This window comes from Culex pipiens, chromosome 1 (assembly GCF_016801865.2).
Source record: "Culex pipiens pallens isolate TS chromosome 1, TS_CPP_V2, whole genome shotgun sequence".
Taxonomy (NCBI): domain Eukaryota; kingdom Metazoa; phylum Arthropoda; class Insecta; order Diptera; family Culicidae; genus Culex; species Culex pipiens.
In genome coordinates this window covers 15,590,809-15,712,704 of record NC_068937.1, presented here as the reverse complement: position 1 = coordinate 15,712,704, position 121,896 = coordinate 15,590,809, and the positions used below count along the sequence as shown (strand labels likewise).

Sequence of the window (121,896 nt, the reverse complement as noted above, 5' to 3'; positions counted from 1 at the left end):
TTTTAGTTCCTTAAATCCTCTGGAATCTTACCTATAAAATTTCAATTAAATCTGAAATCTTATGTTTTTTTCGATTTTTTTTTTTTAATTTGACTAAGCTTAAATTTATGGTTTTCTTTTTTTAATTATTCAAATTACTAAAATTCGTTAATTTCAGCAAAAAAAGAGGTCCTAAATTTATCCTAAACATTCTAAAAATCTTGAATTCTTAGAAAAATCTTAATCATTAAAACAATTATAATTATGTTTAAAGAGAAAAATTTAAAATAAATAAGGTTTTAAATAACCTTTATCAAATCTGCACTTGAATTATCAGATTTCAGATCTATTGAAAAGGAACATTATTTATGGAAAACGCTATTTATAGACAGTCAGAATAAAATAAACCTGTTTGGGTAAAAATATTTTATTTGTCATTTTTTTTCCAGTTATACCATCATATTCTTTTGTCACACCCAGATGTGTTATTTCTTTAAATGTCTTCATCCTCCTCTTATTTGCCCTATTTTTTACGCTCTGCTTATTGATGTAGATATTGTTCACGGTTTGTTTTAGTAGTGTTTCAAGGGTTTTTGTTTTGTTGTTGCTGGATTTTGTTTGAATGTTTTATTTTGGTAATTTTCTCTAGAACTATTTATTTGGTTTTTTTTCTCTGAACCCAAGCGTCGCTGTTGTTGGACTTTTTGTTGTTGTTTTGTTATTTTCTTCGCAAACTTCTAACTAGTTTTAATTAAACATGGCCTTTAGTGTTTGTGTTTTATTGTTTTTAGTTTTGTTTGTTTGGAATACACACCTAACAATGCTGAATTACTAATACATGTGTGTGTTGTGTTTGTATAAATAGATTTTGACTTAACATTTTTAGTAAGGGTAAAAAGGAAAAGACTTGTAAGAAATAGTGTACTTTGGTTTGAAAAGGGGTTGGAATGTTTGAAATGAAGTTTAAACTAGCTCTAATTGACTAAATGTAACGATGGGGAAACGTAATGACCAACTACACACATCATGGCGACGATGATGATGAAAACAGCACTTTTTTTTTACAAAATAATTAACATCTAAACACACATCTTCGATAAAATACACACTCTTTTTTGTTTAGCACTACGTCAAGACGAAGGGAAATGAAGATATGCCTTGGTTTGTAACTCCCCTTCGCTGCTCTTCTTCTACAACCACCCTTTTCCAAGTCTGCCGGAAGCACCCGTTTGAATCTCTCTCTCCGTTGTAATCGCTCGTCCCCTTAATCGCTATCGTAGTCGTTCCCTTTGCCGCAGGACGAGTTGAGCGGGCGGCGACTTTCCTCGTCCGACCCGTACACGACCTCCTCGTCCGAGTCGTTGATCATCGAAAAGGCCGGATTGTCCTTGGTGATGGTGGCTTCTGCAAAGGTTTTGAAAAAAAAAACCATCTTGACTCAATTCTACACGAGAGGACATTCCAGAGGACTTACCGTGCAGTGGGCGCCCGTTTGGCGAGTACACGTACGCCATCGTGTACAGGTAAAAGTTGAGCAGCCCGTAGAAGCACATAAACTGGGCCGAGCTCTTGTAGGTCGTGTTGAGCCGCGCCACAAAGTTGTCCTCGAGGATGCCGAAGCCGAAGCGGCACATTGTAACCGTCAGGGAGATGGCCAGCACGAACAGCATCAGCAGGGTGAGGAACTTGAGGCGCATGTCTAGAAATGGGAGGGAATGTTAGTATAAATGGTTGATAGCTAGTTAAAAGAGTTTTTACCAAAGTAAGGCATCGAGCGCAGCTCGCTATAGGCTCGCAGGATCAGCAGGAGCAGGTAGAGAAGATACATGGCACCCGAGATGTAGAAGAACAGCTTGAAACCCTAGAAAAAAAAGAATAGTATTGAATTTAACTTTATTTCAATTTGAGTCAACTTTGTTCTCTTTTTTGTATTTTCCCCTTGCCAGGACATGACAGAGAGCAAGAGAGAAGCTCTCTTTCCTCTGCTTTGCACCACTACCCGTTTGTTGAGAATTACTGTTTTGCTCAATGTCTTTGCCCGGGATAAATCATATTCCTCCAATCAAGGTTTCAATTCTACTGCGAGAGATATTTTTTTAAACATCGTTGTACAATGATATACGAAATCAGCCGATTTCGCGACACGTTAATTTTTGTATTTTTTTTTAATTAGCTGAAACAAAAAATGTCAAAAAAAAAAATATTTTGCATCATTGGTTTGCCCACATAAATTTCCTGACGATTTTTACAGTTTTCCATACAAAAATAGTATGTAAAAAAATTGTATCTTGTAATCGGAATTTTCAGATCGATTTGGTGTCTTCTGCAAAGTTGTAGATATATTTCAGACTCGATTAGCCGAAGTATCGTTAATCCAAAGATTTGTTTGGGACATCGAATAATCGAATCGTGAACATTTTTTTTATTTTCTTGCTTTTAACATCAAATTCCAGTTCTGCGACCCTATTTTAGTTAAATTTGAATCGTTGATTGACTTAAAAATTCCAAATGCGTTTTCTCAACATTTCATTGCCGCCATTTTGGACTTAAAAATTAATCAGCTTAAGAGTGCACAGCAACCAAGGAAGTTGTTGTTTTCTTATTCAAAAATTGACAATCTTACGGACCCAATCCTGCAATCTTGTTAGAGAAATGAGAAACGCAGTGGATTAGAAATACGTCCAATCGGTAGAAGTTTATTTTAACTAATAACTGTAACCAAGCTGCCGGCACACAGTGCCTACTTGATTGCGCGCAGTCTTCAACTCAACACTCCTCCTAGACTGCTGCGGTCAAGCCGATCATCCCAGCCAGCTTCTCCGTCCTGATCCTGGCTAGTGGCTTCGTGAGAAGGTCCGCCACCATGTCCTCCGTTGGACAGTAAACGCAGCTTACCTCCCCCTTCTCGATCTGGTCCTTCGTGAAGTGGAATCGCGTGGCAATGTGCTTCGTCCTGTTGCTTAACTTCTCGGCAGACAACATCTTCAGGCAGCTTTGGTTGTCTTCCTGGATAACGACTTGCTGCTCGTCGTTCAACTCTCGTAGAAGCACCTTCAGCCACAGCGCCTCCTGCACCGCTTCGGAAAGCGATACAAACTCGGCCTCGGCGGTTGAAAGCGAGACACTGCTCTGCTTCCTGCATGCCCAGCTTGCAGTTCCGCCGTTGACCTTGAACACGAACCCGCTGTTAGATTTCCTGTCCTCTTGGTTCTCCGCCCAGTCGGCGTCGCAAAATCCAACGATCCCGTTGTCGGTTCCGTTCTGGCTCAGTCGCAATCGGTAATCCTTTGTTCCTTTCAGATACCTCACGACCCGCTTCAGCTCGTTCCAGTCGTCCTGCGTTGGCCTGCTGGTCTTGCGGCTCAAGATGGACACCGCCGCCGAGATGTCCGGCCTCGTGTTGACGGCAATATACAGCAGCTTCCCAACCAACTTCTGGTACTCCTTGTTGTCCGGAAGAGGCTCATCCTTTGACTCGCGCTTGACGTACCCCGGATCCAGGGGAACAGTGGACACCTTCGCGTCCGCAAGTCCACTCGACTCGACGACCTCTCCGATGTACTTCCGTTGGCTCAGGAAGTAATCACCTTGTGCGTTCTTCTCGATCTCCATACCGAGGTAGAACCGGATGTCTCCCAGAACGCTCATCTCGAAGTTTTGCTGCAGCGCTCCGGCCAAGGCCTCGATCATCTTCGGATTTTCGCTCGCAACAATCAAGTCGTCCACGTACACAAGAACATAGCACCAACGTCCAGCTCGTCGCTTGCGGTACAGGCACGTGTCCGCCACACATCGCTCGAATCCTTGCCGCTTCAAGGCATCGTGAAGCTTCTGATTCCAGGACCGCGCCGCCTGCTTCAGTCCGTACAGGCTCTTCTTCAGCTTGCACACCTTGCCTTTGGCGCCTTCGAATCCGCGTGGCTGACGCATGTAAATCTCCTCCTCAAGATCGCCGTACAGGAAGGCGGTCTTGATGTCATACTGCTTCACGGTCATGCGTTTCTTCGCAGCAACAGCCATCAGCGCGCGAAAGGTCGTTTGTCGCACCACCGGTGCGAACACCTCGTCGTAGTCGGTCCCGTATTGTTGGCTGAATCCTTGTGCAACCAACCGTGCCTTGAACCGCAACACGCGACCATCCGCGTCCCGCTTGATTTTGTAGACCCATTTCGAGCCAACAGCCTTCCGACCCGGGGGCAGGTCGACGAGAGTCCACGTCTCGTTGGCCTTGATCGACTCAAGCTCGTCGACCATCGCTTGCTTCCAGCGCTCCGCGTCCGGCGACGCCATCGCCTTCGCGTAGGTCCGCGGCTCCGCAAGTGGATCGTCTCGGTGGCCAGTTGCTAGCCCTCCAAACTCAACATCATCGGCATCATCGTATTCGCTGGAGTCGCTCGAATCGTCGTCGAGTGTCTGAGAAATGGTGGACACAGGTAGACCTTTGCCAGAAACGATAAAGTCTTTGTACTTGCCTGGAAGGATGTGCTCCCGACCGCTGCGCCTCAACACCCCTGACCCGGGTGGTTTGGAAATGTTTTGCGGAGGGAGCACGTTGGTCATGGTCGAACTACTGCTAGCTACTTGGTCATCGAACACAGCATCGGTCCTAGGCCCAGGGACCGCAGCATCCACCACAGGCTCTTCGTGGCCGTCGTCTTCGAGGACATCATCAACATCGAGAGGCTGCTCCTCCTCAACGGCATCCGGTTCCGGCGGAACCAGTCCTGGCTGCTGCGCGGCATCAACCTTCGGAGTTGTACCGAAGTCAAGGGAAATTACCTCCGGTTTCTTCTTCGTGACAGCCGCTTTCTCGCCCAAGCCTTCGTTGATGAAAGTCACTTCGCGACTCTTCAGGAAAGTCTTGCTCGCGAGGTCGTACAGGCGGTACCCCTTAGTGTCCTCTTCAAAACCAATCAGCACACACTCACGAGACTTCGAATCCCACTTCTTGCGCTTGACTTTCGGCACTTGCACCATCGCCTTCGTTCCGAACACGCGAACGTGTGAGAGATCCGGTTTCTTCCCGCTCCACATCTCCTCCGGTGTGAGACTGTGACCGCTGGTTCATTCACCGCCTCAGCCCAGAATGGTTTCGGGAGCTTGGCCTCGAACAACATGCAGCGCCCTCTCTCGACCGCTGTCCGGTTGAAGCGTTCGGCCATCCCGTTCTGCTCTGGAGTATAGTCGTTGGTGGTCTGGTGTCGGATGCCCATCCGCTTCAAGTACTCCCGGAATCCCTTGTTGACGTACTCTTTGCCGTTGTCCGTACGCAACGTCTTCAACTTCCGGCCTGTCTGGCGCTCCGCCAGAACATGGAATTCTTTGAAGCAAGCCAGTACTTCGTCCTCCGACTTGGTCTTGAGAAAGTACACAAACGCTCGTCGGGACTTGTCGTCGATAAACGAAACGTAGTACCGACAACCGCCGACGGACGGCAGCTCCATCGGGCCAGCAATATCGGAATAAATTACCTCAAGCAACTCCTCGGCGCGGGAACCACTCTTGCTGAACGGCAGTCGAGCTTGTTTCCCCATCGGGCAAATCTGGCAATCGTCCATGCCGTTTCCGCTGATCTGCACACCGTTGGCTACACCGTTGGCCAGTTTCTTGATGCTGCTCACGTTCAGGTGACCCAGGCGCTTGTGCCAAGTCTCGAGAGTCTCCACGCGCGAGCACGCCAGCGCCTTGTTCTTACGCTGGTCCACCTTGAACAGGTCATCCTCGATCACACCGGTCGCAACGACGCCGCCATCAGCGTTCCGGATAATGCAGCCGTCCGCGTTGAACAGCACCGTGTTGCCCTTGCGTACGATTTGTGCGATCGACAGCAAATTTGTCGAAAGATCGGGGACAAAGTGCACATCGCTTACCGGAACAGGTTCCTCACCATTGAAACACGACGGGAAGAGCGTGGCCGTTCCGCATGCCTGGATCTCCATCGACTCCTTGTTGGCAGCTACAACCGTTCCGCTCCTGTCCCGCACGTCCTCCAGCAGCTCCAGGTTCCGCGTCATGTGCTGTGTCGCACCTGAGTCCAGGTACCAGTCGTCCGTCCCGGCCGACTTGAATGTTGACAGCACCGTGCACAACGCTTGCTTCCCGCGCACGGCATCCTTCTCGGGGCAGTGCTTCGCAATGTGGCCAATTTTGTTGCACTTCCTGCACCGTGGGCCGCGTTCCTCCGGCTGACTTTTACGCGATCCGTGGTTGCTTCGAGAGCCGCTCGCTGTTTGGTCGTCGCCATGGAAACCGCCCGCTGTTTGGGTGTTGCGTCGGTAACCACCTGGCTTGTTGACTCGCCGCTTAGCAACGAATGTTTTTTCACCTGGCAACAGCTCGTCCTCCTCCTGCAGCAGAATCGTCTTCACGGAGTCCCCCGTGATCGCCATTCCGGAGTTCTTGAGCGCCATCACCATGGGCTTGAACAGGTCCGGAAGCCCCGCCAACAGCAACGCTCCTACGAACCTGTCTGGAATCGGGAATCCAATGCTTTTCAGCTGGTGGCACGCCGAGATGATCTGGTTCGCGTAGATTTCCATCGTTCCGCAGCTGTCCAGATCAGTCCTGATGAGCTTGTGCAGCAATCCGACCTCCCGCGTGAGTCCGGTCTCCTCGAACGCGTTGACCAGATTCTTCCAAGCTTCTTGCGCCGTCTTCGCTTCGCGAACGTGGTAGTAGTTTACCGGTTCCAGGAACTGGATGATCTTCCCTCGCGCAAGCTTGCTCTTGGCCGGGTCGACCGCTTCCACCGTTCCATCCGCCTTCACCTTCGGTTCGACGGCATCCCACAGTTCTTCAACTTCGAGGTGGGTTTGGACCGCAAACTTCCAGTCAGCCCAGTTCTCCCGACCGACCAGCCGTTCGATCCCGTAATTCCGATCGGACATCTTCCGCTAGTCTTCGCGCACGTCCGGGCTCATAACCTCTTGTTAGAGAAATGAGAAACGCAGTGGATTAGAAATACGTCCAATCGGTAGAAGTTTATTTTAACTAATAACTGTAACCAAGCTGCCGGCACACAGTGCCTACTTGATTGCGCGCAGTCTTCAACTCAACATGCAACAATCTGATTGTAAAAATAATAAATATTGATGTAAATCGCTAAGTAGACAGTACTTTAGGGGATGAATAAAAAATTATATCGATAGTTCCCGTAATTTCGAAAATACTAAAATATCTGTGACAAAAATCTTGGTGCGAAAGCACTGGTTGATGTGCACCGTTAAGCCCGACACCCAAAAATAAGACAACGAAAAACATTTTTTTCCTGATTCGATTATCCGACGTGAAACTATTCCAAGACCTTGGGATAATCGAGTCTAGACTATATATTAGTTAGGACTACCCAGAAAAAAAAAACTTGAAATTAATCAATTTTTCAACTAATCTGTAAGCACTAAAAGTTGAATTACCGAGATTTTCTAAATGTTCCGGTGGGCAAAAATATGCCACCGAGTTATGAATTAATACAAGGTGGCCATTCAAGTCGGTAAGTCGCAAAAATCCGCCAAAAATCGGGAAAAGTCGAGAATTTGTGATTTTTTTTTTTTTTGTAAAAAGATTGGGAATCCCAAGCAAACTTGTTTGAAAATTATTTTCTTACCATTGAATAATTTTGTAATATTTTGTGCAGTTTTCAAAATAAACTCACTCAGTTCGTCTTTAGTTACTAACAATAAATTTAAGGTTCCTTTCGCAAATGAATCTATTTGAAAATAAAAAGGCTATTTAAGACTTTAAAATCCTAATAAATATTGGATGCATTTGACACAGATTTTCAAAATATTTTTGTATTTAACCCCTTCCCGCCCAGAGCAAAATCGAGATTTTTTACGTTTTTCCACATTACTCGTAATTGGATCAACCAAATTGGACGAAATTTTAATGGTTATTGGTTAACATTCTATATTAACTAATGCAGGTTGAAGCAGCTTGAAAAAATGAATGGTTGCAGAGAAATTTAATTTTGAATCCAAAAATTAGTGGTGCTCTGGAGTAACCATGGGCGTTAGAGGGTTAACATATAACATTTTTATTAATTTTTGTTTATCAAACAAGAGGTAACATCTAACTCAAAACAATAACATAGTTTATGAAAATAACAGTTAATGCTTGATTTTCAATTATCGGAAAACTTAAATATCGAATAAAACCCAATAGATGTTCGTTCTGATTGAAAAAAAAAATCTATTTTACTTTTTGAAACATGAAAAAAATATTGAAACTGCAAAACTAAGAAACCAAGAAATATTGAGTTGAGTTATTGCAAATAAGTTTAAAGAGTTTATCTCTTCAAACATTTCGCAAAAAATAAGTGCTAAAACACGGAATCTCATCAAACTGAATTTTTAATTAAAATTAAAGAAGGAGCCTGGCATTTTTTTTTTTTTCAAACGAATTCCCAGTTATCTTTTTATTTTATTTTTGAAAAATTTATAACAGTAAACATTTTTAAGTGTTCTTTGATTTATAAGAAAATAAATTGAATTCAGTTATCTTAAACTTTTGCCATTTCCAGTTGAAACGAAGTATCAAAAACCAGAAGTTTGCTAATTTTAAAAATAAACATTGATATTATAAGACTAATTGTTAAAGCTTCTACTCAGAATCAACATAATGAGTGCTTCTATTTTGTAGTATTGTTTAAGGAATTTGTTGTTAAGTTTTCTTTTTTTTTTTTTGAAAATTTTCAATGGTTTGGTTTTCGATGGTTGATATCTGTTGATATTGACTTTTTCAAAGAGTTTTTTATTTGAAATCATTCATTAGATAAAAAAATGCCTATTATTTAAGTTTCTGGAAAAGTCGGAAAATCGGGACTTTGCAAATGGGATTTGAGTGGTCACCCTGTGAATTCCAATAAATTGCTCATTTTGAGATTTCGGTCATTCGATTGTTTTTGTAATTTTTAATCCGGATGAAACTTTTTTGGTGCCTTCGGTATGCCCAAAGAAGCCATTTTGCATCATTAGTTTGTCCATATAATATTCCATGCAAATTTTGCAGCTGTCCATACAAAAATGATATATGAAAATTCAAAAATCTATATCTTTTGAAGACTTTTTTTGATCGATTTGGTGTCTTCGACAAAGTTGTAGATATGAATAAGGACTACACTGAAAAAAATATACACGGTAAATTTCTTTTTGGTGATTTTTGATGCCACTTTTTGTTACTAAAACTTGATTTGCAAAAAACACTATTTTTATTTTTTTTCTGATATGTTTTAGGGGACATCAAATGCCAACTTTTCAGAAACTTCCAGGTTGTGCAAAAAATCTTTGATCGAGTTATAAATTTTTTAATCAATACTGATTTTTTTAAAAATTTCATTTTCGATGTAAAATCGAATAGGAAATCATAAAGAACTCTATTGAAATTTTGATAAAGTGCACCGTTTTCAAGTTATGTATAACCATTTTTAGGTAACTTTTTTGAAAATATTCAAGGTTTTTAATTTTTTTTAATTAGTGCCCATGTTTGCACACTTTTGAAAAAAATATTTTTGAAAAGCTGAGAAAATTCTCTATATTTTGCTTATTTGAATTGCTGAGATATTGCCATGCAAAGGTGTAAAAATAGGAAAATTGATGTTTTCTAAGTCTCACCCAAACAACCCACCATTTTCTAATGTCGATATCTCAGCAACTAATGGTCCGATTTTCAATATTAGAATATTAAACATTCGTGATTTTTTTTGTTCTTTTTGAAAAAAATACTTTCAATTTTTTTAAATCAAGACTAACAGTTCAAGAGGGTCAAACATTCAATATTACACCTTTTTTAAATGTTAGTCTTGATTTAAAATAAAATAATGTTTTGGAAAAGATCGGAAAATTGTATGAAAATTGTTATAAAAGTTCATTGGCCAAAAAAATTAGACCCGTTTTCTTTTTTTTGGTTTGGTGATTAGGGTGTTCCTGTCCGAAACAAAATTGGTTTTTTTTTTACGATTTTCGCAAAACAATTTTTTTTTAAATCTTTCTCCGGAATCGCTGAACAAATTTTAGCTTGCCGTTTTGCAAAAGTACGGTGATTAGTTGGGCATTTTACGAAAAAATACTAAGCAATTTAAAAAAAATCCAAGCTGAATGATTTACGTAACATATCCAAAAATGGTAATGGTAATTCCTTTTATGATCTTAAAACGATTAAACAGTCGATACTCACATTGTAGTTCCCAGTGTCGACAAAGTGGCTGTACGTGGGATCCTTCATCTCGTTGCACTTTTCCCACGTGGCCAGGACGACGGCGCACAGCCAGATCGGCATGATGACGATCAGCTTGGGCACGTAAAAGGTCAGCAGTTTACGCTCGTTTTGCCGCAGTCCGTGGTAGATGCACAGCCAGAAGAGGAGCAGCGCGCACAGGAAACTGGCCTGGAGAATCGCGTCCAGCATTCCCGGGATCCAGCTGTTGATGAGGAAGATGAGGGGGAAGGCGGGGTTGTTGTACAGGAGGAGGAGCGGGAGCAGGACGGAGAGCCACTTTTGCTCGATGGACCAGTCGTAGATGGGGTATTTGCGGAGGGTGTGCGCGAACCAGCAGGTCACGATGAAGGTGAACAGGAGGAAGATGAAGCGGAACCAGATTTCGATCTGGGTGAAGGCCGGGTTGTACGTCTTGAAGTAGAACTGGACGCTGTTGATGGTGTACCGATGGTGGAACCCTTCCAGGCCGTAGAACCGCACCGTGATGATGTAGTGGGCGTAATCGAGGAAACCCAGATGTAGCACTATGAACTCCTCGCAGGAATTGCTCACGCAGGACAGATGACGCGTTCGGTTCTTGCTGCTGGCGTGGTCCGCACTCAGCACGGTGACCGGTTTGTGTTCCGTGGTTAACCCGTCAATCCCGACACTCACGTGGAAGCTTTTGTCGAAGATCTCGTCGTCGGTGTTGTCCGTGTCGATTCGCGCAATCAGCCACAGCTGCTGCGAGTAGGTCGTCATCAGCGGCGTCCGCATCACAAACGGACCGTTCGCCAGGTAGTCCGGATTTGTCCCGCCACTCCCCGAACTGTTCGGCATCAGCGACGTGCCCGTGACCATGGTCGTCACCGTAATCGGTGGCCCCGCCAACCCGATGAAGATCCCCAGCCCGAAGCAGGCAAAGAACGCCAAAAACACCACGACGAACTCGCGCTTGTTCATCGAGTACAGTCGCATATGGACGGAACGCTCGCAGCGGTCATGATGGTAGGCCGGGGCGATGTACTTGTTAAACTCGCTGAACAGGTCGCTGAACTGGGACAGCGAGTTCCGCAGCCGGAGGAACATCCCGCCGGGCGTCACGTACGAGTAGCCCAGGCCGGACGTGTCCTGCGGAGGCTTGGCAGCCATTTTCACACAAACACAGCTTCTGAGGGAAATCGTAATTTGCGTTCACTTCGTTGTCCTCCCCCCGAAACTCAACAGGAAAGACACTTTCGGGAGGACATCTTGTTACGCCTCGAGTTTAGTTCGACAAAAAGCTTCTCTTTAGAACCAGCAAATTTCCTTAAATCTTGTTAAAATCAACACTTTTCGCGAAATCCAGCGATATGGGAGGAAAATTACTAAGCTTTTCTTCTGTGTCTGTTTCACCTCTTGAAAGCTGAACAAACTGAAAGATAGAAGGAAAAACATGCCTGGATTGGGAAAGGGCGCAGGCGCGCACGTGCCATGTTTTGAAGGGTTGTTTCGTGCATCTACATGTGAATTTCGGTGAATGTTCACTGTTCACGGAAAGTTACGGTAGCCGTCAAGTCACATGGTAATCTGGATAAAGGATAGGGTGAGCAAAGGGTTCCTGTATCCATCGAAAAAGTTCCACATAAAGTACTTCAATTTTATGTATCAGTACAGTCCAGACTCGATTATGCGAAGTTCGATTATCCGAAGGTTTGTATGGGACTTCGGATAGTCGAATCACGAACAAAAAAACATTTTTTTCTTCGTATTTTTGAACTGTCTTACTTTTAACATCAAATTCGAGTTCTGCAACCCTATTTTAGGCAAATTTGAATGTTTGATTGCATTTTAAATTAAAAATGATTTTTTTCAATATGTTATCACCGCCATTTTGGCCCCCATCTTGGATTTAAAAATTCTAAATCACTTTAGAGTCAAACTTTAGAGGGGTCAAACTAGAGCTCGACGATGAAAAATAAGACATCGACATTTTCGTGATTTGATTACCCGAAGCGAAATTTTGCCAATTTGTATTACAGACCAGACTCGATTATCCAAAGGCTTCGAAAAAAATCACTTCGGATAATCAAATTTTCGGACAATCGAATCACGAGATTTTTTTTTCGTTGTCTTATTTTTGATTCAAGCCATAAATTGCCGTTCTACGCATAATTGTCCCATGTCATTTTTAGACGATTTTGACTTTTTTAACATTTTTAAGTTTAGTTTGTCGTATACTTTAAGAAAAACACATAAAATCTGATACTTTGTTTGGAAACTCATAGAAAACAACATCAAGTCTGTTTGTCCCATCGTTAAACTTCTACGCATAATTGGGTCCTAAAATCAAGCTTAGATTGCTGATATTATTGTTTGCAGCGATAAAGCTTATTTTTCTGAGTACAATGACCCTTTGTACAACCACAAAGAGTTTAAAATGGATTTTTAAATCAATTTTGAAAAATTAACCTCGCGGTCCTTCTTGACAGCTCGTTCCAAGGGAACCATAGTTGATCCATCGAAAAAATGTTGTCTTGTCATAGAAATTTTTTTGCATTAAAATGAAAAAAAAAGTGATCAGAAATGGTTTTTAATCGTGTTTTTTACCGTTGTACATAAAAATTGACAAAGGGCTTTAGTACCCAATTGTCCCACCAAGTATTTTCTTATACGGAATCATTAATTTTATGTGGCATTTTGTCGTTTTTACCTGTTGTTTAGCAAGAGGATCACAAATAAGGGTGATACACTGCTAACTGGGACAATTAGGGACACATAGGGCGAATAGGAACCCACGGGACAATTATGCGTAGAAACACAGAAATCGATCGAAAAATTTCAATCTCGTTTTTCTCAGTTGCACTTTTTCGAACATGGGACAATTATGCGTAGAACGGCAGTAAACTACTCTAAAATGATTAAGAATTTTCAAATCCAAGATGGCGGCCAAAATGGCGGCCAAAATGGCGGTGATAACGTATTGAAAAATGCATTTTTAATTTAAAATGCAATCAAACATTCAAATTTGCCTAAAATAGGGTTGCAAAACTCGAATTTGATGTTTAAAGTAATAAAATAAAAAAAAACGAAAAAAAAGTTTTTTTGTTCGTGATTCGACTATCCGAATTCCCATACAAACCTTCGGATAATCGAGTCTGGATTGTATAACAGGCAATCAACCACCCAAATTCGACTAAAATAAAGTCGCAGAACTCTAATTTCACGTCAAAAGTGAGAAAAAAATGAATTGCAAGAATTTGAGAAATAAAAAAAGAGAAGTGTCAAATTTTGAAGAATTGAAATAAATTAAGAATATAACAAACTTCAGGGTTTCAGAGCGCATCAAAAAAACCTGTTTTCTAATGATTTTGAAATGTTTTTTTTTAATTTAAAACAAAACTGGTCTACTGATACTGATCGCAAAACCGATTAGTTTGCAAATCTGCAGCAACATTTGAAAGGGGCAAAACTAAGTTCAGAAATTTATAATTTATAAATTTGAAGTTTTAATTATTTCTAGAAATTGTAATATGAAAAATTCAAAAAGATAGTTAGAAAAAAAATAATTTAAATAATTAAAAAAAAATGTTAAGCATTTAAGAGCGAGTCCACGAGCAAAGCATACCCATCTCGCATCGACCTCACCAATCTGCCTGAAATTTTCAGGGATTGTTTGTACATATAAAATTAGCATCTGGTCAAAATATGAGCACTCTAGGTCAACGGGAAGTGGGGCAAATCGGGACACAAAGTTTGAAGGTTCAAAAACGTCAAAAATCGTAAAAAGGCTAAGGTAACTTGGGCAAAATTCAATTTAATTTCAAAATTCAAAATGCATCTGTAAGGGCTTGAAAAATGCAGCAAAATGCAGGGTAGAGCATCTCAATTGATTGAATCTAAAGGGAGTTATTGGCATTTTAGTGAAAAAATAGCACAATTTTCAAACTCAAATAAAAAAGTGTTCGGTCCAGATATCGGTTCGACCTGCAGCTTGTAGGGGACATCTGGGACTACCATCTGAGACTGAGAACGCTTTGGGTAAGGCAGTTTAACATATTAAATTGACACTTTTATTTTAAGTGAATTTTTTGGTTGTAAATTTTTGCTCGGGGGACCCCTTAGAACCCATTTTCTGATGATAATTTTATAATATTCGTGTTCCTGAGACAATTTCACAATAGTTAAAAAAAATCTTCGATTCACATTTATAGAAATTCAAGTTCGTTTCCAAGGATACTAGATGACACCAGAAAAAAGCAGCATCTCATTTTTTTAACTTTCATTTTTTAAAGGGTTAAAATGGATGAAAATAAACATTTTTATGCATGTTTCTATTGTGAAATTGTCGCAGGAACACGAATATGATAAACTTATCATCAGAAATAGCTAGCTGAAAATTACGACGCCCTATGTCGGACGGTGAACACGTGGAGAATCATCGATTGCATTATTATTACAAAATCATCATGTTACGTTATTTGGAATAGTTCAAATTGTTACAGGAACATCAAAAATTATAATTTTATTACTTTAAAGTATGTTTCTGAGCCAAAACTTGAGTGAATGCTTTGCCACGTGTTCACCGTCCGACATAGGGTGTCGTAATTTTCAGCTGGCCGTCATAGCATACTAGGGACAATGCGTACATTTGAAGGGTGAATCGTTGATTCTGGAGACACCGGACGTCGATCCAATGCGCATCTTGGGGACAGAATAGACAACCCTAAATCCTTCTGGAACTTGTTCATTGGACCATCCCCTACACACCTGTCTTTATTCCGAGTGAATCCATGTTGTCCCCAGACCTGTAGGAACGATTGAACGAAAAGCATAAAAATCTCATAGTAATTTACATGTAAACTTTGAACCGCTGGGGACAGGCCAATTCTCAACCAAATAGGCTGATATTTGGCATGAGAGTCCCTATGGGTATCCTCTACAAGGGGAACCCCGGTTTGCCGTATTCTGAGAACTTTTTTGTTTGGATGAAACACCCTAGTATGTATTTAAAAAATAATAAAGTTCATTTTTAATTTTAAAAAATAACAGAAATCAATAAAAAATAAATATTTGAAATTTCAAAAAGTTCAAATTTAAAATTTCAAACAATTTTAAAAAAAATTAAGCTATACAAATTTGAAAAATTTCTAAAATTTTCAAAATATTACAAATGTTACAATTTAAAAAAATTAAGAAAATCTTAAAAAATTATTTCATTTTATCATCTTATTTTTTTTTTTGTTTCTTTTTTTAAATTTTTGGATCTTGAATGTTTTTTAATATTTTTAAACCTTTCAAAATCTTTAAAATTTTTAAAATTTTGAAGACTTTTATAAGTTTTTTGATTTTTTTTTTAATTATTTAAATTCTTTTTTTTTCATCATTAGTGTATCCATATAATTTTCCATACAAAATTGGCAGGTGTCAATACAAAAATGATATTTGAAAATACAAAAGTCTGTATCTTTTGAAGGAATGTTTTGATCGATTTGATGTCTTCGGCAAAGTCGTAGGTATGGATAAGGACTGCACTGAAAAAAATGATACAAACAGAGGCGACGCGTGGCCATTTTGAATACCTGTTCAAAATAAATTCCTTTATGAAAACAAAACAAAAATAAAGAAATTGAAAAAAATGTGTTAAAGATTTTAATAAAAAGAGTGTTTAAAAATGCATAAATCAACAGAGCAGTTGACTTACAATCATTTGTTTTTAAAAATTCGACGAAATTTTTTTCGGGAGCTAAAACCAACATTTTCCATTCCGTAAAAATTTGAAAAATATAAAACAAAACTTGGATTGTTGGCTACAAATGTGCTGAAGAAAACTGAATTCAATTTCAAAAAATTTCCGTATTCTTCAAATTGAATGTTATTTTTTCAAAACATGGAAAAAAATATATTCTCAAAGAATGAGTTAATAAGCAAGGATGCAATGGGTAAAAGGGTTTTTTTCAGGTTAAATTTTCACGGATAAAATTGTGATTAAAAAAGGAAAAATGTAAGCAAAATCAGTTTGAAAATAGAGATCGTTGCAAATATTTTTGAAAAATTAAAATTAATGTATCAAAAAACCAAATATCATGTATGTTTTTTCATACACTTCAATATTTAAAAAAAAAAAACGAAGAAAAATTTATTGAAATCTGTTTATCATATTATGTATTTTAAAAAATATTGCACAGCTCCGCAAAATTGTTTTTGTATTTGTAAAAATATTAGCAAAGAACAAAGAAGTTTTAATGATTTTTTTTATTTTTATAATGATATTATGGTATTTCATTGAAATCGGCAAAAATAATTACAATATACAATAAACAAATAAAACATTGTTTCTTTGTCTTTTTGCCTTTCTTACTAAAGAAAGGTACAGGTTTTACTTTATGGCTGGACGTCATTTTCATCTTCGTAAATAAGACGATACAGCATGAATATTAATCGGAAAAATCGCCAAAAAATCACACTGCATTGATTTTCGACGCTCTATCGATTCACCTTGACAGAACTCGTCTATCTCCAACGCTCGAATTTTGAGAAAATAAATTCCGTGGAGATCGAGTGATGTTCGTATGTGGTAAAATTTGGCCAAATTTTGTGTCGCGTCGTTCTCAGCTCCCCTGAATCCGATTTTGATTCTTCTGAATGCAGATGAAAGCTTGTGTGCTGAACCTGGGCGAGTTGCCGCTCAAATTTCGAAATATCCATCTGGTTTCGGATGTGGACAGACTTTTCAACAAAATACACAGTTTTTAAATGAAAATATGGTCATTTTGTTTCATTTACATATCTTTTATTTATCTCAAAAATTTCTTTTTTCGAGCTCTTCAACCTCCCCAATTTACATCCAGATTCATAATTTGGTTCTGGAGTTAGAGCCGTTTGATAAACCTAACATAAGAAAAAAAAATCTCTAAAAAAAGGTAAAAGCCTACCTGGTGACCTTCGCCAACATTTTTCGTTTCTAATTTTATACGAAATTTCTTCCTACATTCATAGTACAGACCATGAGTGAGCATCTGAAACAAATTTGACATCGATCGGCAATCCCGAACAACTTTTTGAACGATTTACTTTTTGCCTTTCTTACGAAAGAAAGGTATTCTCGATTTCATTGAACTCACTTTCATGAGCGATGAACTCCAATGCATGTAAAAAGTCACAAACAGGAATCAGAGAGGAGGAAATAGGACGCGAATGTCAAGAAAATGAAGGAATTCTACGCTAACGGGGAGAGAATTGAGCGAAAAGAGACCGGAAATGGTCATTTTTCTCTCAATTCTCTTTCGTTTTGCACAAACGATGAACGTTTTGACCGAACGATGATCATTTTGCTTCGTGCGTGTTTGAAAAGATCTCAGTGAAAAAGATAATACAAGGTAAATTTTCTTTTGGGGATTTTTTTAATTACACTTTTTGGCACTCAAACTTAATTTACAAAAAACACTATTTTTATTGTTTTTTTTTTTATTTTCTGATATGGACATTAAATACCAACATTTCAGAAATTTCCAGAACGGGCAAAATATCTTTGACCGAGTTATCATTTTTTAAATCAATACTGATTTTTTCAAAAAATCGAAAAATTGGTCGCAAAATTTTTTTAACTTCATTTTTTGATGTAAAATTGAATTTGCAATCAAAAAGTACTTCAGTAAAATTTTGATAAAGTGCACCGTTTTAGGTAACGTTTGATTTTCAATGTTAAAACGTGAAACATTCGTGAAATTTCCCGATCTTTTCGAAAACAATATTTTTAGGTTTTTTAAATCAAGACTAACATTTTAAAATCTTTGATCTCATTATTTCAATATTTTTGATTGATTTCAGAACAAGTCAGTAAGGATCGAATGTCATCTCTTAAAATACAATTTTCAAAACAATTTGGCTCAAACTCCCTTTATTCATCACTCACATTCAAACATACCCAACAAATCATTTAAAAGCGCCCCGCTCTCTAATCCCAATACTTGATCGTGCCGTCCCACCCGGCCGTCACCAGCTTGCTCGCCTCGTGCGGATGCCACAGCGTCGAGATGCACACGTTGTCGTGCGCCTGCCACTTTTTGTACAGCTTGGTCGTCTTCCAGTCCCAGATGTACACCTTGCCGTCCCCATCGCCCGACACGAGGTAGCTCATGTCGGGGGAAAAGTCCAAGTTGCACGCGTACCCGGACACCATGTGGCCGGTGAAGGTCTTCTTGCGGTTCATCTTGAACCGGTTGATGGCGCTGAAGATGACCACCTTGTTGTCGAGGCTCTGGCATGCGAGCCACTTGCCGTTCGGGGAGAGCGTGACGGCGGGCATCGAGTGCATCGTCGGGTCGGCGATGTACTTCATGTCCACGGGGATGTCCCACTCCCAGACGCGGAGGCTTTTGTCGTCGGAGGTCGTCACGAAGCGGCGGTTTTCGTCGACGAAGGTGATGGTGTTGACCGCGCCCAGATGGCGGTCGTACTCCTGGACGATGTCGCCGCTGCGGGTGTCCCACTGAAAAGAGGGAAGAAGAAATATTTAGGGTTTTGATCTAAGGTTGTTCAAATGAATCTACTCACGCAAATGATCTTCTTGTCGGACGTGCCGGCCACAAACAGGTGCTGCTTGTTGTAATCCGGGTGGAACTTGACGCAGAACGGAATCTTCCGCGAGCTGAACCGCGACACGACGTCGCCCGTTTCGGTGTCCCACAGCTTCAGGTAGCGATCGTACCCGGCCGACACGAACTTGTCGCCGCGATTGTTGAAGCTTACGTCCCGTACGGCCTGCCGATGGCCCGAGTACGTCCGCACGCAACGCCGCTCGTTGTAGACCTCCCAGATCTTGATCCGCGCGTCCATGCTGCAGGACAGCAGAAGATGGGCCGACTTGGGGAACCACCGGATGGCGGAAATGCCCTTGGTGTGACCGGTCCAGGTGTGGATGTGGGCCTTCGGCAGGAAGCACCGATCGGGAGCACCACTTTTCCGCAAATTGACCCCGACGTCGTGCGGCGGATGCAGGAACGATCGACCCTGGTAATCAACCGAGTCCTTGATGTGCAGCACCGACTTCTCCTCAATCGGCTTATCCTCAGTAACCCGGTTCCTCCGCTGCTTCTTGGCCATCATCTCCTCAATCTCAGCCCGCTCGGTCTCGTTCGGCCTCGACACCAGCTCCTCGTCCTCGTACTTCCCCCAAGGTCCCAAAAATCCCTCAACATCTTCCGGCTTGTCGTTCTTCAACTTCTTCCGCTTATCCCCAGCCCGATTCGCCTTCGAAGACTCAAACACCGTCTTCCCGTCCGTGTCGTACGCCGCCTGCAAGTGCCCCACATAACTCGGACCACCTTCCTCCCCCACACCACCCCCACCACCAACCGCCCCACCCTCCACCGACGGATCCAACGCGTACCCGTAGCTGTGGAACGTCTTCCGCTGGTTCTCAAACTGAAAGTCACTAATGTGCGCCGCCTCCACGAACCCCGTCAGCATGTTCTTCGGCGCGCGCATCTGCTGCGTCAAAAACGGATTCGCCGGACCCGCCACCGGCGCAAACATCTCCTCGTACCGCGGATTGTAGCTCAGCTCGTTGACCGTCGGGGCCACCACCCGGGACGTTTCCACCTGCCCCGTGGGGACCACCAGCGGAGCGGCACAAACCTGCAGCGATTTCGCTACCGAGTGGGCACTGTCCGCGAGTGGCTTCAGGTGGGCCAGTTCCTCCTCCGTGGGTTCCTTTGTTGTTTTGGTGGTATCTTCCTGGTCGGAATCGTCACCGCTGCTGCTGCTGCTGCCGCTGCCACTGGCGTACGCCTGGAGGCCGAGCATTTTGAGTGTCGGATGTTTTCGGGATTTATCGGAGTAAATTACGACGGAAAAAGCGGATTTTTGATACGCGCGCGTTGGAGGAAATCGTTTGTTTACGTTTGCGAAAGTGAGTGCTGTCTAATGTGCACGTTTGTTGAAATCGGTGTGAAGAAAACTGTGAAACGTTGAACTGAAAACCCCTTTTTTTTTGGTGAGCTTTTTGGCAGTGTTGCCAATTCACTTTTTCTAGATTAAATTGAAATTGAAAAAAACTCATGTGCACAATAAAATTAATCAACAAAATCTTTGTATTTATCCGGGTGATTTAGTTGGGATTAAGTTGGTAGCTGGATTTTCTGGCATCTTCTCACGGTCATTGGAGACGGTCGTGAATAGACCTAGGGGATCTCAATTGGAGTGTAAAAGTTCAAGTTATAGAAAAAATATGGGTTAAAATGTTGATTTTTAATCACTTCTTGGACATTAAGAATAATTGTTTGAACATGCTTGCAAATTTTTTATTCAGTCCGAAAAATATTATTTTTCTTGAAAAAAGTTTCATTTTTAACCACATGATCACCCACTTTACCTGTAGAGTTGAGTTGGTAGAGAATTACCCGAATAAATAAATAGTCATTGAATCTACCTTAAAAATCTAATTTCTAGCGCTTTTTAACTTGAAACACTATTTCATGAAATCACAACTCAAAGTTTTCAAATATTTGGAGCGAGTTTTTGAAATATAGTTGCATTCTTTGGGTAAATTTCATATGAAACGAAGTTGTTTTTTAATGTTTTTTCATGGTTTTATGTTATGATTTTTGTTGTATGGTATTCAGCCTAATAAATTAATAATATTAAAATAATTTTGAGTATTTAAAAGTGGTTGAAAATCAACGTTATTTTTTCATATATAACCCTCTTACGCCCTTGGTAGCTTACGTGCTTCATAAATTTATAACTTCAATCTGTAATTTCTCGAATGCTTAGAAACAAATTCTTCTCATACAAAACTTTTTGTTAATTTAATTATATCAATTCAATTTCCATCCAACATGTTCAAGGTAAAAAAAATCAAACAAATCTCAATGTTGATCTTGGCCGGAATCTTTTTTTTTATCTTTTTTTCAAATGATATTTCGACGGTAACATTTCAAAAGGCATCATGTACATTTTGACACTTTCTGGGTTATTGTATATTCTGAAAGAACTTCTAATAAGCTACCTCTCCACCAAAAATGAGCAAAAGTTACTTCAGTAAAGTCTGTTTAATCATGATTTTAAATAAAGTAACATAAACAAAATCTCTGCCATCAGCAGTCCCTGCTTATATAGCCCTGTCAATCTGTCAAACAAAAGGCTACATAAACCTCGTGACGAAAAAAAAGCAACATGAAAAAAGCGCCATGTACATTCGGCGAAGAAAAACGAATCATAACAAAGCGCCCCCCTCAGTGACAGCAGGGTGATATCGACGTTGGTGATTTCAAAAGAATTTATGTTTGTTTTTCTCAAATAAAATTACGGAAATAATGTTTTATTGAATATGGATGATCAAGTATCAACAAAAGCAACGTTTTTCATCGTTTGTTATCATTAGAACATCTTATTTTGCTTTTATATTAAAATGGGAATTGAAAATGGATGCTCAACATTCAAATGCGTTTTTCTCAAAATGCATGGTTTGTACATGATGCTTTTTGAAATGTTGGCGTCGATTTCAAAAAAAAATATTAAAAAAGATTGTCAAAAATAAAATAGTTTATATTCATTCCATAACAGCGTATGTTTTGTTGTCCAACATACAAGCAAACAATACTGGAGTTTTTTTTGAAAAGGTCCAATAAACCAAATTTTCAGTTTTTGCATTTTGGGTGTTTCTTAAACCGCCTTGAGTCAGGGGTGTTAAAAAACACCCAAAAAGCAAAAACTGAAAATTTGGTTTATTGGACCTTTTCAAAAAAAACTCCTGAATATTCCTAGTGGTGAATTCTTCAGAAATAAATATTATCTGAATTAAACCTTGACATGAAATTTACAGACAAGTAGATTAGTTCAATATGAACAGTAGATGGAAATTAATAAAATCAAATCAGGTTCTCCAATTATTATTTTTTGTATAATTTCAAAACATTAGTAACAAAAAGGTAGGAAAATATATGCTTCTGCTTGTAGTTCGGGAATTCCCGGAAAATTTACAAATTTCCCGGGAAACGGGAAAAAAAAATTTCCGGAAAATCTCGGGAATTCCCGGAATTTTTTTTCCCGGGACGAGAAGTTGGACGCTCTAGTTTTACTTTATGCCAATTTTGAACAGCTTTTTGATAAAAATGAGCAAATTTCATTAAAATTGATACCATTTAAAATGAGTTTTTCTTACAGAAAAAACAAAAGTTGAATTTTTGAAGGTTGAAAATTTGGTTGGTTGAATATTACTTCTTTTCAAAAATGTGTAATAATGTAAACCCGAGTGTAAACCTGATGAATATTTATCAAAAACTTATCAAAATTCATCATTTACAGAGGTAAAACTATTTTTTTTTTGACACAATAGGTATCATCATTTCCTGATGAATATTACGATAATTTTTTCTTTGTGTAAAAAAAGACCATTAAATCAGTGACACCACCAATTTTTCAAACTTTTTAATCAGCAAATATCCTCCCTCTTCTTCACCAAGCAGAATTGTATGATTTTCGTCTGCTAAATTTTTCCAGATTTTTAATCGATACTTTACCAGATTTTATTTATTTTGACCTGGTTGCCCTGTCTGTATCCTTCCGGCAAAAGTGGTCAAAACTAGTTTTTAGAGGTATTTTTGGACTTTTTCACTGATAGGTAACTCTTTCAAGTTCAAACAATTAACTTTGAAACAAAAAAACAATCGTAAACATGCACCATAATCTGCTTGTGCCCAAAAATGAAACATTTGAAAAATGTATTGCCATAACAGAGAAAAAAGTCTCAAACCAACCCTTGATTTCTTAGCAGATTGCGGACAATCATCTCTGAATCGACTATACATCCTTATATATAGCCATATACTAGTGTTTTACGTTCTATTATTAACCTATTTTTTCCTATTAAATTTTTGGTTTTATACAGAACCATAAATTGAACAATAAATTCCAAGTCCCGGCTTGTTCTCGCTCGAAAGATCGACAAATCATCAAGTCGAAGCATAACGCCAGCACATTTACGCTTTGGCGTTTTACGCTGCGCTTGAAAGTGTGCTTTCTGGCTTAGGCCGATGCAAATATTTTACAAAGTTTTTGTCCCTCGGCTCGGGCCGGGTTCGAGGGGGGGGGGGGCAAAAACTAAAAAAATAAAAATGTTGAAATAACAAGCCATAGTTTCAACATTTGCACGGAAAAGGTGTTTTAAAATGTATTTTACACTAGTTCAGTTGTTTTGCAATCATTAGTTTTCGAAAAATGTTAAATTTGACGAAAACCAAAATTTTAGCGAAAAAAATCTTTTTGCGATAATAAACATCGAAAAATTTTAAAAATTCAAATGATTTTTAAATCAACCGAAACATGCTAAAAATGTTCTAAGCGCAGGGGAATGCATTCAAAATTAATTTCAATTGATTGCACTTAAGATTTCATTGAAATATTAGAGTTTTTTGAAAAAATATTTTTTTTGCCCCCTGATTTTTCGAGCCAACTTTGAAGGGGGGGGGGGGGGGGACAAAAACTTAAAATAAAATTTGTACCAGCCTTATTATAATATTTTTGTCAGGACCATGGTGTAGGGGTTAGCGTGGTTGCCTCTCAGCCTGGGATCGATCCCAGAAGGTCCCGGTGGTTAATTTTAAGACCGGATTTGTTTGATCACGCCTTCCGTCAGATGGGGAAATAAATGTTGGCACCGGTCTAACCTAGAGGTTAGGTCGATAGCTCAGTACAGGTGTAGGAGTCATCTCCCTGGGTCCTGTCCCGGTGGAGTCGCTGGTAGGCAGTTGGACTAACAATCCAAAGGTCGTCAGTTCGAATCCCGGGGTGGATGGAAGCTAAGGTGTAAAAAGAGGTTTGCAATTGCCTCAACAATCAAAATCAAGTTTCGAGTAGGAATCTCTTTATCGGGAACGCCAAGGCAATGCTGTAAAATTTTGAATATTTTTGTCGGATTTCCATCATTTTGTTTGGAAGACTCTATTTCATATCTTGGTAATATTAAATAGGGTTTTTTTTTCTGAAAATCGCAAATTTCACCGATTGAATATTTCGAATCGTACATCGTAATCTCCAATTGAAATATTTTCCTTCCGTCATACCGTGCCGCGTACTCAAGGGGAATTACTAATTCGCTTTAATCGTCAAATGGGAAAAAATATTTTTACCGGAAATATTGCGGATTTTGTTGCAACATGAGAGTATTCCATTTCCACAAATCGGAGAAAAATATGAAATTTGCGGTGGCCTTATTTGCTGAATGGTATAAAAATCTTTTTTAAACAAGCTTTTACCTTAGAAATCTCCTTTGTAATGGATCAATAAAGATTAACACGAGTGTGACTCACGTAGATGACCAAAAAAGTATTTGGTGGTGAAATTTTTAAAACTGATTAATTATTTCAATACAAACTTGTTATATTCTTGTGAGATTATTTAATTTGCTAACATTTTTTTCAGATCGAGAAAACTTCATCAAATACCACCTGGATAAAGCTTTAGAGGAACGGTACACGGACTACGTCAGCCGCACCCAAGCTGACTTTTCATTCGTCAATTATGGGGTAAGATTGTGTACCATTTAATAAACCATCTCACTAAACGCTGAAGGTGTCGTCATATTTTTTTCACAATTGCTTCGGAAAACCTCACCCACATTTCATTCATCTCACGCTTACACGAGAATATCATAAAGTTTGGCCCAATCAGATTAGTGGGGTCATCAGGTCTGCAGGTAAAAATAGTGCATATTTTATTTTGTTTTTAATTAAATAAACAAAAAAAGTTGGTTCGTCGACCGACATAAATTTTCGTCAATCAAAACAATATGGAGGCATCACAACAAAGTTGGCTTACACACTGATCGAGTAATACCAAATTAAGCTTGACAGAAAAAGGCAGAGAGAAAAAGTGCGGCGAGAGTAGAAATCGCTCGATTCGGTTTAGTGCCAGAGCGACAATAATATGTTAAACCATAGACTAAATATATATAGATACGCCACTCCCCTGTTGGGGCTGGCGACACTACCGCCACGCCAAAATTGCACCTGGTGGCAATTCACAGGTACTAATTTTGGGTGTTGCCCTTTAGGAATATCGTCCTAATCAGTTTCAGTTCAATTGGTTCAGTTGCATCGCAGCAACAGTGGTTTTTCAAACATTTTTTAACTGTCAAACTTCGAGGAAATACGAGACGATTTGCAAATCGTTATTTTTCGTATCTTCCAAGAACCGGACGTATCCGCTCACCGAGGATCTCATGTCAGGAATTTGCTTATAGCCAGGTCCTGAATCTGCTGCCGCAATCAAAACAAGAAGCTCGGCAGCTGTACCGCAACCATTTCAGGGACGACGGTGTTAGTGAGATCGTCGATCAATTTGTTTGGAGAAAACGGTGAATGTCGTGTTGGGATATAAATGGGACCGATTCCAACTGTGTTGGTCAACGTTTGGTGTGTAGACGTGTCAGGAATTCTACAAAAAAAGGCATATGAAAAAGTTTATTTTTACAGCCCCACGGGTTGCTTTCTAAATCAAAAGGCATATCTAAGCTTCCCGACAAAACACGAACAGCACGGATTCCAAACAGCGCAAATCGCTGGGCCAACAACAAAGAATTTTGACTATTTGGGTAGCTCTGCGGAACAAGTCGGCGATGGAACCTGCACAATCTGTCCTCCAGCTTGGACCGCCTTCAAACATCGTAAACATTCACCTGAAGCCTTTGCCAGCGATTCTTTCGTCTACGTCACGCCTCCGGTGGCGCGCGGGCGGTTTGACGGAGCCCATTTCCTCAAGAACCACGTCGTGAAATAAAACAAAATTAAATGTTTTTATTGCATCATTTTCTATGTAATTAGTTGATAATAAACTATCGGATTTAAAAATCTAGTGTCCTGTACTCCGTCCGAGGACCAAGGCTGTTCACGCGGCTCCAAGTCACTTCTGGGGTTGGATGGTCAGAAACACCCCTCTGAGACGATGTGAAAGCTTCATACCACTTCATTTGATATCCACTTGCAGCCAGCGGGATCAGTGCTTTATTATTGAATTAGCCCAACTTTTTGACAAATATTTTATGGCCTCTTCTCATCTGGAAGAAAGTAAAATTTAGCTTCTAAAACGATGAGCGTCCTGATGCAGTTTTTTTAAACCACCTTGCATCAGCAAACATTTCCTCTTAGCGCGGATTGTTGTTAAATTTACTCACCGGAACCACATTAGAAGAGGCACAATTTTGCTGCGCTTTCGCCATTGTCCACGATCGGCATGATGAGGGTCACCTCCTGCTCTTGTTGGATCCTTAAGTTTGGATTGCTGTTCGGAATCGTCACTGCTGCTGGTCTGGCCTGGCCTGGCGACGGAGGCCGCGCTCCACTTAATCCGAGCAAATTACGACCGAAAAGCACGCGTTGAACCATGATGGATGACATATTGTCAAAAACAAACAATATTTGCAATGGGCACTTGCAGAGGTTGCTTAGATTTTTCCAAACATTTTAGTACCTGTAACTTGACTGTGGTGGCGCTCGGAGCGCTAAAGGGGTGTCGCCAACTGGATGTATGGAAAAATCCCGAAGTGAGACATCTAGGTAATTAATAATCTATGGTTAAACTGCCTTACCCAAAGCGTTCTCATTCTCAGATGGTAGTCCCAGATGTCCCCTACAAGCTGCAGGTTGAACCGAGTTGATATCTGGATGGATTTTTTTTTATTTGAGTTTGAAAATTATGCTATTTTTTCACTAAAATGCCAATAACTCCCTTTAGATTTAACCAATTTTGCATTTTGCATTTTGAATTTTGAAATTAAATTGAATGTTGCCTAAGTTATAGCCTTTTGAAGATTTTTGACGTTTTTGAACCTGCAAACTTTGTGTCCCGATTTGCCCCACTTCTCGTAGACCTAGAGTGTTCATATTTTGGCCAGATTTCATATGTACAAACAACCCCTGAAAATTAAAGGTGGATTGGTGAGGTCCAAACGACGGCCCATATAAAGGGGTATGCCCTGTTCGTGGACTCGCTCTTAATAACCTCTGAAATTTTGTTTATTCTGGCATCACTGCACCCAACTACTGCACGCACCGTGTTCCGTTCCGAAACATCAACGAAAAGCTTGCGCGCCAGCCTGTGACAGTTCCCCTTCCACACAAACTTCAAAGTCATCGCCGTCTTTTTGCTTCTTCGTTCAACTTTAACAACTCTTTCAGTCAGCTTTCATCGTTCGAACCGGTCGGTCGTGTTTTGTTGGTGCAGCTCCAAATTTTCCCCCGGGGGTTTGTTGTTTTTCCCTGTGTGGTGAAGTGTGTTGGTGTTTTTTTTCCTGTACCGTTCTTTTTTTCATACGTTTCGCCTTTCCTCTACTCCAGAGAGTTGCTCCCGTGGCAAGTTTTTCTTTTTATTCCCGGAGTTGTAGCCGCCTTTTTTCTGGTTCACAATCCGGGAGCGATTTCTAGTAGGCCGTGAGCTATGTAACTAGTGACGGGAAGCCCTTTCCGTGTCACTTCCGGTCTGTCAAAATTCGATTCATTGTAAAATTTTCGTGTTTTTTCTTGTTGCATCTTCTCATTACTGTCCCGTTGTTCCCCCGGGGGCGTGTACTCACAATTAGTTAAATTAATTAGTGAGAGCGAGTGCAAAATCAAAACACTAATTGAGACGGTGATTTCGCTTAATTCGTAGGTGCTACGCGAAAGGTGTTGTAAATTTGCAGTAAAATGGATTAGGTGTTACACGAAATTGTGTGCAAAAAAGAAAAACTACTCAACTTTGGAATAATTCAGTGAAATAAGTGAAACAGCGTCGTTTTCGCTTGCGGGCCTCACTAATCATACGGTGGTGGCCGCCGCCGCAGCTAGTGGCATCGATACCGGTTCGTGGGGTTCTCCGCTCTACACGGGAGAATAACTGGGAGATAAAAGAAAACAACAGTTCCAGAGCCACGGTGTGTGCAGTTGGATATTGGCCGCGGGTCGCGATCGTAATTTTGACCAACTTTTCTCGTGGAATTGTATTAAAAGGTGAGTGAGTTTTGCAGTGAGCATTAGAAGAAGTTGTTCCGGTCATATCAGAGTTGCCATATGGGTCCTGCATTTTTAATTATAATTTAAAATTATTTTTCTACATATTCTTGTTTGACCTGATGTCAATCAATTTTGTCAATTTTGACGATTTTGACAATTTTGACAATTGAACAATTTTGATTTTTTTTGACAATTTTGACAATTTTGTCAATTTTGACAATTTTGACAATTTTGAAAATTTCGACAATTTTAACAATTTTGGCAATTTTGACAATTTTGATAATTTTAACAATTTGACAATTTCAACAATTTTAACAATTTGACATTATGAAAATTTTGACAATTTTGAAAATTTGACAATATTGACAATTTTGACAATTTTAACAATTTTAACAATTTTAACAATTTTAACAATTTTAACAATTTTAACAATTTTAACAATTTTAACAATTTTAACAATTTGACATTTTGACAATTTTGACGATTTTGAAAATTTTGACAATTTTGACAATTCTGTAAATTTTGACAATTTTGGCAATTTTGACAATTTTGGCAATTTTGACAATTTTGGCAATTTTGACAATTTTGGCAATTTTGATAATTTTAACAATTTGACAATTTCAACAATTTTAACAATTTGACAATTTTGGCAATTTTGACAATTTCGACAATTTTGTCAATTTTGACTATTTTGACAATTTTTGACAATAATGACAATGTTGACAATTTTAACTATTTGACAATTTTAACAATTTTAACAATTTTAACACTTTGACAATTTTGACAATATTGTCAATTTTGTCAATCTTGACAATGTTTTCAATTTTGTCAATTTTGACAATTTTGACAATTTTGACAATTTTGACAATTTTGACAATTTTGACAATTTTGACAATTTTGACAATTTTGTCTATTTTGTCAATTTTGACAATTTTGACAATGTTGTCAATTTTGTCAATTTTGTCAATTTGGACAATTTTGACAATTTTGACAATTTTGACAATTTTGACAATTTTAACAATTTTAACAATTTTAACAATTTGACAATTTTGACAATTTTGACAATTTTGTCAATTTTGTCAATTTTGACAATTTTGAAAATTTTGAAAATTTTGTCAATTTTGACAATTTTTTCAATTTTGTCAATTTTGACAATGTTGTCAATTTTGACAATTTTTGACAATTTTGACATTTTTTTCAATTTTGTCAATTTTGACAATGTTGTCAATTTTGTCAATTTTGACAATTTTTGACAATTTTAAATTTTAAAAATTTGACAATTTTAACAATTTTAGCAATTTGTCAATTTTGACAATTTTGACAATTTGACAATTTTGACAATCTTTGACAATTTTGACAATTTTGACAATTTGATAATTTTGAAATTTTTCTCAATATTGGCAAATATTGACAATTTTGACAATTTTGAATTTTTTTACAATATTGGCAATATTGACAATATTGACAATTTTGAAAATTTTGAATTTTTTTACAATATTGAAAATTTTGACAATTTTAACAATTTGACAATTTTAACAACTTTAACAATTTGACAATTTTGACAATTTTGACAATTTTCACAATTTTCACAATTTTGACAATTTTGACAATTTTTGACAATTTTTGACAATTTCGACAATTTTGACAATTTTGACTATTTTGACAATTTTGTCAATTTTGACAATTTTGACAATTTTGACAATATTGACAATTTTGACAATTTTAACAATTTGACAATTTTAACAATTTGACAATTTTTACAATGTTGTCAATTTTCCCAATTTTGTCAATTTTTGACAATTTTTGACAATTTCGACAATTTTGACAATTTTGACCATTTTGACAATTTCGACAACTTTAACAATTTTGACAATTTTGACAATTTTGACAATTTTGACAATATTGACAATTTTGACAATTTTGACCATTTTGACAATTTTGACATTTTTTACAATTTTAACAATTTGACAATTTTTACAATGTTGTCAATTTTGACAATTTTGTCAATTTTGACAATTTTGTCAATTTTGACAATTTTGACAATTTTAACAATTTTAACAATTTAACAATTTTGACAATTTTGTCAGTTTTGTCAATTTTGACAATTTTGACAGTTTGACAATATTGACAATTTTGATCATTTCGACAATTTTGACAATTTTGACAATTTTGACAATTTTGACAATTTTGACAATTTTGACAATTTTGACAATTTTGACAATTTTGTCAATTTTGACAATTTTTGACAATTTTGACAACAAACTTTTTTTTTTGGTTTTCGTATATAAAAAAATAAAGATAACCATAACAAAAACTAAAAAATAACTCATTGTCCTAATGTTTGCTAGGATCCGATTATCCGAAAGTTTCCTAAGATCTTTCGAATAATCATATCTAGAGCAACATTTGAAAAAGGCGCATAAGCATTTTGACAGCCAGAACTATTTAGCAAATTTCGAGCCAACAAGTAACTATTTGACAAAACCCGCAGTGTTAAAAGGTAGCTAAGAAGGTCAACAATTGTTTGACATTTCGAGTTTTATGAAAAACTTACCTGTTGGCTCGGAATTTGCAACATAGTTCCAGCTGTCAAAATGTTTATCCGCCCTTTTCTCGTGTTGCTCCAGAAATCATGTGCAAAGTTCTTTTTTCGTTTTTTTTCTTGTTTTCTCACTTTTAACATCAATCAATACGACTCCAGTTTAGCCAAATAAGAGCTATCCAAAGTGATAATTTTTGGGTTCAAAGATTAAAATTTATAATTTTTAAAATTCGAAAACAAAACTAAAATATTAAAAAATCCTGAAGATCAAGTATGTTTATGGCGACATTAATTCCTAAGGACTACTTTAAGTTTAAGTCACTAAAGCAGGTATTAGATTATGACAAATAAACAAACAAAAACTCGCACTTTTTCGTGTTTGACAGTTCGCCAAACGCGTAAACTTGTTTGCGGCTGACGTTTCTGCAAGCAAATGCAGGCAAACTGCCAAACTGTCAAAAAGTGCGAGTTTGTTTGTTTGTTTAACACAAACACAACTGCACAGTGAAAAATGTGATAATACAGTACTTGTTCGGTAACTGGGCAAACGTCAAAAAACAAAAGCAACCCGAAAATGTTTCAAAGTAGAATTGCCCTTGAATAATATTTAAAAAAAAATTAGGCATTGTGAACACATGACGTTTGGTTTAAAAAACTCGTCCAAAAAGGAAATGTCAATGACTTCTTGAAACCAATTCCAATTAAAATTTTGCAAACCTCAAGCGATGAAAAAAAATTGGCAGACCAAATTCACACATCACTTCCATCCATCCATCGTCAGCACTCGTCGTGATTCATCCAGCCATAAAGCTGATAATACAAATTGCTAACAATCAACGTTACACACGCGTTCGTTTCGCGCAGATACTTGTACAACTGTGTGGTACACATACTCCCACTCGCACAACCGTTTTCCGTGTGTACGAAAAATGTTCACACACTGACTACCTACCTCTACGAAAAAAAATGTAGAGTGTGTTGTTGGCCCGAAGATGATATACCTAAATACCTACTGGACTACATCTCTCTCTCTCTCTCGAGACTGCGCAACCGATCTGCGCGATTCAAAACCACGGATATTTTCCCACAATTGCAGGCAGTAAAGTGCACCCAAAAGGTGTGTGTTGTGAAACGGAGTTTTACATTGTTTTCATGGCCTGCTGTGGCGCGGCGAGTTTTCAGTGTTCTACAGTGGGGCAAGGCCGGCGCCGGTATTGATCGGTATCGCGGCGCAAGACATCTTTCCGGGACATGTTGGGGATCACTTCGGTTTTCGAAACAAAGGAATGTCATGTCTGGTTGGAGTGGCCCCAACTCCGGTGCCGCCCATCGATAAGATGGTTTCTTTTACGTGCGTAATCACTTCCAGTTAGCGACGACGACGGAGATAGTTCCGATAAAGGGGCCCCACTCGACTGATAAGATATCGTCCTTGGTCGACAAGAGTGCGAGTCTTTGTCGATGTTGGACAACCTGTAACAACGCGGTCGGTACAAATTAATTACAGAGTTTGAGTTGAAACTCGAAAAGTGTTGAAACTCGTCTTCCCTCCTTTGGGACTTGAAGCCTGAGTGTAACAACCATATGCTTCCACTTGGGCTTAACGTTCAACCTCTTCTCTCGCCAGACACTCTTTTCCACTAGCAGAGCAGATTCCGTTAGGCCCCCACACACCCGAAAAGAAAAAGAGGAGGGGAATCAACCGGCTCATTACCAGAGCTTGGAGTGGATTTTGGTGTTGCCGAAGTGATTGCGGGGAACTCGGACTTGAAGCGGGAAATAGAACTTGTGGGAATTCCAAAATAATATTTTTTTGTGGAAAAACGAAATCTTAAAAAAAAAATTGGTACACCCAAAATACAAAATGAAAACATAAAATGTGGTGTAGCATTCGTGACACTTATTGACAACATTTCCGTCAAAAGACGCTCTGGAATAGCAATCAAAGGGCTGTGGTTCGATTCCCGATACAATCATGTTTTGTTTTTTTTTGGAAGCTTAGTTCTACGATCTTTTCCGAGTCTTGACCACCGACAACCGGGGCCAAGAGGTGAAGAAGTTACCTAACCTCTCTTCTCGCAAGTGTGTGGCATGTTCCGTTCGCGTTAAGAGGAAGTAATCGTATAACCCGTGGGCACTTCCAAAGTGTATAGACACAATTGCATTGCACTTCAGCGACTGCTGCTCGTTGATCTCGTTTGTGTTTGTGCTTGGCTAGTTTGGTGTGTGTGTGCACACGAGCCTCATAATGACGGTAACAATAATGTTTTCTGCTACCGCATGTTGAAAAAATGGCGTTTGTGTATGAAACAACAAAAGAGCAAAAGAAAAAGGAGCCAACGTAATCGCATAATTTCTCTGTGGGTGTCTGCTGGTGTGTTTACGTGCGTAACCATCACCCATCACGATCACGACGAACTGTTGCGTATATGGCTTTTTGAATAATAAACAGAGGAACAGAGAAAAAAAAAACTGACTGGAAACAGTCGGCGTTTTTCCCCTCGTTTTTATTATTTTTTTTTTGCTTCTCTTCCGTTCCAAAAATAGAAACAACAACAAAAAGATGACGACGACGACGACTCATAAAGTACGCTGCACTTCCATAATCGTTCCAATCCCATAACTTGGTTATTATTCCGCACCTGTCCTGTCAACCGGCATCGAGTTCTTCTTAGGGTTTTATGACTCACAAATTTTTCGAAGAGTGCAAATCGATACGAGGTTCGTTTGACAAAACATTCTAATTGAAATTTAAAAAAAAAGACTTTGGGACCACCCTAACCGCTTTGAAGCACAGGTGTGCGGATCATTGTTTGTCCCCCTCCTACATCAACTTTAAATATTTCAGAGGGGGGGACTTTGTACACTTGCACACCTTGTGTAAGTATGTGCGATCGTTCTCGATATACTTATACCAAATTTGGTCGGTTTCCAAAAAAAAAAAAAAAAACAAAATGAGGGGACCATGTAGGTTTTGTGTGTATATATTAAATTGTACGAATAAGACAATCTATGGGATCAAACGATCGTGATGTCACTGTAATTGTTTTGCACTAATACAAATACCTACGCTTGTCATTATAGTGCAAACATACGTGAAACAGGTGCACGCTTTAAACGAATCCAGACTAGAAAAAAAATATTTGCTGCGATCTCAATGCTGAGCAATTCTCTGAGATTTCGGTAATTCGATTTTTTTCTGTATTTTTTAATCCGACTGAAGCTTTTTTGGTGCCTTCGGTATGCCCAAAGAAGCCATTTTGCATCATTAGTTTGTTCATATAATTTTCCATTCAAATTTGGCAGCTGGCCATACAAAAATGATGTATGAAAATTCAAAAATCTGTATCTTTGAAAGGAATTTTTTGATCGATTTGGTGTCTTCGGCAAAGTTGTAGGTATGGATATGGACTACACTGGAAAAAAATGATACACGGTAAAAAAAATTTGGTGATTTTTTATTTAACTTTTTGTCAGTAAAACTTGATTTGCAAAAAAAAACACTATTTTTATTTTTTTCGATTTTTTTATATGTTTTAGAGGACATCAAATGCCAACTTTTCATAAATTTCCGGGTTGTGCAAAAAATCTTTGAGCGAGTTATGAACTTTTGAATCAATACTGATTTTTTCAAAAAATCGAAAAATTGGTCGCAAAAATTTTTTAACTTCATTTTTCGATGTAAAATCAAATTTGCAATCAAAAAGTACTTTTTTGCAATTCCGTCGTGAAACTACTTACTTTTCTGTACCAAAAATAACAGAATCGAATAGCAACACTTTTCAAAATAAATACTGAAAAGTTCTACTTTTCAGCACTCAAATGGGTGCTGAAAAGTTGAACTTTTCAGCACTTGTTTCGAAAAGTAACACTTTTCAACATTTTTTTTTGATTTAAACGATTTAGGCCGATGCAAATATTTAAAAAAGTTTTTGTCCCTCGGCCCTGGACGAGGTCAAGGGGGGGGGGGCAAAAAAATAAAAAAATATAAAAATTGAAATAACAAGCCATAGTCTTCACATTTAAATGAAAAAAGTGTTTTAAAATGCATTTTACACTAGTTCAGTTGTTTTGCAATCATTAGTTTTCAAAAAATGTAAGATCTGATAAAAACAAAAATTGTAACGAAAAAAAAGGTTTAGCATCGAAAATTTTCAAAAAATCTTAAGATTTTTTAATAAACCCAAACATGCTAAAAATGATTTTAAACGCAGAAGAATGTATTGTAGTTTGATTTCAGCTGGTTGCACTTGATTTTTTATTGAAATTTTGAAGTTTATTGTAAAAAAAAAAATTTTCCCCCTGATTTTTCGGGCCAATCTTGAAGGGGGGGGGGGGGGGGGGGGTTGACAATAGTAGTTTATGCAACAAGTTGCAAAAAGAGGATTTTTTCAGCACGAGTCGTACATTTATCCAACGAGGTTCACCGAGTTGGATAAATACGACGAGTGCTGAAAAAATCAAGTTTTGCAACGAGTTCCATACAACATTTTTTGCAATTTCGAAAAACACCCATTGAGTGAAATTTTAAGTCGATTTTTCATGTATTTTGTCAATAAATCGTTTAAATAAAAAAAAATGTTGAAAAGTGTTACTTTTCGAAACAAGTGCTGAAAAGTTCAACTTTTCAGCACCCATTTCAGTGCTGAAAAGTAAAACTTTTCAGCATTTATTTTGAAAAGTGTTGTTATTCGATTCTGTTATTTTTGGTACAGAAAAGTAGGCTATTTCGTCGTTCAAGAATGACAGGAAATGTAAGTAGTTTCACGACGGAATTGCAAAAAAACTTTTAAAAATATTTGTACCAGCCTTATTGACAAAAAAAATGAAAATTTGACATAAAATTTCACTTAGTGTGTGTTTTTTGGAATTGCAAAAAATGTTGTGTGGAACTCGTTGCAAAACTTGCTTTTTCAGCACACTTCGTATTTATCCAACGAGGTTCACCGAGTACGACTCGTGCTGAAAAAATCCTTTTTTTGCAATTTGTTGCATAAACTACTATAGTGAAATTTTGATAAAGTGCACCGTTTTCAAGTTAAATCCATTTTTAGGGGACTTTTTTGAAAATAGTCGTGTCGAAGTTTTTATTTTTTTTTAATTAGTGCACATGTTTGCCCACTTTTGAAAAAATATTTTTGAAAAGCTGAGAAAATTCTCTATATTTTGCACTTTTGAACTTTGTTGATACGACCCTGATTTGCTGAGATATTGCCATGCAAAGGTTTAAAAACAGGAAAATTGAAGTTTTCTAAGTCTCACCCAAACAACACACCATTTTCTAAAGTCGATATCCGATGGTCCGATTTTCAATGTTAAAATATGAAACATTCGTGAAATTTTCCGATCTTTTCGAAAAAAATATTTTCATTACCAAAGCTGGGACAACATTCAGTATTACGCCCTTTTAAAATGTTAGTCTTGGTTTAAAAATTTTGAAAATATTTTTTTCGAAAAGATCGGAAAATTTCACGAATGTTTCATAGTTTAACATTGAAAATCGGACCATTAGTTGCTGAGATATCGACATTAGAAAATGGTGTGTTGTTTGGGTGGGACTTAGAAAACATCAATTTTCCTGTTTTTAAACCTTTGCATGGCAATATCTCAGCAACGAAGGGTCGTATCAACAAAGTTCAAAAGTGCAAAATATAGAGAATTTTCTCAGCTTTTCAAAAATATTTTTTTTAAAAGTGGGGAAAAAACTAATTTTAAAAATTAAAAACTTCGACTATTTTCAAAAAAGTTACCTAAAAATGGTTATAACTTGAAAATGGTGCACATTATCAAAATTTCACTAAGGTACTTTTTGATTGCAAATATGATTTTACATCAAAAAAAGTGAAGTTGAAAAATTGTTGCGACCAATTATTCGATTTTTTTTAAAAATCAGTATTGATTCAAAAATTCATAACTCGCTCAAAGATTTTTTGCCCAACCCGGAAATTTCTTAAAAGTTGGCATTTGATGTCCTCTAAAACATATAAAAAAAATAAAAATAGTGTTTTTTTTGCAAATTAAGTTTTAGTGACAAAAAGTTAAATAAAAAATCACCAATTTTTTACCGTGTATCATTTTTTTCCAATGTAGTCCATATCCATACCTCCAACTTTGCCGAAGACACCAAATCGATCAAAAAATTCCTTCAAGAGATACAGATTTTTGAATTTTCATACATCATTTTTGTATGGCCAGCTGCCAAATTTGTATGGAAAATTATATGGACAAACTAATGATGCAAAATGGCTTCTTTGGGCATACCAAAGGCACCAAAAATTAAAATTTAAGAAAAAAGACCGATATCGTAGAGAACTGCTCTTGTATCATGTGACTTTGCCAATGTTTGAAAAATGTTTGTTTCTGGCAGGGACGGAATAATCACAAAAAAAATAATTTTCGTTTGATAACTTTCTTCACCCGCGAAAGTGAGAGGAGGCGAACCACGCAAAAGAAATTTTGTTTGTTAGCACCCCTTAAACCTAAGTATTTCGTTTTGTTTACACTCATTGCCCATCTACAAAAAGTGACAGGTCATTTTTCGACGTGTGACGTTACACCTGCACGTGTAGTAGTGAAATAGATGATGCACCGGATAATCAAAATGATGATTTTTTGAGATCTTTTGTGCGCGAGAGAGGAGAGCCAATTTCCCTTCCGATTTTTTTTCTCTCTTGATGAGCGTCAAATGATTTTCTTTTGATGATGATTCTTCCAGCGCTGGTTTCTGGGATCAACTTTGGTCCTAATTTTTTGGAATTTTTGTTTTGTCCTAAATTATTCTTTGGGACATTGCAGAATTTCGATTTAAAAGCTAATGAAAACACTAGAGAAATCGAAAAAGTTACTGTAAAATTATTTAAAAAAAGATTATTATTTGAGTTTGTAGAACAGGTCTGAAATTACTTAGCTAAGGGATTTTGTACGCTCAAAAATAGCAAATTTTACGGGGACCATATTTCCAAAACAACAAATTTTGCGGAAATTTCACGGACTGTGGAAAATGTTTAAATGATCTGAAAATCTCATTTAAAAGTACAGTTTGTATTTTCTTAAATTTATTTTGTATAAAATTAAGACAGAATTTAATTTATCCTTACCAATGCGAAATCGTGAAAATCAATCGTACTGATGCAAATATTTTATGAAGTTTGTTGTTTTGCATTTGCATTGCATCATTAGCTTAAAAATTTCGAAGCATTGACGAAAAAATCATGCTAAATAATGTTTTCTATCACCCCCTTCAAAATCGTCCCGAAAAATCAGCGGGCGAAAAAAAATTTTTTTTTTTCAAGAAACATCAAAATTTCATTGGAAATGCAAGTGCAATCAGCTGAAATATTTGGGTTTATTAAAAAATCTTTCGAATTTTTGTAAATTTTCGATGTACAGAACCGCATTTTTTTTTGTTTTCGTCAAATATTACGTTTTGCGTTCCTCACTGAGGTAAGGCTATAATCCTGCTCTGAAAATGAACTTTTTATTAAAAGCTCCTAGACCCACCTTCATGTATACATATCGACTCAGAAGGGACCATCCACAAACCACGTGGACACTTTTTCGGGAATCTCAACCCCCCCCCCCCCCCTCGTGGACAATTGTCCATACAAAAAAAAACTTTTTTATATGGAGCGTGGACAATCGCCGTCCCCCCCCCCCTAAAGTGTCCACGTGGTTTATGGATGGTCCCGAATCGAAAACTGAACAAATGTCTGTGTGTGTGTATGTGTGTGTGTATGTATGTATGTGACCCAAATTCTCACTGAGTTTTCTCAGCACTGGCTGAACCGATTTTGATCGAACTAGTTGAATTCGACTTGGTTTAAGGTCCCTTACATCGCTATTGAATTGTTTGAAGTTTCGATAAGTAGTTCAAAAGTTATGTATAAAAATGTGTTTTCACAAATATCCGGATCTCAATTATATGCATGTAAACTATGTCCGGATCCATCATCCGACCAATCGTTGATTAGGCAAATGAAAGGCCTTTCCAAAGAGTCCAAAACATTGAAGATCTGGCAACCCTGTCTCGAGTTATGACCACTTAAGTGATATTTATGTACTTTTTTGAAGCCGGATCTCACTTAAATCGAAGATCTGGCAACCCTGTCTTGAGTTATTACCACATAAGTTATATCTGTGCAGCGCCGTACCTAGGGGTTGGCGCAGTTGGCGACCGCCAAGGGCGCCAGCCCTTGGGGGGCGCCGAAAACGATGATTGTACAAATTTGTCATGTTATTATAAAATCCTAGAAAGGTATTCAGAACAAAAGGGGCTCCAAATTTTAAAGTAGGACTACAAAATAACTCGATAATCTTGGTCGGAATATTACAAATATTACTTATAACACTTGGGGCGCCAAAATCAACTATTTCAATAATTGTACCAGAATTAAATTTAAAATTAAATTCTCTCAATTCATTTATCAAAGGGGGCGCTCCAAGGGGTTGGAAACTCTTAGATCTATAATTATTTTGTTAACCAGTATATCAAAATATATGTTAGTATACTTATTATTTCCTTCCAATCGCCAGTATACTTACCAATATACTGAGAGTATCTTAATATACTAATTATAACAGTTTATTGCTGTTCGGTAAGTATACTAACAAGTATACTGGAATATCGTTAGTATACTCAGTATTCTTAAGTAATATTAGAGTTTCCAGCCCCTTGGGGCGCTCAAGTGGCAAAAATTTCAGGGTTTTATAACAATTCTTTGAAATAGCTAGAGATTTTATATTCCAACCTAGTGTAGGTCATAACATTTTTCGTCAATAAATTAATCAATAGATCAACGACAACGTTAATATATTGACGAAAAATAATTATTTTGACTCTGTACACCCCCTAGATTCCAACTACAGTATATAAAATTCAATTTAAATTTCACCATTTTTTCCAGCATCAGGAACCATCCAGCTTTTTTATGTTTTGAAGTATTTTTTTTACATAATCAGCTATTTAATTGAAATTTACACATTTCTATTGAAAATCTGAAATAAAAAGAATAAGATATTTCAAGTTTAAAGAAAATGGCATTTGAGATATTTTTATCGTTTAAAATGCAAACTTGTGCGTTGAGATTGGCCTACGTTTTCGAAATACGAAAACGAAGTTGACTTTATAGCTGTCGGCCACCATTGCTAGTACCAACCACTAGTGTCTTCCTTTTAACTACAAGGACTTCGCCGCCCTGGGCTCCTAAGTGTTTGAGTACGGCACGGAGCGACGGCGCCGGATACCCATATCTACACAAAGAATTTTTAGAGCGCCCGCCGCGGGATTCGAACCAGCAACCTCTGGATTGTTAGTCCAGTGCGCGGTCCGATTGATCCACACAGGCGGGACATCGAAATACTGAAGTGTTTAAATTGAATATTTCTAACACAAAAAATGCTTTGACTTTTGTTAAATTTCTAGCAAAATATTTTTTTTTCAACATAAAAATGTTGGTTTTTTAAGAGCACATAAATTGCTCTAAATATATTATATTCTGCTGCTTGTATTCAATTGCTTGTAGCAAGAGTGAAAAAGTAAAATTTGGGTGTCTTCGACAAAGTTGCATAGATTGGCATGCCCACCAAGTTTTTAGTCGTAAAAGTAAAATATTATACAATTTCTTGTATAATTTTGATTTGCAGAAACACCATTATCGCGGATCCATTAGAATTTAAACCAAAGCAAAATTCCAACTCCATAAACAGCAATATTTTTTGGGAAAACACAAAGTTCCACTTAATTTTGCTTCTAGGGTCAATAATTTGAAGAATGTTAGTAACATTTTCCTTGAAAAATTTTGTTTTGTTATGTTTTAATGGAATGGATAAAGTTGCTTATCTTTCACATACATTTTTTTTATTTCATGGATTCCATGTGTTGGGCTATCCAGTGTAATTTCGCCTAAATTTTCACATTTACACAAACGGTTCTAAAAGCTTTGTGTGTAGAGGGTGACTATTCTCGAGATTTTCAATTTCCCGGGAATCGAGAGTTGAATTTGGAAATTTCCCGGGAATTCCCGGGACCTGGTAGTGTTTATAACTATGCCAATAGTGCCAGTAATGTATAAAGAAAAGTTATAAATGTGTTTCTTTTCAATGAATTCAATTACGATTTATTCATGCTTATTTAATGAAACGTTAATTAGTAGCCTCATTATTTTTGGGAACTATGCTCTACTTCTTCATTTTTTTCTGAATCTGCAATACAACTTGTTGTATGAACTTGTTATTAGATTTTTGTGAAATAACAAAATAGCTAATATATAATTTCCCAGTATCGGGATTTTTACAATATAATAAATAGCGACTCAAAACAACAATTTTAATATTTTTTTTCTTTTTTAAAACTGTAAATATCCATTGAAGAAATAGTGATCCGGAAAACTCGAATGTTCACATTTGGCGGACTTTACAAAGATTTCCAGAGTTTTTTTTTTTTTCTAAGATATAATTTAATATTGAGGATTAAGCGAAACACAAAATTACTCCATGACATTAAAAAAAGGAAATTACCTTGATACAGCGAAATTAAAATAATAAGAATAAAAAAATGGATTATAAGAATTGCTATGCTTGAAAGAGGATATGAAAATTATACTCTTAGAAATAATAAACAAAAATATAAAAAAATTAGACTTTCTTCTTGTGGCTAACTGCTAAGTATGCTTTAAGGTTAATTTTGGGGTCCACATTATTTTAAGTTTTCCCAATTATAGTTATTGAAATTTTTAATAAGTTAAAATTTACACTTTCTGAATTAGAAGATAAGAGAAGCATTGGTTCATTCGAATTTGAACATCTTACATTGAACACCCAATGTTCTGAACAATTTCGAATTTTCAATTTTTTTTTATTTGTTTATATAATTTTGCTTCGACCAAATTTCCCGGGAATCGAGAGGTCCAAAAATGGTCGATTTCCCGGGAATTCCCACTCGTCACCCTCTATTTGAGTGTAATGGTTTTTATACAAAATTTTAAAAAACTTTAGATGTCGAAAAATAAACACAAAAAATTTCAATGTGTTAAAAAGGTAAAAACTAATTGCCTTTGTTTGAAGCTATGAATTTTCAAAAAACAAATTTTAGGAATTTTATATCAATCAAAAAACACAGTCACAGAGAAGAGAAATATTGTTTTCAAAAATAAATTGAAAAAAAAAATAGTTTCAAAAGGAATCCATCCAAAAACAAGAATGCAGGAAAATGCTGATACAATAAAATTTAAGCTAGGTCAGATCAAATTCTGTTTAAAACGATAAAACAACACTCTGCTATTTTCAGTCAACATTAATCCTAAAGCACCTTTTCGTTACAACCTACAGTAGTTGTTCGGTAACTGGGCGTTGTTTGACTGGGCTGCTTTTTAACTGGGCGCTCGATAACTGGGCCGTAGCCCAGTTAAAAAGCAGACAAACGTCAAAAAATCAAAACAAACCAAAATGACCGAGGGGTTAATGGATGCAAAAATCATATTCAATAAATAAAAAAAAACTTTTTTCAAACTTTTGTTTAATTTTAAGTTACAATTAAAGAAATGTGAAAAGTTAGCATTGTAAATAAATTTGAGTAACTTTTATTTTTATATTTCATCTGGAAAATATTATGCATCGGTGGTCCCCTCGTTATTTTATGTTCAGCCCAGTTAACGAGCAACATTCGGTGACTGGGCTACGTTCTCAGCCCAGTTACCGAACAACTACTGTATCTGTATTGGAAAGATATAAATCGATTGAAATGGTTTAAAAATAATAAAACATTAATTTGAATATTCTTCAAAGAATTAAATTGTGGTTGGATTTTTTAGCTGTTATATTTATTCAATCAATTACCATTATATTATTAAAACTCTTTGAAGCAATCGCTGAAAATTTAAGTAAACATATCAAAATGATGAAAAATTTGGAGGGGCGCCAAATTGATGCTTCGCCAAGGGCGCCGTGGACCCTAGGTACGGCTCTGTATCTGTGTTTTTTTTATCTAAAAAAGCTGCAATGTGTGTCCAAACCACTTATATTACCCATTTTTGGTAAAAAGTGAGTAAGGCATCAACCACATAGGTGGATTAGGTTAGTTTTTTTTAAAACTAATGATTGAAAAACAACTGAACTAGTGCACTTAAAAACATTTTTCATTCAAATTTTAAAACTGTTTTGTTGCCCCTCTGTCAACAATATTTGTTTTGCCCTTTCAAAAATTTTATCTGTATTTTAAAGTTTCCAAAAATCATACTTAAAAAAATTATATTTGAGGTATCAGATGTTGCTCCATCCTAAACACAAATTTTTGAAAATAAAAAAACCAGCCCGGGAGCATGTTGACAGCTCCCATACAAACTGAGCGTACCCCTTTTTGTGGGCCCAGTGGGCCTAAGATGGCGGCCTTTGCTATCATCTAGCCAAACATTTGAAAATGGCGAACAGTTTAAATTAATATAGTGTTTGTCTTGTTTCGGTTTAAAACGACAAAATAAGCATTTTGGAATCATTTTCTTGAAAAATTTGTTTTAATATACGCCACGTTAAAATATTAGTCTCGAACAGTTGGAGGGAGCGTGCCGCGAAAGCCGTCACGAAAAAAAAGTTTCCCATGCAAATTTTGAGTTGCGTTATTAATGGGCGGACTCCGACGAGGTCCACTTGCCATCTGTCGGTGGATACGCGCAACTCACGAAAACTGTCATGTTAGGGGGCGACTGAAAAAAAAACGTATTTTGGATATTCAACTCTGGAGTCTGAACGTAATATTTGAACAAACCCCAACAGGGCTGGCGAAAAATGACGGGAGGATGGATGCATTATACTTTCTTCAAAAAGGAAAAAAATAAATAAAAGCAAAGGTGTCTCAAAGTACCCTAAACATATATTTCAAATTGTACATAAAATTCCATGAAATTTTCAAAAATAATTTTTATTTGGTAATTTTTCTTTATGCATCCGCTGACCCCTCGATCATTTTACTTTGTTATTGTTTTGTTTGACAGTTGTCTGCATTTTGAATGGGCATTATCCTAGTTATCGAGAGCCCATTTAAAAGGCAGCTCAGTTGAACAACACCAAACTATGAGGTTTGTTCCAACAATAGCAACTGGTTTTAAATTATGGTCTTATTGATTGCTCATTCTAATCATTGAATTTTTTATCTGAATCATAGCATAGCATTACGAGTCTGCACCACGCTGAATCTTTTTCATATAACTCTTGTTATTAATCAATTTTTGTATTCTTCTTACAGGTAAATCACCCGCTTAAATCGCACTCGACTCTTAACCACACCCCACAAGATACCAGGTAAAGTTTGTCAACTTTCCACAACCCATTCTAAGAGCTCTCCAAGTTGCGCTCAAACCTACCTTCCCGTGTAGCCAATTGGCACTACTCAACAGTTTCGCTTCACTGCGGGAACCGTTTTTATTTTTTGTTTGCGCAAGTCAGCATAACTCAACCGGTACGGCGCGGTTGGAACCTTCTCGGGGTCGCAGCCTAGAACCTTCCCCAACTAGGTTGAGCCGCGCCGCTTCTTTCCGCGGAAATTGCACAACTCAGCAGAAGCTTTGAAAACAACAACTTGGAAGCCCTGATTTCGATTGGAAGTTTCTACTTTCGATACCTTGGGTGGTGAATCGCCGTTACATCGCTGTTCGAGGTCCTCACGTAACGCACCTGAAGCTGCTATCAACAACCACCTCCGTGCAAGGTGCAGCTAATTGTGAGTGTGTGTGTTTTTGGTACATCTCAATCTACCCCAGAAGCTGTTGAAGATTACAGAGGAGAAAAAATATCGCGGTCAAAAGTCTACTGATTGCCCACCTGCTGCCGCTCGATGGGTTAACGCCTCAGTAACGCGTTGCGTAACGCTTGGACATTGGTCACAGTACGTTGGTGTAACAGCATGGCTGCGGCGCCGTAACTTGAGCGGTTAGTTGCGGACTCTCGGGCATGATCACTTTGTTTACAAATTTTCCTACCCGAGAAAAAACGCTTTCACTTGCTTTCCACCCTTTTGTTTTGGGCAATTTCCGACTCTCTGGAAAGTTTCCGAAAAACCGAGCCCTAGCTTCTTCAGAAGCTCGTGTTGACCCAGTTTGAGTGCTTTGGCCTCGAAAAAATCCGTCCGGATCCACACTGAAAAGCCCCCCAGCAATTAGTTCCAATTTGTTTATTACCAGATATTTTACAGTAAATTACGCTGCTCGGAGCTGATGAGTACCGCTAGTTTGTGTGTGCGCTGAGAAACCTCAGTGAGAAACCGTCGAAAAGTGTTGAAATTTGTTTTTTTGGAAGCAGAGCCTCGCGGAAATTATGTGTACAAGAACTCGGCTCAACGCTGCCGCTGCGCGTAAGATTATGATTATGATGATGGTCATTTTTGTGGGTTAAACATGAGGAGGAAAAGTGTGCGTTACGTGTGTTTTGCGTGGAAAAAGTTCGTCGCCTCGCCGTGATGTAAGTCCTTTGAGTGCAAAATTGAGCTTCCCCTCTCGGAATGAATTGTGATGATTAGCGTTTTGGCACTGGGAAAGGTTGCGTGTAGGTCTATTCCCGTACTGCAGAATTCTGCAATTCTGCACGAAATCGGCAGCAGAGCGTTCCCGTACTTTTCTGCAACATAAGTAACTTTTTTCCCAGGCAGAACTTCTGCAATGAGAGAGACAGAAGTTGCAGCAAAACCGTTCCCGTACTTTTCTGCAAGCTCTCTCTTCTCTTTCTTGTTGAAAAGTGACTGCAAGTTGGTGTGATGGATGTTGAGTACACGCTTACATAAAGTTTGCAATTTGGGTGAAATCAAGCATTTTATTATTAGTTGTAATATTTTTTTGTTTTATCATTACTAAATTGAATTAGTCTTTTGAAGAGACGTTTGTATATTTTGAATTGATGGATTTTTTGGGTAGTTAGTTTTTTGTATGTCTGGTTTTATTGAGAACAATTTTTTTGTTAACGATTTAATGCTTAGTTCATTAATGTAAATCATATAGCGATATTTTTTAGTGTTAAAATGATAACTTTTTGAGTAGACTAAATATGTGTGTTTAAATAATAGGTAAATTTAATTGCCAAATAATAAATTGTACCTTTAACGGTGCTACCAATTTGTATTCTTATTTGAACCAAAAAATGTGATGTAATTTAGTCGAATTCTTAAATTTTAGGAAGTTTAAATTCTAAAATTCGGAAATTCTTAAATGCGCCATCTTGAATCACAAAAAGTACATTTTTTTGGAGTCGTTAGAAAATCAGGTTTAGAGGATTTAGAGATTGAACATTTTGACGAGTTCTTCGGAAAATAGAGTACGAACTGTTTCTATTTTTTTTAATATTTGAGTTTTAATTTTTTTATGTACAGAATTTTAAAATTTTACTTATTTTTGTTTTTTTTTAGTTTCTTTATTTTTTATTATTTTTTTTAAACTGTAACTTTTGAATTTTTGGTGTTCTGAACTTTGAAATATTCAAACTTTTGATTCATTTATTTCGAATTTAAAAATATTTGAATTTTTAAGTTTAGGAACTTTTAAGTTAGAAACCTTTATTTTTTTATTTCGAATTTTGAAAATTAAGATTTTTTTTGAAATTTTCAATGTTTAATTTTTAATTATTTGAATTTTCAAGCTTTGAATTTCTGATTTATTGTTTTTTTCTGAAATAAATATTTGCATTTTTAAATTTCTCTAATATCTGATTTATTTTTTTCAAGTTCCTCAATTTGAAAATAGTTCTTTTTATATTTTTAATCACGAATTTCTTAATTTTCAGATTTATAAATTTATGAGTTTCAAAATTGTAGAGTTTGTGATTCATTTTTTTTATTTGTCAATTTTGCTGCGTCACCGTTGTCTTCGATGTGAAATCCAATCATAATTTATTTATGTTATCTTTCAAACATTTTGCTATTAAAACATGTATTTATGGTCTATATAAATATACCTTCTATATTAAACCTTTTTCTTTTTTTAATTATGTTTTTTAAACGTACCTGCCATTCTCATTTCTTAAATTGTTTACCTAATGTAAAGTTTTGAGTTGTTTCTAATATAAAATGTCTACCTAAGCATTATTAATTTCTAGTTTAATAAATGGTACATGCTTGATTTTTTAGATAAAATGTTGATTTGCATAAAAAATAAGTCCCCGTTCTAGAGGTAAACTTCTTTCAATTACAATTTTTGTCAATCCATTTTTTAATTGTTTTGAAATAATTAAAAAAAACTTTAATACCCAATTTGAGTAAATCCACTCAACAGTGTACAATATTTCAGAAAAAGTACTGGAACGCGCTACCCAGGCAAAAGTTTTGCGGCTTCTCTCCTTGCAGAACTTCTGCAAAAGAGAGAGATGAAGAGAGCGAGCTGAAAAGTACGGGAACGTGCTGCAAAAAAGTGACTTATGCTGGCTGCAGAATTCTGCAGAAGCTGCAGAAATTCTGCAATTCTGCAAGTACGGGAATAGACCTTGTAACTGCATAAATTTCGCGCTTGCACTGTTGCTTAAATTTGCTTAATTTTTGAGTTTAAAACATAATTATTGAGCTACGTCCCTGGGCCTTGTCAAGTCAAGGGGCATGATTTGATCCTAGTGCATTAGTTAAAATTTGGGTATAAATTCTTTTTTATAAGCACTATGGACACCACTTCATGCTACGAGAACTCGCTTTGCCGCAGCCCCAGGGCTTAAGCGTTGACCGATAAGCTGTCTTCGTGAACTAGGTAGTTCTCCGATAGTGAAAATATCACAATTGCACAAGACACCGCTGCTTCTGTGAGTTTTTCACTATCACAATGTGGGATTTAGGTCGGGACTTCAGGATAGTACAATTGATTTGTTGCTTAGCATTAGCATTTAAAATAGATCTGTATCCTTTCCAAATCTTTTTGATGTTAAATTTAGTTGCAATTATTAAGTAAGAGTAATGCTGTCAATAAACTTTGATTGATGTAGAATACTAGGCATTCTTTTACGTCAAATTGTCCATAGAGTCTCGATCAATCAATAATGTAATGATATCGGACAAAATTCGTTGATCTGTTGAACTAACGGTTTTCGGATTATGGTTGTATCGACCATTGTTGCGAATCGAGGAACTACGGATCTTTTGACGTAAATGGTCATTTCTTTTTCAAATCGCGATTCTGTCCTATTTGTATATCAGTTCATAAATTTTTATTGTTTTTGATAAAAGTAGTACTACAACAGTTAAAGGAACGTTTACTTTTGAACATTAAGTTTAGAGGATTTTAGATTAAAGTTTAGATTTTCAATTTAAAACAGTTAGCAAATGAATATTTGGACTTAAATGAATAATTGAACATTTTGGACTTATGAATAACACTCAACTGTGCATTTATTCTAGAGTCAGATCCATACAGCGTCAGTGTTTATTTGGTCGAAGTGTACTAATTCATTGGCAGATCTGATTCTAGTTGTAATGTACGACAAGACTACTGACGGACGTGACAGGACGAGGGCCCAGTTTAGAGGTTTCAACATCAACGATGTGCGGCTGGACCACCCTCCCAAAAAAAAAAAAAAAAAAAAAAACATAATTATTGAGCTACGTAACTAAACATTAGTATTTTGGTGTCAGTGTGTATTACCAACAGCATACACAGCAAAAAATCCGATGGTAAAATCGCATGCAAAAGCATGCACATCACCTTCGTCAAAATAGACACTTAATATTACACGCTGCATGCACAAGTTTTGTAAACACAAAAAAAGCAACCGACGGGAATCATACCCAGCACCAACAGCTAGGACTGGCGCCTTAGCCCGCTCGGTCATCAGACCGATGAAAAATGGATAGGATAAACGTATATTTGAGCTTGACATTTCGGACAAGTAGGTTTCCCATACTGATGGGCTACATATTCCAGGGTGGAATATTACACAGAATTTCATAAAATAATGCAGAATTTATTTTACACCCAGGCCTTTTACGCGCAGCTGGATTACTACTTTATTTGCTGTGTAGAATTTAGTTTGGTCGACAATTATTTTTACATTTTTGCATTTTAGAATTCGATTTTTGCAAAGATGGTGTTTGAAGCAAAAAAATGTTTACGCTGTTAAAAAATCATGGTAGCATTATATCTGTGTTAATTTACATCTTTTTTTTGTGTAATTTTACTCATTCCGAGGAAATTGACGTAAAATTACATCTAAAAAGATGTAATATTCAACCTTCCAACTGCTCTGAAATCTTACAATAAAATGTGACGAATTTTGAGTCAAGATTCAAAAATCATACACAGCCCAAAAAAATGTGTAAATTTGGAAGGTGTAATAATTCCTAATTTATAATGTAATATTACAGCAATGTAGACTGAAAAATATTTGGAAAAATACCAAAACACGGAAACAGTCGAAAATTTACAAATAGACGTAAAATTACACATAGATGTAAAATTACCATGATTTTTTTTGCGGTAAAGATTCGCAGTATGTCTTTTATGTCAGAAAAATGTGTAATTTTTCCTCTGAAAATATGTAATTTTAGCACTTTTCCGGTGTAATGCCACTTTTTCAGTCTGAATTGTGGTAAAATTACATCACAAACGAGATAATATTCACCCCTACAATTTGACAAAAAAATAACTGTGTAACATTTTCAATAGGAATGATTATACATATTGAGGCCAGATTGGACGTATTGACCAAAACAACACAACTTTCTAAACTAGCCCATAATTTTCGTATGGTATTAAAAATAATTTACCCATCATTATTTCAAAAATATTTTGTTGCAAATTCGGCCTGAAAAAGTTGAATTACCTACATGAAAATTGGAGACCTCTTTTAATGTGTTTTTTTTAGAATAAATCTTAAAAAATTTGTCAAATTAGCAGTTTTCTACGAAATGAGTTTTTTTTTTAATTTAATTTGTTTGTATTTTTTAACCTAGCTGAAACTGGGTGCCAACCGTGTGCCAAACGAAGCAATTTTCCTTCATCCGTTTTTCCATATCATTTTCCATACACATGACAGTTACATACAAAAATGATATATAAAAATTCAGAATTCATTCCTTTGAAGGATTGGTTTGATCGCCTCCGGTAAAGTTGCAGGTATTTATGAGGCCTACACAAAAGAAAAAAATAAAGCTGATTTTAAAAATCACTTTTTGTTACTTAACATTGATTTAAAAATGCAATGATTTCAGAAAACTCAAGAAAGGGCAAAATATCTTTGTTTGTTTTTTTTTTGTAATTTTTCGAAAACCGAACTGATAAATGAAAAAAAAAATGATTTAATTTTTAAATGTAAAATGAAATTTGCAATCAAAAATTTCTTAAGTGAAATTTGGATAAAGGGTACCGTTTTCAAGTTAAATATATGCTTTGGTAACTTTTTTGAAGAAAAATCAATTTATTTCAATTTTGAAAAATAGTGTCCACATCTTTAAAAGAAATGATTTTGATTAGCTGAACAAATTTTTGACACTTTGCTTTTTTTAAACGTTGTTTATACGGCCTTTCGTTGCTGAGATATGGCCATGCAAAGAAAAAAAAAAGGAAAAAAAGTTTTTTTTCGATGTTGCACAATTAGAACACAATTAATTTGATTACCGATACCTCAGGAACTAGTGGTTCGATTTTCAATGTTCATAAAGGAACATTTTTTGAAATTTTCTGCTTTTATAAATAAAAATATTTTTGAATTTTTAGAATTAAATACAACGTCTATAACTTCAAACACCTATTTTTTACATTTTGAAAGGTTGGGCTAGATTTTGAAATAATTTTTTTTTTTTGAAAAGAGCAGAAAGTTCTACAAAATTTTATTTTTTTACATTGAAAATCTAATTATTAGTTCCCGAGGTATCCCCTCCCCGACGTATACTGCGTCACAAATTGTCAAATTGTCAATAAAAAACAAACAGGAAATTTAAATAATAATTCAATCGACTGAAATTGATAAATAAACATTAAAAATGAGTTAAGAATCGTTTTCATGTATGTATGTGTAAGGAAAAAGAAATCAAGTTTCAGAAGGTTCAAAAATGATAGTAAAGAACAATTTGTTTCTAACTTTTCCATCTTAAATTGTAAAGAAAGCTTTAAATATGTTACACTTGAAAAGTTACATCACTTTTGTTTTCCCTTTCACGGGGAAACAAAACGCACCTCCAATCCTGACGGTCTATGAGAAGAAAAAGATCATTCACCCGTAAACTGAATGTGTGTGTGCATGTGTTTGCAGTGCATACTCTATACGATATGATGATGCAGTAAATACCCACTCTATGAGGCTTTCGATTTCCTCGGAAACTTGTTTTACACCCGTTTAGTCGAAACCCGCAACCTTTCCGTGCTTCTCGCTTCTTTTCACAGGACTTGCATTCGCAACCAGTGCTGCAGTGTTGCCATATTATGAGATGGAAATTAGAAGCAAAAAAAAAAACCTTTCCTCCGTGGACTGCCGGAGAAATTCAATTTCAGTTGACCTATTTCCGGCAGAGTGTGAACCTTCCCAGTCGAGCATGATGGTAGCGGCGTTAGAAAATGAAAAGTGCGCAAAAGAAAATTAGTCTTTTGCCCTCCAGGGGTTGTCTACAATGACTGGTGGACGTGCACAATTTCGCTGCAAGCCTGCAGCGGTAAAACGACGCTAGTATCATTCACTAAGAAAGGCTTGCACTTTCTTTACGGCCAGATAATTTGATAAAAGCAACTAGCGACGATGGCACAAGGGTTGCGTTCGCGCGCGCCAAGCTGCGCGCCCGGGTCCAATTCCCGTTAACTGAGGATGGGGCATTTTTTTTTTTGCGTTCACGTTAACGAGCTGGTTAATTCGATTGTATCGTGCCGACGAAAGGTAAACACACAATTCTCCACGCAAATCGGATCGGAAAGCGATTCGTTCCAGACAATCTCCATTGCGTGACTCGCGCCGGTGTTGCCTCCGTTAATTGTTTGTTTATAAATATTAATGATTCCGAAAAGAGAAGTAAACCCCTTCGGGCTAGTCACAACATTAGACACATGCAAACATTTTTTTTTAAGTTATTTGAAGCGCGTGTACGGATGCAATTTTAATGTGTGTGGTGATGGCATTTATAAAGCCATAAAACGCAAACAAAGCAAAAGGAAATTTGCGTCCGGAACAACTCAAAGTTATTCGATTACGCCGATGCAATCGATCAGATGTGGCAGGCTAGATGTCTTCGAGGTGGGCAATCCTGTAGTGTAAACGACCGAACCGGATTGTGTGCGCGAACTTTCACTCGATTGCCGTTTTCCTCATTGCAAGTAGCATTTTTGCTCTAACCTAACCTGAGTTATAAATCGGTGCAGTAACGATACAAAACAGTACACACAAACACTGCACTCACAAACTGGTTTAGGATTTGTCCGGTTTTTCTCTTTCTCTGTTTGGATTTTTCCAGATGATCTTTCCATTTCGCTCAGGGCATCTCGGATGTTTTTAGTCAGTCTTAATGTTACAACAATTTGTTTGTTCCTAAATGTATTAAAACTCGTAATTTTTTAAAGCTATTTTTAGCTCTCACTTTCAAAATCGGTCCGAAAAATCTGGGGGTAAAAATAGTAGTTTATGCAACAAGTTGCAAAAAGAAGATTTTTTCAGCAAGAGGTGTACATTTATCCAACGAGGTTTCCCGAGTTGGATAAATACGACGAGTGCTGAAAAAATCAAGTGTTGCAACGAGTTGCTTAGAACATTTTTTGCAATTCCGAAAAACGCTTATTTAATGGAATTTTATGTCAAACATTCATATTTATTCAATATTGCAAAATGTTACTTTTCGATACTAGTGCTGAAAAGTTCAACTTTTTAGCACCCATTTCATTTCATTTCAGCACTGTTATTGAAAGGTATTAATTTTCCATTCTGTTATTTTTGGTAGGGAAAAGTAGGCCGTTTCGTTTCTCCAGAAGGGCAGGAAAAGTTGACAGTTTCACAGTGGAACTGCAAAAAATATTTTTTCAAAAAACTTCAAAATTCTAAATGCTGAAAAGCTCTACTAATAGATGCTGAAAAGTTGAACTTTACAAAAAAAAATATTTTAGCGATTCTTTGAATAAATGCATGGACATTTGACCTATAATTCTGTTCAAAGGGCGTTTTTCAGAATTACAAAAAATGTTGTATGGAACTCGTTGCATAACTTAATTTTTTCATCACTCGTCTTATTTATCTAACTCGGTTAACCTCGTTGGATGAATGTTTGCAATTCCACTGTGAAACTGTCAACTTTTCCTGCCCTTCTGGAGAAACGAAACGGCCTTCTTTTCCCTACCAAAAATAACAGAATGGAAAATTAATACCTTTCAATGCTGAAAAGTTGAACTTTTCCACACTAGTATCGAAATGTAACATTTTTCAATATTTTTTTTTGTTTTGAACGATGAATTTACTAAACACATGAATGTTTTACATAAGATTCCATCAAAGAAGCGTTTTTCGGAATTGCAAAAAATGTTGTAAGCAACTTGTTGCAAAACTTGATTTTTTCAGTACTCGTCATATTTATCCAACTCGGTAAACCTCGTTGGATAAATGTACAACTCGTGCTGAAAAAAACTACTTTTTGCAACTTGTAGTATAAACTACTATTTAAACACTTTTTTTCATTCATATTTTGAGAATATGGCTAAGTCATTTAAATTTTTATATTTTTTTTTATTTTTTGTGATTTTTTAAAAGTGTTTTGGCTTAGCTGAAACTTTGTGAGTTAGCCATTCTGTATCATTAATTCGTTCAAAAAATTACTGGGAAATTGATTTAAAAAATGCATTTTTGCAATTCCGTCGTGAAACTACTTACTTTTCCTGTCATTCTTGAACGACGAAATAGCCTACTTTTCTGTACCAAAAATTACAGAATCGAATAGCAACACTTTTCAAAACAAATGTTGAAAAGTTCTACTTTTCAGCACTCAAATGGGTGCTGAAAAGTTGAACTTTTCAGCACTTGTTTCGAAAAGTAACACTTTTCAACATTTTTTTGATTTAAGCGATTTATTGACAAAATACATGAAAATTTGACATAAAATTTCACTCAGTGTGTGTTTTTTGGAATTGCAAAAAATGTTGTATGGAACTCGTTGCAAAACATGATTTTTTCAGCACTCTTGGTATTTATCCAACTCGGTGAACCTCGTTGAATAAATATACTACTCGTGCTGAAAAAATCCTCTTTTTGCAACTTGTTGCATAAACTACTATTTCAATTCTAATCGATTTGATGTCTTCGGCAAAGTTTTGAAAATAGATAAAAAAATGTTAAAAAAATGAAATTACTTGCTACGGCATCAACATTTGAATAAAAAAAAAGTATTTAAAAATGCATTATAGACCTATCAATTGGACAGTGTTTCAATCATTAGTTTCCAAGATTTCTAATTATTGACGAAAGTTTTATTTTTTTGCGAAATTTTTTTTGCGGTACATTCATTAAAGTTCATTTTTTTTAAACGAATCCAAACATGTTCAATATGATTATAAATGAAGAAAAAGGCATTTTAGATTGTTCTCAGTTGAATAGACTTCTATTTACATTGAAATTTTGATGTTTTTTGAAAAACATTTTTTGTTGCCCCCCCCCCCCCCCCCTAATTTTTCTGACCAATTTAAAAAAAAATTGCATTGCAACGGCCTAACTTTCTCACAAAACTAGAAAAATACAGCAATAGTTGGTCTCCGCGACTACCTTCTAACATTGCGGGATTTGTTAAATAGTTATCTGTTGTCTCGGATTTTGCAAAATAGAGCAATTCTCTACGGAATCGGATGTAAATCTTTTAAAAATCTGTATCTTTTGAAGGAATTTTTCGATTGATTTGGTGTCTTCGGCAAAGTTGTAGGTATAGATACGGACTACACTAGAAAAAAATAATACACGGGAAAAAATTGGTGTTTTTTTATTTAACTTTTTATCACTAAAACTTAATTTGCAAAAAAACACTGTTTTTATTTTTTTTATATGTTTTAGAGGACATCAAATGCCAACTTTTCAGAAATTTCCAGGTTATGCAAAACATCTTTGACCGAGTTATGAATTTTTTAATCAATACTAATTTTTTTCAAAAAATCGAAATTTTGAGCGCAAAAATTTTTCAACTTTATTTTTCGATGTAAAAATCAAAAATTACTTAAGTAAAATTTTGATAAAGTGCACCGTTTTCAAGTTAAATCCATTTTTAAATGACTTTTTTGAAAATAGTCTCAGTAATTATTTTTTTAAAAATAGTGCACATGTTTGCCCACTTTTGAAAAAAAATATTTTTGAAAAGCTGAGAAAATTCTCTATATTTTGCATTTTTGAACTTTGTTGATACGACCCTTAGTTGCTGAGATATTGCCATGCAAAGGTTTAAAAACAGGAAAATATGAAACAGTCGTGAAATTTTCCGATCATTTCGAAAAAAATATTTTCAAAATTTTTAAACCAAGACTAACATTTTAAAAGGGCGTAATATTGAATGTAATATAAATGTAATGTAATATAATATAAATATTTTTTGCAAAAGCGGGCAAACATGTGCACTAATTTTAAAAAATGAAAAACTGCGACTATTTTCAAAAAAGTCACCTAAAAATGGATTCAACTTGAAAACGGTGCACTTTATCAAAATTTCACTAAGGTACTTTTTGATTGCAAATTTGATTTTACATCGAAAAATAAAGTTGAAAAATTTTTGCGACCAATTTTCCGATTTTTTGAAAATATCAATATTGATTCAAAAATTCATAACTCGCTCAAAGATTTTTTGCACAACCTGGAAATTTCTGAAAAGTTGGCATTTGATGTCCTCTAAAACATATCAAAAAATAAAAAAAAAATAAAAATAGTGTTTTTTTTGCAAATCAAGTTTTAGTGATAAAAAGTTAAATAAAAAAATCACCAAATTTTTTTTACCGTGCATCAGTAGTCCATATCCATACCTACAATTTTGCCGAAGACACCAAATCGATCAAAAAATTCCTTCAAAAGATACAGATTTTTGAATTTTCATAAATCATTTTTGTATGGCCAGCTACCAAATTTGTATGGAAAATTATTTGGACAAACTAATGATGCAAAATGTCTTCTTTGAGCATACCGAAGGCACCAAAAAAGTTTCAGCCGGATTAAAAAATACAAAAAAAAAATCGAATGACCGAAATCTGAGAGAATTGCTCAATAGTCTATCTAAATGCTTCTGCGCATTCTTAAAATGTAAGTTTGATGATTGTTATTTTTTAAACTCCATGATATTTAAATTTTCTTTCCCTGTTTTAATATATTTTTGCGAGGTTTAAGCCGTTGAAACAAAATCAGTCTATAGAAAGTTTGATTAGGTGTTACTGTAAAGATAATTTCAAATATGTTTTTTTTTTTTTGTAAAGTTCTTTAGATTGATCCTCAAGATCCTCTAAGGCTGTAATTTAAGGAAAAAAACAAACAAACTGAAAAAATAGGTAGTCTGAGCCTAATATTAAGATGACGATATCTCACGAACTGGATCGATTTCTTATAGCCAAATAATGACAACTTAGGAAAATTTCTTATCTAAGTTTTACGTTTTGGAAATTTCAGTATTTTAGGCTTTTAGGATTCAACTCTTAAATAATTTTAAATGAAAACAAACAGTTTGGAAAGTTTCTAAAACAGGTGAAAATCCGCCCGTTTACTGCTCCATAACAAACAAACCAGGAAACTTGCAATCTTTCTCTCTCTTCACAGTTTGACAGGTCGTTTGGTGGTGCTGCTTTTATATGCAAATTATGCACACCGCCGATTCAGCTGCACAACAAAGCATCTATTGCGCCGGGGAAAGATTTATGTAACCATTGTTGGGTTTGGACTGTGTGGATGGAGGGCGGCTTTCGCTTTTCACCATTGGTTACAGTGCAGTGCCGCAGTGATTAGAAAAGAAACTTGGCCACCATGCAAATATACTTGCTAGTTGGGCTAAATTAGGCTGAGTCTTTTTCGCCCAACTAGAGCACATCGAACTCGAATGGGATTGGATACATGTTTGTGATGGTTTTAGTCAGTTTCAGTTTTAAAGTCTGAATAAAATTTTGGATCCTGTAACAAATCTTGAAGGTGCCATATTTTTGGCACGATCTTCAATCCATCGTACTTTCAATTAAAAAAAAACTCTGTGATTTCCACGACAAAGTTAGGTTGTTCATCGCGATCGATCGATCGCGTGGAGAAAGTGCTCTCAGTTTGCCATCTTCCGACAAAGAAAACAAAAAAAAAACATTAGACTAAATTTTCTCTTTGGCCTTTTTGTGCTTTCCTAAAAGCGAGCTAATATTGAAGCTCTTGAAAGTGCACTTTTTGAACCTAATGATTGATGGATGGTGGTTTAGTACTAAAGATATATTTTGGATAGGTGAAAGTACTTTTGAAGCCAAATTTGAAGTTATGTACTTGCTCTATAGATAAGGCAATGAAGGCCCATTACTAATCATACACAGATGTTACCCAAAGATTCACGCTCACAGTTCACATTGCATAATTGATTGTGTGTGCTTCATATCCAATACTCGACAGCCGGCAGTGAAATTATGCGAAAGTATAATTTGTATCAGACTTGGAATGTACGCTGATACAGCTTTTTCCAGTCTTAGAAATTAGGTTTGAACTAAAATTCTAGTTCAAATCACTCAACAAAATCGCGGACATGAACTAATTTTCACGGATGCACTCTTGTCGTGGTGTTGCTGAGTTGAGGCTGGTGTTTGTATGTTCATCTTTTTAAGGCTAAGGCGTGGTTGTCACTGACAATGGCGGACGGTGGCGGTTGCGTTGTGTTGGTTGCGTTATTTTTATACACGTTGCCTTTATGCGATTTGTATGTTGTTATTCCCCCTGTTTTGATCCAGTCACTAACCCCAAAGAGAGGGAAAAGGGCTTTGGACTAGTTTGGATGAGTTTTTGGATGACTCATTATGACGATGCGATGAGCAATGTTTTGTGTACCTTCAATGTTGAATTTAGTTTTGAATTCTTTTTTTTATTATTTAAAAAAGTATTGAAAAATTTGGCTTTATTAAACCTTTATCAACTTGAACTTCTCTTCATAATATCAAATTTCATAACTTGACACTAAAATTTCTCACTTGACCACTGAATATCAAGTATCGATTCGCACACACCATGTTATGCAAAGGTATCACCAACTGTATCCTCGTGAGTTCGTGGTGACCACGGTCTAAGACCGGCCCCTGAACTGGAATGACGCACGTCCAGAACCTGCTGCTTTGTCTCCTAATGTGCCTCAATTTTTATTTATTAATTTTTTTTTGTTGAAGGATATTTTTTGCGATCTTTTTTTTAATTCCAATCTTTTAATTGCTTGTGAAAAACGTTTTATTTTAACAAAAGTTTAATTGCGCGGAAAAAAGGACCACCCTAATCCCCAATGCAAAAGTGTAACAATTCCCTGTCAAAGGCAGGCTTGCGGTTCGTAAGGTTTCTCCCCGTTTGAGCTCGACGACACAACATTCCAGGCATTTATTCCTGTTCTGGTTTAAACATACATGTCATTCCTTTTTTTTTTTGTTCTATTTTTAAACCGATTATTGAATGAGTTTTGCGTTATAATTGTCGAATTGACCTGTGAAAAGTTTGGTAAATTCATCGTTATGTAAAATAGTACGCTGAAGATCTCATAAAGATCAATAACCTTATCCCTCTTTGTTTGCTCATATTTTTGGCTGTTGATCTTCACATGAACAACTTCTACGAGGTGTTGATTGCTGGATGTTATTCCCTCACACGCCTACTTCTCTATTTTGCTTTGCTTTTGATGAGTTTCTCATTGTGTCTTTCTTTTCCAATTAGTAAAATATTTTGTTGATATCTTATTGTGGCATTTCATGTAACCGTCAAACGTATGCATGAGAGCTGTGGTGAATTTAAACCTGTCGTGGTGAGTTTTTGCAATCATTCAAATTGACCGTTAAACTTTTGATAGCAATTTCGAAAAATTTCGAAAAATATGTTTCTAGAGTAGGTATCCCTTTCGTGCTTTTCCTCCAACTTTAAAGCCACCAATCCCATAGGACACGCGCCACACTCTCTATAGACTAGAGACTTTGCCGCCAGAGTGAGGTTATAAATGTGCAGTACGTACTACTTGTTATGTACAAGACAGGCCAAGACAAAAAAGAGTGCAGTAGAAGGTAAATATTAACCCAGATCTTTCTGGAGGGCTTCCCTCCGCGATGACGAAAGCGCACTTGCTTCGTCTTCGTTTTTTTTTTCCTTTTCCACGTCAAGCTTTTGCGGCTGTTTTGCTAGACGATTTCAGTTTGAGGTTATGTACCATATTGTACCACTTTGAAGCCTATTTCCGAGCGCGCACATTTCAGTGCCTTCACGGGTCAGAGCATTCAAATTTTTCTGGCACCATTTAGCTGAACTGTTTGCTTCGTCAAGCTAAATTTAAGAGGTGCCAATTTTTGTTTGGTGAAAAAATACGTATGTTTTTGTCAAGTTCGCCAAGAATTTCTAAAATAGTTAAAGCGAAAGATTTAACACGACAAATCTCTTTTCAAATCCATCCATCTAAAACTCCTCAATTTAAAACTTCTAAAATTCAAAACTTCAAAAATTAAAAACTTCTAAAATTTAAAACTTTTAAAATTCTATGAATTCTAATATCCTAATTTTTTTTAAATTCTAAAGTTCTAATTCTAGCTTCTAGAAATAGTTAAAGCGAAATATTAAACACGACTAATCTCTTTTCAAATCCATCCATCTTAAATTATTAAATTTAAAACTTCTAAAACTATAGAATTTAAAACCTCAAAAATTCAAAACTTCTAAAATTTAAAACTTTTCAAAATCTATGAATTCTAAAATTCTAAAATTCTAAAATTCTAAAATTCTAAAATTCTAAAATTCTAAAATTCTAAAATTTTAAAATTCTAAAATTCTAAAATTCTAAAATTCTAAAATTCTAAAATTCTAAAATTCTAAAATTCTAAAATTCTAAAATTCTAAAGTTCTAAAATTCTAAAATTCTAAAATTCTAAAATTCTAAAATTCTAAAATTCTAAAATTCTAAAATTCTAAAATTCTAAAATTCTAAAATTCTAAAATTCTTAAATTCTAAAATTCTTAAATTCTTAAATTCTTAAATTCTTAAATTCTTAAATTCTTAAATTCTTAAATTCTTAAATTCTTAAATTCTTAAATTCTTAAATTCTTAAATTCTTAAATTCTTAAATTCTTAAATTCTTAAATTCTTAAATTCTTAAATTCTTAAATTCTTAAATTTTTAAATTCTTAAATTCTTAAATTCTTAAATTCTTAAATTCTTAAATTCTTAAATTCTTAAATTCTTAAATTCTTAAATTCTTAAATTCTTAAATTCTTAAATTCTTAAATTCTTAAATTCTTAAATTCTTAAATTCTTAAATTCTTAAATTCTTAAATACTAAAATTCTAAAATTCTAAAATTCTAAAATTCTTAAATTCTTAAATTCTTAAATTCTTAAATTCTTAAATTCTTAAATTCTAAAATTCTAAAATTCTAAAATTCTTAAATTCTTAAATTCTTAAATTCTTAAATTCTTAAATTCTTAAATTCTTAAATTCTTAAATTCTTAAATTCTTAAATTCTTAAATTCTTAAATTCTTAAATTCTTAAATTCTTAAATTCTTAAATTCTTAAATTCTTAAATTCTTAAATTCTTAAATTCTTAAATTCTTAAATTCTAAACTTCTAAAATTCAAAAATTCTCAGCTTCTAAAATTCTACACTTCTAAAATTCTGAAATTCTGAAATTCTAAAATTCTAAAATTCTAAAATTCTAAAATTCTAAAATTCTAAAATTCTAAAATTCTAAAATTCTAAAATTCTAAAATTCTAAAATTCTAAAATTCTAAAATTCTAAAATTCTAAAATTCTAAAATTCTAAAATTCTAAAATTCTAAAATTCTAAAATTCTAAAATTCTAAAATTCTAAAATTCTAAAATTCTAAAATTCTAAAATTCTAAAATTCTAAAATTCTAAAATTCTTAAATTCTTAAATTCTTAAATTCTTAAATTCTTAAATTCTTAAATTCTTAAATTCTTAAATTCTTAAATTCTTAAATTCTTAAATTCTTAAATTCTTAAATTCTTAAATTCTTAAATTCTTAAATTCTTAAATTCTTAAATTCTTAAATTCTTAAATTCTTAAATTCTTAAATTCTTAAATTCTTAAATTTTTAAATTCTTAAATTCTTAAATTCTTAAATTCTTAAATTCTTAAATTCTTAAATTCTTAAATTCTTAAATTCTTAAATTCTTAAATTCTTAAATTCTTAAATTCTTAAATTCTTAAATTCTTAAATTCTTAAATTCTTAAATTCTTAAATTCTTAAATTCTAAAATTCTAAAATTCTAAAATTCTAAAATTCTAAAATTCTTAAATTCTTAAATTCTTAAATTGTTAAATTCTAAAATTCTAAAATTCTAAAAATCTAAAATTCTTAAATTCTTAAATTCTTAAATTCTTAAATTCTTAAATTCTTAAATTCTTAAATTCTTAAATTCTTAAATTCTTAAATTCTTAAATTCTTAAATTCTTAAATTCTTAAATTCTTAAATTCTTAAATTCTTAAATTCTTAAATTCTTAAATTCTTAAATTCTTAAATTCTTAAATTCTTAAATTCTTAAATTCTTAAATTCTTAAATTCTTAAATTCTTAAATTCTTAAATTCTTAAATTCTTAAATTCTTAAATTCTTAAATTCTTAAATTCTTAAATTCTAAAATTCTAAAATTCTAAAATTCTAAAATTCTAAAATTCTAAAATTCTTAAATTCTTAAATTCTTAAATTCTTAAATTCTTAAATTGTTAAATTCTAAAATTCTAAAATTCTAAAAATCTAAAATTCTTAAATTCTTAAATTCTTAAATTCTTAAATTCTTAAATTCTTAAATTCTTAAATTCTTAAATTCTTAAATTCTTAAATTCTTAAATTCTTAAATTCTTAAATTCTTAAATTCTTAAATTCTTAAATTCTTAAATTCTTAAATTCTTAAATTCTAAACTTCTAAAATTCAAAAATTCTCAGCTTCTAAAATTCTACACTTCTAAAATTCTGAAATTCTGAAATTCTAAAATTCTAAAATTCTAAAATTCTAAAATTCTAAAATTCTAAAATTCTAAAATTCTAAAATTCTAAAATTCTAAAATTCTAAAATTCTAAAATACTAAAATTCTAAAATTCTAAAATTCTAAAATTCTAAAATTCTAAAATTCTAAAATTCTAAAATTCTAAAATTCTAAAATTCTAAAATTCTAAAATTCTAAAATTCTAAAATTCTAAAATTCTAAAATTCTAAAATTCTAAAATTCTAAAATTCTAAAATTCTAAAATTCTAAAATTCTAAAATTCTAAAATTCTAAAATTCTAAAATTCTAAAATTCTAAAATTCTAAAATTCTAAAATTCTAAAAATCTAAAATTCTAAAATTCTAAAATTCTAAAATTCTAAAATTCTAAAATTCTAAAATTCTAAAATTCTAAAATTCTAAAATTCTAAAATTCTAAAATTCTAAAATGCTAAAATTCTAAAATTCTAAAATTCTAAAATTCTAAAATTCTAAAATTCTAAAATTCTAAAATTCTAAACTTCTAAAATTCTAAACTTCTAAAATTCTAAAATTCTAAAATTCTAAAATTCTAAAATTCTAAAATTCTAAAATTCTAGAATTCTAAAATTCTAGAATTCTAAAATTCTGAAACTCTAAACTTCTAAAATTCTAAAATTCTGAAATAAAAATATGCAAAAATTCTGATATTTAAAATTTTATAATTAAAAAATAACAAATTCATAAATTTGAATATTCAAAAATTTTAAGGTTTTAAATGCCAATGATTAAGAAATTAGTATGTTTAGAATTTTATTATTTTGAACTTCTGAAATTTTAAAATGATCAATAATTTAAAAAATCATAAATTCATAATTTAGAGAATTCAGAAAATTCGAAAATTTGTAAGTTCTTAAACTTCAAGTGTGATTAAGAAATTTGTTTGTTTGGAATTTGAAAAATAAAAAAAATGTGTCAAACATTTAAAACATTAAAATCTTAAAGTTTAAAAATTCTGAATCATTTAAAATTTTATAATTTTGATCTTCTTAAATTTTATAATGATCAAAAATTATGCAAAAAAAATAATAATAAAAATTTAGTATTACCATTTATTCCATGACTCAAGTTGGCATTCTGTATCAACGTGCATGTTTTTCATGTGGTAAACAAACAGCTGTCACTTTTAAAAATCAGTTTAGTTTGTTTGACATTAGCAATTGTAAAGCTTAAGTTGGCACTACAAACAAAATTAACCAAATTTCTTACCAAAATGAAAAACGAGTCAACAGCTGTTGACGGTTGCATCAATTTAATCCGCTGCAGTCTCCTTCGCTTCACAACAAAAGAAGAATCAATGATTTATTGCAGCATCATGCCCCCCCTCCATCCCTGCTGGAATCACGCCAAATAAGGGCGTTAAATTGTTTATTTACGAGCCGCGCCGTGATTTTGGTTTATGGTAACGCTCACGTGACGCCTCGTTGACATTTACGACGGCCTTTCTCGTATCGAGTTGCGCTCTTCGACAAAACGTTAATTAACGCTCATCGTTAATCGAAGAGAAAGGAAAAGGAAAATTTCCGCTGCATTAGATGCACGAAGTGCATTAATTTGCGCGGCTAGGTTACGGCAGTCCCGGCCTATTGGATACCGGTTCTGGACCGTGAAAGTTCCCCCCTCGTTGTGATCTTTTCGAGGGGGGTTCCGCCTACCCACTTTGCATTTTGTTACGCTCACGCTTTATCGGTCAGTTGGCGAGAAGAAACTCTGGTCGAATCAACGAACTCACCGCTCGCGGTGGATCGAGCAAAACTAGTAATTACAGTTATTGAGAGCGTTGTTGTTGTGGGATTGTGGCTGCCATTTTTGGAGAGTTCTAGTTGGCGCGGTAGCGCAAACTGTCAAACGAGCGTTACGGTGCGTTACCACTGTCAAATCAAGCGCAAATCGAAGGAGGTGTCTCGTTTCAGCTCGTTTTAGATTTTAATTGAATCGAATTTGTACGAACCGCACGTGGGCGATGGTGTCGAGTGGGTTGACGGAACACCGGATGGAACAACAACAATGAGGATGATGATGACTAATGGGCGCTACGAGTGCTGGTCGTCACGTTATAAATTATACTGGAATAAAAATCACTTCGATAGACGGTCACTCGCCTGGAAAGAGAGTTGTTTGTTAATTATGGTACATAACCTTAATTTTTTTTTATTATTAATTAACGCTACTGTAACGCTTAAGCGTCAAAAGGTAACGCTTCACTCAGGGTTGCCAACTAGATAACGTAAACAAAGCGGTGACAATTTTCAAATTTACCCCTTCAACGCAACTGGAAGAGTTCCGAAGAGTTTGTTGATCGCGTCGTCGTTTGAAAGTCACGCGACGTTTCAGCGTTGACGACGGCGATCGTCAAACGTCACGACGTGACGCGCCGGCGATCCGCGATTACGGCGTTTGTGCATTGTGCTTTCTTCTTGGTTTTCTTTGTTTTTGTTTTCGCTCCACTTTTTTTTTGTTTTCATCGCTGGTATGACACTTTAAGTGCCAAATTGAAGACAACAACCGTGGCGGCGGCGTGCGATCTACATCTCTAATCTGTCATTAAACGGTGTGTGACACTTTGCGCCGTTATCGGTGCCGCGTGAGACGGATTTTAAACCAGGTTTTCAGGTTCCATGGTTTCACGGATGCTTTGTCATCTCGGAGGAGTGACAATAATGGGAAGAAGTGTTATTTCGCGGCAGAAATTAAATTTAACGTTAGCTAACGCTACCCCGTAAGAAATAAGCGTTAGTCGTTGGAGGTAGGGCCGACACAAACGTCAAACCGCTCGACAAATTGCTCATCATTGCTGAATTTCTTCTTTTCTTCGACATTTCTAAATTTAGTATCTTTTTTAGAACCTACCTAGTAGTCACTTCAAAGCCCATCAGCTGATTTGTCTTTCAAAGGTATAATTACATTAAGCAAGGTTGTAGTGGCGCGGCCTTTTCCCCGAACCGACCATAAAGATAATACTGAACGTGTCTTTTCTGCGCTGACAAACCTCGACGGCCGCATACACCTACAACAACTCAGAGCTCACGTACATGAACACCTCCACCGTCACAATAGTACACTACCTACCCATACAAGGTCAAATCCATTGAGTCTCATCATTTCGCTAGAGTTGGCGGCCAAGCCGGTCGGTACTAAATCGTTGACACTTTATCAACCCTATATCAGTTCGCGAAAAAAAAAATAAACCCGATGACTAAGACGCGTTCGACTCCGGATTAGGGATGTTCAAGTACGAAATTGAGTGGAATTCCGTGGTCTGACACAACTCAACGCCTGCTATCTTATCTTATCTCTCTGACCAGGTTCCCTTTTGCTTTTCTCTCTCCGTATAATTTCAGATAGTGATTGCTGGCCAAAACTCGGAGTCGTTCGGAGCGACGGCCACCACAGAACGTGGCCAAGAAAAATTGTAACGTTGTAGGAGTATAGAACAAGCCGCCGCCACCATGTGGGACTCCCAGCTGGTGTGGGCTCGGGACTCCCAGGCCGGCTACATCCAGGGCCGGATCACGGAGATGGGCGCGCACGAGTACGAGGTGCAGCCGGAGGACAACAAGCACCCCAAGCGGAACTGCATCCCGGAGGATATTTTTCCGTCGTGCGAAGCGGTGTCGGACCACGATGATAACTGTGAGTGTGATTTTGGATTTTTTTTAGCGCTGATAAGGTATTTGTTTCAAATTGAATGTTTAAAAATTTTCAACAATTTTGTTTAATTTTTTTGCTAGGTTATCCAATTTTTACATTATTTTATAAAAAAAAATTACAATTCATAATTTTTCAACTAGCTTTTAGCTTTTTTTGTTTCTAAATATTTTTTTTTGTTGTTCAGTTCTATTATTTGATAATTGTTTTTTTTTTTGCAAAATCTTTATAGAAATTTTAGTTCTCAATCTTTGTTTCATATTTTTTATCTTTTTTTTTAGTTTTTTAATATTAAGTTTTGATTTTCATCATTTAAAATTTTTCTGTTTGATTTTTTTAAGTTTTTATCAACTATTTAATTTGCTATTTTTCTTTGTTTTTATTCTATTTTTTTTATGTTTCTAAGTTAATGTTTTCTAAATTCTTAAATTTTCAATTTTTCTATATTTTTTAGTTATTAGAATTTGAATGTATTTAAATGTTTTGATAAATTTTGTTAAGCGTATTTTTTTAAAATTTTTATTTTTTGATTTAATTTTTTTTATATTAAATTCTGTTTTTATTTTGTAAATGTTATATTTATGACCGAGCCACGTACCCTAGTGGTAACGCTTCCGCCTCGTAAGCGGTAGATCGGGGTTCAAATCCCGGCTCGGACCAACACAACTGGTGATCTTTTCCCTTCTGGATTCGATTGCTTAGTAAAGGGAAGGTAGTGTATCGTCACAAACTGGACCTTATCACGACACCTTAGGGAGGCGACCTATGGAATGTTAACATTAACCTAAATATGTTAACATTAGTTGAGTGAAAAACTGCCACTGAATCCGCTTTGTAAATGCCGGCCCCGATACTCTTCACGGGTGTTCCCCTCAGGAACTGGGAAAGATTTACTTTTACTTTTATATTTTTTGCAATTTTACTAATTTACCATTTTTTTTTTCAATTTCATCAATTTAATCAATTTTCGAAATTGTAAAATTTTTGACAAAATTGACTTTTTTATTAATTTTATTAATTATGTAAATTTTATGAATAACGAATTTAACTTTTTTTATTCTATCAGTTTTTATGCATTTTACAAATTTTATCAATTTTTCAATATTGCAAATGTTTTTAGTTGTATAATTTTTTATCACTGATATCAATTTTACCAAATTAATAACATTTGTCAATTTTACCAGTTTTTTCAACTTTTTCAATTTTATAACTTTTATTAAAATCATTAACTTTAGACATTTTGAATTAGTTTTCTCAATTTTACTAATTTATTATTTTTTTTTTTTGTTTCATAAATTTTATCAGTTTTGTTAATTTTGTCAATTTTATAAATCTTATTAATAATTGTGTGCATTTAGTCAATTATATCAATTTTATTATATATATATCAATTGTATCAATCTTACAAATTGTATCAAATAATATGTTTTTCAAAATAAATCAATCTGATAGTATCAGTTAATCAATTTCATATTTTTTATCAATTTTATCTAACTAATGTTGTTAATTCTATCAATTAAACCAAATTTTTAATTTTTTACTCTTTTTCAACTTCGTTAATTTTATCAATCTAACAAATTGTATAAAATTTAAGAATTTTCCCAATTTTGTATTTTTTTAAATTTATCAATCTCATCAATTTTATCATCAGTTTTTTTTTTCAATTCCACGCATTTTTTTCATTTTTATCAAAAATAAAAAAAAATGTTTAAAAATTTCTAGTTTGATTTTCGAATTTTTGGAACAGCAAGGGTCACAAAATGTTTTGTACATTATTTAAATAATTGCTAAAAATAATAAATTACTTTAAAAAATCTTTATTTTTTCCTTTTTTTTGTCTGTGATCCTAATATTTAAAATTTGTAAAAAGTTTTTTCAATGATATTTTTTTTTCATTTTTTGTTTTTTCTCGAGGAAAAGAAATAAATATGAATTGGCTTTTTTTCTCTTTTTAAATTTTTATATTTTATCATTTTTTAATTTTGAGTCAACTTGACAAAAAAATAGTAAATTTTAGTCATTTAAATTATTTTAATAATTTTAACAAATTTTTAACGTTCGTAATGATCTTTTTTCAATTTGTAATGTTTTTCATTATATTTTTTTCTAATATTTCTTTTTTTACTTCCTTTCTTATATTAACTTTGTTGAAATGTAAATATGTGTGACCTTTTTATTGTTGTTTTATTTATGTTTCTATTGATAATGCAATCAATGATAACATTTTTAACTGTTTAAATTTTCAGATTATTGTTTTTTAATTTTTCATTTCTTTTCGTAACTTTCTTCTCGACCATTTCTTGAGCGTTTTATATGGATTTGTTTTTGTTTCTTATCAGCTTCGTACTTACCTTCAAAGCAAAGTACTGGCTGCGTTGAAAAGGGGGGGGGGGGTTATTGGAAAAGTACCTAAAATCATAATAAAATTTTTTCTACTCTAGACTAGAACCTTACTTTAGTGCTCACATCTCTAATCAAGGTTGCCTGATCTTCAAACTGTATTTTATACCAAAAGACGTACCCTCCTATGTCGTACAATAACTTTGTTGTTCAAAAGTATTTATGGAAAGCTCTATTGAATGCTTACTTCGATTCTTCTTACGTGCTCACATCTCTAGGAAGGGTTTCCAAATCCTCAACCTGCATTATAGTTCTAAAGAAATTATCCTTAATTCCCACCTAATATCGTACAATTAGTTAGATTGAATTTAAAGAAATTGAAAGACAGCTGCATTAAATGCTTACTTCAACTCTGCTTAAGTATCAACACCTCTAGGAAGGGTTGCCAAATCTACCAAATTAAAGACATTGCCGTGTTCTCTACAGGGCTTATCTTATGTAGCGCAATGAGTTTGATTTAGTTTGGGGTTAGGTACTTAAGGTTACCTCAAAATGCTCCATTCGGTTTACTTAAGTGCTCACATTTTAAGACAGGGTTGCCAAAACTTCAATCTTTATTTTTTAAGAAAACGTTACATCAGTTCACCTTAAGTGCCCACATCTCTATCCAAGGTTGCCAAATTATAAAATCATCAAAGTAAACGCTATATTATGTTCACATTTTAAAGAAATTTGTTCACATTAAAAATTCGCTCCACCTTTCTCAAGCGATCCGAAAAAAAAACCCAACCAACCATCGCGATTGCCGAGGCTGATTGCACTCAACGGCTTAAACGAGTGTAATCAAATTTACATGGAAATCATTTATGCGCGATTTAGAATGCACTCCGCTCAGATGTCTTCTTCCTCGCCATTTTTTTGTTTTGTTTTGTCTTTCAGCAGTACAAGATTGCTTAGACCTATCTACGTACAAGAGGGTGGAGTAGTGGGTGGGAACCACCACCCACTCGTTAATGCAATAAATCTTTACCCGGTACATGGGTGGTAATTAACAGGGTGTTTAGCAGCAGTCACACATTCGCGGTTAACGGCATTGTTTTAGAGTTTCGCATGACAGACGGCAACATGCAATGCAATAATAAGTTCGGAACAGTTGATTGTGGTGCAATCGTCATGATGTTGATACACATGTTGTGAAATGGTACAGCATAATGTTGGAAGTTAACCTTAATCGTGGGCAGATTTAGAAGAAGAAAAATGCTAATTAGGTTAAGATTTGTTCTGCAATTAAGAAGAAACAGCTTATCAAATTCAAAGCTAAAGGAGATATTACACTACATCAAACATCATTTTTAAAATTGGCAAGACACCTTTGCTGAAAAACCTTGATTTAAAAAAAAAAAAAGACAAACTGTACAAACACAAAAAGATCTTTGCTAAATTCAAAACATTTTTTCATGAAATATAATATCTCCTTAGGAAACTATCTCGAAGCTCGCAAGTTTTCTATGGCAAAATCTTGCCGTCTTGTCGACATCGCCAATTAGAGCGCTCCTCTATTTCAAGCTCTTGTCGATTCAATCCACTGGAATTTCATTTGTTTTGCTGTTTAAAATGCAATCCCGCTAATTGGTGCGCTGATTGGTGACAGTTATGGCACCGATTAGCCATAATGGCGGTCACTATAATATTTGTACTTTAAAGTGAGTGAAAACTGCTTCGAATTAATTTAGCAGCGTTTGGAAGGGGGTTGCCAAAGTGTTTGTTAATATTTATTAAATCATAACAAAAGGAAATTGTGGCCATTCTTGATGAAGGTGCAAATTTTTTCTCAGCATTTCTGAAATAAATCGCTTACAAATTAGCAGAAATCAAATTGCTTTTTGTTTTGAAAAAGAAAATCATTTAAAAATCAAAAATACAAAAATAATCAAAAATACTAAAAAAATTAAAAATATAATATTACAACAATAAAAAAAATAAATACAAAAAAACAAAAATAGAAAAAAAAGGAAAAATACAAAAATACAGAAATACAAAAATACAAAAATACAAAAATACAAAAATACAAAAATACAAAAATACAAAAATACAAAAATACAAAAATACAAAAATACAAAAATACAAAAATACAAAAATACAAAAATACAAAAATACAAAAATACAAAAATACAAAAATACAAAAATACAAAAATACAAAAATACAAAAAAACAAAAATACAAAAATACAAAAATACAAAAATAAAAAAATACAAAAATACAAAAATACAAAAATACAAAAATACAAAAATACAAAAATACAAAAATACAAAAATACAAAAATACAAAAATACAAAAATACAAAAATACAAAAATACAAAAATACAAAAATACAAAAATACAAAAATACAAAAATACAAAAATACAAAAATACAAAAATACAAAAATACAAAAATACAAAAATACAAAAATACAAAAATACAAAAATACAAAAATACAAAAATACAAAAATACAAAAATACAAAAATACAAAAATACAAAAATACAAAAATACAAAAATACAAAAATACAAAAATACAAAAATTCAAAAATACAAAAAAAAGTTCAACAATACAAAAAACACAAAAATCAAAAAATCCAAATATCAAAAATACAAAGATAAAAAAATAAATAAAAATGACAAAATTGTTTTCAATGACAAGATTGACAGAATTAACAAAATTCACAAAATTCACAAAATTTACAAAATTTACAAAAGGACAACAAGACAATAGGACAATAGGCAAAACATAAAAGGATAAAAGGACTGGGTAAACGGACATAACAACATATAACTGTCAAATTTTAGTTTAAATTGCCAATCATAGCTGATTTCATGTTTATTAAGTAGGTCAAAATGAGATACCTAACATATTTTTTTACTCTTTACCATTTCAGGTGAATTAATGTTCCTAAATGAGGCTACCCTGCTAGACAATATCAAGAACCGATATTACAAAGACAAAATTTACGTAAGTTTCCCTTAAGCATAACCTCAAAATGTCAAAAAAAAATCCTCGCTACTATTGTTGTCCCTTTCGCCAGACGTACGTCGCCAACATCCTGATCGCGGTCAACCCGTACAAGGAGATTCGTGACCTGTACGCCAAGACGACCATCAAGCGGTACAATGGCAAGTCGCTGGGCGAGCTGCCGCCGCACGTGTACGCCATCGCGGACAAGGCGATCCGGGACATGCGCGTGCTGAAGCTGTCCCAGTCGATCATCGTGTCGGGCGAGTCGGGCGCCGGTAAGACCGAGAGTACCAAGTACCTGCTGAGGTATTTGTGCGATGCGGCGTCCGCGGCAGGGCCGATCGAGACGAAGATCCTGGACGCGAATCCGATCCTGGAGGCGTTTGGCAATGCGAAGACGACGCGGAACAATAACAGCTCGCGGTTTGGGAAGTTTATCGAGGTGCATTACGACGGGAAGTGCCAGGTTGTGGGAGGTCACATTTCGCACTACTTGCTGGAGAAGAGCCGGATATGTACGCAGAGTCCGGAGGAGCGGAACTACCACGTGTTCTACCTGCTTTGTGCTGGAGCTCCGCAGCAGTTGAGGGATAAGCTGTTGATTGGGAAGCCGGATGACTACCGGTATCTGTCCGGATGTACGCAGTACTTCTCTTCAGCGGAGACCGACCGCAAGATTCCAAACTCGCAAAAGTCCAAGAACCACATGGCGAAGGGTTCGCTGAAGGATCCCATCCTGGACGATTACAACGACTTCCAAGACCTGGACCAGGCCCTCACCCGGTTGGGCTTGTCCGAGGGACAGAAGTTTGAAATCTACGGACTGGTCGCCGCCGTCCTGCACCTCGGCAACGTCAGCTTCGAGGACAACCCGGAAGACGCCAAGGGTGGATGCCGCGTGGCGACCAGCTCCGAACGGGCCATCACCATCACGGCCAAGCTGATCGGACTGGACCCTTCGGAGCTGAGGCAGGCGCTCGTGTCCAGGGTGATGCAGAGCAAGGGCGGTGGCATCAAGGGAACCGTCATCATGGTCCCACTCAAGGTGTACGAAGCGAACAACGCCCGGGATGCGCTGGCCAAGGCGCTGTACTCGCGACTCTTTGACCACATCGTGTCGCTGATCAACGCGAACATTCCGTTCCAGGCGTCGAGCTACTACATTGGCGTGCTGGATATTGCTGGGTTTGGTGAGTTGGCGAGTTCCTCTTTAGAAGGTGTTCAAATTTCTAACCTCAATTTGCCTTTTGCAGAATACTTTACCGTGAACTCGTTCGAGCAGTTCTGCATCAACTACTGCAACGAGAAGCTGCAAAAGTTCTTCAACGACAACATTCTGGCCGCCGAGCAGGACCTGTACAAGCGGGAAGGGCTGAACGTGCCGGAGATCAAGTTTACCGACAACCAGGACATTATTGGTGAGTGTTATGCTTTGAGAATAAAAATTTGGGGTCAAAAATAAGAATTCTAGAATTTTTCTAATTTAAAATATTAGATTTTTTGAATTTTTGAAACTTCAGGAATTTTTGGATTTTATGTGGAATTTTAAAAAAATTGGAAATATTTAAAATTTTGATTTTTAGAATTTATTGGTTTTTTTTATTTTCTGGATTATTTGTATAATTTATAATTTTTGTTTTTTTTAGAATAATTTTTTTTTGAATATTTAGAATTTAATACAAATTTTAAATTCTGAAACTTTTAGTATTTTTTTATTTTTTTTTAATTTCAAGATTTTTGAAAATTTAGAAATTTTCAAAAATTTGGATTTGGTATTATTTATAATTTTTGTCTTTTTTTTAATTTTTAGAATAATTTTAATTTTTTGAATATTAAGAATTTTTTTAAATTTTTAAATATTTAGAATTTTATCAAAAATTTAAAATCTTGAATTTTTAATTTGTTTTAATTTTTAGAATTTTTGTATTTCTTGGAATTTTCAAAAATCTTCAAAATTTCAAATTAAAAAAAAATTGAATTGTTGATTTTTTTTAATTAAAAAAAATTTTTTTTTTGATTTTGTTGAATTTAAAAAAAATGATTTTTTTGGAAATCTTAAAATCTTTAGGAATCTTAGAAATTTTTACTCAAAAAATCCAAAAAATCGCAAAATTCAAAAATTTCCTAACTTTTGCAGAATTAAAAAAAAATCAAAAATTCCAACGCCTATAAATAGATTTCAAAAATATCTAGAATTTCAAAAAAATTCCAAACGTTCCATTTTTTTTTTAATTTTATGAAAATTTGGATTTTTTTTGAAATTTAGATTTTTTTTAAATTTTTGGAATTTTTTATTTTTTATCTAAAATTTTATTTTTTTTTGGAAATTTTGGAATTTTTAGAATTTTTAGAACTTTTTGGATTTTTTTAAGTTTTTGGAACTTGAAAATATTTTGAATTTAGCCGAGCTTCCGTGGCCGTGAGGTTACGGGTTTCGCCTTGTAAGCGGAAGGTGATGGGTTCGATTCCTGGCTGGCTCGACAAAGTCAGTTCCCTTCTAAGAGCAAATCTGCTCACTGGGAATACTGACCGGTAGGGGATGAGTTTCGACTAACGGCGTGCTGGGTTTCCAATCCAGAGGTCGTGAGTTCGATTCTCGTACCGGGATGATGAAGTTTAAAAAAAAAATCAAAATTAAAAAAAATAATTTTTTTTAGTCCCTGTTTTTTTATTTTTTTGGTTTTTAAATTTTTTTAAATTTAATATTTTTTTTTTATTTCTTGGATTTTTTTTTGAATTCTCTAATTTTTTAGAATATTTTTTATCTATATATTTTTTTTGAATTTCTTGAATTTTTGGAATTTTTGATTTTTTTTATTATTGTTTGAGTTTGATTTTTTTAAAGAGTTTTAAAATTTGTTTTAATTTTATTTAAGACATTTGAGGAATTTTAAAAATTTTATGAATGTTTAGAATTTTAGGAAATTTATAAATTTAAGAATCTGATTTTTTTTAAATTAAGAATTTTAAGAATTATAAAAACTTTTAGAATTTTAAGAATTTTAAAAATTCTAAGAATTTTAAAAATTCTAAGAATTTTAAATTTTTTAAGAATTTTAAATTTTTTAAGAATTTTAAGACTATTAAGAATTTAAGACTTTTAAGAATTTAAGATTTTTAAGAATTTTAAGAATTTTAAGAAATCTAAGAATTTTATGAATTTTAAGAATTTTAAGAATTTTAAGAATTTTAAGAATTTTAAAATTTTTAAGAATTTTAAGAATTTTAAGAATTTTAAGAATTTTAAGAATTTTAAGAATTTTAAGAATTTTAAGAATTTTAAGAATTTTAAGAATTTTAAGAATTTTAAGAATTTTAAGAATTTTAAGAATTTTAAGAATTTTAAGAATTTTAGGAATTTTAAGAATTTTAAAAATTTTAAGAATTTTAAGAATTTTAAGAATTTTAAGAATTATAAGAATTTTAAGAATTTCAAAAGTTTTAAGAATTTTGAGAATTTTAAGAATTTTAGTATTTTTAAGAATTTTAAGAGTTTTAAGAATTTTAAGAATTTTAAGAATTTTAAGAATTTTTAATTTTGATTTTTTTTAAGGATTTTAAGAATTTTAAGAATTTTAAAAATTTTACGAATTTTACAAACTTAACGAATTTAAAGAATTTTTCGTATTTTACATATTAATTTTTTTTAAGAATTGTTTGATTCTTTTTATTTTAATAATTTTAGAATTTTACTTATAATTTCTTGTCACTCTTTCCAGAACTGATCGAGTCCAAATCTAGCGGCATCTTCAACCTACTGGACGAGGAGTCCAAGCTTCCGAAGCCGTCGTACGCCCACTTTACCTCGGAGGTCCACTCGGCCTGGCAGGGTCACTACCGGCTGTCGTTGCCGCGCGCTTCCCGCCTGAAGGCACATCGCGTCCTCCGTGACGACGAGGGCTTCCTGGTGCGGCACTTTGCCGGTGCCGTTTGCTACAATACGAACCAATTCATCGAGAAGAACAACGACGCGCTGCACGCCTCGCTGGAGGGACTCGTCCAGGAGTCGGAGAACCCGCTGCTGAAGCGACTGTTTGCCAGCGGAAAGGTTGGCGCCACCAAGGGCAAGCTGGCCTTCATCTCGGTCGGGTCCAAGTTCAAGACGCAGCTCGGTGAGCTGATGGACAAGCTGGAGAAGAACGGCACAAACTTTATCCGCTGTATCAAGCCGAACAGTCGCATGATCGATCACGAGTTCGAGGGCGGACTGGCGCTGGCCCAGCTCAAGTGTTCTGGCACGACGTCGGTGCTCGAGCTGATGGAGTACGGCTACCCGTCGCGCGTTCCGTTCAACGAGCTGTACAACATGTACAAGAGCTTCCTGCCGCCGGAGTTGGCCCGGCTCAACCCGCGGACGTTCTGCGAAGCGATGCTGCACTCGCTCAAGCTCAACAACAAAGATTTCAAGTTTGGCATCACCAAAGTCTTCTTCCGGCCGGGCAAGTTTGTCGAGTTTGATCGCATCATGAAGTCCGACCCGGAGAACCTGAAGGCGATCGTGGCCAACGTCAAGAAGTGGCTGGTGCGCTCGCGCTGGATCAAGTCGGTGTTCTGTGCAATTTGCGTGATCAAGTGTAAGTCCCCCCTTCTCTCTAATACCACCAAGATCCCATTACAATAACCCTCCTCAATCCAACAGTGAAAAACCGCATCATCTACCGCAACAAGTGCGTCCTGCTGGCCCAGAAGACGATCCGGGGCTACCTGGCCCGCAAGCGCCACCAGCCGCGCATCAAGGGCATCGTGAAGATCAACGCGATCAAGACGAACCTGGGCAAGATGCAGGAGGTCGCCACGCAGCTGAAAACCGAACGGGACAGCATGCTGCGGCAGGTCGCCGACATCCAGCGCGCCATCGAGGACGCCGTCGGCCGGATCAAGGGCAACGCCCGGATTAGCCCGGCGGAGATTGACGCGCTGTACGCGGGCGTCATGTCGAAGATTGACGCCCAGATGAAGACGATCCACGTGAAGCTGCAGGAGCAGCGGAACGCCGAGGAGCAGGAGCGGCTGCGCAAGATCCAGGCCGCGCTGGAGGCGGAACGGCGCATCAAGGAGGAGGAGGAGCGGCGGTTGCGCGAGGAGGAGGAGAACCGGAGGAAGTGAGTAGAGAGTTTTTTTAACTTTATTTAACATTCGTAATTTCAAAAAATTTCACAAATTGCATAATTTCTCAGATAAACATTTAAAAAAAAATAATCTTTATCCTCAAACTCACTAACTCACTCACTCATTCATCACAAACTTACTCAATCTCACCAAACTCACTCACTCGAATTATCCAAGTGAGATGACTAACTGTGAGAGAGTGAATGTGAATGAGAGAGTAAATTTTCATTCTCACTTAAAATGCGATGTCTCACTTACTGACTCACCAGCTATCTTACTCACTTTGAAAAAGGTAGGAGAGAGTGAGAGTGAGTTGGTGAATGACATTAGAGTAAAATTTATAAAGTCAAAAGATTTTAATTTTTTAGATTTTGTTTAATTTGTTTTTTTTTTTTGTTTGATCCGAATTTTTCATATTTTTTAAATTATCAAAAATATTACTTTAGATTTTAAAGTAAATTTTGTTATTTTTTTAAATTTCTGAATCTCTTTTTAATTCCTTATTTTTATTTTTTTTTTGAATTTTATTTTACATGTTTTTTTATTTTTATTTTTTTATAACATTTTGAATTTATGAAATTAAAAAAAAAAATCGAATCAATGGATTCTTTTTTGAACGTTTTTTGCTCGTCATCTGAATGAATGTAACATTTCTTTATTTAAATTATAAAAATTAAAAAAAAAAAAACTTCAAAAATACCACAACAATAAACAATAAAAAGTTTGAAAATTTAAAAAAAATATAGAATAAAAAAATAACCAATATAAAAAAAATCAGTAAAAAATTAATTGAAAAATTTTAACTAAAAATTCAAACAAATTACTGAATATTTAACGAATTGAATTCGAAAGAAAATGATAAAAAAAACAACAAATTAAAAAAATCAAAGAGTAATAAAAATATTAAAATAAAATTTTAAAAATAAACCTTAATAATTTTGAAATTTTGAGGATTAGATATTTTTTATAGAATCTCAATCATATCTTATAATACGAAGTCTCATTTTGACCAAACTCACTCTCACTTATCTCACTCACTTTTTTAATCACTCTATAAGTGAGAGAAGAGTAATATTTATCATTAAAAAGAAAATGTATTTTTTTTAAATATATTTTCATTATCACTTATAACTTACAAAATCGCTTACCTCACTCTACATTTGAATAATTCTTTAGGCGAGATGAGTGAGTAAATGTGTATAAATGAGAGCGTAAGATTAGCAAAATTGAGAGAGAAAATTAAATCTTTTTTTTTTGTCTTATTTATTAACGCTCACTAACTCAGTTCAGTGAAGTTGAGTGAGTGAATGCAAATGAGTGGGTGAATGAAAAAAAAGAGCGAGCTAGTGAGAATAATGAGATGAGTTGAGATAGAAAGAGGGGATACAATTTTCCTCTTGTTTAATTTTCATCATCACTCATAATGTGATGTCCCACTTACAAAAGCGCTATTCTCACTCAATATCTAAAACTGAGTTGAGTGATTTAGCGTGAATGGGTGAGTGGAAAGATGAGTGAAATTTTCATTAGCTCTCACTCACTCAGATGAGTTGACTTGGGTGATTTAGTTTTAGTGAGTTAGTGGATGAGAGGAGTAAGTTAGAAAATATAAATGGATTCAAATTATTGTTTTGTTAAATTTGAAATAAATTGTTGTTAATTAATTTCTCAATTGGAAACAACTCTCTCACTCATCTAACTCATCACTTTTAGATGATGCGATAAAAACGATTTATATTGAAGTTTTTATCATAATGAATTGTTGTATTACTTACAAATCAATTATCCCATTATATAGGTGACAAAAGTGAGTAAAAGTTTAATGAGTGAGTGAGATTTATGAGTAAGACTGAAAATTTTATTTTTTATATTACTCATATTTATCACTAAATTTCTAAATCATTCTTCAAATTTTCTCACTCTCTCACTCACCTTTCTCACTTTTACTCACTCAACTTGCTTGTAAAAGTGTTTAAGATATCCATTTGATGCGTTAAAAAAATAATTTTAAATTCAAAGGAATACAACGTAACAAATTTTATCAGAACTGTTTATATTTTATGTTTATTTTTCCTCAAACTTTTGAAACTAATTTGAAACTATCTCTTTTCAGGAAAGCTGAGATGGAAGCTAGACGCAAAGAGGAGGAAGTACGCCGTCTGAGACAGGAAGAGGAGGACCGGAAGGCGGCTCTTGCTCTGCAGGTAATGGATTCCCGACTTTTAAACTATTTCTCGACTTTCATTCTCGAACTTTTGCTCATCATCCCCAAACACAGGCCCAGCTGGAAAAGGAAGCCCAGGAGGACATCAAGTACCGCCAGCAGCTGGAGCAGGAACGGCGCGACCACGAGCTGGCCCTCCGGCTGGCCCAAGAATCCAACGGCCAGGTCGAGGACAGCCCACCGTTGCTGAGAAAGTATGTATTTGGTCTTTGTTTGGTCAGAGTTTTTTTTCTCTTTCTCTGCTGTTCTATTCAATTATGCAAACTTTACATGAGTTTGTCTGTAGTTTCTGATTTCTCTATTTTTTCATCTAGATCCTTTTTTTTCATTTTAAAATCAACAGGCTTGCAATTTTCGATGATTTATTTGTAAAAACTTGGTATTCCTTCATTCTTTGTTTTCAGTGCCATTTTTTCAATTATATAACTTTGACTTTGACTGTAAATATTCAAAATTTGAATCCTGTAAATTTTCACCTCAGTCAACTTCCCTGCTGGTCTGTCTGCTGATCCTTTTCTCGTTTCCATCGAACTGTCGTACAGCTTTTCCTCCTTCTTGAGCCAAACAAAACAAAACCTACAATGAAAAAAACAATCTTACCACATAACACAATGTATTCAATCATTTCCACAGCGGTACGCCAGAAGTTACACCTTTGGGTAATCCAAATCGATTGATCAGGTATTTGTCGTTTTACTCTTGCAAACACTCACACAAGCAAAATTCCTCCTCCTCCTCTGAATATAGAAAAGAAAAACTAGTTTTGAAAAGCGCTAGAAATCCGCTCTGTCCGCATGCCTTTAGAATTAGAGAGTAGTGATGCTAACTTTGTTTGCTGTAGAACACACTTTCCTTCCTTTCGCCTATCACACACTGTGTAATCGTCCTCATTTTGGGAGTTTTCATCAGAATGAAAAGTCAATATCACATCTACAATCAATGGGTTTTGTTGCGTGAAATGGTGAAAAAAATTCAAAACAAGAGAAAATAACTCATCGATTGTTGAGCCTATCCTCTTGGAGCAAGACAGTAAGCAAGAGAGCAACTCTCTTTGCCGAAAAAATAATCTCATTTTCTCTGTCCAACGGAGCAAAGAGAGTTACTCTGTTGCTCACTGACTTGCCACGAGGATTCATCAGTAGCCGGCCGTATCGCCATGCTTATAACTACGACTTTAAACCATTATCATCAATATTCTCATGTCAGTGTTAATTTGTCTTTTGGTCTATTCATCATCAACAGCTATTCTCCTGCACTATATGTTATAAATTTACTTTTCATGCTTTGAAATTACCTACGTCTTCCCGTTTGACCATGAAATATGTTTAGTTTTTTTTTTAAAGAAATACCGTATCTACAAAAATACTATTTTTTTAATACTTTCGGTGTTCAACAATGTTAAATTTGCAATAAAATATCGAATTAATAAATAAGTATTTGTGTGCAAAAAGGTCAAAACTCAGTCTGTCATATACAGTCCAGACTCGATTATTCATATTATTATTATTTACCGAAGTTCGATTATCCGAAGGTTTTGTAAGAGACTTCTAATAATCAAATCACGAACAATTTTTTTTCTTATTTTAAACAACAAATTTGAGTTCTGCAAACCCGAAAAAACGAAACTATTGGCACTACGCCCCCCGGGGCATGGCCTTCCTCTAACGTGGGATTTCTGCTCCAGCGCCTCTGACGAGACAGGAGAAACCGGGACCGACGTTTTACTTCACCATCCGATAGAAGCTCAGTGGATAAGGCGGGAATCGAACCCGCGTCTCATAGCATCATCGGGATCGGCAGCCGAAGCCGCTACCCCTGCGCCACGAGACCCACTAACCCATTTTAGTCAAATTTGAATGGTTTATTGCTTGTAAAATTGAAAAATGCATTTTTTCAATATTTCATCATCGCCATATTGGCCGCCATCTTGGATTTAAACATTTTCAATCACTTTAGAATAGTTTACAATAAAAAAAACAACGAAAAAAAATCTATTGTGTGATTCGATTATCCGAAGTGAAATTTTGCCAAGGCCATCGGATAATTGAGTCTGGACTGTATTGCGTATTTAACAAAAAAATACTCAAATTTTCATTATTTGAAAAAAAATGTATTGAAACGACATAAAATTTTAAATGGACTTTATTTTTTTTAATCCTTTATTAGGCTAGTAATGAGCTCAAAGAGAATGTAAAACTCAATATTAACAAAAATGCTCAAAAAACGGTCAAGGAAAGGGTCACGAAAAGATTTTTCTTAAGCGGTACGTAGCTGAAAGGGGACAGAAAAGGAATGTAGCGTTTGACGTTTGCAATATGTTATAATATAGATTTTTTATTTCAATTCAACTGAAAATTACAAACATTTACATAATTTTGTATTCGATTTAAGAAAAATCCCCGTTAAAATCCAGAATAACCTCATAAGATTGAATCTCAAAACGTAGAATCTAGAAATGCCAAAACAAATATAAGGACGGATTTAGCTTGTCACTCAGAATGCAGTAAACAGAGAATAATCGTTAAATTTTCTGGCAAAAAATCTAAAATTCAGAAATTTTGAAATTTATAAATTTAGAAATAGCAAAAAAAATCAAAACTTCAAAAAGTTAAAGCAAAATAAAAAAAAATGTATTCATGTATTCCAAAAATCTGAAATTTTAAAAATTCAAAAATACAAAATTCAAATATTACAAAAAAAAAATTAAGATCTCCAAACTTTATAAACACAAAACTTCAATGATTTTGAAATCCATAAATTCAAGAATTTTTAAAATAAAAAAATGCATATTTTTTTTAATTTTAAGACATAAAAATTCTAATATTTGACATTCAGTAATTTCAATTTCTAGAATTAAAATGTTAAGAAATTCAAAAAAAGATTTATGCTCAGAAATTTAAAAAATGCTCATGCTCAGAAATTCAAAAATTCAAGAATTTAAATATTTAAAAATTCTAAAATTTAAAAAAGAAAAATGCAATCAATCTAAAATTAAAAAAAATGAAAAAAAACTAAAATTTTAAAATTCAAATAAAAACTTAAAAAAACATTTTCAAAAATTTATTAAATTAATAAGGACTTGAAAAATTTAAATACAATCACATACGTATTCGATTATCCAAAGTCTTTGTCAAAATTTCACCATGGATTATCATTAAATTTTTATTCATAATTTGACGCCATAATTCTAAAATTGAAAAGTTCAGAAATTCAAAAAGCAAGAATTAAAATATTTCAAAATTCCAAAATTCAAGCAGATAGAAAAGCAAACATTTTAGAATTTAAAAAAAAATATGATCTGAAAGAAAATTAAAATTTTAAATTCAAAATAAAATAACTTGAAAAAAATATTTTCCAAAACTTTGGGACTTGAAAAATTTAGAGATGATAGAGAGAGATGAAGAAAGATTTGAAAAGGGTTTGTTCAAATACTACGTCTAGAGATTTAGAGAAAATAGTGGAAATATGGAGAGATGTTTTGAGAAGGTGGTCAGAAATTAAGAGAAGATAGACAGCGGACGGAGAGATTGAGGGAAGATGAAAAGTTATTTAGAGAAGAGAAGACGGAGTGAGGTTGAGATAATATTAGGCGTACGCCATAAGAGAAAATCGAAAGAGAATTAGAGAAGATATTATGAGAGTTTATAGGAGAAAATGTATAGAAGATGAAAAGGTTAAGAGCAGAAAGAGAGAAGATAAAAAGAGATTTAGAGAAGATAGAAAGAAGATGAAAATAAATCGAGATAAGAGATTTAGAAGGCGAAAAGTGGCTGAGAGAAAATACAGAGAAGATGAGAAGAAGAATTGAGAGAGATTTAGAGAAGATGGAAGGACTGGCAGGATAAAAAGAGATAGAGCGTGATTTAGAGAAAGATAGAGAAAAGGATAGTTAAAGAATAATGTAAAGATAGTAAGAGATTGACTAAGACTTTATATAAAATCTTTTAATCTTTCTCAATGAAAGACACTCACAGACACATTTTTTTCTATATTTCTATCCCTTCCTCATTTGTTTCTCTCACTTCTTTGCAGGTTCCTGTATTTTTGTAAGAAAATGCAAAAATCTCTCCTGTTCTTTTTATTTTGCTTTGTCTGATTCTTAGATAGTATGACTAGAGTTTCAACTGACTAGTTTCAACTAGAGTTAAAGTTGAATTCTTATGAAAATTTATATTCTGAAAATACAATCAGAACCATTCTAACCTTTTTTCAACTTGATAGAATAAAATAATTGCTGATTCAAATCATAACATTTTACTGCACTTTAGCTTTCTTCATTGTCTTTGCTAATCAATCCAGCATTTCGCGTAGCATACCCCTGTAGCACCATTTTCCAGAGCCCTCTTCAGAGTTTTCCTCTGTCTGCACTACGCCGTCCGTACCCTGACCCTGCCGTCAAGAGACTAAACACTCGTAGCTTCCCCGTAGTCGTTAGATCCAGCAATCTCTTCTCTAACCCCACCACATCCAGCATGGCACCTGGAAGCAATGACCCGCAGTCCCGCTCCTTTCCCCGTCTGTAATTTGTCTTCCAAATTGTAATCAACACTTTTCACTCCGTTATCAGATCTGAAGCGATCCGCGCCCAGCAGCAGCTGATCGAGAAGCAAAAGCACGACCTCAGCAAGTGGAAGTACTCGGAGCTGCGCGACGCCATCAACACCAGCTGCGACATTGAGCTGCTGGAGGCGTGCCGGCACGAGTTCCACCGCCGCCTGAAGGTGTACCACGCGTGGAAGGCAAAGAACCGCAAGCGCACCACGATGGACGAGAACGAGCGGGCGCCGCGCAGCGTCATGGAAGCTGGTGTGTATTTTTAGACGGCGTGCCTTCCGAGGGGGGTTGTCAAAGGGAGGGGTTGTTTTAATCGAGCTTTTTCGTTTGTTTACAGCGGCACGCGCGCCGCCCCGGCTGCCCCAGAAGCAGGACCTGACGAACGGGTCGGTGCACCGGTACTTCCGGATTCCGTTCGTGCGGCCGAGCAACAACCCGGAGGACGCGAACAAGCGCGGCTGGTGGTACGCGCACTTTGACGGGCAGTACGTGGCCCGCCAGATGGAGCTGCACGCGGACAAGCCGCCCATTCTGCTGGTGGCCGGCGTCGACGACATGCAGATGTGCGAGCTGAGCCTGGAGGAGACGGGACTGACGCGGAAGCGCGGCGCGGAGATTCTCGAGCACGAGTTTAACCGCGAGTGGGAGCGGAACGGCGGCAAGCCGTACAAGAAGGCGGGCAAGTAGTCCCTTTAAAAGTTTTTCCCAAGTAAGTATTTTTTTCGCGAAGATGAAGTTGATGAAGAAGAAGTTCGGAAGATGATTTTCGAGTGTCTTGCTTTTTGGTGCCTTTTTTCAAAAATCTGAAAATTCAACAAAATTGACCAAAACTTATATATTTTTTAAAATACATTCCGGGTGCGTTTGACACATTCAAAATAACAAAAAAAAAATCGGTAATTCCAGTGTTCGCGAGAATTCCACTTTATTTCATGCAATATATTTTCCGTATTATGAAACCGCAGAGTTAAGAAACACTAGCAAATAGTCAGCTTTTTATTGTAGTTTGAACACGACTGTTTTAATTTATGCTTAAAGACAATTTGTATTAGCAGCGCAAGTTCGTGATTGAGGATTTAAATTCTTTTAGTTGTTTGAAAACAAAAATTAAGCAAAAAAAAAACATTATTTTACAGCAAGCATTAAAAAATAAAATAAATGGTGTGTAGTGAAGGAAAGATTTAGCGCGACGTTTCCCGCCCCTCTTCCCAAACTAAATATATATTTATTAGACATACAAAATTTCGGAAAGATTGCCGTCTAGCAAACAAGAGAATTTAAAAACAACCTATAATCGTTCAATATAATATCTGTTGGTGTCTGAGACCATTTAAAGAAATCAAACAAGAAAGTTTAAAAATGTTTAAAAAGAGACTTTTCTAACACATAGTAGCTAAAATAATTAAAACAAATAAAACTATTTTGGCGTGAATCAAAACCAAGACTCAACAACTCGAGAGTGCTAACGTTCTATCCGTAACACTACAGCAAGGTTCTTTATTTTTACTTGTGTGCAGAAAGACAGAGACAGAGCTAGTTTCTAAAACTAGGCAGACTAATTTAATATAATACAAACAAAAAATACTACACACGAAGGAAGAGATCATTTATTGAATAAAGTGCTGATGGTTTTATGATGAAATAAAGTGAAGGCTTTCAATACCTTAGAACTTGAAAGAAACCCCAATTGAGAACATCTCCACAAAACGTCCAATAAATACAGCATCTATTTTTTTGCAAAAACATGGTATTTTATTTAGTATTACCGAATTACCGAACAAGTGTTTTTTGTTATTGTTGATCACGCCTTCCGTCTGATGGGGAAGTAAATGTAAATAAAGCAATTGCCTCAACAATCAAGCCTTCAAACACCTAGTTTCGAGTAGGAATCTCGCAATCGAGAACGCCAAGGCAATGCTGTAGAGCGAATAATTTGATTTTGATTTTGTTTTTTTTTTTTTATTCGTATAAGGCTGGTACAAATATTTTTAAAAGTTTTTGTCACCCCCCCCCCCCCCCTTCAAAATTGGCCCGAAAAATCAGGGGGCAAAAAAAATATTTTTACAATAAACTTCAAAATTTCAATGAAAATTCAAGTGCAATAAGCTGAAATCAAATTAAAATACATTCTCCTGCGTTTTAAATCATTTTTAGCATATTTGGGTTTATTAAAAAATCTTAAGTTTTTTTGAAAATTTTCGATGCAAAATCTTTTTTTTCGATACAATTTTTGTTTTTGTCAGATCTTAGATTTTTTGAAAACTAATGATTGCAAAACAACTGAACTAATGTAAAATGCATTTTAAAACACTTTTTTCATTTAAATGTGAAGACTATGGCTTGTTATTTAATTATTTATATTTTTTTATTTTTTTGCCCCCCCCTTGACCTCGGCCAGGGCCGAGGGACAAAAACTTTTTTAAATATTTGCATCGGCCTAAAACTAATAATCACTTACTGAGATATAATCTCCAAAAACTACACTCAACCCCCGGTGGTTGGTCACTTTTTCGTTTGACACTTTTTTAGTTTGTACCCCGTTGGTTGGTCAAAGTCAAACTAAAAAGTGACGAACTGACCCTTTACACGGCGCTCACGCACACTATCAAAACAAACGTTTGATAGTGTGAGTGAACTCCGTGTAAAAGGGGTGTCAAACTAAAAAGTGACCCCGTTCGTTTGACAACAGTTGGTGTCAAACCAACGGGGTTTGAGTGTACGCTGAAGTGATTTACAATTCTAAAATTCAAAATGGCGGTGGTAAAATATTGAAAAAAGAAAACATTCTGTAACTATTAAATTAACAACTATTTATTGATCCTTGCACTGTAACTTGGATTCGGCCCGAACTTTTCTCTCGCACTTTTGACAAAAAAAAATCCAAAAACTTGGCAACCAGCAGTTGTTTATTTACATTTCCGGTCGCATTTTCCACCAAACTGGACATTCGCACTTTAAAATTGCGATTGACAGGTGAGCAACATCGGCTCGCTTTGATCATTTTCAAGTCGCAATAGTGCGATCGATAGCAATAATTTAGTGCGAAGTCCAAGTTAGTGAGAATTGCGCAATATTTTCAATAAAATTAGATCATAGAACTCGAATATGAGCAATTCTCTACGAAATCGGCCAATTTCGATCATTTTTATTTTTTGTATTTTTATATTTGGCTCAAACTTTGTGGGGGCCTTCCCTATGACCAAAGAAGCTATTTTGTGTAATTGGTTCTCCCATACAAGTCTGCATACCATACACTTTTGGCTGCTGTCCATACAAAAATGGTATGTAAATATTCAAACAGCTGTAATTTTCGAGGAATTTTCTGATCAATTTGGTGTCTTGGGCAAAGTTGTTGGTATTGGTGAGGACTATTGAGAAAAAATAGGAACATCAAAAAAATTGGCTATTTTTTCACAAAAACTCAGTTTCCCAAAATCTTGATTTTTTATATCTTGACTTTTTTTTGATAAGGTCCTATAAACAAAAGTAAACATTGAGTGTATCCCGCTTACTCCGATGGACTTTGACATAAGGTGTGAAAGGGATACACTCAATGTTTACATTTGTTTATAGGACCTTATCAAAAAAAAGTCAAGATATGTTTTAGAGGCAAAAACCCGCAACTTTTGAGCAAAAGAGAAGTATGGTCTAAAAATCTGCCGCCGAGTTATGATTTTTTGAAAAAATCGAAATTTAATGCAAAAACAAATTTGCCTTAATTTTTTTTTCCGTAAAATTAAATTTGCAATCGAAAAGTACTTTTCAGATTTTTTGATTAAGGGCTCCGTTTTCTAGATATTGAGGTTTTTTTTTTATTGGAAGGTTGTACACCAAAATGTTGGAAATAATTTTTCTTATCCGAATCCGGCATAAGTTTTATAAAAAATGTTGATTTTGAAGGTGAAAAAACATTTTTTCTAAAAATCATAGGTTTACGCTATTTGTTCATAGGTGGCGACATGTGTCTTTTAGCTTTGCTGCAAATCCTCTATAGCCACCGATTATTTGATTTCAGCGAAATATTTGCAGTTTTCGATTTTTTTAAATAGTGACCATGAGTGACCATTTCTGTTTTTTTAGGAGTTTAGGAAATTTGCTATAAAATTGTCTTAGAGACATTGAAGATTGGACCTCTGGTTGCTAAGATACAGCAGCTTAAGGAAAAAGAAACAGGAAAATTTAAGTGGGATCCCTTTATCAAAAAATCTGTTATGTACTTTTCGATTGCAAACTCAATTTTACATAAAAAAATAGGTCAAATTTTTTTGCATGAAATTTAAATATTTTTTTCCGAAAATCACTTTTTCCATAATTTTATTACTCAGTGGCAGATTTTTTGATCATATTTCTCTATGACTCAAAAGTTGTGGGTTTTTGTTCCCTAAAACATATTAAAAAATCTCGAAAATAAAAAAATACGTATTTTGGGAAACTGAGTATTCGAGAAAAAAAATGTTAATTAAAAAATCTGCAAGTTATTTTTTTCCGTGTACCTATTTTTTTCTCAATAGTCCTCAACAATACCTACAACTTAGCCGAAGACACCAAATTGATCAAAAATTTCATTCGAAAGTTACAGCTGTTTGAATATTTACGCACCATTTTTGGTGTGGACAGCTGCCAAAATTGTATGACACAAAATAGCTTCTTTGGTCATAGGAAAGGCCCTCATAAAGTTTGAGCCAAATAAAAAAATACAAATAAAATCCATTTCCGGTTTCAGTACAGAATTTCTCATATTGCTAATTTATAAAATTAAAGAACTTTCCAAAAATGCGGTATTTTGTGAAAAATTTTGTATTTTCCAAAAAAAAACTCTAATTAAGTGAAAAAGTATACAAAATTTGGCTTCGTTTGATACCCATACATATTGCAATTTTATTTTTTTTGTATTTTCGAAAAAAAAGGTATATTCTGATAATTTTAGTATTTTCAAAAAAAAAACTCAAAAAAGTGAAAAAGCATATAAATTTTTGTTTCGTTTGATACCAATATTGCAAATTATGAAAATTTTACTACTTTAAAAAAGTACGGTATTTTGTGAACAATTTTGAGTATTTATACTGTGAAACCGCCTACATTTTCATGAAATAAAATCTTAGTGAATGCATTGGAAATTCAACCTGCTAAATATGGTTGAGTCGATTTTGGAAAGATTTTTCAAATATCGAGTTTTTTTAGAGGTTCTATAAACACATTTTTTGCATTTTGGGTGTTTTTGAAACCGCTTTGAGTCAGGGGTATTCAAAAACATCCAAAAAGCAAAAATAGAAAATTGTATTTAAAGGACCTTTTAAAAAAAAATATCTACAAATTACTTATCGTCTTTTACACCTAACCAAAAATCATGATTTTCTGAGTTCAATCGAGGTTTTTAAGCGAAGATGGCGTTCGAATGGTGAACGCCCGAAATGTCAAAATCACGCAGTTGAAAAAGTGTGCCATGGCATGACAGCCACATTTTTTTCTAATGTTGGTGCTACTGCTGATTTTGACATTTCGGGCGTTCACCATTCGAACGCCATCTTCGCTTAAAACCTAGATATCCCACTTTTCATACGAATTTTTCAGTTCAACCCATATAACCATTTTTATGGTTGTAGCACCTGAACTCAAAAAATCGTATGAAACAGTGGGATATTGAACTCAGAAAATCATGATTTTTGGTAAGGCTGTATCGGCGATAAAATTATCGAATTAACGATAGATTATCTATCGTTATCGTCCCGACGATAACGATAACCATTACCGCTATCGTTAGACGATAAAGGAGCGATAATTTTATCGATTAACAATCTTGGTAAATATTGGGTCCTAAAATTAAGCTTTTTCTGAGAACAATGACCCGCAAGATTTAAAATCTAGAGTTTTTTTTGAATAGGTCCTATAAACATATGGAAGACAATAGAGCTTTATGACGTTTCGCGTGCGCACACTAGCGCACCATTTGATTTTGCTGCCTGACAAAATTTAACCTCACTTTTTTTTCGTGTACATACACGCAATACATACGCACGTAGATTGCTCTATAGTTTATAAGTCCTTTTCAAAAAAACTCTAGAAATGTATGTTTAAATCAATTTTTAAAAAATAACTTCGTGGCCCTTCTTGACAGAAAAGGTCCTACTTGACAGCTCGTTCCGAGGTTAGTTCCAAGGGGACTATAGTTGATCCATCGAAAAAATGTTGTCTTATCCATGTTTTTTTTTTCTTTTTTTGCACTAAAATAAACAAAAAAGTGATTAGAAATGGTTTTGAACCGTGATTTTTACCGTTGTACATGAAAATTGACATAGGGCTTTAGGACCCTATTCATAGTTTGATGCGACACCTGAACGTGAGTCTTTGTACCAATTTTAGATTGTCAGACGCCATTTTTGCCACTAGGCGTCGCCTTCGTTGTTTTCATCTTTGTACAGGGGTCTGCAATTGATTCTATTTTCATAGCCAACATAAAATTAAAAATAAAATTTGCAAACGTAAAATGGTTGGACTTTTTCGCGTAAAATTTTATCACTTTAAGTAGATCCAAGAGTCAGATTTAATTAGGTAATAAATTATAAAAAAAGAACTCTGCTCTTCGTCTCCGCTTGCATTTTTAATTTTGCTAAAAGTTTCTATCTGTCAAATTTCCCCAAACTTTGACACCCCCATCATCCCCCTGGTACACTGTCGTCGACGCGAGAAGAGAGTTCAATAAAATTAATCATTGATACAGTTTCACTTCGCTGCAGTCCGTCTGCTCGCTGCTCGAAAAAAGAAAAGAAAATTTTCACTTCGTGTGTGTATTTTTTCCAGCCCCTCTGGAAAAAGTGTGTTCCGTTTTCCCGTGAAAGTGTCCGTGCGCGCGTGTGCCCCCGGTGGCCGATTCTCCGTGAAATCTCCTCGGTGTGTCTGTGAAGTGGCCACAAAAATTGACGACTTGGAGTGCGAAGGCGAAGGCGACGACGTTCCGGAATGACCCAAATGACGCAGGAAGAGATCGTGTCCAACACGAAAACGGTGCTCCAGGGGCTGGAGGCCCTCCGGGTGGAGCACCTGACGCTGGTGTCGAACCTGTCGGAGGGCACCGAGGGCAGCAAGCGTGAAATCGTCCGGCAAAACATCGAGAACATCGAGCTGGGCCTGGGGGAGGCGCAGGTCATCGTCGTGCTGGCCTCGCACCTGCAGAACATCGAAGCGGAAAAGCAGAAGCTGCGGACGCAGGTGCGCCGCCTGTGCCAGGAGAACGCCTGGCTCCGGGACGAACTGGCCAACACACAGCAAAAGTTGCAGGTAAGAGAGAGGAGGAGTGAGCGAGGGAGTGGGGGAAAGCCTACTGCGACCATTTCCCCCACTGAGAATTTTGGCTCGAGCCTCGAGTCGATCTGGCTCGAGATCGAGCCTGAATCGAGTCGAGGCTCGAGCCAAAATTCTCAGTGGGCCGTGGGCCGTGACGCCGTCGTGTAGGGGTGCCACGAAAATAATAACAACAACAACAGCAAGACAAGGCGACGAGACGAGAGTCTTTTTTCCAAGGCCACTTTTCTGTATTTGCGCAGCCAAAACATCTGCAGTGGTTGTGGGAGTCGAGCCTGAATAAATGAGCACGATTCTGCGCACATTCTAATTGCATATATCTTGACTTTTTTTTGATAAGGTCCTATAAACAAATGTAAACATTGAGTGTATCCCTTTCACACCTTATGTCAAAGTCCATCGGAGTAAGCGGGATACACTCAATGTTTACTTTTGTTTATAGGACCTTATCAAAAAAAAGTCAAGATATAGATTATCGCTTGCAGAACTGCGGGTTAAAGCAGCAAGTGCAGGTTTCCTTATTTGCCTGAATGGTTTAAATTAACCGCTTAACCATTCAGCATTCACTTTCGTTTGTTATAGTTCTGAAAATGTGAATTGAAATGTAGGGTAAGAAAATCCTGTTTTATTTATATTTGATTTGGCTGACTGGTTACATGTCTATTACTTGGTAAGCAAAAATTTTATTCAGACGACAGCTGAGGCTTGTTAGAATTACACAATAAATAAAAAAACAATTATCAAGCCCCTAAAAGTCAGCTCCCGATTTTCACCTCCCCTTCGTTCCATCGCGAAATTCTCAGCAAAACGAATTGATCACTTCTCGTTTTGATACACAATCTCGTGTGACATTCTCTCTATCTCTTATTCCCACATTCACAATCATCATCAAGTGATAGTTTTTTTTTCTTTCGCATTCGCATGGAGATGGTGATCTTAGCGGGTTGCAGATTGGATTTCGTCATGTGTATGTGATGATTGTTCATACGACCACTTGTTCTTGCCGCTGTCGGACGTAAAACACTAGCCTCTACGAGTTTCCTTTCTTCTTTTTCCCCTAGACGGGGCCGTGTTAAAAATCGGTTACAATGTCAAAATATCGCCGAAACGCCGTCGTTATTGACTAGTTCATCACCAACAACCTCGAACTGGATCTAAAAAGAGTTAGAAACATCCGACTCAACAACTTTCGAAACCACGTCATTATCGAGCTAGGATCGCCGGAGGAAGCTTTGGATCTAGCCGAACAGCACATCCTCCGGCATAAGGTAGGATGCAGAGGCCAAGTCTTCCGCATACCGCTTTTTCCCGGAGGACGACGCCGTTCAAATTCGTGTCCACGAGTTGCTACCGCATAGGCCGAGCGATGTAATTATTAAAGAGGTCTGGCGAGAATATTTCCCAGGTTGTCTGGATGTACTTGGAGAAGCCACATCCCTTCTTTATCAAGGTAGAGAGGAATTTAATTAAGTTTATGTCCCTAGTCAAGGTTGTTAATCGATAAAATTATCGTCGATAACGTCTAACGATAACGATAATTCTATCGTTATTGTTATTTCGATAATTCTATCGGCGATAATCTTATTTTTAAAATCTTTTTAAAATCGACTTACCTAATTCAACCAAATCATGTAAAATTTTCAATGCTTTTATTAAGAATATTTTTTTTTTTTTGAAGATGTACGTTTTAAATCTAATCTAATCTATCTAATCTAACACAAACGCAGCCAATCCGATGAAAGCATGGTGGAAAGTCTTGTGATTAGATTACGCCCCAAGCACTTTTCTTGTCATTATTATTATTTGCAGTACATCCGAGAACACCCGAAAATGTATTACAAAAATTAAAGCGGCCAGCCCTACTGCGTTGTGTTTGTCGCAAAGAGGATTATGAGAACGGATCACATTTCACAGATTCTACAGGGGAGGAAGGATGCGTGGACATACCGTACCAAACGCTCTTGTTTGTAGTTGTATATGCATTATGCTATAAATGGAAATATTAATGATATTTTTGCTAATTACCTTGAAACCATGCTGTTAAAAAAAAAAATGATTAATCATTTAGTTTTAGAAAAGGATATTCGACTGCATGAGCATCCCTCGCTTCGGCATATTCGACGACGACTTCAAAATGTAGTACTTTACAAAGTGTAAATACTCAAAATTGTTTACTAAATACTGTATTTAAGTAAGTCGAAATTACTCAATTTTCATAATTTGCACTCAAATGTACTTATATTTTTCATAATTTGCATGCATCAAACATAAATTGAAATTTTGTATTCTTTAAGTAAAATTTTGCTTTGTTTGAAACCATGCAAATTATAAATGTTTGAGTATTTTCAAAAACTTACGAAATTTAGTAAAAATTGCAGTGATTTACAAATTAAAAATAAAGTGAAAATGCATTAAAAATTTCGCCTGCTTTGCAAATTTAATTTTTTTTAGTATTTTCGAAAAATACAGTATTTTGTGAAAATTTTAGTGTTTCATTAAAAAAAACCTTAATAAACTGAAAATGCACATCAAATTTCGCTTCGCATATTGCAAATTTTAGTATTCAAAGAATACGGTATTTTGGGAAAATTTTAGTATTTTCTAAAAAAAAACTAATGAAGTGAAAAGGCATCCAAATTTCGCTTCGTTTGAGAGTATTTATACTTTGAAACTTACTACATGTTCAATTAATATTTTTTTAGCAAAAGCATTGAAAATTTAACATGATTTAGTGTTGTGAATTAGAATTAGAAATTTTTTAAAAATTAGTTATCGTCCATTATCGGCGATAAGATTATCGCCGATAGAATTATCGTTATCGAGCCTCGATAATTTCATCGTTAACAACCTTGGTCCCTAGATAAACTTTGACAAATATTTGAAACGGCCTATAAACAATCACAAAAGTACTTTTTTATTCCAAAATTAATTTTACATCCAAATGTTTACTACTTACAGTTACTTACTATTGCCTAAACCTAAAAATTCGAGCCAGGGGGTATCTCTTGAGAATTTAAAAAAATAAAATTTTCTTTCACCCTAACACAGTAGCGACGACAGTAGAGGTGGGCAAAAAAAGAGCGAGCTGCTCAAAGAGCGATTCTTTTTTAAACTCCGGAACCGTTTCAAGATGGCATGATGTTTGTTATAAATATAAATTATTGAATTTCCAAAAGAAATTGTAATATTGATATTGTTTTTAAGAATTGAAAATGCAATTTCAAATATTTCAATGTATGTATGTATGTATGTATGTATGATCCCCATACCCGCAGGCAACTTGGTCCCGAAACACATGTGAGCGCTAGGTGAACAATTCGATCATCTTTTACTCCGTAATCTGTACACCCACGTGCATAAGTTTTTTTTGCACGAATTTTAGTGCTACAAATACCGGCGCAAAGAATAAAAAGAAACCCCTCCCCAAGCACCGGAAATTTGTAGCGGGTGTAGGGACACTTTGTATAGACGCCCTTGCTCCCATCACGTCACTGAGGGTATGGAGCGACGAGAAATTAATAAGCATGCCTCTCTAGTCGAACCTTCATTAGAGAAGCAGGCAATCCACATCACAGCGAACGACCAAAGGAACACCCTACCGCGTATATAGTAATATTGGCGTGGTTTGTCTACTGAAGTGTATGGATGTTAGAGTGGATGAAAGTGTCAAATGAAAATAAAAATGGAAAGCTCTCACCAAATACGAGGAATCTTGTAAACAGCTCAATTCCGATCGCCTCGCAGCATGACACTTGAAACTTCACAACTCTTGATTTCCTGCCTTGATCAGCAGAACCTCCGGCAGCAGTCCTGGTACCGCACGAATGCAAGCGACCCACAACTTTAAAGTGGCTGGATGATGAACGCTACCCACATCTGCTTGGACAATTCTTGAAAGACGTGGAACCACAGGAACGCTCTAGCTGGCCACTTTGTGAGGTTAACAAGCTTCTGACTTTCTTGTTGCTGCTGACATCTCCTTCCGGTGGAGCAACTCTTCCAAGTCGTGGAAGACGTATTTAAAAAATTTCACAAAAACTCTGCTTGTCACTTCCACCACTTAAACTATAAATCCAGAGTTTTTTTTGAAAAGGACCAATAAACTATTGTCTTTCATATGTTTATAGGACCTAATAAAAAAAAACTCTAGAAATGTTGATCCGGAAACAGTAACGAGATCTCCGGATTTTGAGAAACTTTGCACTTTTGAAGACAATTAAAAAGGTTAAAAAATGACAGCAATCAAAAACGCGTCCGACCACGGGCACAGATTGCTTCGATCCCCCCTACAATTTCAAATATTTCAATGCTTATAAAAATGAATCCCAAAAGTAAATGATTTTCTAAACAACATGATTTTTTTTCCATCCAAAGCCTACTATTTCATTCGTCGGTGAAGTATCCCATCAATCCTTTTCCCCTTCCAAATCCGGATATCTTGGAGGTCGTCAAAGTTCTTAGGCATCTCTATAGGGTATCCAATCATCAAATCCCTCCCCCAATTCCCCCGTTGATCGTGAGGAGTCGACCAAAAGGAAAAATGAGTGGTAATGTGTCATTCGGCACATTCCTGACGCATTTATTTTCCTTATCGGCGCCAACCTAGCTTTTGCGAGCTTTTTGCTCGGCTAGAGTACGGTCAACCAAGCTAAGCTAACATGAATTTATTTTCATTGTACAACTGATGGTACATTAAAGTATTACCGGAATACAAATATGAGCATTTCAAATTGCATAACTTGTAAAAAATTACCAAAAATGTACTGAATAGTTTAGAGATATTGGAAAAAATAAAGCCTTTTGTCAGATTAAACTTAGGGCGTTTATAGACTTTATCGATTAAATCATAATGTAGAAAAGAGTTCACAGAATATTTTTTCCAAATAAAATATCAGCATTAGTTCAATTCTTGCAGAAATAAACGCAGTCTTAAAATTAATAGCAATTTTTCCAGCATCCTAGATTTCAGTTTGGATGCCATTCAATTACTCGAATGTTTAGGTTCGAGTAGAAATCTTGACATAGAGACCACCAAGACCTATGGTTTCCAATGGCATCTTCTCGTTTTCAGTTTTTATTTTTTTATCAAATAATTTATAAAGGTCCAATGTGAAATAACTTATAAAATTACACGATTCTTAAAAATTCTGTTCATCCAAATTTTGAAAAAGAGCGAAAGAGACGTTCAAAAGAGCGGCTCTTTTTAATGAGCGAACGAAACTGAGCGGCTCCTAAAAAAGAGCGGTTTTACCCACCTCTATAGACGACAGTAAACGCACACGAAGTTGAAACAAACGATATCGAGCTCGACACTCAAGCAGCCGACCGACTCTGACACTGACATTGCGTGTGTGACCGATCGAACTAAAGCACAATATCAAAGCCAGGATGACGTAGGAAAGGTTAACTAAGTCACCAATCGCTTAAAATGTGGAGTGATCAGATTTAAGAAGTTTCTATGTAGAGTTTTGATGAGGGTCAAAACCCATTTTTTTTGCCTTTTGGGGTTTTAACTATACAATATAGTAAATTTAAATTTAAAGTAGTACAACAATTCACTTTTAGAAATTTTCAAAACTATGTCACGTTAGCTTGCATCGGTCAATGGCCATCAAATGCGCTGTAACCAATCAGTCGAAACAAACAATAACCGTTAATTGATACCCGCCCACCGATGCAATCGATTCACCTTCTTCACACAAAAATCTCGCTTTTTTCCTCACCGTTATAATTGCAGGCCTCGGAGCAGTCGGTCGCCCAGCTCGAGGAGGAAAAGAAGCACCTGGAGTTTATGGCCTCGGTCAAGAAGTACGACGACAACCAGGAGCACGAGGAAAATTTGGAAAAGTCTCGGTCGGATCCGGTGGTGGAGCTGTTCCCGGAGGATGAGTCCGAGGAGCGGCAGAACATGAGTCCGACGCCGGCGAACCAGTTTGCGAACCACGCGAACGCCGGCTACGAGATTCCGGCCAGGTTGAGGACACTGCACAATTTGGTGATTCAGTACGCGTCGCAGGGTCGCTACGAGGTGGCGGTTCCGTTGTGCAAGCAAGCGTTGGAGGATTTGGAGAAGACCAGTGGCCATGACCATCCGGATGTGGCTACGATGTTGAACATTTTGGCGTTGGTTTACCGCGATCAGAACAAGTATAAGGAGGCGGCTAATCTGCTGAACGATGCGTTGGCCATTCGTGAGAAGACGCTGGGGGAGAACCATCCGGCGGTGGCGGCCACGTTGAACAATTTGGCCGTGCTGTACGGGAAGCGTGGTAAGTACAAGGACGCGGAACCGCTGTGCAAGCGCGCGCTGGAGATTCGCGAGAACGTGCTCGGCAAGAACCACCCGGATGTGGCCAAGCAGCTCAACAATCTGGCCCTGCTCTGCCAGAACCAGACCAAGTACGAGGAGGTCGAGATTTACTACCAAAGAGCGCTCGAAATCTACGAGATGAAGCTCGGTCCGGACGATCCGAACGTGGCCAAGACCAAGAACAATCTGGCCAGCTGCTACCTGAAGCAGGGCAAGTACAAGGAGGCGGAAGTGCTGTACAAGCAGGTGCTGACGCGGGCCCACGAGCGCGAGTTTGGCACCATCAACGGCGAGAACAAACCGATCTGGCAGGTGGCGGAGGAGCGCGAAGAGAACAAGCTAAAAAACCGCGAGAACACCCCGTACGGCGAGTACGGGGGTTGGCACAAGGCGGCCAAGGTCGACTCGCCGACGGTCACGGTGACGCTCAAGAATCTCGGCGCGCTGTACAGACGCCAGGGCAAGTACGAGGCGGCGGACACGCTCGAGGATTGCGCCCTGCGGAGCAAGAAGGAAGCGCTGGATCTGGCCAAGCAGAGCAAGGTCGCGAAAATTCTGGGCGTCCCCGAGGGCATCGGTGGTGGTGGCGGTGGCCGTCAAAAGATGAAGGACAGCGACAAGGATGACGACGAGTCGGTGCGAAGGACCCCGAAGCAGTAAGGGGGTGCCTTCCGCGCGATATCGAGTTTGCAATGTTAGAGACTATGGTTTATTCGCATTAATAAGTATTTATATGTATACACACACATAACACACACACAGACACACAGACACACTTACGATAAACACACAGGACAGGAGACACTTGCACGATTCCGAGCAATTATCATTCGACAAGTGAAGAGTACATGTTTGATCACGCTGCTTTTTAGTGTATTTTTTAAAATTGTTTGAATTGTACGCCTATTCAATCAAATAAATATACTACTGGATGACAAATAAAGCTTAAAAAAACTAATCTTGTTTCTTTCTTTGAAATTTGAAAGAACACCCAAAAATTCATTCATTCATCAACATATTCGCACTGAATAAAAAAAATCACGCACACAAGTGCATGACATTACAAAACAGAAACACACAAAGAGAAGCATGCACAGGGCAAAAAGGAAAACAAATTGATGATGTCAAAACATCATCGCTGGATGGATGATGATGATGATGATTCATCGTCATCAGAAGCGGCGCACTAGCGCCGCGTGGTGGGGATTTTTGAGCTGTCAGAGGTTTGACATTTTCTCTTTCTCGCGAAGAATCGCGTCAAAGCAGGCGATGGAGAAAAGTGCGCGACCTCTGGTTGTCGCTTGCGGAACTGTTTGCGAACCTGGTGGTTGCTTTTAACAACATTTAATGAAAGTTAGCTATTTTAATTTTTTTCCAGAAAAAGGACATAAAATAGGGAGAGTTAAAATATATATTCGCTCAAATATTCTTACAAGAAATGAGTTTTTGATCATTTTTTATTAAAATTTGGGATCTTCAAAAAATTTTGAAATCCAACTAGGTTTTACGCCGACTCATTTTTTAGGTTAGAAATTTGACAGCTTGGCTGCACTGTTTACATTTTTTGCACGTGTGTCTGGAAATAATTCTAGAGGTTCTATAAATTTGCAAAATTGTTGTTTTATTGGTGAAAAACAACAGCTTATAATTGCAATACAAACAATGGAATTGTTTTTATTGCAATTTAATTTGTTATATATTTCAACAAAAATATCTTTTATTCTTTTTTTTCTGAGTTTTAATTTATTTTCAATCAACAGTTTTTTCATTTCTTTTTTTTTCAATTGAAAAAAATACTAATTTACAATTTCCCTACTTTTTTTATTGTCTTTGTTTAAATTTTGAAAATTAATTGTTGTTTGTTGCCGATATTTGATGTTTTCATGATTTTTTTTTATTATCAAATATAAGGCTTTCTAGGCCCAGTAAAAAAAATATAATTTAACCCAAAAATTAAGAACTTCTCGTCACGGTGTCCTGATGCAAACAATGATCGAGCTCGAGCTGTCACAGCCCTGCGAAGTATGTTGGCTGACATATCGGGCGGTCAGTAAAAAAAAACCAGCTAGAAGTCGCCTGACAAAAAACTATTGCTGGAAAGAGATAGGAAACTTGATGCAAACAAACATCCAGCTGTCATGTAAACATACTTTGAATGTGTTGGTAATTTTCTGACTAGAAAGCCTTATACAATTTACGAAAGAAGTGTGTGTGTGTGTGTGTGTTGCGTATGCGTGTTTGAATGTGCACTTGTGTGTCTATTGTGTGCTAGTGTGGTTTGTATTGATGTGAAAATATTTTTTGTATTTTTTTTTGTAAAATGTATTTTTTATTTGTTTTTTTTTTCGTATTTTGTTTTTGCAATAAATACTTTTTAAAATATTCAGGTACAAAAATTTGCATCGGAATTTCACAAAAAAAAAAATGAAACGAATCTAGACATGCTAAACGTGATTATCAAAGCAAATGCATTTTAAGTTGATTTCAATTAATTGGAATTCTACTCCTATTAAAATTTTGAATATATTATGTCCCCTGATTTTTTGTTTTTATTTGGCGCACAGTTTTCAGTTTTTTTTTAAAGCGAGTTTATGCCATGATTTTATCTAGATATAAAATCATTGCTGGATTTTTATTAATTAACTTATTTCATCTTTAAAAAAAATGTAAACGTTGTTGGAAAACACAATTTAGATTTTCTTATAGACTTTGGCAAAGACGGATTTTTATATCCGAGAAAAAAAACTAGCTCAAAATAATGCCTGAAATTATTTCACTTCGGATAATCGAAACATACACACAAAAAAATATTACGGTAATGACAAAAGTAACTTACTTTTGAATTAAAAAGTTGTTAAAATTTGCTACATTAAAAGTTTTTTTCTTGTTTTGAAAATGAAAACTTTTACTGATACAGTTTTTGAAAATCTCATTGCTCACTGATTTAAAGTTTTTACTTTTAATTCGACTCTAAAATTTCTTTCATTTTGACGTTCTCGTGTAACCGTGTACGCCTAAGTCGCAAATGTAAACAAACACTTTGGTGGGTCCGGTGGTGCTGGTGAGTCTAGGACGCAAAGCAAAACCGACCGCGGCAGTAGCCAGGACTCGGACGCGGAAACCTTCGTGAGCCAAACAGCAGCAGCGGAACGCCTTCGAAGGAGGGTGGTGCAGGAGCGGGACGAGGTCGAGTGCTCGAAAAGGACAAGGCAGCTTCCTGCAAGAACTGCAACTGTTCCACGGCCGGAATGCGTAAGAAGGAAGCTTGGGTGTTTTGTGGGGTTTGTGATTGATTTTGTTTGTTTTTGTAGGATGAGAGGAAGGAATGTGGATTCGCACCGGTTGTATTGGTTGGTGGTTTCCCGGGATTGGTGGTTGAAGGTCAATTCGCGTGAGGACTGGGGCGAGATCATCGAGGAGATGGCGCTGCCGAAGCGTCCGATGAAGAGGAGGACGACGAAAAGCTACATAATCGGTGGTGGTCAGCGCAGATGTTGCACTCGGTGCCGGCGGTTTACAGCACCGGTGAGTATTGAGAATGTGTGCAGTGGCTAGCCAACTTCACTTACTTTCCATCTCTTTTAGCAACTTCCCGCCCACAAACACTCACGTCGCGACGGCGCAGCTTCAGCCGAATGAATCTGGGCAGTGAGCCAAAAAAATATCTGCCATTCTCGAAGTAGGATTACGTGCTCAAAATCGAACTCCGGGCCTCATCAACTCCATGTTCCGGATGCGCTTCCAGGATCGGGAACTCCCCGTTCAGGCACTTTACTTTCCAGCCGGGAAACGTCGACCACCCTTCCCGAATCAATGGCCAACTCCTCCAAGACTGTCCTGATTGAGGCCGGAAACGTGACCATCGTGTTACACTGCTGTTCGGCGTCGAAGCCTCCATCCGGAACCGTCCAACCTGGGGTATTCGGAAGTGATCGGTGGCGTACCGTATGAAGCAGAAGCTAGTGGAGAAGCGTTAAATACATAAAAAAGTGTTTTTCTAACATACTGTTTATTTATTTTTAAATAAATGTAAAAAACCAAGCACATTTTTCTGAAATTATTCCTGTAGTGCTAAATGTTGTGTATTCTTGCCATAAAAGGTTTCTTTTCCAATTAAAAGTAAAATACTTTTACCAATACAACGATTTTGTTCCATAAATGCATGGTAGTTTCAAAAACTTTCCAACTTTTAAATTGAAAAGTTTGAACTTTCTACGAATATTCACCAACGCGAACTTTTAATCCAACGAACGATCTTTTTAAATTTAGAGTAATTTTTCTTTGTGTGTATGTTTCATAGTCTTATTTTTGTTGTTGGATGAGGTCACAAATGTCTCCAAAATACTGTAAAGTGATCGGGACTTTGTAATCCAAGATCGCGGTGATGAAATATTGAAACAATTAGTCAACTACTCAAATTTAACTAAAATAGATCTGTGAATTGAAATAAGATTTAAAAAATGAGAAAATTAAAGACTTGTTTTCACGATACGAAAATCAAGTCTGGACTGTATATTTTTTTGTTCTTAATGCTTTAATTTCTAATCTTTCCTGAATTTAAATTTATTATCTGGAAATTTTCACTATCTAAATATTTGAACTTTGTTATTTAGGATTTTTTTATTTACCGGTTCTTAAAATTGGTAAATTGGGTTCTAAAATGAAGCTTAGATTGCTGATATTATTGTTTACAGCGCTAAAGTTTATTTTTTTTTGAGTGCAATGACCCTTTGTACGACCACAAAGAGTTTGAAATGGATTTTTAAATCAATTTTGAAAATTAACCTCGCGGTCCTTCTTGACAGATAAAGGTCCTACTTGACAGCTCGTTCCAAGGGGACCATAGTTGATCCATCGAAAAAATGTTGTCCTGTCATTTTTTTTGCATTAAAATGAAAAAAAAAGTGATCAGAAATGGTTTTTAATCGTGTTTTTTACCGTTGTACATAAAAATTGCCATAGGACTTTAGTACCCAAGTTGAATTGTCGTTTTTTATTTGCAATTTAAAGCCCTTACAAATATATTTTTGAAGTTTATGCTGAATATGAAAATTTAAAAAAAACTTGTAATTCATGGGTTGAACATATGAGTGAAAAAAAAAGTCAAGCCCAAACAAAACAAAGAGGGGTGAAGAAAAATCCCAAGAAATTGCTCCTCTCTTTTCTGTTATTTCATGACCACATTCTTTGTTGTTTAGTACTGGAAGACTGGAAGAAAAACAAAGAAATCTGCCAACGAAAAAACTTGAAAAAAAAGTTAAATACCGTCAACTGGGGCGAATTGGGACAGCAGTTTTGACCATGTCAGAGCACAATATTTTTATTTTTCTGGTTGGTTTCGGATAGAACAGACTCAGACCAACAAAATGTGTACACCCATTTCTAAATATAAAACCTGTAGGTGCTCTAAACACTGCTGTCCCTATTCATACTGTAGTCCCGATTCACCCCAGATGACGGTACCAATATTTATGTATTATTGGATTCAGATTTTCAATCAAGAATTTTAGAATAAAACAATTTAAAAAAATTGAAAATCATGCGCTTCCCAAACACGGACGTAAACTTCAAGTATAGCTTCGATAGCTTCGAGTGTAACTGGATTGCACACAATTTACGGATGTGATCACCAATGTTGATGAAATGCAAAGTCTTTACTAGTAAAGTCTTACAGGCGCGTTTCGCCCCGATTGGATGCCGCGTTCGTCACCCGAACGACTCCGAAGTGCCAAAAACTGTTCTTTCCCATCGTTTGACGAGAGACCGACGTCAACTTCCGGTCCAAACACGAAAAACCATTGGCCAGTTCCCCGGTTTGGAACGGAATTTTCGCGTCCGGAAATAATTTTGAATAATTATTGTAAGTCCAGCTTAGTGCTGGATGACCTACACTTGGAAAACAGAACTAATTTGGCTCAACGAACTCGAATGGACCTCCACGGGTTAACATGGATTTGCATTGAATTGCATATACAATTTAATGGGCGCTTCCCAATCACGGACGTGAACATCCTATACATGAAGTGCATATTCCTTACTAGTCAAGTCTTACAGGCGCGTTTCGCCCCGATTGGATGCCGCGTTCGTCACTCGACCGAATCTGATGTTCCAAAAACCGTTCTTTCCCATCGTTTGATAAAAGAAGTTGGAACAGAGTTTCCAAGTTACCGTCCGATGTAGTTGGAATCCAGCATGCGATCAGCTTGTCTACTTTTTTGCTTTAAAAAAAAGTGTTAAGCACGTGGTCTTATCACGATGGTTGGCGCAATCGGTGATCAGGTGCCTCACGCAAACCTGTGGGATGATGATGTTGAATGGTCTCTTTGGGTTGGGTCGCAATGGATCGTAGTGCGCATACCGGACAGTTTTCAAGTGATCTTTTTTTTAGTAAAGGGTGAGTTTTTGTGGTAGTCGATTGAAAGTCCGGATGAGTTTGAAGTTCTTTGATGTTTGTTCATGATATGTTAAGGGAATTTTCTTTTCCTGGAACGAATAACGAAAAAATTGGTCAACAAAAAATGGTACTCTTAAGCGATTTCACATCTCAAACATGCTTGTAAACAGTTTCAGATCTCTTTTTTATTGGTTCACTATCTCCTTAAAGTTAGCTTATATATAACACATTAGGCTGCTGCGCGTGCATGAAGGAACTCGATTTACATCGTTATTCTCCACACAAATGCCACTTTTCGAGACGTCGCTGGCTCTTAGCTTAAATAATCTTAAAGCTAGTGCAATTGCCGTTTGTCTGATTTGTTTGTGATAATCTAAACTAAGATCACTGGATGGATAATGTAAATTGTAATGAAATGCAAAGGGGGGGAAAACGTCGCGTTTCTTATAAAGAAACGCAATTTTTTGCTTGTAAACTTATTGATTTTTCGAGGGAAACAAGATGTTCGCCTACTATTTCAGATTAAGATTAAGTACTTTGAAAAGAAATGTCGAGCATGCAAAAAGGTTTATTGTTGTTTAGAGTTTGTAGAATAGAGAAGATATATTGAAATAAATTTGGCACAATGTGGTCGTTTTGGTTTCGAAAAATATATATTATAAAAAGTCACACTTTTGATTGTTGAAAATAAAGGAAAAAATAAGCATAAATAATCGTTTGAAAATTTGCACAAAATATTACGTAATGCTTGTCCTTAGGGTAGAATCTCATGAGATGTGAAGTGTTGTAGCTTAACCTAACTTCGCTTCGTCATACCGGATTCCAGTGCGTTCCGTTGCGCTTGGCCTGCGCTTGACCTGACCTCTGTCGTGACCGCGTCACAATATTGTCATCCAAAAGTCCAACTCAAACCGACTTACTCCTCGACGTCCACCTCCTCCTTCGCCGTCATGAGCATCTTCTGGCAGAACTGCGTCACGCTGCGCAGCGCCCGCTCGAACGACTCCGGCTTGTCCTTCCACGCGACCCCGATCCAGTACACGGGAATGCCGGCCAGCGTAATCAGTACGCCCATGCCGACCTCGTACGGCGCTACGTAGCACGGCACCACGATCAGGAAGGCGCAAATTATCACAAACACCACCGGAATCCACAGCTGCACCTTGATGGGCCGGTTGATGTCCGGTCGGGTGTACCGGAAGTACAGCACGGCACTAACGGAAAGCATGATGAAGAACGACTCGACGATGCTGCTGTAGGTGATGAGCACGTACACGTCGCTGATGAACAGGTAGAACAGGGACAGAATGCACTGAAAAACAGAGAACTCAATTATTCAAAACTGTTAAAGAAATCCCAAAAACAACTCAACTCACCAGAAACACCAGCGACGGCATCGGCGTGTACCGGTTCACGTTGATGTGCGACAGGATCTCCGGCATGTGGCCGTTCCGGGCGCCGACGAAGCACATCCGCGACGACGTCATGATGTGGACGGAGAGGCCGCCGAAGGCGGAGATGGCCACCAGGATGGGCATCACGAAGGCGCCCCAGCCCATCGCTTTCTGGGCGAAGGTCTGGTGGAGAAAAAAAGAATGATTATTAATTTAATGGAGATCTATTTTTTTTAACTTAAGCTTAAAATTTGTAATGGCAAGCTATGGGATCCTAAACTGAATCGAATGGAACGAATCCGGAAAAATCATTCAGCCAATGCCGAGAAACTCAAGTTACTTTTTTTGATCGACATCTCCAAGCACTGATATTTGCTCGGTATTTGATTATGTGTCGATATGTGTAATAGAAGGTGGGTCTACAGGGTTTTTGAATGGCGGGCCAAATTTGAAGCTCACATAAGCTTACGGGCAAAATGTAGAAAATAGCTTATTAAAAAAAAAAAACGTTACTTAATCCACCTTTAGGTGATTGGTGCCTTCCTCACATTCATAAAGTCAATACATTCAGTAAAAATAGCAACATTCCCTTAACATGTTTAACAAATCAACTTTATTACTCATTTCATTTGATAGGGTTCGCAGACCTTCAATTTTTCTGGCTCATCGGCAAGGTCTGATAAAAAAACCGATAGTTCACATTGAAGATTCAGACAATATTTTTATCACAATATCTGAGATCGGGCCTCCAAAAAGTGTATAAATAACACTTAAGTGCTAATAACTTTTGATAGGGTTGTCAGATCTTCAATGTTTTGGGCTCATTAGAAAGGTCTTTTTAATACCTTTCTGAAAATGTATAACATGATAGGGTTGTTTGCAAAAACCACCCTTTTTACAATCTTCCGGACATACGTCAAAATCGTTTTTTTAGCATAACTTTTGAAGTACTTAACCAAACTTGCTGATTTTAAATAGAGACCTATGGGACCCCAAGACGGATCGAATGAGACTAATAGGGTCAAAATCCGTTCATCCAGTCCGGAGATAATCGAGTGACAATTTTTTTGTCCACCCACCTACACACATCCACACAGACATTTGCTCAGAACATGATTCTGAGTCGAAAGGTATACGTGAAGGTGGGTCTACAAGGTCGAATTAAGAAGTTCATTTTCCGAGTGATTTTATAGCCTTTCCTCAGTAAGGTGAGGAAGGCAAAAAGTGTGGCTGTCTGGCCATTACACACTTTTTTGTAATGTTGGTACCACTGGGAGATTTTGACATTTCGGGCGTGCTTTATTCGGAACGCCATGTTCGCCAAAAATCTGGATAAGCTATTGTCAGGGTGACCACTCAAATCCCATTTTCAAATTCCCGACTTTTCCACAAAGCTCAAATAATAGGCATTTCTTATCTTGAGAATTATTTCGAACAAAAAAATCTTTATAAGTAATGTCAATAACAACAAACACAAACCTAAAATTTTAAAAAAATCAAGCTATTGGAGATTTTTGTAAACACAGAAAATTAACAACAAATTCTTAAAAAATACGTAAAAAAATGGATGCTCATTATTTTGATTGAGACTAGAAACATAAACAATTATCTTTGAAAAATAACCAAAACCGAAACCTCATCAATACTTATAGTTTCAATGTTTATTTTTTATATTGGCAAATGTATTGTTTTTGATACTTCGTTTCAACTGGAAATGGCAAAAAGCTAAAGATAACTGAATTTAAAATTTCATTCCTAATTTCATTTTATTTTAAATTAAAGAACGCTTCAACATGATTGCTGTTTTAATTCCTTCAAAGAATTTAGAAAAATATCTAAGAATTCGTTAGAAAAAAATGTTTTTTTACCAAGTTCCTTTTTCTAATTTTGTATCAATGTTGATTTGTCTCGTTGTCAGTATAAAACTGATTTATTTAAAAAAAATTCAATGAAAATTCAGTTTGAAAAGATCCCACATATTTTAAGAGAAATGTTTGCAGAGACAAATTCTTTAAACAAATTTGCAGTAACTCAAAACTTCTTGGAATTATTTTATTGTAATTTAATTTTTTTTAATTTTTCGAAATGTAAAAAAGTTTTACATTTTTTTCATTCAAAACGAACAACGATTAGATTTTATTCGATCTTAAGTTTCCCGATAACTGAAAATCATGTTTTATCTATAGTAAATTCTCACAAAAAAGTTCAAAGCAACATTTTGATTTTGTGTTTTGAAATTACGTTATGTATTTGGCTTAAAAAATGAAAATACTTACAAAAAAAACCATTGTCATTCTCAAGTTATTTTTTTTTTCAAATATTCAATTAATGTGATAAAATTAAACATATTTTATTAAGTTTACTTTTTGTTTGATAAACAAAAACTAAAAAAGATCATTTGATTAATAAAAAATATTATAAAAATTAGTTTTTTTAAAGGTGGATACCTTTTATTTTTAAAGATTAAAAAAAGAAAAACAAAGATTTTTGATGTCTTAAATACCCTTTTCATTCTCAAATTTATTGAAATACAATGTGAAAAGAACCTTAAATTTAAATAAGTTACTAAAAGCAGAATTGAATGAATTTAATTTGCGAAATTATTCAAGAGTTAAAAAATTATTGTCAAACATGAATGCTTGGTAATCCCAACTTTTTCCCGACTTTCCCGATTTCTCGACTTGAGTGGCAACCCTGTTCAATTATTGTGTTTCATATGTTTATAGGCCCTTTAAAAAAACTGTAGAAATCAAAAAAAAAAAAAAGAATCAAAATTTAATTTATAACATTTTTATTGCATTTTTAATGTAACAACAAACATTGAAATCTGGTTAGGCCGTTGCAAATATTTTATACCACGGTCTGGTCTAGGGTCGAGGGGTGGTTGAGCTTTGGTGGCTGAAAACAATCTTAATTTCACAAATATGAATGAATGAACAAAAAAAAAATTTTATTTACTTGATTGACATCAAGTATGGATAAAATATGTTAGATTGTGTTTTTTAAATAATAAGCAAATTATAAAGAGAAATTGTTGTGAAAGGATTTTTCTACAATTATCTCTCCGATTTTAATAAATTTTGGTCTGCCAGGATCAGATAGCAAATATTCAGTTTCGTAATCCTAACATTTTATTTAATTATTGTTGAACCACCATTTGTCATTCTTCCTTTTTCATAATTGCACTAGAATTTTTAAATCCAGGATGGCGGCCAAAATGGCGGTGATGAAATTTTGGAAAAATGCATTTTGTTATTTAATAGGCAATCAAATTTGACTTAAATGGGACCACAGAACTCGAATTTGACGTTTAAAAAAAAGAAAAGAAAATTTAAAATAGGAAAAAAAATCGTGATTCTCGATTATCCGAAGTCTGATACAAACCTTCGGATGATCGAACTTCGGATAATCGAGTGTGGACTGTAACGATATTTTATGCAAATATTATAAAAAATACCTTTTTATTTATTATATTTCTAAGTCATCAGTTTCCAAAAAAGTGGTTTATGGCCGTTCCCAAACTAATCATTACCATCATTTCTAGAGTTTTTTTTTAAAGAATTGGGATTTTTTGCTTTTTGGGTTGTTGTTGTTAACTCATAAAAAAAAAAAAAAATTGTCTCAAAAAAAACTCTAAATTCTCCATAAAATGCAATTTTCCGTCATACATGCGACAATACATGTTTTCATACACACTTGAAGGGTATGCAAATGCTATGTTAATGATCAGAATCTGCATCTTGAAAGCAATTTATTGATCGATTTGGTGTCTTCGGCAAAGTTGTAACTGAAGAAAACAAAAACTCGAGAAAAATGGGTAAACTAAAGTAAAGAGTTATATTTTTGAAGAGTTTTTTTAGATTTATTTTTTTTACACAAAAAAAAACGAAATGCGCAAAATACCATGTTTTTTTTATTTTATAGGCACTGCAAATATTATTTGGCAGTGTTGCCAACTTTAGGAAAAATCTGATTTCAAAGAAGAAAAAATAGGGTTTTTGCAAAAATTGTTTTTTTTTTGCATTTTTTTTAATAATAGAGGTTTTGCACAAACACAAAGTAAAATTAAACAGAGTATTTTTTTTTAATTGTTGCTATTATTTTTTTCTAGATGTCTTGTCTAAGTTAATACTTACAGTTTACGTTCTGAATTTGTATGAAATGTTTTATGGACGAACAAAATATCTTCTTTAGACAATTGGTGATCATAGCAAAGGGCCCACAACATTTTGACCAAAGCAAAAAAAAAAAAAAAAATGGCAGATTTCTGGATTTTTTTTTAACGGGTTAAGGACTCGATCCTATTTCCATCCATTTTTTGAAATTTCAGACCATTTTTTCGAAAACTTTTGAAATAAACTTGCTTGCTTATTACTGTGCTGTTTGATACATGATTCAAGTTTAAAACATATTTTACAACTGTGATCGCAAGATGGAAACACATGTTACTTTTTTTTCTGATGAGATCAAATCGATCACAAAAACCATTCTCAAGATGAAGATTTTTTTAATATTACACATAGAACCACAGACAGTCTTTGGTAGCTCGTTTTGTTAAATAATATTTTGAGTCGTTGACTCCTTTAAATTATTTTGCATTCCATATTCAAGCAACACCAACAACAATTTTAACGAGCAATTAAATCAAAATTGCACTGACCAAGTGTTGAGGGCACAATCAAGTGCAACCCAACAATCAACGCGGTCATCGCTCGGCGACAAGTTGTCTACCGAACACAAGCCTCAATCAAAATTGCCACATGCCAACAAGCTCGTTGGTTGTCCGATCAATCTTATCTGTTGCCAAGTCGGCGGGAGACACCGCCCCACGATTGATCTGTGTCACTTACCACAGCAATTGCATCCGAGGACAGAATCTGCTGAGGAGTCAGCACGGCCACGTACGCCATGTTGGCGAGCACGTAGATTCCGGTGACCAGCGGCAGTGAGATGTAGATGGCCCGGGGGAGATTCTTGTAGGGGTCTTTCAGCTCTTCCGTCATGAAGTTGAGGTAGTTCCTAAAAATAATAGTTATTCTATAGTAAGAATTATTTAAATTAGACTGTTCAAACAAACCATCCAGCGTAGGAAAAGATTCCGGAGTAGAACGCCACCGACAGCTTGCCCGGGTCGGTTTCCGTGTTTTCAAAGGCGTTTTCAAAGTTCTCCGTTCCGCCGAGCAGCATCCACACGACGCCCACGATGATGACCAGTACGAGGGCGCCGATTTTTGTGAACATGAAAATGTTTTGCATCTTGGTCGTCACCCGGACGTCGTACGCGTTGATGTAGGTGAGGGCACAGATGGTGACCGCCGCGAACAGCTGCAGGCCGATCGTCGGCACGGAACATCCCGCAGCAAAGAGCGGCTGGAACACGTAGCTGGCGAAGGTGAGACCCATGATGGCGTTGGTGCTGGGACTGTGGGAAGGGGAAAAGGATGGAGAAGAATAATTTTAATATTTTTGAACACACACATTTTGTAAAAAGCAGTAAAATCTACGAAATTTAAATAGTTTTTGTATAGAAAGCGGCACACTAATCGTAACCGACTTTCTCTTAATATGCTGAATTTTGGTTAGTTAGGTATGTTTTGCAACATAAACTTTATAACTTTATACATTTTTTTATCTTTAATAAATAACTATAAATCGACGTAACCTTCTTTCGCTAATATCTTTTAAAATTCATCAAAAATAATAACAAAACTCCTTCTTAGGTGAAAACCAGTAACATTCGTGCTAAAACATAATTTCAACGAATCATCCCTGCGATTAATTTCACGCAGTAGGCCTGGCCAGGCTGTTAAACAATTCGAATTGAATAGCATTCTCCGAGGTGCTTCCAAAAGATAGTTAAGTTCAGATTCGATTAGAAAACCGGCAAATCAGTAGGCCAGCACCACAAAAGGACGAATGTTCAAATTCGAACATGTTTTGGTGGTGACGACAGCTCCGATTATTAAAAAAATCCGAAAATCAGAGGGAATTCAATTTATTTTTCAAAAAAACTTAAAATTTTAAATGATTTTTTTTCAGAAAGAGTTTCCAAAAAAAAACCTTATTTAAAATAATGCAAAAAGATAGAGTTATTTTAGGTAGGTATTCAAATTGGGTACGCAGAGTCGCAGATTTTAAAATTTTGTAAAAATCATTAGATTTGCTACAAAATTAATAAAAAACAATATTTTTGAAAAGAATTGTTCAGCAATACATCATACCCTATTAGGGTACTAAAACTCTATGTAAATTTTTATGTACAACGGTAAAAAACACGATTTAAACCCATTTCTGATTACCTTTTTTCATTTTAATGCAAAAAATAATAATTACAAGACAGCATTTTTTCAATGGATCAACTATGGTCCCCTTGGAACGAGCTGTCAAGAAGGGCCGCGAAGTCAATTTTTTAAAATTAAATCAAAAATCCATTTTAAATCCATTGGTGTCGCTTAGGGTCATTGTACTCAGAAAAATAAGCTTTACCGTTGTGAACAATAGTATCACAAATTTAAGCCTAATTTAAGGACCCAATTGATTTTTTTTTATGTTCAATCATTTTTGTTTCTGAAATTTCAAAAAGGAAAAAAAATCGCCTAACGAGTATGCAACCAGTAAAGTTGAATTCAAGTTTCTTGGATTCGTATAGCATTCTTAATCCTTCTGGTCAACTAAGCCGCGATGGTCTGGGGGTTAGCGTTTTTGTCTGCTGCCCAAAGGACGGGGGATCGAACCCCGCCGCGAGCTAATGAACTTGTCGTTCATATTCAAGTGTTCAGAATTCCTTCTTTTCATTATTTCTCGATAGGAGCAGATGGGAATCGAACCCAGAACCTTCCGCTTACAAAGCGAACAGCGTAACCATACAGCCACGCCTACCCCTTTATTTTGTCCCGGGAGTTCCCGCGTTAAAACAGGAACAGAACAAAACAATAAGTACACCGATTTTCAAATAAATTGCTCTAATATCTCCTGTTTGTATTCACTTTGTAGTCCCGATTTTCTCCAGTTGGCAGACAGACAGTTTATTTTGTTTAAGTTTTTGTAGCCATGTAATATAAATAAATCAATAAAAGAAATATATTAATAAGAAACATATTTATTTGATTCATATTAGTTTAAAAATTGTGGTTCATTTTAAATCCAAAGCACAAAAATGAACAACAAAATGACAACACAAAATGAACAATAAACAAAATTTTAATGTTTTTTAAAACTTTCTGAAAACTGCTGTCGTCTCGGCTGTCGTTGTTTAGATGGAAGTGTAGATTATCACCCATTAACAGTATTGAGCTGATTCTATGAATTAAGCTTGAAAAACATAACAAATATAATAAAACAAAGAATTTACGACTGTTTATAAAATTTCCCGGGATTTAAAAAATATTATTCCCGTTTCCCGGAATATTCAAAACCCGGGAAAATTTCGACGCCATACTCAAAAGTGACCCAAATTGTCAAAATATTGATTTTTTCACATATTTTGGTGTCATATGATAATAACCATTACATAACTAAACTTAAAAAATTTATTGAATAAAGATTTCATTACAATTCGCAATTCGCAATTTTCAGTGTAAGAACGGGCCTTGACCGATCTTATGCACCAGGTTCCCGACGAACACGCACTGCCTTTACACCTACATCTTACCCTTGCTCTGAGTCAGTACGAGCAACACGCTAGAACACGCTTTGAGTGTTCGTGCCAGGCATGCACACCTTCTTTTCCGGTTACGCATTTTAACTCGGCCGGGGGTGGTACATTACGTAGGGTTTGATGTAAGTATAAGCGCCTAACCATTTATAGTGTGCCTATCAACTTTCATTAAAGCAAAAACTGTTTTATTTTAGTTTGAATTCAAAAACTAATTGTTATTTTACTGTGTATTGTTTTCTCCTGAAATCTTTACTAGTGTTGAGTCGTGTTTATGTGTTGCAATTTCTTTTGTCGCGGTGTTTTGTTACAATTTTTGGTCCTAAGCATGTTATAAAAGTTTACCAAAAGTACAATAGTAATATTTGTGTTAATCCTTTAACCATTCCATAAATTGAGTAAGGGCTCAAACCTCACTTGTTTGAAAAAAGGGTGAAGATTGAAAACAATAGACAGTAAAAGAGAATATATTTTATAAAAATCAAGAATCAATAGTAAGAGAATGATGAGCGTATTTTGAAGAATAAAAATGAGAAGCTAGATGTATTAGATGTAAAATTAGACAATAGTTAATAAATAGAGATACAAAACAAGCTTAGATTATAGTAATGATAATTTATAGGACAGATAAAGAATTATTCAAATAAATAAATTCGCAATAAAATCAAAAAAGATTAGGCGAATGATAAATAGACTTGATATTACTAGTACATTAAGGAAAAGTATATTTTTAAGGAAAAACAAAACAAAGTTTGTTACAGCAGTATCAATTGGTAAAAAAGAGTGGAAAAGCTTTGAGAGATAAGAGAATCAAAAGTTAGTAAAATCAAAATCAAATGATGGATATTAAATAGAAGAATCAGTGAAGAATTGAGAATCAGTAGAGCAAAATAAAAAAGGAGATAGGTGGTAGCTGAGAATGAAGAGAAGAGAAACCCCCTTGTGCGATGTTTCAGGTACATCCACAGCAGTTGACTCAACATACTGCGAATCAAAACAATACCGTCTACAATCACAAATTACTTCCCTTTCCCACATTGTCGCGCCCTTTTCTTTTAGCCGTCTCGACTCTGACCCGCGGTGGTCAAAGGTTTACGATCCGTTTCCACAGGCCACCAGCTAGGTCATCATGAAAACCAAGCCAACGTGGAGGTAAGAAAATAGGACACTCGCAAGGAACCAGAGCTATACTGTACTGATCAGGGTAATTCGGATGATCTAACAGAACTACGGATGTAGTTAGTTACGCTCCTTCCAGGATGTTCCTTACGTGGACGTTAACCGAAGAGCACGCAACAAGGTCAGTGCCATTGCATGCTCTTAGGTATCAATCCTTGGCCTGCATAAAGATTTCATTACAGTTACAAAAAAGTAGTATGGCCTCCGCTCCCTAAAAATTTTCCACAAAAATTTAGGGCGTAAAATACAAATATCGCAAAAAAAAAAACAAAATTCATGAGCATGAGCATGAGCATGAGCATGAGAGATCACCCATGGTTGCCCCTCCGTTGCTGAACAGAACCGTAATATCCTTTCAGCACTACTGATTATAGGCTTCGAAGATCTAGTGGTGTTTCCCTTATCAACAGCATGTATGAATGCGCTGAAAAGATAAAACACCATGAAAAAAAAAAGAGAATTCATTTAAAAAAGTTCATTTTTCAAGTGATTTAATAGCCTTTCCTCATTGAAGTGAGGAAGGCAAAAACTTGTACAGTCGGTTGTTAACTATTTAGGATACATTGAATATTGTTTATTAAAAATTACATTTTTAAACAAATAGATAATTTTCAAGACCTTAAAAAATCATTTTTTGGGCCCACAGATCGGTAAATGACGTGGATCTTAAAGTTGTTTTTTTATCAGTAATTGATATTCTGTATTTTTTTTTTAAATTGCAAATTTATTTGAGTTTTTAGGGTTTTCCTAATTACTTTATTGATTATGCTAGTGGCTTCTTTAGACATATGAAATGAATCCCATTTAATAAAAAATACGGGTGAAAAATCGAAACATTGAATTAATAAATTATTAAATAAAATAAAATTATATTAGCCTTTTACGTTTTGCCTTCCTCACTGAGGTAAGGCTATAATCCTGCTCTAAAAATTAAATTTTTATTTAAAGCTCGAAAACCTAAAAAATAAAAGGCAGGCAATCGCACCAAATATCATCATGTTATATATCGTTTCACAGGTAATCTTAAGACCTTTCAAACGAGTCCAAAATATTGATGTTCTGGCAACCCTATCTTAAGTTATGACCACTTAAGTGATGTTTATGTACTTTTTTGAAGCCGGGTCTCACTTAAATGTATGTAAACAATGTCCGGATCCATCATCCGACCCATCGTTGGTTAGGTAATCGAAAGACCTTTCCAACGGGTCCAAAACATTGAAAATCTGGTAAACCTGTCTCGAGTTTTGACCACTTAAGTGATATTTATGTACTTTGTTATTCCGGATCTAAAAAAATAAAAATGAAATTTTTGTCCAAACCCATCTTATTACCCATTTTTGGAAAAGAGTGGGGAAGGCATCAACCACATAGGTGGATTAGTTTTTAAAAACACAGAAAACTGTTTTGGTTTATATTATTAGTAGTTACTAGTTAGTTTAAAATGTATTATTTGCCTAGCTGTTTGGCTTCTTTATTTCTGGAACGACATATGAAAAGGGCGCAGACGCATTTTGACAGCTGGTACTATTTAGCAAATTCCAAGACAATCGGTAATTATTTAGCAAAACCCGTAGTGTTGAAAGGAAACTGGGAAGGCCAGCTACTAATTTACACTTAGAGCTTTGCGAAAAAGTTACCTAAGGCTTGAGAATTAGAAAAATAGTTCTAACTGTCAAAATGCTTATCCGATTTAGATTTCACGCGCGGTGATACCACCGCAAGATAATGGTCGCATGACAGCCGCATGACAACCGCAGAACAAATTTTTGGCTGTTGTCAAAGGTTGCCTTGAGTTTTCAGCTGACTTTTTAGAAAATAATCAAAACAAATCAAGTTGACAGCCAAATTAACGCAGAATTTGAGTTCAACTTGCTGATTTTTACACTGCGGTAGTTAGGCGGCAATAATCTCCTGTCTTTCACAGCGAAGGAGAAACGTGATTTTATCTCGCAATAAGCAATACTTGAAACAGAACATTTCTCGCTTACTTTTTCAAAAGGTCCTATGTACATAGGTTGTTTTGTAAAATTATTCTAGATTTCAAACAAATACTCACACAAATATCACCGTCGCATCCCACAGGTACAGAAACGCCGGCAGCGGTCCATAAGCCTCGTAGATGTACGCATAATCTCCTCCCGACTTTGGAATCGCCGTCCCCAACTCCGCATAACACAACGCCCCAATCATGGACAACACTCCGCACAGTACCCAAATCACAAGCGACGTTCCAACGGCACCCACTTCCATCAACACACCCTTCGGCGAAATGAAGATTCCCGATCCGAAGATGATCCCCAAAATGATGGCCACTCCCTCCAGCAGCCCCAGTTCCTTCTTCATTTTAACCTTTTCCGGTTTGGCCACATCCGAGGCTTCTCCGGCCGTGCCATTCTCCAACGGCGGTAAACTCTCACTCCCGGGACTGACGAGGACGTCCTCGGTTGGCGAGTGCAGCTCCAGAACCGGCCCGCGCTGTTTTAACACCATTTTTTACTACGGGGGAGATTCGATTTCAACCGACTACCGATCGCGGACGCGCTTCAACTGCTTCTAAACGATTGTGTGGCGGTTGAGGTTGGCTGGGCTCTCGCTCCTCTAGCAAAAGCGCATCGGCCAAGCGCGGCCGGCCACCTGCTGCTTGCCTCCTCCGATCGGGTTCGCGCCGGCGAGTTTTGCTTCGCGAATCGAAGGAAAAACGAGACCTGTAGACGAAACGAAACAAGAGAGAAGAATAAATATTATGGATGTGGCATTGAGAAAAAGGGGTAAAAGGTAAGGGGATGTGAATTCGGATTATGAAGCATTTATTTGATTAAAATTTATATTTTTATATGAATGAAACAAGTTGCCATGTAACCGTTAAATCAATTTAAAAATTGTTAAAATCAAAGGAGTCGAAACAGTAACACAAATATATTTGTTCAGTTTACGATTCTGAGACTATAGGTATGCGTAAAGATGTGTCTACGAGGCTTAACCCTGAAGTTAATTTTTCATTGATTTTAGTTGCACACTGATGCGTTCTTGACTAAAGGCAACAGTCAAGAACGCATCAGTGTGCAATCTAAACCACTTCATCGGTGGAGCTGACGATAGGCACTTGAATAGGTTATCAAAAAAGTCGTCGGTTGGAATCGCGAGGTAGAAATTTTCTGCTCTTCTCAATTAAAAATAATTCGAAATGTTTAAACTTATTTAATTAAACTGTCAAAACTGACGAAAATCATAGTTTGTAGCATTTATAAAAAGATTCTAAAATTTTGAAATATTTTTTATTAAAAAGAGTAGAACATGTCACAAAAGCTTAATTTTTTAGCATTAATGAATTGGACATTTTTTTGTGAGATTTTTTTCGCTCTCTTCAATAAAAAAATATTTAGAAATTTTAAATTCTGGCTGTCAAAACTTTAGTATAAAGTTCTTTTAAAAGTTTATTTTTGATTCTAAAATTTTAATTCCAATTCTTAACATTTAATAAAAGTTTATTTTTACAGCATTGAAAATCTAAAATCAAATCAATACTTTCAGAGATATCCCAAGTTGAAAAAAAGAGGGCTAATTAGATGACACTAAAGTAGGTATTAGACTATGTCAAACAAACAAACTCGCACTTTTTCGTGTTTGACAGTTTGCCAAACTAGCAAAATTGTTTGCGGCAAACTCGCAAACAAGGCAAAATGTATGCAGGCTGACGTTTGTACAAACAAATCCAGGCAAACAAACAAAGCAGGCAAACTGTCAAAAAGTGCTCCTTAAGGAAAAAAAAATTCTTATCAATTTTAATGCTAAATTGTTTTAAGGGAGATCTGTATTTTCCTAAAAATAAATGTGTATTTCTACACAGAAAAAAAAGTTTATTTTGGAAGGTTGAAATTTTGGTTGGTTGAATAATACCTCTTTTTTTGAGTAATATTACTGAAAAATGTGTAAAAATGTGAACCTGATGAAAATTAATCAAAAACTGATATTCATTAAATTAAAATTAATCAAAAACTGATTTCATTAATTCGTTTGACACAAAATCGGTCATCATTTCCTGATGAATATTACCATAATTTTTTCTGCGAAGAATTTTTTTTAAAGATCCTAGAAGCTTTTCACATGGCGCTCACGTACACTATCAAAACAAACGTTTGGTAGTGTGTGTGAACTCCGTGTAAAAGGGGTGTCATTATTCAATCACTAAATTGTTGAAATTTTTAAATATGATCATTTAAGGAAAATCTGTACATAAAAATATTTGTGGTATTTGGGATCGAAAAATCTGCAAAATACAGATTTTTTTTTATAAATCTGAAATGGCTGTTTGGGAGGCGGTATCTCAGCCACTAGCAGTTTGCTCAACAAAGTCAACAGGAGGAAATTAAAGGTAATTTATTAACACGGTGTTAACACCGTGTTATTAAGCCTTTCCAAAATACTTTTTTTGCATGGGTGCAAAAAACTGAAAATTTCACAATTTAACATTTTTGAAGTTGATGTCAGTAAACGCTTCAGTTTCGTCAAGGTATGATAGATTTGAGCTCCCTGAACATCCTCCAATCGATAGAATTGAATTTTAGTGAGGGAATTGCCAATAAATAAAATTGTAAATTTGGGTATAAATGGCATGGAATCATCTTAAGAAACCACGATTTATTTATTTATTGACAGGGAATTTACTAAAATTCAATTCTGTCGATTGGAGGATGTTCAGGGAGACCAAATCTATCATACGTTGACAAAACTGAAGCGTTTATCGAGTTCAACTTAAAAATTGTCGAATTGCGTTTTTGAAAAATTTCACTTAGGATGCCTAATTACCTGAAAACGATCATTCAATTTCAATTCCAATTTTTTTAACGTCCAATAATTTTTTTTTTTGCTTTTTCCAAAATTGGTTTATGGATGGTCCTTTTTTGATAACCTCTAACTCATACAGACTATACAGAAAAAAAATTGCTGACACTCTAAAACAAAGACTAAATACGTTCTTGAAAAAAATTGTAATGTCATCTGGGAATGGACAGATTCTGCGTCAAAAAAAAAAAAAATGTTACATCAGAAAATTTTCATCAGTTTCTGTTAAGTTTTTAATTTTTACAACTTTTATTTTTGAAAGAAAAATATTGATTTTGTATTGGAAATAGTGTCACTACAAGTCCATATATGAAAAATAAATAAATAATATTTGCAAATTCTCTACAACTTTCTGTTTTGAACATTGTTGATTTGCTAAATATTTTCTCAAATACAGTCCAGACTCGATTATTCGAAGGCCTTGGCAAAATTTCACTTTGGATAATCGAATCATAAAAAAAAACTTTTGTTCTCTTATTTTTGGTTTTTGAGCTTGACCCCTAATAGTGATTTAGAATTGTTGAATCCAAGATGGCGGCAAAAATGGCGAAGATGAAACATAAAAAAAATATTTTATAGGGGTCGCTGAACTTGAATTTGATGTTAATCGAAACTTCGGATAATCGAGTTTGGACTGTATGGCCCTGCAAAATTTTAATTAAGAAAAATTACTTAGAGAGCCCAAAATTTCTATAATATCGATGAAAACTAAGCTGTAAACTATTCATTACATTTTTAGTTTAAAAAAAATATTTCAAGAAATTTTCACATCTCTTCGATTTTTTTCAAATTCACATCCAGAATAATAGTTCTGAAATCTTAAAAATGAATTGAAATTTTACCATCTTTTTTTTCAATCATAATTGCTTTCAATTTTCGATTCCCGCCATATCATGTTCAAAATTCTAACCATCACCAGCAGCAGCAGATGAATTAATTACAGTTCTTGACCTGCGGGGTCAATCGCTCTCAATTGGGGTTGATTTCAGTGTGAAGATCAGTTTCGATTGTCTGCTACATATTTTTTGTTCACAGTTTTGTGTTTAACTCCTTGACAACTAACTAATCTGTCTGTTGTGAGAGTGACTAGAAACTTTTGATTGTTGCTTTATTTGTTTTTGGTGATAATTTTGCGAACATCCAACAAATCTTTCCGGTCTGATTCGTCCGGTGGCCTTGAACAATTTGTATGCCTATACAATCGGTCAAGGAAACATATTTTGCTGCGCTGATAGCGAACCGGAAAGAAGAGGTTAGGTATATTTGATGTTTTTAAATTTAGACACGTGAACGAACTGATTAGCGGTAGAAGTTTGTAAACTTTAAACTTAGGATTCATTACCAGCCACTGATGATGATGGTTTCTGTAGGTCTAGGACATTACCTCACGTACAAAAACGGATTCCAAGTTGAAAAAAAACATGATTCTTACGCCTTAATTGAGCGGAATAGACTGAGAATGAAAGAAACAGAAAAAAAAAAGATCTACTAATAAATATCGACTACGATTGCGTGATGGTGCGGTTTGCTCCAACTGTGAGAACTGGAACCGCGGGAAAAGAACAACTCCGAAGTAAAAAAAAAAGAAAAAAAAGTGTAATTAAGCCTACACAAGTCGAGAGTGATTTTTTTTTTTGTTGCTGTCGTTGTTCTAAGATTCTGTCCTTGTTGTGCAACTGTTAGAAACGAGTGCTACTAGAATGACTTGTTTTAATTTTAAATTCAGCGAGGTATAGAGTTAGACTTAAGGGGTTACATACATGTAGAAAATCCAAAATTTCATATTTCAGAAAATTTAATAAATCCACTTAAAACATGATTTTCCATCACTCCTGAAAGTTTCATGAAGATATTTCATGATTAAACTGAGTAAGAGACAATTTACGTTCAAAATTTTGCCATGCGCAAAGCGAACTGTCAAACTTTGTGAGCGTTTTTCTCTGAACACCGAGTTGATTTACGGGTGCCACGATATCTCGAGATGGGATGGACCAAATTGGCTGAAATTTGAGATGAAGACTTGCAAGACATATCCCGTGTGCATGACGAAGCCCGATTTTGAAATTTTGCTTTTTAAAAAAATACAAAAATAAAAAACTGGCGATTTTTTATATGAAAAAATGAAATTTTTTTTATCTTTTTTTTCAAACAAACTTTTTGAAAATCGGGCTTCGTCATGCACACAGGACCGGTTTAACGAGGCTTCACCAAAATTTTGAGCCGATTTGGTCAAATCAGTGTGGAGATATCGTGGCACCCGTTTTTTGAAACTGCTAACTTGGAATGGCTATATTTCGGCAATGATACAACCAAATATCTTCAAATTTATGTTGATAATAGTTACAAAAATATATTTTAATGCCCTTAAAACAGATTTAAAAAAAGTTTAAGTGTGTGCCCAAACCAACCTCTTACATTTTTGTCGATTTACATGTATGTAACCCCTTAAAGATAAAGTTTGAATAACTTTTCCGAATTCGAGGAAAATTCCAGTAAATCTAAATCAAACTAAATTTTCAAAATATCTGCGCTCGCAACAATGTCTGATTCAAATTTGCAATCAGCATTTTTTTTCATATATATTCTCACTCTTTCTGATTGTGGAATTCCAAGCTGCTGCTGTTGTTGTTAATCCTTTGCGCACATAATAATAAATCCATTAAGGCAGACAGAAAATTAATAACATAAGAGGGTAAAATCAGCACTGTTGGTCGCTCCGAGTACGTCGTTGGGACCTTCGACATCCTCCTCTCACTAGAATTATAGTTATTGTTATGTATTTGTATCGTTTGACTCCACTGGCCTGGTGCTTGATCTTCCCTCAGCAGGTGAGACCCCCGAGCTGTAGAGTTATTGCCATTTTACTTCTTCTTCTTCTTTTTTCAACTGTTTTCTTTTACTAAGGGTATTTGTTTGTGATTTTGACCAGAAAGGCAATATTATTTTTTTATAGACTATTATACATTGTTTATTTGTACACCCTAGACAACACCAATGCAATTATAAACCAAAGCGTTAGGTACGGTAAGTCCACGCATCCCCCTTTCCTGTAGATTATTTGAAATGTGATCCGTTTACAGCTTCCTCTCTGCGGTAAGCACAACGCAGAAGGGCTGGTCGTATTAATCTGTGAATATTCATTCTTAAAATAATTATTTATCTGTCTGTATTTTAAAGTTATTCAAAAATAATCGTCAAACGATCACTCTATCAATTTGCTTCTCTCTTTGTCCACAAAGTCGTGATGTGCGTCACTCACAGCTGTTTCATTGTTTGCCTTCTTCGAGCTTGAGCTTGTCGAGGTGGATTTTTTGACAAACCAAAAACAGAAACAAACAAAAAATATTCATGCAATTTGCATACCACCCCTCTCCTCAAAAACGCATTTAAACGACCGTCCTTTGTCTTCTTCATTTCGTTAATTTCTTCTTAACCGTTTAACGGAGTTTCATTCCGTGCGGCGGCGCCTTCTTCGACCAACGATTTGACGAAATGTAGGTCACTGAAGCTTCAACATTTTCGTCTGTCATGATGGTTGGATTATTGAATGGGGCGAAATTGAGAGTGTTTCACACCTGATAAAACCTAAAAGAAGATGGATTTGGAGCTTGTCGGCGAATCTTCTTTAACAGAAGTCAAATTTACACCAACATGTTAATCGATGATTTGTTCCTTGTTGAAATTTTGAATTTCCTCGGTGAGAGTTTCTTTCCCTTTATTGACTATCACTATCAAGTATGAGTCACTCACTCTCTCTAATTGACTGACCCATGACAATAGTTGTGATAATTAGCTTTACCACACTATCTCACCTCTGTAATTTCCGTGATTCGTAGCTGCATAGATGAGTAATTAAGACCATGTCGATGAAGACTCATTTTGCTTTTTAAAATAAAAGTTGCAACTCTTCTCACTTCAAGGTCGTCAAATGATAGACAATCGCGGCCCTCAAGCTGTCATGGAACCGGTAATAACACACTGCTCTCGTTCTCTATCTGGCCAGGCTTCACGCCTCGACAAGTTCCGATGCAAACCCCCCTGGCCTGGCCCAAGACCAGCAGGGATCGCTGTATAAATAATATTATGTACAAACCCGGGCAGACGGTAATAACAGAATTCATGCCATTTCAATAACAAATACTGTTAAAATAACGGAAAGTGTTATG

At 35.5% G+C, this 121,896-nt stretch overlaps 5 protein-coding genes and 1 long non-coding RNA gene across 9 annotated transcripts in view; 2 read left to right on the top strand and 4 right to left on the bottom strand.

Annotated features, from left to right (window-relative positions):
- Positions 1-377: 377 nt before the first annotated feature.
- On the bottom strand, positions 378-11,552 carry LOC120417687 (transmembrane protein 181). Its single transcript, XM_039579824.2, has 4 exons — positions 10,150-11,552; positions 1,738-1,840; positions 1,454-1,678; positions 378-1,383 (listed from the first exon to the last, which is right to left on the bottom strand). Exons 1-4 carry the CDS (start codon positions 11,320-11,322, stop codon positions 1,244-1,246), a joined length of 1,641 nt encoding a protein of 546 aa, XP_039435758.1. The 5' UTR covers positions 11,323-11,552; the 3' UTR covers positions 378-1,243.
- A 6,480-nt stretch (positions 11,553-18,032) lies between these two features.
- On the bottom strand, positions 18,033-20,072 carry LOC120417690 (pre-mRNA-processing factor 17). Its single transcript, XM_039579826.2, has 2 exons — positions 18,706-20,072; positions 18,033-18,640 (listed from the first exon to the last, which is right to left on the bottom strand). Exons 1-2 carry the CDS (start codon positions 19,954-19,956, stop codon positions 18,107-18,109), a joined length of 1,785 nt encoding a protein of 594 aa, XP_039435760.1. The 5' UTR covers positions 19,957-20,072; the 3' UTR covers positions 18,033-18,106.
- A 5,849-nt stretch (positions 20,073-25,921) lies between these two features.
- Positions 25,922-26,723, bottom strand: LOC120417715 (uncharacterized). Its single transcript, XR_005605499.2, has 2 exons — positions 26,324-26,723; positions 25,922-26,206 (listed from the first exon to the last, which is right to left on the bottom strand). It is a non-coding gene; the product is annotated as an uncharacterized LOC120417715 (long non-coding RNA).
- Positions 26,724-27,312: 589 nt separating this feature from the next.
- LOC120417697 (myosin heavy chain 95F) lies at positions 27,313-84,133 on the top strand. 4 transcript variants are annotated; one of them, XM_052706626.1, is made up of 13 exons: positions 27,313-27,392; positions 27,799-28,136; positions 65,132-65,423; positions 70,695-70,768; positions 70,842-71,961; positions 72,025-72,189; positions 74,491-75,345; positions 75,411-75,873; positions 77,994-78,084; positions 78,159-78,298; positions 78,738-78,785; positions 82,672-82,910; positions 82,996-84,133. In XM_052706626.1, the coding sequence occupies exons 3-13, from the start codon at positions 65,240-65,242 to the stop codon at positions 83,343-83,345; spliced, it is 3,729 nt and encodes a 1,242-aa protein (XP_052562586.1). In that variant the 5' UTR covers positions 27,313-27,392; positions 27,799-28,136; positions 65,132-65,239; the 3' UTR covers positions 83,346-84,133. The 4 variants fall into 4 exon arrangements, with proteins under 4 accessions (XP_052562586.1, XP_052562580.1, XP_039435776.1 ...); XM_052706620.1 differs by having other exon boundaries at positions 27,317-27,419; XM_039579841.2 differs by lacking the exon at positions 27,313-27,392 and adding an exon at positions 27,405-27,423.
- A 5,223-nt stretch (positions 84,134-89,356) lies between these two features.
- On the top strand, positions 89,357-97,015 carry LOC120417699 (kinesin light chain). Its single transcript, XM_039579845.2, has 2 exons — positions 89,357-89,933; positions 95,695-97,015. Exons 1-2 carry the CDS (start codon positions 89,616-89,618, stop codon positions 96,925-96,927), a joined length of 1,551 nt encoding a protein of 516 aa, XP_039435779.1. The 5' UTR covers positions 89,357-89,615; the 3' UTR covers positions 96,928-97,015.
- Positions 97,016-103,295: 6,280 nt separating this feature from the next.
- Positions 103,296-121,896, bottom strand: part of LOC120417701 (Y+L amino acid transporter 2) — a 24,636-nt gene continuing 6,035 nt past the window's right edge. The window contains exons 2-6 of the mRNA XM_039579846.2: positions 114,945-115,593; positions 109,133-109,477; positions 108,906-109,074; positions 104,038-104,238; positions 103,296-103,973 (exon numbers count right to left, since the gene is read on the bottom strand). Of these exons, the coding sequence (XP_039435780.1) occupies positions 103,578-103,973; positions 104,038-104,238; positions 108,906-109,074; positions 109,133-109,477; positions 114,945-115,378 (1,545 nt within the window). The 5' untranslated portion in view covers positions 115,379-115,593 and the 3' untranslated portion in view covers positions 103,296-103,577. The remainder of the gene's footprint in view (positions 103,974-104,037; positions 104,239-108,905; positions 109,075-109,132; positions 109,478-114,944; positions 115,594-121,896) is intronic.

Coding starts and splice junctions, on each gene's coding strand:
- LOC120417687 (XM_039579824.2), bottom strand. CDS start 11,322: ATGGCTGCCAAGCCTCCGCAGGACACGTCCGGCCTGGGCTACTCGTAC. Junction 1,841..10,149: donor TCGACACTGGGAACTACAAT/GTGAGTATCGAC, acceptor TTTTTTTTCTAG/GGTTTCAAGCTGTTCTTCTA. Junction 1,679..1,737: donor GCGCTCGATGCCTTACTTTG/GTAAAAACTCTT, acceptor TCCCATTTCTAG/ACATGCGCCTCAAGTTCCTC.
- LOC120417690 (XM_039579826.2), bottom strand. CDS start 19,956: ATGCTCGGCCTCCAGGCGTACGCCAGTGGCAGCGGCAGCAGCAGCAGC. Junction 18,641..18,705: donor CCGACAAGAAGATCATTTGC/GTGAGTAGATTC, acceptor CCCTCTTTTCAG/TGGGACACCCGCAGCGGCGA.
- LOC120417697 (XM_052706626.1), top strand. CDS start 65,240: ATGTGGGACTCCCAGCTGGTGTGGGCTCGGGACTCCCAGGCCGGCTAC. Junction 75,874..77,993: donor GAGGAGGAGAACCGGAGGAA/GTGAGTAGAGAG, acceptor ATCTCTTTTCAG/GAAAGCTGAGATGGAAGCTA. Junction 78,786..82,671: donor AATCCAAATCGATTGATCAG/GTATTTGTCGTT, acceptor CTCCGTTATCAG/ATCTGAAGCGATCCGCGCCC.
- LOC120417699 (XM_039579845.2), top strand. CDS start 89,616: ATGACCCAAATGACGCAGGAAGAGATCGTGTCCAACACGAAAACGGTG. Junction 89,934..95,694: donor ACACACAGCAAAAGTTGCAG/GTAAGAGAGAGG, acceptor TTATAATTGCAG/GCCTCGGAGCAGTCGGTCGC.